At 45.3% G+C, this 115,843-nt stretch overlaps 1 protein-coding gene across 1 annotated transcript; it reads right to left on the bottom strand.

Moving 5' to 3' along the window:
* Positions 1 to 36,627: 36,627 nt before the first annotated feature.
* LOC149364704 (carotenoid-cleaving dioxygenase, mitochondrial-like) lies at positions 36,628 to 113,173 on the bottom strand. Its single transcript, XM_089570167.1, has 12 exons — positions 112,918 to 113,173; positions 51,883 to 52,019; positions 49,910 to 50,034; positions 49,219 to 49,360; positions 47,523 to 47,664; positions 46,533 to 46,741; positions 45,613 to 45,770; positions 43,676 to 43,769; positions 42,980 to 43,091; positions 41,546 to 41,646; positions 39,842 to 39,956; positions 36,628 to 38,818 (listed from the first exon to the last, which is right to left on the bottom strand). The coding sequence occupies exons 1-12, from the start codon at positions 112,976 to 112,978 to the stop codon at positions 38,664 to 38,666; spliced, it is 1,551 nt and encodes a 516-aa protein (XP_089426293.1). The 5' UTR covers positions 112,979 to 113,173; the 3' UTR covers positions 36,628 to 38,663.
* Positions 113,174 to 115,843: the final 2,670 nt, after the last annotated feature.

The raw sequence follows: 115,843 nt of genomic DNA, 5'->3' as shown, positions 1-115,843 counted from the left end.
GCACCTGCGTTTACAAGTTGAGAGACAGCTATTGGTTCGATTCTTTTAGAAGTTATAGAGGCCCGTATACTGTGCGATGTCAGTGCACGTTAAAGAACCCCAGGTGGTCGAAATTTCCGGAGCCCTCCACTACGGCGTCTCTCATAGCCTTAGTCGCTTTGGGACGTTAAACCCCATAAACCTAAACCATCTTTTAGAAGTTAGGCAGCTACCATGGCTGCGACCAATAAGGTGCGTAGCTCCGGCGGATCAGGAAGCTCCGCCCCCTGGGGGTGGGGTCGGTGGAGGAGCGCCGACTGTCCGGCTCGCAAAAAGTGATGAGAGTAGAGGGAAAGGCGCGGAAGACACTGTAATTAAAATTCTTACTACTGACAACTCAGCTTCTACAAAGCGGATGAAAAAAAATTCCTGCTGGACAATAATCGTGAAATGGCGTGCTTTAACATCCCATTCATACTACAAATTTGTTACAGTCTCTTTCAGAGCCTTTTTAATGCTTAAGGTAACTTATTCTCTTAAGGATATTAATTATGTGCTGCAGCATCTCTCTACTCTGGGGGAATGAAACGCTCCATTTCTCGCCTGTTTCCACAAATAACTTCTCCGGAGGACGAAATGGCACTGAAGATTTCGCTGGCGGCTCATTACACACACTGCGTATGATTATAATCTGATTAAACGTTTCGAGTGAACTATTCGTAAGATTTCGCAATTTGCTGAGCCACCTGCTCCGCGGAAGGGTACCGGTACACATGCTTTTGCAGCTAGGGTACACGCTGCATGCTAATCAGTTGTATAGAGCCTTTGTCAAAAGTATAGAGCGCAGGGTGTTTGCTTGTAAGCCGTACAGTGGGGCTCGTGTAGCATTCGTGGAAGTCCTACCCACTGGAAAATACAGGATCAGTGACCTTATCTTCAAGGGCTTTGAAAGGCTGAAGACTCATCACAAGCCGCACGGTATTTTTGAGAAGCAGACCCCCTGCGCTTCCAACTTCTGACAAAGTCTATACCACGAAGTCTCAACGACGAACGCTGAAAGGGAGGGAAAGATCTTTGACAAAACATTGTCGCCAGCATGTCTGAGAATTCCAAGAGAATTCCAAGGATTCCAAGAGAAAGCAAAGGTAGCAGGGGACGGCAGAAAGTTAGGTGGGCGGATGAGATTAAGATGTTCGCGGGGATACAGTGGCGGAGGACAGGGTTAATTGGAGAGACATGGGAGAGGCCTTTGCCCTGCAGTGGGTGTAGTCAGGCTGATGATGATGCTGCTGTCTGAGAACATTTTCATATAACACTGTTCAAGCAGCGGGAACAGCAGGGACTGATCGGCTCTAGGAATAGTTGGACAGAAAACGGAAAGAAAAAAGTGCTATTGCAGTCACGTAATCATTTGAAAGTACGACTTCTGAAACGATGGAGCAAACTTGACGAAACGTTACCTGACGAAAAGCCTTGTATAGCGGAAATCGTGAGTGAAAGCCACCGCATGTTCCGATGAATGGAGGCGAAACAAGAATGCTCATAATGAATAGCAACCTCCTCAACAGCACCAAGAACGTTCTTCGCGTTTCTCAATGCTGTGCGCTTGCAAGCGTCTTGCTTGTCTCGCGTTATCTTATCTTGTTTCCTTTGTGATACTTATTTTCTGCTGAACTCATTACCCCAAGATGGGTGTATTCAGGTTGCAGGAGGGCAAAATCCAAAGGGAGAAATTACTAACGGTCCCAAGGACCGGAAACTCATCACGGATCGAATTTCTGCCGACATCTGCCGGTAATCAGGGTGGTTATTACAACTGAAGCGTACGAAGTAATGGAACAAGGGCATTGCCTGGGGAGGAACAAAGTAACAAGCCATCAACTTCTCGGTTGCCGTCATTCTTGTCTGATTGCCGTACGGGCATCCGGCTTGACAACAGCGGTAATACAAAAGCATACCATATACGCGAACACAACATCCAGTGTGCGCAGTTTCTGGCTGCGCAAGGCTCATGTTGCAGCCGAAGAGTACTACTGGTATTAACGCTGTAATGGCTCCCGTTTATTTCAACGCACGACTTTATACAAAGAGGCTTCTTTTCATATACAGCTCTGTTACTTTTATTTGTGGTGATGTCTTGCATGTAACGGAAGGCCCTATGTAGCGCGTGAATGGACACACCCCGAGACCGTAGTGGAGCCTTCTTCGATGAAAACATCACTTCAAGTTTGATGAAGAGGGTAGCGGCATTCATGTAAAAAATTCAAAAAAGTGATAAAGGGTCATCAACACCTGTGCTCCGCTTAGAGTAATATCGCTCCACATGGCACCCTCTTTAATGTTTTCTTGTTTTAATGTTTTTTTGCCTTTGCCCTGCCGTGGGTGTAGTCAGGCTGATGATGATGATGATTCATATAAATTTGCTCTTTTTCTGGTTTCAATGCTGAAATTCTTCTTGTTTTATTCTAGGGACAGAAAACTTCGCGGTATTTCATTTCCCAAACAAGAGGAAGACAAGCAGCTAGATGTATCAGATAGTAACACACCGCTGACGAATGAGCTTTACCGATTCAAGAATATTTGTAAACGGAAAAGACATAAAAGAAAACAAAGAATTTCTAGTCAACCTACCATCTTATGGGGTTGGCAATGCTCGAGAGAATGTCAGACTTGATTGGGCCGGTTTCATTTTTGCTTGCATAAATGGCTGAAAAGTGTAATCTAAAAGAAACGAACGTTTTCGTTGTACGACACTCACAGAAAGCGCAACTTGGCGCATTCCTCTCAAAGTAATCTGAGAAAAAGGGAGCTTACTCATCTTGTGAAACTTCCCCCCTAGCCTATTTTCGGATGCGAAGTAATCTTTTTTTTTTCCAGCGGTCTGGCACTCTTTGATGACTGCTAGACCTCAGAAAAGACAAACATCACATTCAATCGAGGATTAAAATGTTCGGCGTAATGTAGGCACGCAAACGGAAGAGAAGTTTGTTGAAGGTGTTGAACTGAAAGGCAATCATTTTCAAACACATCCATCGATTTTTTGCTTGCAAAACTTGCAGCGTACTAGAAGCTGTCAAACACGACAAAAATATAATAAGAGGTGGGGGAACTCTGCTTTTAAAGCCAGAGCGGTAGAAAATAATGGGTATCACTACGAAAACACGAAAAATAACCACTGTAATATTACGAATTCGCTTAAAACAGATTACAAAAGTAGTAGTCACGTGAAAGATAAAAAGGCAGGAGGAGAGGGAGCAACAGCATGTGCGGAATTCTCGTCTGTAAAAGGATTTCCAGGGCACGCGGGATTTTGTGCGAATTGTCAAGCATTCTCAGCATTTAAGGGCAGGAAAAAGCAGCACAAATTTGAAAGACAGACGAAATACAAGAAATACAACCGGTTGCGGGTATCATTAAAATGGGCGAAATTTTCAGAACCACCTAAACAAGGACACGGCGTGCAAGAATTGCGAGAGCGACGTACCTTGATAAATCTCACATCGAAAAAATCAAGGAAGGAACTGAAATGGCTACTTACAAGATGGTGAAACTGGTTAAAGTGGAAGGGCAGTCGGCTGCGGTAAGTGAATTGTGTATGTATTTGGGCATTTGGAAGCTGCGTTGCGCAGAGTTCCCGATGGCAAAGCACAAAACGGCCTTACGGATATGCAGATGTAGCAGGTAGTACCCATGTCGTGGCGTAACTTCTCGAAAGGCAGATGGGCATGATGCGCTCTACTTGAAGCGCCTTCAGTCGCATTCATTTGGGATGTTCTGGCGCTATTGTTGTTGTCTTCTCCATTTGGAGCAATGTTTCCTCTGTTCTTTCGAAGGGCTTTCCTTAGAAAGGAATCCAAATGCTGTTCTTTCTGGGGCATGCATGCATGATTCCTTTTTTTTCTTATTTACATGGACAAAAAAGGAGAGGTTGGTGCCGTATAGCAACTCCGGCTACTCCTTTTCACTTATCCATAGAAAGCACAGAACAAAGTACAAGTGTCAGGAGAAGTAATATTAATGAGCGAACATAAAAGCTGTTCCAAGGAGAGGCTTGGCCATTCTCTAAACTAACAGAAAAGGAGAGTGCGTCCTTCACATTCAGCAACTTCGTTAATATCACGACAGACTGCACAACATTTAGAGGCAATGGTAGCCAATTGCGTTCGAAATAGGAATCCCGTTGTGATGGACTCCGTAAGTGACCATGCAATAATATTTATTGCATACAATCTATCTTACTTATAGAAGCGCGCAGCTACAGCAGCAACAGCAGTAGCTGCTGTAGGTGCTACAGCTACAGCAGCTACTCTCTCTGAGACAGTAGCTCAGCGATGACAGCGAGGAATAAAGGATGAACTTTTCAAAATCTGTCTGCGCGAAAACCTTAGATATGACTACAATTTACGAAACAGATCAAATTTTTGTGCCGCTGCAGCTCGAGATTCAATTTTAGGCGCCAAAATAGGTGCAACGAAAATTTGCTTACAACATAGGGCTAATTAAAAAGCACGACGTAGAATTTGTATAATTTTCTTTATTAACTTGCACCTTGCACGGTGTACCACGGCGTGGTGCCCCTAGTCAGTACTTCGAAAACAAAAAAAAAGTGTACTATTTATGGAAGCTAGCCTCCAAAATGTCAAGAAATAGTTCATTTGGCCAAGTTTTGGCAGTAACAGGTTACGGCGCTCGGCTGCTGACCCGAAAGACGCGGTTTCGATCCCGGCCGCGGCGGCTGAATTTCGATGAAGGCGAAATTCTGGAGGCCCGTGTACTGTGCGATGTCAGTGCACGTTAAAGATCCCCAGGTGGTCGAAATTTCCGGAGCCCTTCAATACGGCGTCCCTCATAGCCTGAGTTGCTTCGGGACGTTATACCCCAGTAAACCTTTTGAAAGTAACCTTGTATTTCTGCATTCACAGATAAACTTCGAGGAACTCAAAATCTTTATTTTGATTTTAGCTTTCTCAGAGTTAAACGCGAGAAGGCTCGAAAGAATGTGTTAAAAGTCCAGAAGTCTTTTTCGGAGATATTTGAAGTCAGTGTGTGCATACGAGTGCATTTATTTTGTTTGTCGCGCCCTGCTGCTGCTCAAGGTGCTAGATGCTGTCAGCGATAACGTGCAGTCAAATGTAAAACTGTCGACAAGTCCTCGCGTTGCAGATCTCCAAAACAGATTACGAGAGCGCAGTCGCGGCGCGTTTTTTCCTCTATGTAAAAACACCCTTCGACAAAGCACTCCCGTGTCGCAAGCAGGAACGCACAGGGCGCGCTGAATATTTCTTAGTGCTTGCGTAGTCGAGTCGCCCCCCATCGCCTTGTACATTCGACAATTTTTTTTTTTGCGTCTCCTTAGTTTTGTTTCCTCCGCGTAAAAACCAGCGCCACTTTTTGCCTGTCGTTGCGTTTGGAAAAACCTAAGGCGATTTGTCGCGCATAAATTTTATTCTTTATTTCTAAACATTCGGTATGTTATCCATGTTGCGCTTTGGTGTACGCCTGTTTTGCTGCAGTCTGTTTTCTCATTTTTCATCCGCCCTCAAGCTACATATGCCGGTTGTGGCATGCTTCGGATGCAATCAACGTCAGCACACGCGAAGAGTCCTCGCTCGCCCACATATCGTACCGTCCTGCCGAGACAAGTATTCCGCCTACGCATCGTTCTCGTTTCGTGTCCATGCTGTTCCTTTCTTTTTTTTTGTCGGTGTCTAAGCTGCACTTACCTTTCACGGAAATTCTTCATATTGCTTTTCTGAGTGCAATTCTCATCTTTCTTCCTCATGCATCGGCCCATACGTCATATTTTGCTTCTTCTGTGGCACTATACCAGGGCTGTGGCATGTTGCAAGTTGCGCGTCCGCGCCGAGGGTGGCGCACCGGTCGAAACGATTGCAGCGATCCTGGTATCGGCGGTAAACGCGGCTGCAGTTAAGCCTAATAAAAGTGAAATTTTTCGACCACTATCAATAATAAAAACATGCTTATGAACTAAATTATAACCAGCCATAGGTATTAAAATAAAGACATCAAAGAAATTAGTTGCGAAGATGACGACGCGGGTAACGCGGCAGCAGACGACAAGCAAACGACGCCCGGTCAGCCGCGCAAGCGAAAACGGCAACGTCGGCGACATTCGCACTGCAGCAGCGTCATTGGCGTCACGGCCGCTCGATCTCCCTCGATCTCTCCTCCCCGAGGGAGATCGAGCGGCCGTGTTGGCGTCATGTCGAGTCACACAGTGAGCTTTTCTTGGAGTCTTTATACTAAGAACTAGCACTGCAGCATATTATGTTGTCCCTATAGCCCAACGCACTGTGATTTCTTCTACACGAGTCAAAGGTTGAAAATTTTCTCTACCTTTCTCTGCGTGTGTTTATTCATAGCCACAGACTGATGCGTTTCAATACATGTCAGATGTTTTACTTCCCTGCTATTTACCTAAATCTCTTACAAAGTCGCGTACAAAGCTATATTCAGTCATGTATAGCATTTTATTATGTATACTGTACCTTGATACCTTTTTTATCCCATATATATTCTCTGTGCGCTCATGTCTTCTAGGTTTACATAATGGCGTTTTTTTATTTTGATTTTTAGGATGCCTGTTACTGATACTGCAATGTCACTCATATTTAAAATCACTTTTTGAACATCGATTGTCACTGCTGATGTTCTTTTAATAAATTGTTCTTTGTACAAAACCATTTATGCTTTTCGTTCTCGATCGAGCGCAGCTGCTAAGCAGTCGCGCCGCTCGCCACCATACACCATGCTACATCAACAGACACATCGAAATACAAAAGCGAGTGAGCAGATTCCGTAAGTACTTAGGAAATCAAGCGTGAATGCAGCGCGGGATCAGTTAATCACCAGTATTTACAAAGCTTCGATCGAGCTAGCGGCCGCCAGCACCAGGAACGCGCGAGTACAGTGCACTGTAGCGCGAGCAACCGGCCACAACCAGCCGCCTAAACGCGCGCCGCCATATTGGATTTTTTATGCGTTTACCGCCTCTCCCAGGTGCCGCCACCATCGCCTTCGAAAAAAAACGTTCCCATTGGCTCTATGAGAGTGTCACTCCCTTGACTATACCGCGTGCATTTGTGCATTTCGGAAACCAATTACGTTTGCTGACGATATCATATTGAAGCCCGGCGCACGCAGTACTATATAGTACGCAGTACTAGACTCACGTTGACGCCGCCTTCTTTCTCGCTCTCCATCAGTGCGGCGTAGTCGGCGCAGCTCCTCATCCTATATATTGGACAAAGTCGGCTCGCTTTCAATCATGGCGTACTTTGCTTTCTAGGCCTTTTTTGTTCACGCTGCGGACAGATGATGAAGACTGCGTTTTGCTCTGTGCAAGGCGAGAGGTGTCAAGCTTCACACAAACTGGTCAGCCGATTGGACCTCGTGAAGTACTGCTTTCGCACTAAAACATGTAACTTTCATATGAACAGAGGCACCCCCATGCACTGAAGCTCAAAATAATGCGACTACAGAGCAGAGCGCCACCTCCCATCTTAAGGCATCACCGCTGCGGCTGGCTGCCGAAGCCTGCGTAGCACTCCTTACCGGAGTAATACCTGGGAGGCGCCACTTCTGCGTCATGACTGCGCCCACAAGAGGAAGCTAGAATCACCACACGAATTGACGAGCGGGGACAAGAGCTCGCCTCTACGGAGCGCCTGGTAGGCGGTAGGAGCTGATGGCCCCATGTCGGAGGGGGTGCGTAGCCCAGGCTGGCCTTGCCACGGGCGAGTATATGCGCGTGGAACGCCCATTCGGAGGACGAGACTACTCTGCCTCACAGGTGTTCGTTCGCATGCATCAACGGTAAAAGTTGAATGGGGCCTATTTGAATGCTCCCGGCGTGCAGACAAGCCGCCGACGACAGCTTGTCTGCAACGCAGTCCTTTTATTTGCGCACTAGCCTTTTTACGTGGTGCGGCCCTCAAGACAATGGAATTCAGCCCATAAAGGCGGTCGTGGGGGATCATGGTCTCAGCGTTCCATTTTCTTTTCTTCCCTCTTATGTTGTTGTGGACGGCGTTCGACTCCCGCTCGGTTCCGTGTTACGGTGTCTTGATCCTCGGCTGATCCTACTTGCTTCTTCTCAGTCTTCCAGTTGGTAGCCATTTCTAGAGTCAGCCCAGCTGCGGTGACTTCCTCGGCTTGGAAAGTCGCGATTTCTTCAAAATCCATCCCCGTATTGGCTAAAATGTTTGATGCACTGCTGGTGTGGCCTCCCGCACCGGCCATCACTTCACAAGTTCATTCTCTGCTGCCCTAGATCGCTCTGCTAGTCCTAACCAAGCCTAGGCGTAGCTCCCTCAGCAAAACTCTCGACGCGCAATTCAAGCTTTTTCAGACCGATCCCCCTCCTTAAAGGTGCACTGAAGAGGAATCTGAACTTGTCTTTTTGCCGCGGGAACTCGATCTACACGTTTCTAGCATTCTTAGAAACTGCGACTTATTGCCCTGTATGGCCGATTTCCCGAATTAAATCGAATTAACGGCCGGCTCCCGCCTTTTTTTTTTAATTCTGCCTCGTACGGTGGGCGGAGTCGACCAACGCGTGGAGTGCCTTTCACCCAGTCCCGTGGCGGCTTGCCGCTCTGCCATCGGCGGAGTAATACGTAGTAGTCCGTAGTAGCAAATAGTCCGCGCGTATATTTATTTCTGCGGGCTTATTTTGCGGCTATATTATCTGCGAATGAAACTATTTATTCATGGAAACCTAAAAAACAAAATAAAGCGAAAGCAAAGCCTCCACGGAGCTGGCTGAAAGGAACTTCACGCGTTGGTCGACTCCGCCCATCGTACGAGGCAGAATTCAAAAAAAGGGCGGGAGCCGTACGTTAATTCGATTTGATTAGGGAAATCGGCCATACAGGGCAATAAGTCGCAGTTTCTAAGAATGCTAGGAACGTGTAGATCGAGTTCCCGCGGCAAAAAGACAAGTTCAGAATCCTCTTCAGTGCACCTTTAAGTACTTTTTGCTTCCCCCGACCACATCTGACTCCGAAAGTTCTTTCTAGACTATTTTAGCACCGTGGAATGCTTCGACCCACCTACTTCATTGTGTTGAGTGCGAAATGGTGCTGAAAGACTCCTTAAAATAAAGCTATTCGGTAACTTCAAAGTTACGGCACTGTCCTCCACGCTGCGCTTTTTTCCTCGATTCCCCTCACCCGCTGCCGGCTGCCAAAACTCCACATAGCGCGGTTCTCTAAAGCGCCCGCTTGCCAGCCGCAGTAGTGAGTTTTGCCATGTGTATCGGACCCAGTAGAAGCATTGGCACCTGTCCATCAGCGCATTGTTTTGCTTTGTCTTTCCGCGCATATGCAACAGAGGTCTTCGAAAGCGACAGCGTTAATTCACCCGTCGTGTAGAAAATGCCGCGCCGTCAGTGTCGGTGTCGACGCTGGGAGCGAAGTAAGAGATTAAGCAATCTAGGTGGACCAGTTAGGTCACGTGATCTTGTGGCGTGATAACAACTTGTCCACCGGGTTGTGAGCAAACTGACTATCGTGGCATGTGGCAGTTTAATCAACGATTGGTCGCGAGAAGTTGAACAGGAGGCGCAACATGGGTCCCAAAAGCCCCACTAATGGCAGCACCCGCCATCGTAGGCCGGTCACTTAACCGCTGTGCCAGGAGTGGTATGAGGACTTCCAGGGGCCTATGAATGAAAAACCTACAATGACGAATGCCACATATATAGATGTTAACCCTTTAAAGCTATCGCATCATACCCTTAAGGCAGTCAGCCGCCGCGGTGGCCCAGTGGTTATGGTGCTCGGCTGCTGACCCGAAAGACGCGGGTTCGATCCCGGCCGCGGCGGCTGGAATTTCTTTGGAGGAGAAATTCTAGAGGCCCGTGTACTGTGCGATGTCAGTGCACGTTAAAGAACCCCAGGTGGTCGAAATTTCCGGAGCCCTCCACTACGGCGTCTCTCATAGCCTTAGTCGCTTTGGGACGTTAAACCCCATAAACCAACCAAACCAAACCAACCTTAAGGCAGAGCTTAAGTGTCCCCTTAATTTTTTTTTTTAATTTAGCGTCTCTTTTTGCAATAAACTGGTTTTTTGTGCTTGTGTCCCTTCCTGAAGCGAACCTGGTATGTGTGCTGGAGTTGTGTGTGATGTTGTTCTGATGTTCACGTGTTTTATGTTAGTTACGTCTTTGTTGCTTTTATTGTAGTGCTATTTTTATCTTTTGTTTAGGCACTTAATTTTCCTTTCCTAACGGCACATCTGCCGTGCGGTTGAATCAGGTTTCTTATATTCATGTACGAGCACATCCGAGCAAACCGCTTTGTAATTGCCCTTGCATGTATTTACATTACCTTGCGTTTAATAATCAGGCTGCGACACGATGCTTGACTTTAGTTATAATAATATAGTGTCTTAATTAATAGAGATAAAGAAATGTGTGTTAAATGGCAATCTTAAACATCGGCACATAAGTTTTTATGACACAGTCATCTGTGCACTTAAATTCTACGGAGGTAAGGCCGTTTTCTCAGCTTGTCACATCTTATCAGCTTAGTATGAAGATATACTACGAGGAGGGCTTAAAACTTTAGCCAGCCCTTATACTGACACTCTGAATAGATTCAACAGAATGGCGCGTGCCGCATCCTGTCTGAAAAGCTCGGAACAACGGACACGGATGTCGCGTTCACGATTTAAATTTGAAAGGAATGTCTTCGCTTGGTATGGGCGACAAGTATCTCCGAGAACTGGATAAAGAACACGTAAAAACCCTCTATGTCGATGGTGGGTCCTGCGTATCGAAAGAAATCCTAAAAGGCTCTTTTTTTGCTGCAAGAGAATGGGGTCAAATTCGTTCTCAGCTTCGTTTCGAGCACGTGAACAGCCTAGATCGGCATTGCTTTGGATGTATGCAAATATCGAGGAGGCTACATTATGAAAAATACCTAACAAAAAGTCGTCACTTGCGTCAGCTTCCTTTGAAGGAGCTCAAAACCCCTTATTCGCGCTGTGAATCACAACGTGTTATTCTGTTCTCTTCAGATGCAAATTTTTAGGGCAGTGGTATGCGATTATCTTGTTCAAATTCATTTTATCCTCATACACAGTGTAATTAAAATAAGCAGTATTGAGTGGCTGATCAGGTGACTAGCAAGTACCTGAAGCCTCCACGAGAAACCCTAGCTTATCACAAATCCGTTCAGGTATGGGCGGCCTTCTACAATAGTAAAATTTTCTGCAAATTCTTTCTCTTAGAGAATGGGTGCGAACTGTTGCTGCACCAGTCACAAAATGACAGCGGTAGTTATAGTGCTCCTAAAACACATTGTTACACATGTGATGGTGACGACTACGGAAGCTTGGACACAAACGAGGAAGTAGAAGCGCATGCTTGGTTTTCATTGGCTAGGGTTGTCCTAAAACCGTTGAGCGGTTATCTTCATAATTGCATTATTGCGTCAGGGAGATTCCTTTGTTAGTTAAAATTACGTTAGTTTTCTCTGTTACAACGAAATTTCACCTACGTCAATCTTAATTGTACCGAATGTTTGATTGCGCAAGGAACCCTGGCCAATGCCCCCTGTGGGTATGTGCCATTCCTGCAGAGGCCAACGACAACAACAACGGCTGGGGTCTTCCAGCTGGCGACTGCCTGTCTCTGTGTGTCAGTGTATCTAATTGTAACGTTTCAGATTTCACAGTTTGATGAAGGTTGCGGACTCGACCTCTACCCCGCCGCAGCCCTTGAAGCATCGCAGGGGCCACCTCATTCCGCCGCTGCCCGTCACATTTAAGCTTTAATATTAGAAACTCGCATATGCAAGAACTAAACACAGAAACAAATCTGACGCACCGGTTAACCTCTGCTGCCTAACCTGCTAAAGTGAGCGAAAGGGGCTAGATGCTTTTGAGATGATGACGCTATCGAGCGCCGACAGATTATCCGGTATCGCCGGAATAATGCGATCGCTGGACGCGCACAGGCATGTCACCAGCACCTAGCCTTTGCGCACATAGTTACTGCCCGTGTGCCACACAGCCGAAACGCGTTCTGTCCCACCGTCGGGAAGTCTCGACGCAAGCGCCCAAAGTAGCCCGGTTGCAGGGACACGGCATCTTACTGGTACCATGGTAGCACGTGTGGCCAAACGAATTCGCAGGCATCTCACACTCGTATTCACAGGTCGCGCGCCTTACGTTGCATACTACGGCTTATTTAACGGCGGTACCGGCGGCGGCGGCAGCGGCAGCGCGTCGCTCGTCTCTCTAGCGTTTTAACGCGACAGTTTTAAGGGTCCCGTTCGCAGAAAAGTCGGTATCGTCGCCAAAGTCATTAGCATCGGCGTCATATGTCACGAGCGAAAAATGCTAATGAAAGCAAGGAATTAATAAAATTCAGCTGAAAGGAAAACTGCGCTAACTTGGCCTAGGGTGGGACTCAAATGAAGGACCTCCGAATTACGAGACGTGCACTCTACCCGAAAGCGACGAAGGCTCGATGGTTCAAGCTGAATAACTGTTGGCCTATGAAGGCGTTGTGGTCGTCGATTTGGTGAAGTGTCTTACAGACATTTATTGTTGGTAAGATGAGCAAATATGAGAAGGCTATTTATTAGGTAACTGAGTAGGCGGTGCAAAAAGGAGCCAATAAGAATATAGCGTTCTACATTTAATGGCAAAGCTAAAGCCTCGCCCAATGCTTTCTATGCTCTCACTGCTGCGCTCTCTTGCGGCGACACGCCTCGGCATCGAACGGCTAACATGCGTTTACCATGTTTCTCGGCATCGCGGTATTGATGGTGAGGAATCTTTCACGCTGGGACTATTCCCATCTCTCTGGAGGAAGATTGTTTTGCGTCGTTTCTCGCGAGGCGGTGAGCGACCAGTATATTATCCCAGATTCTGAGTCAATTCATGCATGTTACCTCGCCCATGATCACGTGTCCACTCGCGCCACCCGCAAATCTAGGCATGCGAAACAGTTCGGCAGCGATAAATATTTTTAAATCGCTGAATGCATCCTATAATCTTTCGCTCTAAAACGATTATTATGCTAAATCGTTTCCTACGACTCGTTGGACCAAAGCTTCTTTCCAGGTCTGACTCGCTGAGAATAGAATTGTCCGGATATGAGCTACAGCTCGCAGTACGTAAAGAATTCACCATCTGGCAGTCCTATGCGATCTGTGCAGCGGAAGAGCCTCGACTGAAGGGTTCTTCGATGCCTCCTGAAGGACGACATTCACTCCACTCTGAACGGAAAGGAGTAAAAATAGCACACCCCTTTATAAAAGAGTGTGTGCTAGAAGACAACTTACTCTCTTTCTACTCCCATATAGGTGTATTTGTGTTTAGAGTGTACGTAGTAATCTGAAGCAAGTGCACCCTCTCCGCTGTCCCTCAAAGTTGAACAAAAGTATTCCACGCTATACTGGCGTCGATGTGCTTAGCCGGTCTTTGCAAGAAAGAAGAAAAAGAAAAGCAAGTCAGTCGCAAGACTGAAAGCCCCTGCGAAGTAACTGGCTTTTACGGCGCGCCGGGAGTGTCCTCGTTATCGGAAGTGACGTTAAGCCTGAATTACGCGGCGTCGTTTGCAGTTACGAGGGTGGAGTAACGCCATAAAGCCGCAGGGAACCTTGTTAGCGGTGGCGGATCTGGTGTCCCGGCAGAGATGCTCTTGCTACGAACATGGGGAGTTTGGCCGTACACGCAGCTTACCAGAGCACGAGTATGGAGGTGCTACTCCCTCCGTTTGTGCACACACCTATGGGGACTCCCTCGCCAGCTACTTGGCACCAAATGAACAAATACAGAAATATCAATGGCATAATCTTGAACAGGAGCTGCAAAAATTTCACTCTCTATTTGCCGTCCAATCACTGGTACCTAGGTGTTCGCTGATCATTTCCCGGTTGTATGTTTGATATAACCCCGTTTCTACGTTCTCCGGAAAGCGTTTTAAAGAATCCTGGAGCTAAGCAATCCTACTTATGTGAGTACATGGAAAATAAAAACTGTACTTTGAAATGCCATTTTCGATATGTCTGCTATTGCGAGTTCGCTCCCAATGTCCGTGCATAGTCAAAGGTTCGTGCCATGAGAAACTTGCCCAAGCCCTCGCTTTTCTATGAGAAACTAGTTCGCACTCACTAAGTGGCCGCTATCGCAGTGTCCTGGTGTTGCGCTTACAGATTTGCGTAGCGCTTAGAGATCAGCCCACCAGGAGTCAAGAGCCTTGGGATCTCAAGTCTTCGAGCGTAGCTACTGCCACAAATCGCACAAAACATTGAAAACTAGAGGGGTGAACACGAAACGGAACAATCAAATTCAGTTGTAAATTATTTATCAGTCATAGGCAAGTGCCACGTGTGCATCCATGTATTCTGGGCCTCCGCGGTGGCTCAGTGGTTATGGCGCTCGGCTGATGACCCGAAAGACGCCGGTTCGATCCCGGCCGCGGTGGTCGAATTTTGATGGAGACGATATTCTAGATGCCCGTGTACTGTGGATGTCAGTGCACGTTAAGAACCCCAGGTGGTCGAAGTTTCCGAACGGCGTCCCTCGTAGCCTCGTGGAACGTTAAACCCCCTCGTTTAACGTCCCTTGTGGGACGTTAAACCCCATCAACGCAAAGTTTAAAGAATGGGCGTCCATAGAAAGAATACAACTTTAGCGCTGTTTAGAACGAAAAATACAGGATTTGTGAAAAATTCATGGCTCCTATCGCTTTTTCTAACGGCTTTGAATGGAACAGAGACTGGCCTTTCCACTCTTCAGTGCCATGTTTGTTGAAACAAAGAGGAAAATTCTCCAAAAATGGCATTTACTTCACATGATAACTTCATATCGAGCCTTCGCAAGTGCTGTGAACATTTCTTTTTTTTTTTTTTTCATAAAACTACAAACTTTGGTTTCTTGTTATGCGCCTACTATTGGCAAAACTAGTGAAAGCGCTTTCTTCAATTTTTGGTAACGGCGTACTCGTGCCTGAGACGCTGTGAATGCGCTTGGAGGAGGACTTCAACCATTGGTTCATTCCTAATAGCTCTGCCCTAACATCCATCTAAAGTCCACAGGGGCATGGAAGTACTTGAGTACATCTGTTTGTTAGCGACCATAACTTAATTGATTTATTCCCCTCTGACGATCGCGTGAGGAGGCGTCTCTTCCACGATGCTAAAATCTGCTCCCTGATGAAAGCGGTCTTTCAGTGAGCCGGGCCCGGCAGCCTAATTACGCCAAGATTAATTATCGCTCCGAGCTAATCAAGAGCCCTGAACTTAGAGGCACGGTGCAGCGTTGGCGCTAGAGAGCACCAGTACAGCTCAGTGCGCGCAATTTCTCGCTGCATGCGCCTCATTTCCTCTCATAAAGCGGGGCCATCCCTGCTGAGCCCGTAGCGACGGCCGGCTGTATATAGTAGTGAGCACTAAAAAAAAAATAAAAAGAGAGAGATAGAGAAAAAAAAGGCTTTAAGGAATAACTGAGGTCGTGGTAGCTGGATTAAGTAGCCGTGATGAGTCTGCGGATCAACGGTTGTGATGGTTAGCCAGTACGTGGGTGGTGTGGGCCGCAAGAAGCTATAGCGATGAGCACAGTAGAGCAGGGTTCATGGCTCATCTATGCGAAAAATAGGGAGTGTGGAGGAGGGGGTGTGCGGGAGGAGTTTGCGTGAGAGGCAGCATGGTGGCAGCTCAGTAGCCCCTATAGACGACGCCCACATGTATATCTGCTGTTCGTGTAGGCGCAGCATACCTGTTGGAGATAGTGGCATGGGCAGTTGAGTTCGCGGTGATTTTAGAGGTCGCGAGGAACGGATTAGAATAGGATAACTGAGGCACAATCTGACCAACAGTTCCACAACACATCACACGAAAAATGTTCAGAAAATTTCCTGAGGGAGGGGAGTTGCGCGATCAGACCACTTTTTCTTTTCCTTTTCTGGGAAAGGCGGCTGCGTGCAGATTTCAGTGTGAAATCTGGTAGTCTCCGAGTGGCGAGACCTTGTTCCGAAGGAGTGGCAGGCTAATAAATACAATGATATGTGAACCCTCCACTACTGGCGAATGGTTTTGGTCTCCATAAAGCAACTACAACCGAATAGTACAGAAAATGAGGGAATGTGAAGGGCGGCCACTTAGCAGAGCTTCTATCTAACCTAAGAGACGCAGTCTTATTGGCGAGCAAAAATGGTTACTTGAAGAACGCAGACTGACAATGAAGCAAGCTCTTTTCGGTCTGAGTTAAACTATGTCCGGATCGTGTACATGTGGCGTGAATTGAACTAAATCGCATGGCAACTCGTCACGGATGATGCGAAAAATCAGCAGCAGTGAAATTGAAGCAGTTAAAAGATGCGAGGGCTGGAAATTAAAAAAAAAAAAAAAGCTACCGCTTGAACAGTCAGTGCGGAAAGCCTGGTGAGTCATGGAATAAAACAGCCGGGTTCTACATTAGTACACTGTTTATAATGAGGATTAACCCACAGAGATCGTGTAGGAACCCATGAAGCTGGTTTTGTATCAGCTCATTGCAAGATTGAGGAACGCATTAAGTTTGAAAGAACATGTCACTATGGTCCACGCGTTCCTTTTTTTGCCACACTGGGCATCGCTAAATTTAACTTTCTGAATTTCCCAATCCCTTAAAACTTTACCCTCTACCGCTTAACCTATCGTTTCCTGATATCAGTGTCAGGGCAGCAGCAAATAATACTCTAATATTTGTTTTCTTGATATTTGCTAAAAATAAATTTAATAAATTTAAAACGATGATTTCCAAAGCGGTCTCGCGTTTTGCCCCAGTCTCTCCTGTATTTTACTCTCACGCCTTCTCGTTCTTTTCACAGTCAAAAAAAGCAACGCCGCCTGCTGCACCTACGGTGCCAAAATTTTGAATTATACGAGCTCTGAGGGCTTACTGCTGACGTTTCGCTAAAAGCCACTACGCATGCTTCTAAAAAAACCACCACCTGCACCGCTGAAGATGTTTTTCTGGCCTGTCACGCACGGTTCTTAGAACAGAAAGACAACTGATACGCAAAAGAATAAGAGAAAAGTGGACCTGAGCAATCACCTGAAAATGTGGTAGAACTTCTTAGTTATAGTTTTCCAATGCCCATTTTAGGTGTCCGCATAAGATTGGAGTTACAATCCCTGCTTCTACTTAAGGAAGTTGCCGAAAACATGGTGTACTTGTAAACTGGAAATGAACTTTAGAGAGTCAGCTGAAATACGTACCCATGGCCAGATCACAGTACTGTTGTCCTTTCTTGCCATTACGAAATCATTATAGGGCTCATCTGCAAGAAAACTCGGAGGCGGGGCTATTGTCCAGCAGCAGTGATCCAAAAACCGAAATGACATCACCGTGGTCTCGCATGATTGAGCAGTAGTCAATGAGATAAAATGGCGTCCAGAAACCGGTGACGTCACCAGTAAATAAAAATAAAATTTCTACTGTACGTGCGGGGAATATCGACCAAGACCTTTAGATTGCGTGGCGAGCACGCGACCCCTACGTCACAAAGCCGCTTATGTTTTCTTTCATGGTAACTATCCTACATTGTTGTGTGTGTGTGTGTGTGCGTGTGCGTGTGCGTGTGCGTGTGTGTGTGTGTGTGTGTGTGTGTGTGTGTGTGTGTGTGTGTGTGTGTGTGTGTGTGTGTGTGTGTGTGTGTGTGTGTGTGTGTGTGCGCGCGTGCGTGCACATGTACACAAAAAAACGTCACAAAACCGCGTTGCTTCTTGCCGAATAAAGATGAACCTTGTATATGCATTTCCTTACGGCTGTATGCTAGTGAGTAAGTGCAGTATTAGGAAGGAAGGAATCTTTAATGGACCTCGCAACGGAACATGACGAGACAATGCTGTCGCGTTCAAAGCACGCAAGCAGTCGTAGGTGCACTGCGTAATGTTTGCAATGTTTCTTTCAATCCAACCTGGCGGCGACCACCTCTTATAACCTCTCCTACACTTTACATCCAGTGGTGTGGAAGCTGCGCATGCGAGGCGACGGCTACGCCACCTGTGCAGCTGGCCTGCGAACGCAAGAGAGCAGTGCAGTGTGGAGGCTTCTGCCTCGCCCTCTTGGCTCGCACTCCACTCCGAGTAAGTTGTGAGGAGCAAATTTGTTTCTATTTTTGCGCCCAATTTCAGACTTGACTCAAGGAATCACGTGTGCAGGGAACGAAAACACGCTTCCCGCTCAGAACTACATGAACTAATCGTGTGATGTGTTGCAATGAATTGCTTCATTTCTTTTGGTTGTCTTTCGCCTCTAAGGATGAAAAGGCGACGATGGTCACTCAAGCAAATGAGAGAACCGATCGGAAGTCCAGGGAGTAAGCCGTCAGACGACCAAAAGGAAGGCTGGTGGTGAGGTGTGCGCTGTTGTCTCCCAAGGGCCGAGGGAAGATACACTGGAAATGGCGTCCGGGGCGCACCTTATCTCACTTATTTCGCAAGTGCAGACGCACTTCATCACTTGATTACCATTGCGTAGGCGGCCAGGGACGCTCGAAAGATTGCAGTTGTGAGGCGTATACGCCCACGTGGGACTAGCAGCACACAACGCGCATTCGATAAGAGAAGAGAGGCTAAGGAAGGGGCAGTGGTGTTCGGCCTGCGCGAGGCTGTGGCCTCTACCCGCGGCAGTTGCTTGATAATGCGTTAGGTTTTCGTATGGCGCCCCTTCTTTTCTGGTTCCGAACAGCCAGTTCATTTATGTTCACGTTCTTTTATTAATTCTGTCAAAGGGTTGGTCTATGAGGCGCTGGGCAGAATTGAGTGTGTCCCTGTTAGCCAGGAGGGATGCGCCACCTGATGGCTGTCTTCCCCACAACGAACACTAAACAACAAATTCGGTAGGAACTCCTTTTCTCCTATTCAAACACTGAAATGATTATCGAAGGTATAGAGCTGCTTTCTTCATTTAAGTAATGGTTTGCTGGTTAACACTGATTAATGATTCATTAAAAAGGCCGCTGCACTACAGGAGAGTTTTTCTTTGCAGTAAATACGCAGCCATAGAAGAGGTCTGTAACTCTATCACTCCAATACTCACCAATAATTCGGCCACAGGGCGTCCGCCTGGCACGTCGCTCGCTGTGTGGTTGCTGCGCTTTATTCTATTTCATCAAGCAGATTCTCTCATTAGGAATTTTCGTTTTCCACTGCTATTATGTCCCAAATATCTTGTCGCAGGGATATAGCACTCATTGCGTAGCAATCCACGTCTGCGCTCCCACTTTTCTCCCCTATATGTTGGGCAGAAAGGCAGGAGGAAAAAGGATGGTTTGGTTTGGTTTATGGGGTTTAACGTCCCAAAGCGACTAAGGCTATGAGAGACGCCGTAGTGGAGGGCTCCCGAAATTTCGACCACCTGGGGTTCTTTAACGTGCACTGACATCGCACAGTACACAGGCCTCTAGAATTTCTCCTCCAAAGAAATTCAACCGCCGCAGCCGGGATCGAACCCGCGTCTTTCGGGTCAGGAAAAAGGAGGAAGCTGCCTCATCTTGTTGCGGAATGCCAGTCCGACGCTTTGTTCCAAGCGCTGTTGTCGGGCTTGTGACATGCTCAGTTGCTGTTTCCCGATTTTTCTTCTTTATTGTATTCTTTTTTTTTTGTGAGAACTTTGACGAGGGTGTAGGCATAGTTCGCACTTTTTTTTCTGCTTTCAATGTATCTTGTACTAATGGTTAGGCCATGCAGTATGTTCGACTTGTGTATGCAACGCATACTGCTCTTCAAAAGAATGCGCTGGGTTTTGGAGCAAAGCATTTCAATAAATGAATGCATATATAACCCGTAAGTGTCCTTCCAGGTGAAGTCGTATTGTGCACGATCAATAAAGTGTTGCGCACAACGTTTTCAAGGGATCAATTTTCTTTTGTAGAAAAACTATATTTCCTGCAATTAGATCACAAAGTGCCCACCTCTTCTTCATTTATTTATTTCATTTGTTTATTTATTTACGCTGTCTACACCACCTTGAAAACATAACGGCAGAGGGGATACATACATATACCTAGATTATATTGTGACTAAAAAAGAAAGAAAGAAGAGAAATGTTTCCCAGCACGCAATACACACACAGATCTGCCCATACTAATCTCTGTGTACGTACGTATCCACCCTGCAGTTATGCCTTGACGGCACTGCAATAAATGTAAAAAAATAAATAAAATAAATGAATGAAGATTGGGTGCACTGTTTGTGATCGAATTGCCAGAAATATCGTCTTTCAACAAAGGAAAATTGTTCCCTTGAAAATGTCTTACATAACACTTCTGCTTATACTGGGTAAGGACGAAGGTCACGTAGGGAACGCAAGTGACTTCATTATGATCGTTCCCAATACAACTCACCTGGAAGGCCATGTGCGGGTTATATTGCATTCATTAATTTAAGTGCTTTGCTCCTAAAAGCCAGTGCATTCTTTTGAAGAGTAGAATGAGTGAACGAAATGTTTGTCGCGTAAGAACAGATTTTCCAGCCTTGAAGTACAAATTTTCTTGTCCTTCAGTGCTACCAAAGGTGAGGAACTCTTTGTACAAGGGTTAAGGAAAAAGAGAGAAGACTTTATTTCAATGCCGTATTAAGCGTGGAGGATGTCTTGGGCCAGGGTAACCAAAGCCAACTCGTCTGTCAGCTAGTACGAAGCTAGCCAAACCCGCCACGTCGGGGGAGAAGGGTATGGAAAATGAGCGGTTTGCATAGTGTTCGCGACAATTCGGGAAAGCAGGGGAGTGTCGGGTACGGTAAGGAAGGGAAGCCTCTGATTGAGGCATTGCGAGTGGATTTCCAAGGAACACAAACTGATAATGGCGCAAGGAAAGGAGTGCTGCAAGAGCTTCTTACAGCGCCTGATGAGGATAATGCTTTTTCACTTGAAGGACTCCGTGCCATTTTGTGACTCTTCAGACCAATATCTCTTCATACCTTTCCTCTCCAGACACCCGTGAAGCAACGGCCCTACAGAGATAGCACCAATTTACACTGAAGTGCGATTGAAACAACCATTTTCAGGCTTGTAAATGGGTAAAATTAAAAAAATATAAATTCATTTTCTTTGATCGCTTTAGGATGTAGTATAGGCTGGCCAGGAAGCGATTATTACATTCGCTTGCACACAAGTTTTTGCACGATTTCTCTTGTGCTGTCAGTTGCCACGGACAGCTTTTAAAAGACGGCACAAACAATGTGTTCCACAGTCCTTATTTCAACGGATTCTATGCTCCAGCACCTTCAATATGTTTTTTTTTTTACACGTGCTCAAAATAAACCTTCATGTTCAGCAAACGTACACAACATCGTCCTTTTGCAAAGAGGGAGATCAGCAGCGGCGGCTGCCGCACCGCCAGCGCACGGCGCGAGATCGTTGGGTTGATGATCGAAGCTCGGACCACCATTGTGGCTAGCGGTCCTTAGGCCATTTCCCCGAAAATCCTGCTACATTTTTTTGAAAAAGAGGGTGGGAATATTGTGGTATGTGTTACAGCCGACGTTGTCGCCTCGACGGACGCGGTTGCTGCGGCACGCGTCTGTTCTTTCATACTTTCCTGTCACATCTTTCAACTCTCCTCCATCTGCACGTGGCAGCGATTGTGGCTCAGCTCGAGGCCGTAAGCAGGCCCGTGCACTTTCTTTTTCATACTTCCTTCAGTCCTAACAATAACAACAATCGTCCTTTGTTCTACATATTATTAATCTTCCATCTGCTGTGTATAGCTACGTTCAGGTTATGTCTCCGTTTTGTGCATTAGGCCATTTACGATAGATGTCCCAATACCAGTCCATTCAGCCATAAAATCAATTAAGAGAGATGAGGGCCTGTATTTTTTATAGCAGAAAGTATTCGTCATGAACTATTCTTTCCAATATTGCTTCGTAGTTGTAAGGCACTTCATTAATGCTGCACTTTCAGGCAGTGTTTCAACAGATAATAGAAAGCGCAAAGATAAATTACCAGCGAAAAAATTAAAGAAAAACATTTCGTACTTGCAGAAACATTGTGGCGACCGCTGCAGCGGCCTAGTCGTTTTAGCATCCTCCTCGCATGTGGGAGAGACGGGGCTCGATCCCCACTTCGGGCGGGTGCCCACCGGTGATACGATGGGTACAATCTTTCCCCTGCCTTGTTCCCAGCTTCTTTAGGGTGAAATGCTTGGGAAATGGGCATTTGACTCCACCTTGAGTAGAAGAAACAGCCTTGCGCCATGGCGCCCTTTGGCAGCAGGTGCCCTTGCGCCATATAAATTCATCATCATTCATTCATTCAGAAACATTGTGGCTTCTGCATTCGTGCCGGCAAAGCTTCGGATTTGCACGTGTAGATATTTTTCATGATGACAAACAGGAGTGTGTTAGAAGTCGTGAGAATAAAACAGCGCAAAATAGCGAATTCTTAACTCCTCATAGAGGGTTTTGCGTTTTACGCATTTGATTTGTAAAAAATTGTCTAGTTTCTTTTAACCACCTTGGCGAGATGTCTTAGGTACTCACACCTGATCTTGTTCAAACTCGAGGAGATAAACAGCACCTTAAGCTGATATGTTTATCTCGCCTAAAAGGTTGACCCACGCTCTGAAATTCCACTCGAATTTTCCCAGCTATGCTGTCTATTCCCCTGTCTACTACGGAGCAAAGTCTTTTGCTAACGACTGTATTGAAAATAGATATTGTATACAATTGTTAACTACACAGGCAGGTGTCGGCAAGGCCTTCTCACGTAATTATTTCCGTACGTCCTCGCCTCTTTCCGCCGCCATTCGTTTCAATACATGCACTAATCGGTATTCTTTGATAGGATTCAAGATCTGCATACTTACGGATGCTGTTCTTGAGTTAAATGAAAAACAATTGCGCTACATAAACTTTTTCAGCCATTTTATTCTTCAGTTGGAGATGGATTCGTTTGGCTCAAAAGCATTTCCAGTCCTCTCTTATTTATCCCTATGGCCCAGTTTTATATTCAGCTAAATGCAGCTGATCTTGAGATTGAGCATGATCACCTATGTAACTGTTTTCTCGAACTGATCAAAAGTATGGTGCAGATGAAGCTTGTCAGGCTGCATATAATATTATTATGTCTGGCGATAATAGTACGTGAGAACAACGGCGCACTTATGAGTGAGAGTCTAGCAGCGATGCGAATGAAAAGCTCAAAGATGAAAGAAGAAAGACATTTAGCAACAAAGACATTCTCATGAAGTGTTCGGGACGGACCACATTATCATCCACGTGTCTATGTAAATGAACTTCTGACTACAATAAAAGAAATCATGAAAACGTGAAGACTGGATGCAAGTTGTATAAAGAACCGAAATGAAGCGCTGCCTAATTAATTGCTTTAATGCGTCGAAAAGCGTCTAAGTTTCTGGAATTAATTGGCACGTGCCGATTGTAAAAGGCCGATTCGGCAGAGAGCCGAGGCGTCGATGCCTTACAAAAAGAGCGCATTTTTTGTTTTGCTTCATCACCGTGGATGCCTATTGTTCCTAAGTCAACAAAGCAAGTCCAGTGGGAACCGAACAAGAACAAAAATGAGCTCTTGTAGTCTAAGAAGTACTTGTATTTGGGCGTGTTGGTTCATAACTTTTCAGGAATGGTTTTCTTAGATAGATTTCTGTAATTGCCTGCCTTCGGAATTATTTTGGTGTTCTCTGGAACTCACGTGCTTGTGATTCGCTTAGTGGCGCTTGGGTAAAGCGAAGGTATATTAACGGTCTACGTCGAATAAAGCCTGTTGATAGTAAGCGCTCGTCCCTGTCTACTTCTCTGTCCGTGTCTTTTATTGCGCCCCTGTGTCCTCCTGAAAAATCTTGTAGTCTAGCCACGAGCGGTCAAGCTATTAGGCTTTCACAGAAAACGGCAGCCTCCCAAGGTTTCGTGGAGTCAGAGGTTCTGCGTGTTCAGGCAGAGTAGACGTACTCAGGTTTTCGCTTTTCTTTTGCTCCTGCGCGAATCGTATATTCATATCGCCTGCTCTAATCAGGTAGAAGATTATCCAACAGGCCTCATAGAAAGTAATTGTATGTTTTTCTTTTCAGTAAATTGTTGTGCCGCTGTCCAAACCTTATTTTAAAAAAGAGTCTTTTAGTATAGCGCATACGGCCACCGCGACCACTGACCGCGTACCGCGCGTCGCCACTGCGCAAGAGAAGATTGCACCGAGGGCGCTAGATGGCGTCATGTGCGTCATGTGCCGACCAAACGCGCCCCGACTGCCGCCTCTTGACCAATCGGCGTGCGTGCACGGGCGGCCCGCGCTGTACGCGGTAAGCGTTAGCAGTGGCAGTGTGCGATGTGCTGAACGCCTTTATTGTAAGAACGGAGATTTCGTTCCTAAAGAAGCGCATGTGAACGAGTGAAAACTAGTAAAGCATGTTACAACTACTTAACTGAGTGGAGTCCTCAACGTAGAGAATTTCTCAGCACGCGCAGGCGACTTCCTGAGAATGGCTTGTCCGCAGGTTTTGCTGCATTCCAGGTAAGGCTTAAAACTAAACTTTGAACATTGCACAACATGGTTTAAGTACGTATCATTCACTCCCGATAGAAATGATTGTTTGCTAACTCATTGTTTGCAGTGGCAGTCGACAACAAGTTTATCCAGTCTCTGCCAGCTCTGATCTGTGGTTGCCATGAACCTCTGAAAGCAGGAATATGGGTACGCATGTTCCACAACGGGTAACAGAAGATCACCACCTCGAGTTTCCATCCGCGTGATTTCGGGATCGAAAATGAAGTGTTCATGGTCACAAGGAGTGTGCGTTTAGGAGAGGGGGGGGGGGGGGGAGGGTTTCCTCCAGTACGTTGTTTTTGGTGTACAAGCATTGCATCTAGCTTGTCTGTTTTTTGAAAAATTTATCTCGTTTAATAAATTCGCCGTAGACAGCTGAATGGCAAACTATTTGCTAATTTTTGTCCTTCTGGCTCTGACTAATACTGCCAACCTTTCGAAGGAGCAGCAGTGGCATGAGGGCCGCTAAAGCGGTTCAGCAGACAGACATATTTCTCTACATTTCCCTGCGCTAAGTGTAGAGGACACGCCTTGAGTGTAGAAGACGACTTTGGAAGATGAGACCAATTTAGAATAGCGAGGGCACCCATTACAACAAGGAAATGAAGAGAGTTCACTTAAAGAATAGCGTCTGCACCACATGATAAATTGGATTGGTTTGGTTTCGTTTATTGATGTTTAACGTCCCGAAGCAACTAAGGCTATGAGGGACGAACGTAGTCAAGGGCTCCGGAAATTTCGACCACCTGGGGTTCTTTAACGGGAACTGACATCGCACAGCACACGGGCCTCTAGAATTTCGCCTCCATCGAAATTCGGCCGCGCGGCTGGGATCGAACCCGCGTCTTTCGGGACAGCAGCCGAGCGCCGTAACCTCTAAGCCACCGCGGCGGTTTTTTTTTTTTTCTGTAGTGCAGCAGGGCACAGCACATGATAAATTATCATTTTGACACCTGCTAGGCAGAGAAAGAAAAGAAGGAAAACGGGAATAATCAGCAAACAAGCAGCGATGGCGGTCACAGTACGTGTGAGGACACGAATGCCTATCCTGCTCTGCCACTTGTCAAGGTGTTCTGCACTCGCCAAGAAACGGCGCGCCAATGCACGCTGCCTTGTAATCGTTGCTAGTCGTTGTTTTTGCGCTTATAGATGACAACAAGGCATGCCACTGCCACTGTCTTACTCAAGCGGATGTTCCGCTATGTGACGCGTGCGCTTCCGCTCCGTTCTCGGCGTCGTCATCTTGAGAACGTTTAGATTGGCGGTTCATCTTATTTCAAGATGGAACCAAACGAAGACGTTTCCAGACACGAGAAGCGATTTATGCACGCTTGAATAATTCTAGGGGAACACGTGGGACTGTATTGTTTGTGAGCTGTTTTTATGCTTCTGTTACACGTACTCTGTTAAAGAGGTTGTTTTCAAATGGGTTGATTCGCCCGGAATGAATTACACTCTCACTCTGATGCCGGAGCCCTGGCGCACTGCTATTTTGTTACCGCTTGATTAGAGGTAGTAATTTATCACGAAGGTGTTTTTAAAGCAAATTTAATTTACGGTTACATCTTGAATTTCCCGGATGCGGCCTGCCGAGTCCGCATATATTTTCCGATTCCCCATGTCTGCCCGCTCACCTACATTCGTGCACCCAGGTAAAGATCAGACTGCTCCTTGCCTGCACCTGTGTGCACCTTGTGCTCAGGTGGTCTGTATGCGCGGGGGCCGAAAGTCCTGAAAGAGGGTCAGTCCCTCTATACGGATACCTTTGTAATTCATAAGTTGCGATGGGAGAACACCTCACTACTACGGCTCTAAGCTCAACTGCATAACACAAAGTACGCGATTAATTTACAACATTGGCGCCAAAGATACATGGATATCTATGGGACCCTCATTAGAAGCGCAACCTGAAGCAATATTGAATATCTGCAAAAAGCAGTGCTCTACTCCATAAAGGAATTCATGTGGTAGCGTAATCCAGGCGTAGCAGGGCCAGTTTTTTAAAGTTTTTTTCTAATATAAACGAGAAGGAATTAGTTTAACGCATGCTGCAGAGCTGCTAGAAATGTTGTGCTATGATTCGGCCACTTTCACCAGCGTTGCCTTGTGAAACTGGAACACCAGGCGCCCCTGTGCACAGCCCAATCAGTCGGAAGGAGAGGTCAGGCAGAAGAGGCCGGCGCACAAAAAGATATGAACACAACTAGGAAGGGATCGATGAAGTAGGTGGAGAGCGAGGGATGCTCCCTTTCGGTCCGCCTGGTTCCGCCTGATTTACCTCCGCCTCCGGCATTGAGCTTGCCCATTAATTGACATTGAGGTTGCGAGACGGCAGGAGCAAAGACCGCATTAGCCAGGAAGTCGGGAAGCAGGCCCTGAATCCATTGTTTGGGCAGCTCCTCCTTTGGACTCTGCCTTCGGCTTCTGCCTGCATACTTCACTCATCGGCGTGGGAGAGTCCTCCCCAAGGATAATCAAAGGTTTTAGGGGTAAATGAATGAATTTAAGGTCCTTCCGATCACGGCTATGTACAGATGAAGATAAATATGCTGCGCGGTCTTCCGAAATGTGGTCAGGTATTGATCTCACCTCCGAACTGCGCAGGCACTTTCTGTCGAAGTGGAGCTCAACAAGGATTGGAGCAGGCAAGTCGCGCCATAGGTCGAATCTCGCCAACCTTTTTCTAGAGACGAAGTTTTGGAGCTTAAAGCATCATCTTTCTTTCACGCGCTCATATCGTTGTCTCTAAACGATAGCGTCGAAGTTTGTTGGTGTGTCATTTAGCAGCGACTGCTTAGGAAAGGGCTCGAATAAAGGCAGAGTGCACGTGAAAGGCGTCTTCATCCATGGTGTATCCGCAGAAGAGAGTGAAGCTGTAAACGATGGAGCCTGGAGTCCAGTAAAGGACAGACGAGATGCGTCCAGTTCTTGATCTTGTCAAAAGGCAGCAATGATTTCCTTGCCACTGTTTTCTCACCGTCTTCGCCTGGCGTGCGAGGTTATTGTGTACGGGAGACTAGCAGCAAGTAAATTTGCGGCAAACTGCAAAGGTGCATTAAAGAGAATTCTTTCAAATGCTTGCGCTCCTAGAACGCTGCCTCTCTCGGAGAGAATTTTCACCAAAATTTTATCCGACCGAGCGCTGCCTAGCTTCAGCCAAACTGTCGTTGATCGTGGAACGTACCATGCAGGTTTACAAACGAACGAGGTGTATTGATCTCCAACAAAATTTCTCGCGAACTCTGTACTGGTTTTTTTTTTCCGTTCCGAAGTGCTTAGGGAGTCCGCTTCACTCCCCAACATTTCTTTGCCAACAGTGGATCACAGAGAAATGACATGCGTGCCGCTAGCTGCTTAAGTGACAACTCACGAGAGAGGCGTATGACACGGCTCTCTGTTATAAACCCAACAAAACTATCTTTATTTTGGTGTAACGAGCGTAGACGCGGCGCCCTCTAATACGACACGTACAGTGTTACTCTATCGCCAGTGCCGCTGGGTACCCACTGGTGAAACAATGGGTACAAGCTTTCCACTGGCCTGGTGCTTGGCTTCTTTAGGGTAAACTGCTTGGGAAATGGGTCTTTCACCCCACCTTCAGTAGAAAAAAAAAACCTTGAGCCATGACGCTCTTTGGCCATAGGTGCTCTTGCGCCATAGAAATTCATCATCGTCAGCTGCAGTACAATCGCGAGGGAAAATGCTAGTAATGGCCGGGAGGCATTGTCTGCGGTCTGCGAATTCGACGAGGCTCCTAACGGCTTTAATACCTCGCAGGAGATCGGGGAAGCGTTGCTTTAGAGAAGGCGACGAGGTCGACAGTGGTTTACACCGATAGCACACAAACGAGAGAGACGTAAAGTAACACGACAATCTCTGCGATGTGGCGCAGTTTGATCACTGCAATCAGCGCGCAATAGAAAGGAAGAAGAGGACAACATACTGTTAAGCAACACTTGTTGTTGGGCTAGTTGGTTGACTTGCCACGGACTGTCGTAGGAAAGTAGTCAAATAGGACAACCGGACAACAAAGTACTGAGAGTAAGCGGAGTGCTTTCCACTTTTTGTTTCTTTTGTTTGTTGCACACGGCTAGAAATAATAACGAGATACGTCTCGCGGAAAAAATCAAAAATAAAAAACAAAAACGCATGTATGCCGCAAGCGACAACATAAACACTGAAGTCATAGAGAGCGAGAAAATGGAAAGAACGAGTGGGTATGCGCCACTCTGAGAAGTAATAGCCCCAAGGAAATGGCAAGCTTGAACCGCAGGCGGTGCAGCGAAATCACAATGGCGGCGGGGGCGCCGTCGTTGACCAGCGGCTTAGGAAAAGAGCCGCGGTAGGCGGCAAAACATCAAGTATGATGGGGTCCGACTCCGACTCTCATCTGCCGCGGCACGGCAAAGGCACGTAGCCAATGAAAAATTTTCGAGAAGAACGTAAAAGGGAGATTTTCTAGACAGTGAAAAGAGATTCAGCAGCCGGTACAGCGTGAACTGGCTTTAGAAGGGGTCCTGTTTGGGCCATGCAATAGCTTCCGTAACATTCTCGGTGCTCTAAATTGTCGATAGGATTCCGAGAAGCCGGTCTTCGAGCTCTGCAGCGCTTCAGTATGCCTGGGGCGTTGTTTATTCATAACATAGAAACTACTGATGTAACTTATCCGACATGTGAGCCGGCGCACAATGGGCGAGAGTTTGAAGGATCCTTTGTCTTGACAATAGTTTATCCTTGAGACGCGTGAATGTTACTGAGAGCCGAATTAGAGAAACCGTATTCGAGAAATATGGCCGCGGTGGCTGGCTTAATTATAGATAGGTGCATAGGAGTGCGCTGCTTGCTCTGTTCGAAGTAGGTTCATATAGCCTCTCCAACGTACAGCCGGCCGAATCCTTAGCTGGCTTGCGCGAGGGCCACTTTTTCTGCGTTCCTGCATTTTGCGACAATGCAAACTTGCGGAAAGCTCAATATTAAGCACGGGCGTAGTGAGCCTGAGCTCGCATTTAATATTTTCGCAAGTTTGCTGCGTCACAAGCTGCAGGAGCATGGAAAACGCGGCCATCGCGCACGCCGGCTTAAGATTTGGCCGGCTGTACGTGCAGCCGAGCACGCTTAGCAACTGTTTTTTTTGTTCTACTTGATGCTTCCGCAATTAAAATGTATGCATGCTCTTTAGTCGGTTTCAAGAAGTCTGATGTGTTTGTCACAAGAATTAGATAAAACGGAGGCGTAGCAGATACACTGGGAAAAACAACGTTCTGTAATGAATAGTTCGAAGTCACTTCTTAATGAAATGTCGTAATGAAAGTCCGTACTGGCCTGATATTCCGGCGATTTGTTGTGTTTTAACGGATTAGCCCGACGAAATACTGTCCTGTGGGAGGTTTGCTATTAAGTATATTTATTCTTTCTTTCGAGATACGATATCAGTGTTAATCAACAAAATTCATCATGGAATGGAAAGAGCTATATTTGCTTTTATGTTTGAAAGGCTGCCTTCAACTTTTATTCTAAATCACTGAGCTTCAGTGTATTAGCTTCTGGTGGAAGAAATTGAAATTGCGCAATGCATATATTCGTTGACGCGGGTTTCAATAAAATCAGTTGTTAGTTGGCGCTCTGTGGTGTTATTCTACGTTTTGTCCTTGTCTGCCGCGCCGAAGCATTTCTTGAAATATGTATGACCAACTGGCCTACAAAACAACCCTTCTCTGCTTTAAGATGTTACTCGTGCCTTGACGCGAAAGTACCTACATCAAACCCGCCGTTCTGATTCACTCTCAGCTTCTCAAGGGAACAATGAGAGGAAATATTTAAAATGACTAATTTTTCCACGGAATATGTTTGACGTTTACTGGTCCTCGTCTTTAACTGCACTGCACTCCGCCTTACTTACACCATAAGCGATCACAATCGCATCTGCTTATTTGGCCATCACTCGTAGCTGAAAGTTTTTAGTACCCTTTAGCGTGCATTTTAAGAGCACTCGCCTGTTTCTTTGACTCCTCTTCTTTTTTGGAGAGGAAAAAACGATTTACGTCCGAAACCCTAAAAATTGTGGAATTTATGGTGCGGTTTACGGCCCTCATTGTGCAAACGTCCCAAGCTTTTCCAAGATTGTGCACGCACATATTATTGCTTCTCCTATTCCTTGACTTCATGCATGTGCTTTTATAGTTTGGGGAAGTGGCTGCTAACTCAGCTGATAGAGTCCTCAGCGGAGGCTGATGTTGCACGCGTGTTAGACGTACCGGCAACGCCACTAACATGAGTTTAACAACGAATGCCACAGTTGGCAGTAGGTTAGTTATGAAAGCATTTCGACGGAACTGTCACGCTTTCCCTTGCCCAGAAATCTTAACTGCGGAATAAGTGAACTGAGGTTTTTTAGACATGTTTGGTCACTGACATATTATGCGCAAAAGATTACACATGACGCGCCAGCGAAAAAAATTTATTTGTGCAGCAGAGCAAAGGCTTTTCCATATCGTCTAAACAACAGGCTCCTGAGAACAGCCTGAACACCGAAATTTTGCGGACGTGCGGCCTTTCGACAGATATTTGTCGTTGAGTTTTACGGTGAATTATTCCGCGTTGTGAAACAACCCAGAGAATTATAAGGCTAAATGAATCTTTTTGTACTCTTTTTGATTCTTTCCGCCTAGAGTGAGTTTTCAACGTGTGGAGTTTTAAATCAAACTTTATCCCTTTATGCTTTAAGCGCTCACGTGTTTCAAGAGTCAAGCAAAAAAGCAACATTAGTAGCAAGAGTCAATGGCTTCTGTGGTTGCAAATCTTAAGGATGGAGCTTGAGAAAACTCTTCATATGCCCCCCTCTTGTATTACCTCCTTGCATCACGATTCCTGCAGAGTAGAAGTTAGTTGAGCAATGATGAAATGGTTGTCTTGCTAATCGCCCTTTTATTTCGATTCAAATGTTTGTTTGCAGAAACGTGTTTTCCAATGAAGCCACAGAAAAAAAGAAAGAAATATTATACAGGACAGAAAGAGAGCGACTACGACTCATAAAAAAATTGCCTGTGTCCTTACTTGAGACAAGCATTGTAAGTGCGAGTTGGCGTCCAGAAAAAAAAAAAAAAGCCGCCCGTTGTGACAGAATGTAAACAGCAAATGACTGAACTTGCGTCGTAGTTGTGTCGATGTTGTGCTATGTTCTTGTGCTGTTTTTCACAGCTCGGTTCATTCCCTAGAATGTTCTCACTACAGTGGCAAAACTTTCTACAGGATGCCTCGTAACATTTAAGAATTCTGCTTTCACCGCGCATTCGTTAAGCCAACTTTGGGCTCAGACTCTTTCGAGCTGCGTCTGCAGGTGCGGACACGGGCTAAGCGGCTCGTGCCGCATGCATGAATAGCGTTGTCCGACACGGTTATTGCTCTGAGAGGCAGACACTCGCGCTGTCTAGACATTATGCAAATGGTGCAGGACCGCCGGAACCCGGGTCGGTTCGTCATTTCAGTTCGCGGATAGCACGTTTCTGTGTCGCCTGGGTCAACTTTCGCTCTCTTCAGGCTTCCGGCGTCGCTTAAACACGCACGCCTCGATCCAAACACACCAATGGCGTCACGGTTCCTGAGCGACATCACGAATCCAACCGTCTGTGGTTCATACAGCCAAATTTCTTCCCGCAGGCATCGTAAGTTCGCGTTGACATTAATTAAGGACTCCGAAAGGGCGTGTTCTCACAGTAAGTAATTGAACACAAGCTATATGGGCCAACGATCAGCGTGTACGTTGGTATTATTAGAGCGGAAGTTTATGGATTTGTGAGCGGCGTTAATTTTTGTCACCCATTAAAACCGAAAAAAAAATGCTCAGTTTCAACGCTTCTTTGTCAGACATAATTCGATGGCACGCATGTAAATCAAAGGCACCTGTGAATGACTGCTCAAAATGAAAGAAACTGGAGCACTTGTCTGTGCTTTTTTAGAATTCTTGCTCACTGACCGGTCTGCGAGTCCGAAAAAAATAAAGTTGAACATTAAGCCTTGCAGTAAATTCATGAAGGTACTTTCAGAAATACCTGGCCAGTCTGCCCTTGAGCGTAAAAGTAAAACAACTGAGTAATTTAGTTGATAGAACGCCCATACCTACCGCGTTAGGCGTCTTACACGGTAAAAACCAACCTATATCACTGGCTATTTATTACTCAAAAGAGCAGGCACTCTGTGTGCGTTAGTTTGTTAATTTGTGGCCTTGAACGAACCAGCCGCCTCATTTTTCTCATGGGCAGTTTCCAACGCACGAGTGTAGGATTGCTGTGAATTATTTCAGCGCTAAGCTATTAGCTATTTTATGCTTTTTGTAACCAAAGAAAAACGCAAGCTTTCGAGCAGTCTTAGCTGTATTATCTCTCTACATCACCCAGCACCAAGTACAAAAGGAACTGGGACTGTTTTTGGTTCTACTTATTCATTAACTCTGACTTCCTATCAACTAAACAGGGCCTTCAACCAACTAACCAAAAGAGAACGCACAGAATGGCTATGAGAATACTTTTGCCTATCACAGATCTGCTGGCAGTCGAAAAGACGTTGCATATGGGGAGGAATACTATCGATTTCGATTGATGCTCGGACGGGAAAGGCTTACTCAAGATCATAAAACACGGGTGTCCACGCGCTTTGTTGAACAAGCCCTAACTAACGTACCCTGTGATCACTTCTTTAGGGATCCGAATCGTTTACCCGAATTCAGTCTGTTAAGAATATTCAAAACGAGAAGTTTAGCTATAAGCTAGTTCAACACTATTAGAACTCCTCCTTCAGATAAGAAAAACATTTCTTTGTGCTTGGGAATTTTCCATGCAGTTAAGAAGCGCTACCTTGTGAACTTATATGAGCACAACAGAATTGCACGAGGCGACAGAACAGTTCCTCAAAGTGCCTTTTCTCGAGCCACAGAGAAAACGAGGCGTGCTTTTTGTTTGCAATCGCTACCTCGTGTTTAGTAATAGAAAAATTTCAGATCACTTTCCACTTCCGGTTGTAATGCTGGACGGCAGGGACTATAAGCCGAAACCAAACATTTCTTCACTGTCATCGAGATCTCATGCACCCTATTTGATTTTCTCTGGAAAGCGTGATTTCTCTACAGCTCGTAATAAACAGGCGTTCTCTTTCGCATGATTTCCTACCTAGTTCTTGATCAGAAAAAATTGAAGCATGCCTTCATGCATGCGCTTCCTGGACTACCGCTAGTGCATAACCTTCATAGCACGAATCTCGGCCAGTTAGGGTACGCCCCCTTCGGCAAAGAAGCCGTGGTCTGTGTGTGGTGGTGGTGGCCGTTCTGGAGAATGACAGTGGATGGGTAGTATACCCAGCACTCCTAAAGGATGGCAGCGGGTCTGGGCAATTTTTGGGTACCTCTCGGGCCAGGAAGGTTCCCGGAAGTGCGTCCACCGGTGAGTGCTACAGAGGAGGTGCCTTCCGGGCCCGGACGGTACTGTAGAACCCTCCGTAGCTCACTACAGTGTGTTCTATCCCGGGCAAATGAAAAATTTTCCGCACCACGGCTTCACAGAGGTCCAGGCTGGATTCCCTATAATGGCTCTCGCCGTAATACAAATTAGTGAAAAGAAACGAATAAATGACCAAGCCATACGGCCAGGCTTGCAGAAAATGATAACAAAGGCTCGCTAAAACAGTAAATAAAATATAACCGGTGAAATGACACGAAAATCCTCTTCGAAGGGCAGTTTGTCATCTTTTTGCTGCGGGCGGCGACGCTCGCTAGAGACTAGCGTGGCGAGATATTGAAAGAGGCGGAAAACAGAAGCGATAGGAATGGAAGGAAGGAAGAGGATGGAAGGAAGGACTACGGTGCATCTTATCGCCTTCTTCCTTCTTAAGAAACCAATATCCGCGGTTTCGTGTAAGCCTTTTCATCCAGCTGCAAAGCTTGCTCCGCTGACTCTCGGATGTACGCGGAAGTTCGACATAGGGGCAGTTGTTCTCCTAAAGAACTCCACAGTTTTTGCTTTTCGTGTACCTTTATGTCAGCATTTTCCTTCCTTTTATCAAAGCACTTTTATCTTCAAAATTTGTTTTCGCGGATAAAGACTTGTAAGAAACAGAGAAAAAAAAGAAGCGATGGGAGAGAAAGCAAACAAATAAAAAAGAACGTCTGCAGGCACAAATGCCACCCAGTCGGCAGTGGACAAAGGAGAATGACAGCGTCTCTTTCACACGGCACACTGTAACACCTAAGAACTTTTACTATGCATTTCTGACGCGCATGACGCAGAAATCATCACTTGAGGTCCTGTATAGCGCTATAGCTAAATATATTCGCTCGCCGTTCATTGTCCTGAAACTTTCCATTGGACGTATTTGTAATCGTTTAACATAGCACACGGTAGCAAGTGCAACGTAGAACAATGCCCCGTACTCGCTATTTCTAAAGGGAGGAATTATATGGCGCCAAGCAGTAATTGTGGGGATTGTTATTTTTGCCCAAATCGTGTCAATGATGTTGAACCAGAACACAAGGGTATCGTAAACACGCAACAGATGAGTGATATGACGAAACCAACTCACAGCGGACAAAAAACGACTGAGAACTGGAAGACGTCAACATGCAATGCGTGCATATTTTATCATATACGTGTACTCAAACAAACAGGGTGCCCTTCTCACCTGAGCATAAAGTACACAGTAAAATTAGTGATTATGAAGAGTGTTAGTGATTAGTGTGATTAGTGTTAGTGATTATGAAGAGAAATCATGAGGCTGTAAGGCGTTTCTTGTTTGTTGATTTCTTTTTATTGGCCCCTGCCAACCTGGATACCAGGCTTTAGGCAGCCGTAGTTTTTACAGGAAATCAATGTACAGCAATAAATAAAACAAATCTTCAAACACTTTCTTAATCAGCGAAAATTCAGGACCAAGAAGGCAGTTAAAAAGCAAGAAGTAAAAGAAACACAGCTCCGTAAGTCGCTATCAGCATGAAACATTAAGAAAGTACAACAAATCGATTTATCACAGCTGTAGGAGAGCATGGACGTCTGTGCAATTAGACGTCCTCTCGATATATGACTTTCGCATTTAAAGAATTACAATTACGCACTGTGCTCAGTGCAAACAGTTTTTCTTTACGCTCGAATAGTCAGTGAAGGCTCTAATAGTAATATCGCAAAATTTTTGTGATCATCTTGTTCAGAACATCACAATTATCTGATTCTATTCAGTTGTGATTACCTAGCTAACTTCTTTTTCGCATCCACCTTTACGTTGTAGTGCACTTCTGAAGAATAGCTATGTAAGTTCGTGCGCCTGAACCTGAGTACATCTGGCGAGTGCTAGATACGTATCCTTTGCTAGCCTTGTTCCACATGTAATCAAGATGCGCTTATAGTATTGACACGAAGCGCGGATACGCGAATGCACGTTTAGCCTAACTTCTCGCGCTACCATCAAGACTAGGGGGCGCATAAGCAGATGGTGGTCCCAAATCACGTGAAATAGAATACAACAGAGATGCGTGGAACGAAAGGAAGCATAGTGGAAAAAAAATATACTGCGGAAGTTTAGTAACAAATATATATATATATAGGCGACATGACACTCACAAGATGTCTGAGCGCATTCCAGTGTACACCATAAAGTTATTTGCGCTTTAACTGTCTCGATTAGAGATCGCAGCCTGCTGCCGTGACGTTCAACAGTGTAAAAAATGAACGATGGTATTTGCAATTATCATTGGTCAGGCAACAACTCCATTCTCGGTGCCTTTCCGTCCCCTAAAAAAGCATTCAATGGAGTTTCGTAAGATGCGAATGAGACCACCAATATTCCTGAGTACAAATTTATATTTTTGTTCTGACACCAAAACCGTTATATATTAAGTCAGAATAGTAGGAAATAGTAAAAATAAATCTTTAAGACTTCAAAATATTCCTTATTAATTAGGGAGCAATTACTCCTTACTGTAATATTACTCATTATGATAATTTAGACAGATACTGCAGGATTATCTGGATCTGAACTAGTTGGTTCATATAGCACTTAAAACACCAGCCAATGAGGGAAAGCACATAGCAAGGAGACACGGCACGAGGCTGTCGTGTCTCCTTGCTGTGTGCTGTCCCTCGTTGACTGCTGATTTAAGTGCAATTTAGACAGGACGGTGAAAGAAGATTGCCCGTTGCGTTTTGTGGAGTGGCAAAAAAGATGACCTGCAAGTGGAATATGAATATGAATATCAACAATTTCCGCAAATTGCTGAGAAACTGCGGCAGTCATGCAGTAGTTGCGAAGGTAGGTTAGCTCTTAGGTGTACTAAACACGGGGTCTGTGCTAGGCTTTGGTTAAAACAACAGTCAAACTACCCGTGTCTAGGAAAAATAAAAACGAATACAAGGGTCTTACTACTCCGCTTCGCTGCTCCAATACGAAGACTCCAGAGTGGTATCTCAGCGCTCCCGTTTAGCTGCACACACCGATCAGAGACGCAAAATGGCTGCCACTCTCTTCAGAGAAATTCTGTAGCTATGCGAAGATGCACTGCCTGATTCGATGAGGATGGAGCTATGAGCTTCAATGTAGAATGTCCTAAATGTTGACAATGACGCGGCTTATACGGAGCTACCAACTTATACTATGAACGTGGATACAAAAAATCATGTTTATGACTTTCCACAAATTGAACGGCAGTGCCGTATACCAGCGGAGCAACAGCAACGTGATAGAGCTTGTGCCAGAAGTAAGCAAATCATAATCAAATTAGGTTCGAAAACAGGACATGAGAATGACTTGCATGTCTAAGACGACATACGGTTCCGTGATGTCTATGAATGGTCTTGCGTTTGTATTTTCTTGTTGCTTAAATTCAAATCCCCCCCCCCTCCCCCTCCCCCGCAACAAAAAGAAAACAATGGTTTGCCTCTGGTCATACTTGCTTTTTAATGTGTTCTATGGCGTTGACCATGAAAGATAAAACAAAAAGTAGGAATCTGTGATATCGGCACTAACACCATTCAATCATCGTTCTTCATTGATTTGCCGCAAGTTAGCTGTGCTCTAGTGGACGCTGGCAATGTGCCACTGTATTTGACTAGGCGAACGCCAGACCACCAGGTAGAGATCAGTGTACTAAATATAGTATTCTAGATGAATCTGGATGGCGCTATGCATGCAAAAAGAATCGGTGAATATTTACACCTTGGTAAAAGAACCTGATGATGGCAAACTATTTATTTTTTTTCACTGTCAGTTTGCCTAAAGCTTTTCTTTTCTTCTGCGGCCGCTGGAGCGTATTGCTCAGCTTTATTTTCGAAGGTTACTCAAGCCATGCTACTAGAGCCCGAAACACAGTCATGACGGCGAAAAAAAAAGAGACGAACACGAAGCTTTGTGTTGATGTTTTAAAAATTACTGCAATTAGGTACGGAACAATTAACAATCACCCGAATTAGCGTTTTATGACACCAGTCAATTTTCGCTGTCTGAATATGCATCCACAGTGCATCGTACGAAAAAAAAAAAGCGATCCAGTTCATCTACAAAGTAGAAGTCCTCCGAGTTGACTGCTCAATGCAATGCATATTCTTTAGAAGTAAAATCTGCACCTTTGGGTTTCGCGTGCAGTATCATTTCTAGCGCTTCAGCGATATAATGTTTTATTTGCTAAACAAAATAAGCTCATGTGTTATGTTAGAAAATATTCCGATAGTTTACGTTTCTGGGCGAGATTTAACAAGAATAGCAATGAAGGATCCACGCTTCTGCTCTACCAAACACGATGCGGTCTCAGTGACGGGTACAAGCTAAGATGACAAGCACACTGGAAAAATAGGGTGAATGAAGTGAGTAGTTGCGGAAAGCCCGCAATGCCTATTTGCACTTAGGACGCAGCTTCACAACAATTACAACTCGCAAATACATTTACCAGGATCACTACGTGGCCATATTCTCCTTTCAACATTTACGACACAACAGACGAACTGTTCACTTCACAGCAGTGATGTCGTGTCCTTATTACTTCACTAGAAAAAAGAAATAAATAAAGCACGGTGGACATCAACCTATGATGCGGCTCCCAGCATCGAAATGAAGGACGTTTACATGCAGTGAATGGAACGGGGTGTTGCTTATACAAAGGCAGTTTGTGCGATGCTCCCGGAGAAGCCTCAGCTTCTGACGAAGCAACCATGGATCGAGGTACAGGCGCGCACGTGAGGGGGCAGTTGTGCCCGCGCAAGTTCGGTCAGCGTCTTGGCGTCCAGCACCAAGAGGAAGTCCGGCTTGCTGTAGTCTGTGTCGTTCACCACTGACAGAAGGACGCCTGCGCGGGGGAGGGTTGACATATGAGTTAAAATCAGGTAAGAACTGAAAAAAAAAAAGATTGGAGGCCCGAAACCATTGCCATATGAGGCAAAAAGAGCGAATGAGGGCATACTCTATAATATGAGCTTAGGTGAGAAATTATCGTGCCCTCACTATGCTTTCAATCTCCGCATCTGAGCCAATATCGCATCTACGAACTGCTACAAACAGAATTATATTCCACCCATAAAAAATTTCACTATTGATGTTCCATTAATGGACACCACAAATAAAAAAATTCAAACATTCCCCTATGCTTTCCTTCGTTTCAGCGACAGATGGCTTCATGCACAATCCGTCAAGTTATCGCTCGCTCACTCACTCACTCACTCACTCACTCACTCACTCACTCACTCACTCACTCACTCACTCACTCACTCACTCACTCACTCACTCACTCACTCACTCACTCACTCACTCACTCACTCACTCACTCACTCACTCACTCACTCACTCACTCACTCACTCACTCACTCACTCACTCACTCACTCACTCACTCACTCACTCACTCACTCACTCACTCACTCACTCACTCACTCACTCACTCACTCACTCACTCACTCACTCACTCACTCACTCACTCACTCACTCACTCACTCACTCACTCACTCACTCACTCACTCACTCACTCACTCACTCACTCACTCACTCACTCACTCACTCACTCACTCACTCACTCACTCACTCACTCACTCACTCACTCACTCACTCACTCACTCACTCACTCACTCACTCACTCACTCACTCACTCACTCACTCACTCACTCACTCACTCACTCACTCACTCACTCACTCACTCACTCACTCACTCACTCACTCACTCACTCACTCACTCACTCACTCACTCACTCACTCACTCACTCAATAAGAAATTTCCCCGTACATGTTTTCACAATTCATTACACAGATTACAGTTAGCACACAGCGTTGCCGACACCGTGCTACACAGATTAAAGATGGCAAGCTCATTAAACATCTCACCGTCATCCTCGTCGACGCCCTCGGGGTTCGCGATAAAGACGGCCTCGCTGGGGAACTGGGTATCCGACTCTCTCCAGAGCTGCATCTCGCGGCTCTCGATATCCAGCTTGCATATCTGCGCAACCCGCAACAATACGGAAAGTGCTATGTGCGAGAAAGCGTGAGGGGAGTCACAGCGGGGTTTTCATATTTACTCTAGCCCTTAAGGGGTAGCGGCGAGTGCTTTTCGAGGTTAACATCTTGTATTCAAACTTATGCTGTAGGTCTTCCTCTCGTTCCTGATTACTGCCATCAAGTTTATCAGCCACACAAGATTGCTTAGTGCAGTGACAATTTTAATGTTTGCAGTTTCTGGGGCCTCAGCACAGGTGACTTCTACGGGAAACATGGTATACGCGACGTCAGAAACATTACTCGCAAAGTAATAATGCCTGTTCCTCGCTTAAATAATATAACATTGAGGGTTGTATTGATGCGATAGTATTTAGGTTGTTTCCTCACAAAAATGACCGGATTCTCTGTCACACAATCTTCTGATTGGTCGAGATAGGTCACGAGACCTTGCGACGTCATAACAACATGGCTACCACGGCAAGTAGACCCTGCCCGCCAGGTTGTGAACTAAATGCCCCCCGTGGCACATGACAATGAGATCAATTCAAATGAATTCAGTGGAATTGCCACCTGCCCATGTGGCGGAGCGCATGAGCCTCACGGGAGCTCGGCAACAGCAACCTGGGTCTCGCAAGTCCCACCGATGGTTGTGTTTGAAACAAAGCCCTGCACCGTGGCGCTTCGCGTAACCGCTGCACCGTTAAAGATGGTATCGTTTTTGTTTCTACATTGTGCTTCTTAGCTACTCGAGCAATTATATTAGGCTTGACTGCCTTCTTTGCGTTTCACTAGTTAATTTAGACCTATTGGTGAAGTGGGCTCAATGCTAGACATGAAGCCCTGAACAAACACTGGCTTGGGTGTAACATAACGAATTAGAAGTTGAGATGCTCCATATGCAACAAGGTTGTCTTCAGTCAGAGTGCACACGTTATAACTAAAACGATTCGGATCTGCAAAACGAATTCAGGCTTTCATAACCTCAGGTGGAGTAAGCATTAGAATAGTCAGCGAAGACGTAGCCATAAATTTTTGTATAGAATAAAGCTTTCAAAAGCGCATGCAAAATACCAATAAAACGCGTGTTATTTCAAGACAGATGAAGCAAGCTTGTACTCTAACAGTTTGCGGCACAGTGAGCGAAAGCTAAGAGAAGCGTCTTTAAGCAAAAGTTCAGCGTACACGGACTAAAGACACAGGAAGAGTATACACTACAAACTTGTAGACACTCAACGCTTGTAGTGCCTACACTACTTGTGTCCTTTGTCCGTGTGCGCCTAATTTTTACTTTAAGATGAACAACATCCACCTAGCTCAACTCGCTATTCTTCTGAAGCGTCTTCAATTCAGAAATCCGATTTTTCAAGCTGCGTAGGAAAGGTTCAAAACATGCCGTGATCAGCTGCAGCCTTGGCTGCCGAACAAAGAGCTGTCGCGACTTGCGAAGTCACGGATGTGAACAAGTCGGGAACAGCTCTTAGGTGCGGGTTGCTACAGAAACTTGGGTACGGATTTGCTGCCACCCACTGCAGCTTCTATTCGAGTGCCGACTGAGTGTTAGATAAACCGAGTGTAGAAAATTAGCATTACCGCATTTCTGCATTCGCCGAGTCGCTCGAAGTTTCCGCTGCCGTATGTGTACTGGTAAGGCTTCCCCTGGTAGTCCGGGTTTATTGTGGGCAAATCGTAACCTGCACGTGAATTCGCCACCACTCATTGCAAATCACAGCATGTGTAAAGTGAGAACGCATGAATCTACTGGACTAACATTCAGTCAATTCCTGGCCAGCGCCAACATAAAGCGGAAGCACATTAAGCTGGAAGTAATAACTGACTGGAGATTGCATCTTTTGTAGTAAAATTAACTTTGGCCGCATCAAAGCATTTCACGAAGACGAGGACTTACTAATGACTAGCATCTTTCAGAAATTGTCACGTGCAAATTAACTCCATTAAAAACAGCATACTGTGCTCTTCTTGACACGTAAATCCAGGTGGTAAAAACGACGTAAAATATAATCTGGCCTCTTCATATTACCCTGCATTAGAAAATGCAAACGGCTGCCGAACTTCTGCTCTGGGACGGCTTTTAATGCTCTTGATAAACTTTTGCATTTTTATTTTTTGTCGCCTTAGGCTGGTCTCCGACCGCCTACTTTGCAAAAGCCGTCAGCGGTCTGCAGGCATGCTAATGGACGGGCTATATCACTCTATTGTATCCAATGTTATTTTCTTTTCCTCGCCCTCGTCCACAGCCTGAACTGCGTGTTCCGCGCAGACTACTAGGACACTAGGCACACCTTAGCACGAAGCCCAGGTATTACAGAAATTCGATGACTCAAACTTGTATTAAGGCGAAAATCTGGTGTCCGCGTTCTCGGCATCGGCGTTGTGAGAAAAATCACGAGCATGACCCTGCCAAGTAACGCCCAGAGAGCAACCTATAGGAGGCAGTTGGGCCACTTAAGTCACGTGACCTTGCGCGTCATCACAACCTTCTTATCGTATAGTGAGCAAACTGTCCGCCGTTGCAGGTGGCAGTTAAATTAATGTTGGGCGCTTCGGAAGAAGAACCTGGGTGCCATAAGGCCTACCACTGAGAGCACCTTCCACCGCAGGGGAGTGCAGCATCGTTTAACCGCTACGCCACTGCGCCGGGAAGAGTATTAGGACTCCCAGGGGTCTATAAATGCAGAGAATGACCTGCCATATATGTAAATAAACCATTAACGCCGAGGATAAATGTCCCCTCAGACTTTTCTCTTGAAATCGCTTTGCTTGTAAGCCTGTAATCCCTTTCCCTCTCCGGGAAACAGCTGCTTTCATTCCTCGCCAGTCATGCTCCTTCAGTGGTCTTGTAACGCCCTCGCTTAAAGGCTCTACTACTGGTGAGCCCTCATGCGTCTTTTGCTGTGAGAACCCCCCCCCCCCCCCCAAAAAAAAAAAAAAAGAAATTAACTGATGTGGCTCGTGAAGCGTGCCTACATATTTTGCGTGCACGTGAAGGATTCAAGTGGGCCGCACCTTTGCATCCCATCTCCTCGTGTGTGAGCCAGATCGTGTTGTTGTCCTGGCGGTAGGCACGAGCCTCGGTGTACTTTAGGCTCACCAGGTTTCCCTCCTTCGTGCTGCTAGCCTGTTTATTTATAGAGTGGGCGGAAGAAGGAAGACGAAACAAATACAAATTCTATAGCATCATTGTCCTATCTCCACACCAGTAAACATATATATTTTGCTGCTAGCAAAGTACAATGAGAAAAGATGCAAGTTTATAGCTGCTGTCCTTAGACTTAATGTGCATTTTTCTTTGGGTTTTGTTTTCTTGAAATTCCTAACACGACAGCAAGTATCGCAAAGCACAACAAAACGACGCGGCAGTCTTTTTCTTTTCAGTACAGCTTTTAAACTAGGTGACTGGTTCTTGAAAACACAGTAATGTAACGTGGATCTATTGATTCTTTTTTTTTTTTTGGTACTCTTGCACAAGATTACGAGATGTATTTTCTGCGTCCAAGGTCCTGAATGAGCAATGCAGTTCCCTGAGTCCGACGGTGTTTAAGTCCTACTAAAGCTTCCTCAACGCACTGAGTTTCTCGAGTGCTGACTTGAGTTATTTAGGCTAATGAGGAAAAGCGGGGGAGTATTTTCTATTCTTTCTTGAGTTGTTACGCAGTGCGGCGCTAAGTTAGGAAGGAAGGCGCAGCTTTTCAGAGTGCGCACCTTGGAGACGGGGATCACAAATCGTCTGAAGTGACCCTGGCTGTCCGGATCGAAGTCTTCGGCCGTTGAGTTCCTAATCTTGTCCAAGTAGTACCTATGTGAACAAGAGAAAACGTAGGAAACGAAGAAGTTACAAAAAAAAAAAAACATGCGATAAGAGCCACCTAGAGAAAGGAACTAAACCTAGGTAGAACTTGCCAGCCGGGGAAAGACGAATGTCTAGGTGTACCTCATCAGTCTTTAGTTTTCTGGCTATTTCGATTTTAGCTCAGAATAAATTCCTGAAGAACAGGAAATAGAAATAAAGACAAAATGCCTGAAGTTCCACGGAGAATGGAAATTTCTTCCGTTTTAAAATCGATATACCGCTGTATAAGACCTGCTGAAATAGTGGCAAAACGGAAGTAACGGTGGCTATCAGAAGCTTCAATTTTTTTCCCCTTGTATTGCAAGCTAAAACCTGAATTTGCAATTGGAAACTTCTAAAAAAACAGCACATTAAATTTTTTTTTCTCGAAAGCATCTGCTCCTGACAGAGGAATAAATTTTTGATAGAAAAAAATGTAGCTAAGGTAACACAGATGATTTCATTTGCAATGGAGACCAAAGAGAAATAGAATCTGATCTTTTAGAATGCTGAAGTATAAAGTGCTACCGTACTGCTTTCTGCCCTTAAACTGACTCAAACGTCTGGCACTGTCAACAGAGAAACAACACAGCATAAAGAGCACTACGGGTGCCAGAGAGCCATCAAAAGTTTTTAGCGCCAAGACATAAAGGAAGGCCTAAGCTAACGAACATAGAAAATACTGCTGTTGTCTCCACACCCAAATCACGTACTGGCGACAACTTCAAACGCACTCGTTTCCATCCGCTCGCTACAATCAAATCTTTCACACCACCCTCTTTCCTTCCCTCGGCACCACTTGCAATGCCACCTCACCCGCCCTTTATCACTACCTCTAGGAAGGAGCTCATCTCCTCCACGCTCCTTCCATCCACACCACCCACCCTCTCTCCTCGTCTTTGGAGGTCGCTGTTCTGGCCACACAGGCCCGACGTCCGGCTACAGTCGATCGAGCGAGCCCTGCTAGAGGGAGCGACCAGAGGTCTCCAGGACTAAGAGGCCCTCCCGACAGTGTACGACTTTTCAGTAAAGCTCTTCCTCCTCCTCCTCCTCTTTGTTGCATGTGGTTTCCCCTACACTTAGATAATGAGCATGAGAGGTAGAGCTCTCGACAGTGCGAAATATGTAAACAGTGTGGCCACACACCAGCAGCCCTACAGCTGGAATCACTCATAGGAAGTATGCAGGATTGTAAAAAATATTGGAGACCTGCTTCTGTAAAAATACACTTATGAGTAATGATTCACCAGAAAAGTGACTAAGCCGCCGCGGTGGCTCAGTGGTTATGGTGCTCGGCTGCTGACCCGAAAGACGCGGGTTCGATCCCGGCCGCGGCGGTTGAATTTCTTTGGAGGAGAAATTCTAGAGGCCCGTGTACTGTGCGATGTCAGTGTACGTTAAAGAACCCCAGGTGGTCGAAATTTCCGGAGCCCTCCACTACGGCGTCTCTCATAGCCTTAGTCGCTTTGGGACGTTAAACCCCATAAACCAAACCAAACCAAACCAAAAGTGACTAAAACAACTTTTCTTTAGGCTAAGGCGAGCATGATTGCAGCTGCACAGTATAGTAATAACTTTTTTTTTTAATCTTTAACAAGCTTGACCTGTGCTTTACACCACTTCATACTCATTTATCTTCAATGACCGCTGTATGCACTTTAGCAGGCTAAATGCTTGTTTTCATCAGTTTTTGGTAATAATACACATTGAAGCTTATATGCCAGTACCAGCTGCCTTATCTAATCTTGGCGAAATATGGATCAACTACTCGCCCCTTCTTTCAGGCGGAGCCGTTCCCGGTGAGGCGTACCTGTCCAGTATGGAGGCATCTTCGTAGGCGACCATGTCGAAGACGATGTGGCCGTCGTCCTCGAAGGTGTTCACAACGTGGAAAAAGAAGAGGGGGTCCGCGATAAATCGCGTCCGCAAGGCAACACCGGTGGCTCGGTCCAGCACCACGAATTTCGTCTGCAATATCCAGTTTTCACAGCGGACGAGCACGATCAGGACCATCCGAGGGCATGGCAAACAGCCGCGGGCAGAAAAACGAGGCAGAAGAAACAAGCTAAGTTTCGGAAGGTTTTTTTATATCTGGGAGATAAAGACTAAACGTGCAGATCTCTGTGCAAGGTATCCAAAAGCTGGTAGTGTCGCAATTACCAGAAGATGATGGGTATCATATTTTTTTATGGTGAACTTCGCCAAATGCATCTACGGTTAACCTTTGTTGCTCTGCCATGACATGGAATCAAAGAACTAATTTTCTTCAAAACTTTCACCCCGAATAAGCTAAGGACCAGGTCAGCGAAGGTTGCAACAACTGGAAAAACAGTGGGCACTCACCGTGGCTACATATGACACGCATGCCGTCTACAATGCCTTCAAATTTATTTTTCAAATCTCCGCAATAAGTTAGGAAGGTGGACTTAGGAGACTACGATAAAAGACTGAAAATATGCTTAGATGAGCATATAATCTTTCATTTAAGCAGGCATATCTCAGGTAACGTTGTCACCATTATCGTCGCCGGTTTACTGGCAGGTGTGGCTTTTACTTCTCAAGGCTGCACGCGCAAAGCCATTGCATCTCGTACTGAGAGCAGGGTCGATTCTTTTTTCCTTCCATGAATTTTTTGGATTGTCACGGTTGAAATCGCCTCGAAACAGCGGAGTCGCGTTTGCACTCTTTAAAAGCACGCGGTAAGAGGTTGGTGGGTAGGGTAGCGCGTACCTTCTCCTTTGGCGCCCAGTCGAGGCAGTCCTTGAAGGAGTAGCCCTTGATGCGCGAGCCTACCAAGCGCATGGCGTTCACCAGCAGAGGCTGCTCGACGAACACCACGTAGTTGCGCGTCATGCCGAAGCTGTGGTAGTAGCTGAACGTCGTCTTCCAGCTCGACGGGATGTGGTACGCAACCGACGCTCGCTTCAGGCCCGAGCAGCCTGCGCACAAGGGACGGGAAATGATTCGTGGCGCTCTGTATCACACGCAGCACATTCCAAGTAGGAGCGATAATGATAATCTACAAGTTTTCGTTCTTTTTTGCGTTCTTGTGGCACTGGTTTAATTGCTTCCAAAGAACGCCAGCCGCAGGGTTAAGTCGCTTTTTCATTTCTATAATGACAAAATATGCAAGAGTGAAGATTTAATGAAATTAGCACTTGTAAGGCATATTCTCTGGCAAACAGTGGCAAACGGCGGCGGATATGCGTTTCGGCTGGGGTGTGCGGGGGAAATGGCGCCAGGAGCGCGCGCAACTGGGGCAGCGCGCTGCAGCAGCTGCGGAGCTGGTCACGAGGGACAACGGCGACGCCGAGAAAAACACAGGATCGGGCGCTAAATAGCTGCGCTCTGAAACACAAAAACTGAAGAAACCAGTACAAAAGACTCATTACTTTACTTTTCTTTATGTTTTTTTTCCGCTGCTCTTCGTTGTTGCAATACTAGAACCTTCCCAGTACACAGCCAGCTGCAAAGATCACCGTTTCTTACCTCATCACCCCCCCCCCGCTCGACTGCGGAGCTAGAGGACGCAGGTTCGATCCTGGCCTCTGTCGCCGAGTTTCAAAGGAGTCAAAAATTAAGGCGCCCGTGTACTTTGCGAAGTGAGTGGCCGTTAAAGAATCCTATGTGGTAGAAATTAATTCTGAGTCCTCTGCTATGGCGTCCGTCATAGCCCATGTCACTTTGGCACACTAAACCTCATATACGACCCCGTCCTACCTTTCCCGGGCGGTGGTATCTTGATGATGTGGTACTTGAGGCCAGAAATGAAGCTCGCACCCAGATTGTAGCTGCTGCCGTCTTCCTGGGTGATGGGGTGAGCGCTGGCCAGGTTCACCGATACCAGCTTGTTCACGTCGTACTGCGATCGGGAGAAAATGTACAATCACCCGCACCTCGAGGTTTCGAAGCGGTGCCCAAGCAGAGCAGTCACTGCGTTCATACTTTGCATGCTCACGCAGAGAGGAAAGTAATGTGCTTTCTAACAACTGCTCTTAACAGAGCTGAACAACGTCAGTCACGACACGTCGTTCTCCGCTGACCAAAGCAACCTTCCAACGGCACCACGACATTACCTGTTACTTTTAGTTTACTTTAAAACACAATTTGAACAGCATGCGCTACCAGTGAAAGTTCTCGCGTAATATATTGTTACGCGGCGGCCAGCCGAAGAATGAGACGTGGTAAACCATGGCTATGAGATGATTTAATGGCCGCTGGCCTAGCGCGGGCGCTCCGTCCCGCGCCACTGCCAGCTTCGTCTTCGTCACACTACCCGGGGCCTCCGAGCGATCGTCCCGATCGTTGACGAACAGACGGCGAAATGGCGATGGTCTTGAGTGAAGGATCGAACAATATGTAGAAGATGGTGCAGTGCTGGCCGCCACGATGAGAAAGATAAGAGAATGAGTCCTGGTCCACGAAACATCCGGGCCGTAGGGTGCCAGGAGCTGACGGCCGAGGTCTCTGGACGCACCGAACGGCAAAGGCAGGGGGACGGTGTCTTCACGTTTGGGTCAGTGGGGTCTTGGGTCGGTGGGGTCTTGGGTCCGTCGGGTCTTGGGTCGTCGTGTAGTGTGGTCCGGGCGGGGGACGGGGCTGGGGTGAGCGTCGAGGTCGGTGCAGGTCGGGCGGGCTGGGGCACGGCCGTGCGGCGCTGACCAGGTACTCACGGCTGACGTCCACGGCAGGCCCAGGACGCCGAAGCTCCGTGACCAGGATGGCGATGAAGGGACCCCAGCACCTCACACCAAATGTTACGCGGCGGCCAGCCGAAGAATGAGACGTGGTGAACCATGGCTATGAGATGATTTAATGGCCGCTGGCCTAGCGCGGGCGCTCCGTCCCGCGCCACTGCCAGCTTCGTCTTCGTCACAATATCAATTAGTTACAAATTTACCAGTCCTTCATATATAGAATCTAACACCTTATAGAGCGTTGGCTTGCTGTTCTCCATGCGGATTTGCGACTTAGTTTACCTCTCGAGAGCGTGTATGTTAAGGAACCTCCACAAGGATGACGTAAAAATTACGGAAGTGACTATCATAACGACGCGCTAATTGCGATCACGTCACGCAGAACCTGATCATACAAACTTTTCAACCATAAGCACGTTCAAACATAAACATTCATTTCCACGTCTATATGCTAACTGGCCTCTTAGAATTTCTACATCAGGTGCGCACTGCTCATTAAATGTTTAATTGATGTCCCCAGGGAACATTCATGAGCCAAGATCACCTTTTACTGCTATATATCGCAATATCACTTCTCTTTTCACTTCATAACGCATTAAAAACAAAACTGTGCTGTTTATTTGTAGCTCCCTGTCATTATTTACTTTTCTAAGTCGCTTGTTTTATTCTTGTATGATAATTGATTAATTGATTTGAGAGCAAATCAAGATGGGACCCACTCTTTGGACGGCTTCTAAGGAGTCCTGGTCGACCTTCCACATGAAGCAAGTCTCGGATGTGCAGAAAAGATCGTCGCCCAGCGCGTACACGTTGCCAAAGTTGTTGTCCGTCAAGTCACTTGGTACCAGGGCCGCGAAGAACCTGTGAATTGCGCGAAGACACGTGTCACGTCTAATGAACGCATCTACTTTGTATCTCGAGCAAAGGGAAGATCAGTAGCCTGACTCGCAAATTTTCGCCCGAAGAAAATTTAAAGGAGATCTGATTGCACAACGCTCAGCACTTGCGTGATCCTAAGAACATCATTTGTAAAATATAGGAGGCAGACATTCAGGTTTGATGGATGAAACTTCAGAAATAATTTAAAATTGCGCACAGAGTTCACCTGTAGAGGAGGGCTGTTTTTTCATATCTGTTCATTAATGCAGAAAAAATAACACCTTCATACTTTTCGATTAAAACTAAATCTCTCCGTTGTCATTGCATTTGATATCTCATCGTCCACACCCCTCTGATTGTTTTCGACTCTTATGCAACCATTACATACCTCAAGATACGTCCGCACTGAAGTGCTCAGCCTATCACTAATATTCCCTCTAATCCCGTGACTTTTGTATTATCCCCGCGATACCACTCTGCGTTACCCCGAAACTTACTGCTGGGCGTAGCAAAGCGTAAGCGCTCCCTCACCTCGAGAATATGTTCTTGCAGGGGTCCGGGTAACACCTTGTGCCGAATTCTGTCACGACGGGACGATTGACGGTGCTCATCTTCTTGTATGCCTCCGACTGCAGATACCGCGAGCTGTAGCGGACCTGCGTAAAGGGTAAGGACTACATCACAAAGGAGCAGGCTCTAATTTACAGCACATGGAGCAAATCCTAAAGCTCGTCATGCATGTTCCGTGAAGAACTCGCAGTCTCCTTGCCCTCTTTCTATGCGAAAACGCGACCACAATGGATGTGCTCCTCCCTATCTCCACACAGCGGCAAAAAAAAAAAAATTCTCTCGAACAGCACATCTTGCTTTATATCAAGCACTGCTAATTAATGCATAGGCGGTTGGGCGATATGAGACCTGAGGTCTCGCATGCAAGAACACTCATTGCATAACTAATGCATTGCTAATCTAACACTGTTGTGGGTAAATGGCTTAAAAATTAAATGCGTAGAAGATTTTGCTTCTTAGTAATGCTTTCAACCAGCGCAGCTTTTGTAGCGTTTTGCGATTTATGTTTTTCGATTTGTAAATTGCACCGTAGGCTTTTAGCATAGCGGGAACTGAGTGATGTAGATGTATCCCTGCTTACCGGACGCCTATTGCGTACTCGCGGTGGCCCTGTCTAAAGGATCGGTAGTGTACGCGGGGTCATCGGAACGCGGCTGGGGGCGCTCAAAGCGAAGCGTCTCCTTTCTCGGAACGCGGCCGCTCGCGAATGCGCCGGGAAATACGGGTGTCCCCCCGCCCCGCGGTACCGATTCGCGCACGTGCTGGCACGAATGTGTATTTGTGCTTGTTTCTATTTTTATTTGGTGGTAGAGAGGGTGGTTTACCTTGTAGAAGCCGGAAGGCTGGCCATGCCCTTGAGGAGCCAATCATGTTAAGAGTGCAACATGATTGGAAGCTACCAAATGTGGGCCGGGCCTTTAGGGCTTTAAAACCGGACCCGCAGCCGGAAGTTGGGAAGAGTATCTGTTTTCGCTTCAGCGAGCGCGGCTTCGGCCGCTTATCTGTTTTTTGAGCAGCGTCCGCTCCGGCGGACGCAGTTGTTGCTGCGACGCGCGTCTTTCCTTTCCTCTCTCTCTCCTTCCTCTGATCTTTTAACTCTCCTCTATCTGCACGTGGCAGCGGTGGTGGCTTGGCTCGAGCCAGTAGCAGGCCCGTGCAATTTCCTTTTCATCCTTCTCTCAGTCACAACAACAACAACAACAAGCGGGGTTCTGCGCTAAGGTGAGATGCTATGCATCTTCGGCTATGCCGAGTAAGGGCCTCCCCTAGTGTTAGCCAGTTCCACCTTTTTGTTGTTGTGTATCTCTTTGCTGTTTAATTTGTCTCTAGTGCCTGAACTTGTATGCAATGTAAATATCTGTACATAAACTTCAAGTATTCGCCTTACCCCTGCATCTCAACTCATCACAAGACCGTCTCTGATGGGGCACCCCTGGTGCGAAGGAACGCTTCAGTCTTCAAGTGAACAAACCGTCTCTGGCGGGGCACCTCTGGTGCAAGGAAGAAGAACCTGAAATTTACTCCCTGCCTCGCCACACCCTTGCCACTGCGCCTGTGACGCAGGCGTCCAGTAAACCGGTATGCACCGACGCACGTGTGTCTCCGCTATACTGAAGCCCTGTAATAGCTAAATGCTATTCGACTTCTTTTTCAGGCATGCTGAAGGTGACGTCACGGCATGGAGGTCGGGGCTGCAATGGATTGGCTTTGTGCAGGGCTTTTAGGTTAGGGGGGACACCACAGAGCATGGTAATGTGGCCGCGACCGCTCATTCGGGTGGTATCACTGGACTGGTCACTTTATTACAGCTTGTCACGAGTGGTCACGTTACTAGCCGTGCTACTACGCCAGTGCCGACCGATGCAACTGGAATCATTTATTGTCAGCTATACTGTAGTTCGCGTTGCGCATTCACATCAGTGGGCTGCCCGCACCTTTCCCTTGTGTATCTCGTACGCGGACAGGATGGCGGCTCCGTCGAACCAGTGGCGGACACAGAAGCCTCCGCCCAGCTCCCATCTGCCAGGCCCTAGCCGGAATAGCTTGCCACTCAGCCACTCGGGAATCTGGCCTGCAAACGAGTGAATAGAGAAAGAGAAAGGGCATGAGAAAAGTGGAAAAAGTCGAGATACGAAGTCGGTCCGCTGCTGACAGGATGTAACAACGTTTACATGTTAATGTATCATTCGCTGCAAAGAAGGTTTTCGTTGACTCTCGCCAAGGACAGTTACGGTGAAGGTTGTTTCATGCAGGGCCGGCGGTGCATCGAAAGAAGCTCTCAATCAGCAGCCTTTTTTAAAACCCAAAACAAACAGGAGGTGACGTCACGACGGTGTCATTTCCATGCTTGGGCCATGCTCCAGCAGCGGTGCAAGCATCGAGAATGAGCTTACACGCAACACAGGTGGCCGGCCTCTCGATGCGAAAGCTCTGTTCCCTTAGTACTAATGGTGGCCATTTTGGATGAACCAAATTTTCTGGCAGAGTTTCCACTTTGGTCTAAAAATTGAATCTTTATTGGGGATTGTGGCTTCTGTGCAGTGCCTGTCCCTTGCATGAATTTTTACTCGGAATTCAAGCGGTGCTCCTCACAGCGACGAATTGCGAAAACAAATCTTTTTAGCTGTGTATGGTACATTTCATCATTGCACGTCCTTGATTGGATTGCATTGAATGTTTTGTACAACTTCATTAATTTCACGGATTATATCACCTCCTACCAACTGTTACTCGCACACGTTGCTCGCTTGGCGCAGTTCGTTTCTTGTTTAACATAGCCTTAATAATTTTCGGCGCCCTCTTTGCAATCAGAGCCTTATACGACGAAGTGGGCTGTATTCTAGGAGAAAACGCAGGAGAAATATTGCACTTGCCACAAAAATATCGCCTCCCTGCGTCCTGCCTGGCATGCGTTCGCTTAAAGTTGCCGAGCTGTTGCTCAATGTCTTGTAAATCACAGTAGCAAAAACTGAAAGTCGTATTTGCAAAGCTTAGTGCGCATCAGTTTTCATTTTAAAAAATAGAGTCTCAAAGTGTGCAGCTTCCCCTACGCGCAAAAAAATAATCGTGAAGCGCGTTCACCGCCCCTCCTCCTCCTTCAATGTATAGAGGTTAAATCATATGTACGTAAAAGACGAAAACGGAAAGTCGAAGAGAAATAACCACAAATAAAGGATACCTCCAGAAGTCCTGTGGCCGCTTTCATGCTCTGAACGAACATTCGTATCTTACTTATCCCTGCTCCCAACCTCGAGCAGCAACCATACAAATCATGAATACTGAGCCAGAATACAAAAAGTTTCAGTGAAGCATAGTATGGTGACTGGGAGTGTGATGAAAGGCCTTCCGCTGTCGGACACCAGGGTGCTGGCGGAACTTATCGCCGCCACTTCTCGCCTCGTGCTCTTTTACGACGGCAGCGGAAGAAACGCCTCACACACGGCTCCATTTTCTTTCTCTACTTTCTAACCTCCCTCACTGTGTTTTCGTTTCTGTTATTGCGTACAAGATTGCTCGGCTTACGGGCTCGAGGGAAACCCACACGGCTGACTCCGTGTTTACGTTTGTCTCAGCAAACGTGGGAGAGTGCCAGAGTGAACCTTCGTTCCTTTATTTTTTTCTTACAATAACCTAAAAGAACCACATATGTCGTCTCCTGGTAGAGCCTTCCTTTTGCACAGCTCTGGCTCAGCGGGGTCATTTTCACCGTCTAGCTGGTTTCCCCGTCGGTTCCCACGAGGCATTTCTGGGTTCTCATTTCGCGAAATGGCCATTCTCCTCTTTTCCCTCTTGTCCCGAAAGATGCCAGGTTTGTTGTGCTTCATTGAATGATTTCTTTGTTTAAGTTTTTGTCGTTGCCCGCCATGTTTGTAATTTTTGTTCCCCACCACAAGGTCGATGTCGTTTCCTGCGCTGTACTTTTTATCTCAGCTTGGCCTCGACATTGTCCGAGAAAGTCGGCGATAGTCTCGCCTTCAGGGGAATGTTTTTTCTTATTATTAATTGCCCGTGGTTGGGTATCCCCGCAGTGCCTCGAGGGAGCATTTACTCGTATTTAAGTCGCTTTTCGTTCAGCTACCATGCAGCTTGGCGCAAAACTTGGAAAAAATAGAACGATCAACTTCTAGCTGACGATGTCACGGGTATCTCTTCACGCGAAATTACGAAATTTTCGCCTCTAAGCTATTTTAACTCCTATGTACCTTTCCTGCCCAGAACTTGCCAGTTAAGGTACCCGGAAGTAGTTGTGTTGCGCCAATGGCGGAGGAAGAGTAAGAAGGAATGAAACGTCGCTAAAAATAAGCATAATCTCGGACTCTTTCTATACTTTTCCTGGTTACGAAGCTTCGCCGTAACGATAAGGGAGAGCTTTGTACGCGGCCAAGAGTGACCGTTCACTGCGCTAGAAGTCGTCTAAGGGCGCTGTGCTGACAACAGAGAAGCCTCCCGCTTTTTTCAGTGGGTGATATAGTTAGTTTAGTTTATGGGGTTTAACGTCCCAAAGCGACTAAGGCTATGAGAGACGCCGTAGTGGAGGGCTCCGGAAATTTCGACCACCTGGGGTTCTTTAACGTGCACTGACATCGCACAGTACACGGGCCTCTAGAATTTCTCCTCCAAAGAAATTCTAGCCGCCACGGCCGAGATCGAACCCGCGTCTTTCGGGTCAGCAGCCGAGCACCATAACCGCTGAGCCACCGCGGCGGCAGTGGGTGATATAGTGACAATTTTGCGCGTGATTCTGGCCGTTCATTCGGCGTATGGCACTAGTATGTTTAGTGTGTGTGTCGTGAATGATGCCGAAAGCCCGCTTTTGTTCCGGTGACAGAGGAACGTCCACCATGGCGTCCGCCTTGCTTAGTGTCTCCGAACGGTGCGAATAGTCAAAGTGGCCCATGATTTGCAAGGCCGTCTCTGTGAAAAACACTTCGACGTGAGTGACATTGTTCGGGTCCATGAATCCAAGGTGCGGCTGTGACGTCGCGCCACGAGATACCGAAGCACAAGCGCGACGTAACACATGGTTAACTGACAGCCTCCTATAGTTTCTTAATACGGAAGTGCATTCTTGGAAAGGGATGGAGGGGGGGGGGGCTTACGGCGTAGGCGTCCGGCCAACGCCTAAGCTCAAGAAAGTAAGTTTGGCTTCGTAATTCTGGAGGTCCTCCTCTTCCGCTGCAGATTTTTCTTTTCCCTGTAATTTCCTCTGCCTTCTCCTTATATCCATGCACATCCAGGTTGCGCTTGCAACCAATAGCGGAAACACCCCTCCTTTACCCCTGGTTCCGACTGGCTCCGACTGGGCCACTATGACTGCAGCGTGCGGACGAAACGAAGTTGACGGAAATAAAATATAAAGAACAAATTCAGGGGGACACACAACGTTACATTGACTGCACCAATGATACAGCAATGATTACAGCAATGATAATTAGTGCGTTGGTTTAAATCACACACTATTTCGTGTGATTCGCTGCTTGCTTGGGGAATAATGCTTCTAAAGCGCCTTTTTGTTTTGCTTTGAGTGAAGTTGTCACGCGTTCAAATTTCGGCTTGCACGTGCAAGTTCCCACGTGCTATTTTTGGACTCACTTGCGCAGGGATTAAAGATGATGAAGCCCGCGACCTCCAAAAAATTTTGACACGCCAGTCGGTAAGCCGCGGAAGGAAATTGCAGGCTCCTGTCATTATCTGCATACGCGCCTTTCTTCTTATTATCTCAGTAGAGTGACCTTAATGGTAATTCGCTAATGGGTTATTTTCTATACACGCACAAAGTCAGTCTCTACTTTACATTTATATATCCCTGGGAGTTACGGTTTAAGGGGGTTTAACTTCCCAAAGCGACTCAGGCTATGAGGGACGTCGAGATCCCTGGGAGTCCTCATAACCTTGCATTTGGGAGTACCTGCGATGACAGGTGTTCCCAGGGGTGGGCCTTGTGAGGACCACGTGCACATGCTGTGTGAGCGCAGAGAATTGTACTTCTGTCACTTGTTAAGTGCTAAGGGAAATGAATGGTTACATTTCTGGATTACTGTAAGTTGTAGAAAAACCGCTACCGATGCGTATTGTTGGTTTAATGCATATCTTCTCTTGTTCTTTTGTTTTTAGCAGACCGGAAGAGAGGCAGAAAGAAAATGCTTTCCCAGCGCAGCCGTTATGGCGCTCACAATATTCTGGGTCTGCCCGTGCGCGTGCTTTCTGTTACGTTAACTTTGTCTTACATTGCAATTTTTTGTACCAGTTCTTTCATGCCTTCATCAAAATCAATGAAGCTCGCTCAACATGAACGCTTGTATATATTTATTTCTTTATTTCTTTATTCATGTATTATTAAGTTTACTTACTGCAGTATTTCTTTCGCTACGCACCACTTATTCTTAGTGAATTAGGTTGCATTTGCCTCGTTATCCGCGCAAAAAGGTAAAGAAAACGCCGCACTAACGACTCTGAAGAATGTTTCACCGGCGTTTACTAGAAGTTGACAATTTCCCTGAGGCGTCATTCTCCCAATTAGAAGAGCTTCTTACGTCCTTCCGACGGGATACTGACTGTGCAAACACACTCAAATATGTTCTGTAGTGCAATGCGTTATTTTGTCCTCTCTTTCACACGCTATCATAAGCGACAGAATTTTTATTCCCTGGTAACAAGGTAGCGTGCAAATGAAGCGCACGCATAGCACATCATATTGGAAAAGGAGATAAGCTAGGCTGCTTCTATCGAACATAATGTTTTCTGGGGCTATGCAACTGCTTCGGCTTTATTGTCTCGAAACGCGGAATAAGGCCGGCTAGTAGTGTAGCCCGAAAGCTGAATCCCGAGACCGTCGCTGCGTACGGACCTTAGCATTGGCGACCATTGCTGAAAACGGCATGCAGAATTCACGAAGAGCGTAGTGCTAGTTTGTCGTTCTTACTTTTTTTTAAAAAAAAAGTAGTGGTGTGAAATGAACTCTGCATAATTCATAAATTGCCCAAAATCATGAGCAGAAAAAGGAAGGTGAAAACGTCTCAAGCCATCTTTGATTGTTGTTCTTTTACAAATGCTCCTTTCCTTACCTCCCATCTAGCCTGCGTTGTTGTCAAGGGCGGCACTTGTTTTGCGAAGCTAGTGGCACGTGAAATGGCAGTGCGCGAACTTGGATGCATGCCAGCGTTAGGCAGCGACCGTCACGTCGTTGGAGGCTGCAATTTGAACGCATGTAGGGCGCCTCCCACTCGTTCGTGCCTCAGCCTGCGCCACTGCAGTCTTTCAATGTCTTCCTGGCACGACTGAACTCCGGGCTATTCCAGAGATTTAAAGCAGCACAGGCTGGTTGGGGAGAACGGCGGCCGCAGCTATATGCTTTTTGAGGAAATGCCTATCGCAGTGCGTTTTCTCTCGGAAGGAGCCGGCCCTTTTTTACTCAGAAGGAGCCGGCCCTTTTTAATTCAGTTGACTCCTCCTTCCTAGGTCACGGTTACTCCGAAAAACGAATTCTCAAAGGGTCGAGGAAGCATTGCTATGCGTTCTCGCGGCCGTGAGATAAGAAAGAAAAGAACCTTACTAACAGGTTATGCGTATAAGACAATGGATCTCCCGATTGCCAGGGGAAAAACTCTGGGGATGCCTATCGTGGTAGACGGAGGGCCAAATCAGCCAATGCCAATCAACTTTCATTCATTATTACACTAGGCCAGCAACCTTAGCTCTTCAAGCAAGAAGACCTATTGATAACGAATTGCCATCGCACAATGATAATTAAGCGCCCCATGCTTTTAGTAGCCTTAACTCTGTGGGGGAAAAAAAACGGGCCTGCTGGTAATTAACAGCCCTTGCACTTTAGTTGAAGCCCAAGCTAAGCTGATGAAGAAGCGCGAACACAAATATTAAAGTTAATAACGCACAGCAGGGGTAAACATCTTGGATTATTGTGGTTGCATCTAAAGACTAAAGTCAAGCAACGCTAAAAGAAAAAAACCCAGCCCGCTGTCGAAAAACAAGGACGTCTTCTAGGACGAAAAACAAGAACGTCCTGCCTGTCTAAAGTCTTCAATGTGTTAGTAAAACCACCTAATTATGTTTTCATCACGGGAGACAGGCCTTCATCCGCACGATATCTGCTACAGTGCTTCTTCAGTCAGTTTTTTTTTTTCGTACCATTTCGAGTATATGAAAGTCTCACTTGAAGGCAACTATTCCTAAAAAAACTTGAGGGGAGGTTTTAGCTGAGTCCCTTGAGAGTAAGATGCTATCCCGCTAAAGGGTCTCTCCAAAGGCAGGGGGTTATCTTGGCGTATCACTTTGCAGGGACGGACATTGTTCTTTCTTTCACCATTACATTACGATTTGCCTATTCTGAAGTGTACAAATCGATAGAATTAGAGATCCCTCCCACTCAAGCCCGCCTAGCTTCCGCCTACATGCTCATAAGTGCGGAACCGGTCATTCTACACTTTACACTGATTGATCGCGGGGAGCCCTCATGTCACTACAGCCCCGGCAGGTGACTGTTTCAAGCACAGCCAACGGGAGACAGCTACGCTCACAGTGCGGTGGGCAGGCAGTCACCTGCCACAGTGGAGAGGCTGCGTTGACGTCGCAAGGTCAAGCTACCTCTCTCGACCTACGATTAATTCAACTGCCACCTGCCATGTTGGGCCAGTTGTGATGACGTCACAAGGACACGTGACTTTAATGGTGGGTGGGCCAACGCTGCCGACTCCGGGTTATCCACTGAAATCGAGCCTTAAAGTTTTGGCGTTAACAACGACAAAACCACAAATCAACCTAACAGGGGCTTCTATATGGGCTGTGGCTTTCATCTTGGGCGAAGCGTCTGTTGCGCACACCCGCACAACGTCTTTTTCTTTTTCTTGTTCTTTTCGAGATTGAGATGTTTCTTTTTATTAACACCAGCATTTTCTGTTACTTTCTGCAATTTTTTTCACGTCTAACCGAGTGTCGCAAGGCTTTGCAGCTCCATTTATATCGGCAAAAGTGCGTATGAAGCGCCACAAAATTGTGAATGAGGGGCGCAAGAGAGAGGGTCAAGCTGTATCCAAGAGGCGACGAAAGACTGACGCTCGGCGATATGCAGCCTTCATCTGCAGCTGGTTGTTCAACCGTAAGCGAGAGCTTGCTGTTGTGGTTTCTCTGCTCCTGTCACTTTTAATGAATACCTCCATTTCAACCTTCTGTCTCTCTTGCAGCGTTAAATTCTTGCAGCCACCGGTTTTCGCAGCCAACTCCACATTTTAATTTTTCTAACGAGTATCGTTCTTTCCCCGGCGAGTCAAGTGTGTTTGGAAAGTTAGGCAGAACTTCCATCTGCATTCTCGGAATAACGAGACCCCTGCTGTACCGCCGCACTACGAGCCGATTAATGAAAACGATCGACCCACGATTGATGAGTGTAATTAAGGCCGGAATCCACCAGGAGAGAAAGAAAATAGACAATTTCGGGGCCCATGCTCTCTTCCCGATTTCCTCTTTTAAGTTGCCCCCAGAGTGCCCAAAAACGCCGACCTGCTTCAGTGCCGGGGGTCGTTTGATACGCATCAGAAAAATACTCCCGGCGCTTTGCGTTGGCTAATCGATGTCGTGGAGAATGCGGATGCACTTTGTTAGGAAGCCGTAATTTAGGAAGAATTTGAGGTCGGAGAGAGAGAGAGAGAGAGAAAGATGAACGGAAAGGCGGGAAGTTAACTAGCTGATGCCCAGTATGCTACCCTACGCGTGGGAAGTGGAATGAAGGGAGAGATAGCAAATGGAGAGAAGGAAGAGAGATCACTATTACAAGCAAAACGAAATGATGTATTGAAGCACATACCGCACTTAACGTGTCATTGATATACACAAAGTCCTCGGAAGCGTCCCGCCTTGCGCATCTTTCGAGGCAGTTAAGATGCAGTGCTGTGTAATGCGGTCTTTCCTGTTGATAGTTTTGTTATTTCATTGCCTGGGTTTTTCCTCTTTTCACTCTTCAGATTTTCTGGAAAGGCGCTTCCTCGACAGCACACCTCTTTTCTGAAGATTCGTCAATGCAAGCAGTGTGTGCATACTCAAACTACATCAAAAGAATGCCTAAGTATCATCTGTCTTCAGCGGTCAACTTTAGTGTTTAGGGAAACTACCCAGCTTTTCATGTCTAGCATTCTCGGGCAAAAATTTTGAAAATTTGAAGATTGTAAGATACTCTTGCGAAAATTGAAGTTAATGGTCCATTCTCCTTATATGTATCCAAAATCTTGCTTTTAAAATGTTTCCATCGATGGCATCGAACACTAAAGACTACCGTAGAAAACCAATGGGGAATGTTCTTGACGATAGCAAAAACGTTAAAAAAAAAAAAAATGAAGACTGCCGTCGGGTGATCTGCGGATATATAGATTCTTATAGTGAAATCTTACAATATGTGAAAATATTGCTTTAATCAACGGTTTGCCGCTCAGAAATGGTTTTGTCCAGAATTTTTGGGTATGTTCTCACCTATAACTTCTTCGAACCAGGAATATAAAACCAAGACGAAGTAGGCAGCCATGCACACTCCGGTTCTGCTACGCATATATTCGTCAAATTTTACCCATAAGCGGAACAAGCGCTTGTTGACACAGTGGATTCCTTGATTGTTTGCTTTCTGACCAGTTCATGTGTTTACCTGTGACGTAGAAATCATAGTCACAGCTTAGGTGCTGACCATATTTGGATGGAATGGAAGTTCACGATAGGGTAGGCCCTGAAGGCGGGTGGAAGAGGGAAGGGGGGAATGATGAGAGTGCTAAAGCATTCGCTTTAAACACCCGTAAGCATTTTGTGATTTTTTATAGTTTTCGCAATGTGATTTGATTTAGTTCTTAAGCTACCTTGTACTGGTTTTTCTTCAGACAAGATTTTCTTAGATCTGCGCCAAAACAAAACGTAATCTGCTTTAATTGCGCTCTAGCCGTCATATTATTACGCGCCTAGCTGCTTTGAGAAAAAGCCACCAATTAAGACTTCTTGGGGCTCACCGTGCGCCCTCTTTGTTAAGATTTGAAGAGGACTGTTTTGTTAACAACAAAACTACTACAAGGGGTATACAACGCTGTTAACTGACCGGTAGAAAGCGACGGAAGCGCCTTTAGACAGATAACAATAGTAACCAGTAAAGTGGCGTCGAGCACCTCCGCAAATTCTTTCTTTTCAGGAGGGTCAAAAACAAGCACGCAACGAAAGGGAACAGCTTTGTAAGGTTCGCACTTTCGCCAAATCTCGCAGCAGTGCTACAGATCGAAAGCTCATCAGGGTGAAGAAAGCAGAGGTCTGCGCCTCAATGGCTTCGCCCGGCGATCGATGTTGTCGATACGCTCCTAACGCAGCCACTGAGAGCCAGCCCTCTCCTCCACCAAAGGGACCGCAGCTTCGCAGCGCATTTCTTGCACAAATAGCGTCCCCAACAACAATAGGAAGGGCTTAGAGGCGTGAAAAAAAAACAAACAACAGAGACCAGTATGCGAGAGGCAGATTTATTAGACCAAGGCCTAGATTTCGTTTCCGGAAGGAAGGTTACAGAATCACTGAAACAATAAATCGAAATAAAAAGTTATCAGTTAATGAAAAGATGCTAGTAAAAAACAAGGGCGAACATTGCACGGGGTTATTGCGTCTAAAATGATTTCATTGACCTTGAAATTTAAGTTCTGATATATTGAATTCACATGATAATATGATGATTCATTGAACCACTCGTCAACCCGCAAGCGTGGTGTTATGTTATCTGAGTTAGCAATCGCACGTTCGGAAGTACAGCGAAGCATATATTCGACAGAAGTACATGCACGAGCGTACCCACGTAAACAGAGCAGTGCGCCTTAAAAGAGTCGGAATTATCAGTCATTGCCTACGCAGGAGCTATAAAAGGATTAGCACATTGCGTAATAAAGTGCGTCAGCGCTATACAAATATACACACACTTTCTCGACCTTCTGTTCTCTAAGCAGGAGTTACCAAAGAGCACCACTTTGTTTACGCATGGCTCCACCTGAATCGCTAACGCGAACAGAACATCGTAGCTGAGGCTTATCGCCGCCCTCGAAAAATAACCCCGCTTTAGCTATGCTGTGCGGCATGCTATGCTGTGCGGTGTACCCTTTATTGTCCTACTGAAAACTGGATTAGCGTCTGAGTTACGGACACACCTCGACTGTCGCTGCAGTTTCGCAAAGAGACGCAGATTAGCTAGCCTTCCAGTTAATGAAGTTACGCGCGATTCTACCGGATAAAGGGTGCAATGGCGTTTTGGCGTCGCTTCCTTTTAGCAGAGCACTGAACCACCGCAGGAGCCACGAAATAAGAGAAAAAATGACTGGGCTTCAACGTGCCTTTCACCTAGTTATACGAGCAAAAGCTGTGTTTAGCATGACCTCCACGGTCTCAAATCAATGCAAAGGTCAAGGTCAAAGGTTAAGGTCAGGTACCCAAATGGTCATAGTCATATGATCACGTGGTCGTGTTACCATAGCTTGGGCCACACCACAAGGCAGTTAAGTTCGGTTTGACCTTGTGAGGCATTGAAGGTCACTGTCTCATCCACATCGAAATCGGAAGTTGCACCCCGAGGAGTAGAGCTTTCGCTCAAAAAACAGATCTGACACAACCATACCCTTGTGACGGTTAAGGGAGACGGTGCCCCGCGTATTGTAACACCTAGATTTGGTTCGAATTTTCCAAGGCAGACTGAAGCGAGTTTGCGGAGGAGTGTTTCCAGCTACTTGCTCCGTAACTGCCTGAGAAATTACGCGAATAAGTTTGCCGCCTTACTCGACCTTGATAGCAGTATTCTTTGTATGAATGAACAAACTTAAACTGCGTTTCTAGGTGCTTTCGCCATATGCTAAAATGCCTTTCCTTTGTTTGTGATTTGTGAGAAAAGTGTGCGCTTCACTGATATACCGGGAATAACGTTCACTGCGGAATGATGCTAGCGTATATCACCAAACATCTTCTGGTTGATTATGTTGTTAACGCAGCGTTTTACTAAGTAGTATAAAAGACTATTATCCGAGTCCTTGTAAGTAGGCTGATTTCTAAGTAACTTTATGTTCACTTTTCCCATATACAGGAGACTTAATGAAGACCCAATTCTCCAAATACTCACACTGGACAAACCAGTATTTTCCGGGAAGACGATACCCGTACTCTCAGCTTATATTTTTTTGATATCAATACGCACAAAAGTAGCCGTGCGACACTTCTAGCTGCCCTGTCGGGAGTGAACGGGGGCGCTCTGTAACTTTCCAATACTTTTCGGTCTTACAAAAGTGCTGAAACTATTACTTAAAAACCTTCAGTAAATTGCTGGTTTTGTCGTTCAGAAAACTCCGTCCTCGCATTACCGCGTGCGTGCCCCAAGACCTGCGTTCTTTCTACCTGAAAGATAGTATTTCCAGCAAAACAAAAAACAATCGATTCGGAAAGAACAGATGGCTCAATTCACGAGTGAGGCCTTCGTGCGATGGCTAGACGTTAAGAGAGCCTGGCAGCAGCGAGACCACCTGGCGCGCCCTGCGTCCGAGCCCTACCGCTCTTTCCTACATAACTCTAGAAAAAAAAAACACGTGTTATATATATGATCTTTACATTGTTCTCTTATCACGTGTCTAACACAGTTTACGATCCCGGTAATCTCGGACGTGTGGGGCTGCAGAGCTGAGCAAACGGTGAAGGGAAGCTTGTTTACCGAAGAGGCAGGAGAGCGAAGGGAAAGCAAGAGGGAAAAATAAGCTGGTGCTCCAAGCCTGAACTATTGCGATTGCCGATCTGGACTCGTAACACTCGTGGGCGATGAAAGAATTTGCCAGAAGCGTCTCAATATGAGAGGCTGCAATGAATATTCAGTGTGAGAGAAAATGAAGTAGAAAAGCAAACAAGATGCATTTCGACACGGGTCAACGAATACGTAAGAGTATAAACCCAAAGGACGAGGTTGTTGATACTTTCGCAAGTTTATCTCAGGGGTCTGCCAATTCTATTGCTAGTACGTAACGAATACATCTGCGAGGAGAGTGCCGAAAACTGAAATTCTCTTTGGTAATCACATTGCGGACCACTTGCTTCGATGGCAGCCTTTTGTTAAATTTCTTCAACTTGGTTTCTTTCTCCCCGAAAAGCTCAAATTTTCAACATCCAAATGATTTCAGCATAGACATCTGGCTCGGTTTAACCTTCGTGGAGTGCAAGAAAAAAGTATTCTGCTACGTGAGGTGCAAACCATATCCAGTTTTAGGTCCTTCTACATTTTTTTCTTTGTTGCAGGAGGCCACAGTACGCGTTTTTGGAGTCTCCTTTAGCTTCTGCTATCTCCGTTCTGTTTTTCGGCACGGAAATTGTATAACGGAAAGTTTCTTTCATTTCCGGCTTATTTCTCGTTGTTGTGATTTGCAGGAGCATCAGATCCCTCTCAGGGTCTTCTGGTTCTATTCTTCTGTTCATGAAGCTCATACATAACGCTATAGGAGCGTTTGTGAGCCGCCTGGAGAGGCAGCGCCGCTGCACTGTGTAGGTAAACAGATCGTTGTGAAATGTACGTTGCATTGGCCGAGCTTCGTAAATTATCGACTTCTTCGCTGTTTCAGGACAGCTGCAAAACACTACGATTGACTATAACGTGTGCCTAAACTAGCAATTGTGCGTGCGCGCGTGCCTTTGCGCGTGCGTATGTGCGGGCGTATGCGTGTCCGCCATACACTTCGTAAAAGTGTTAAGTAGAAAACTAAAACGGTGCTGGTGGTTAATAGCGCGAAGCTTCCGTGCTGACTAATATGAATGGACGGTAACCAGAACCATTATGGTAATGAGTGCCCCACGTTCATTACCGCAGCACCAGCTTAGTTATACAATTTTGTAGCTCGTTACCAGTAGTTAAGCTCCTGTCTTTGCCAACCTTTTCATGGTGTCGGTCAGCGTTTTTTATGGATGAATTTTCGTACTTGCTTGTTCAAGTAGAAGCTAAGTTGTCAGTTTTGCGGGATTTTTTTTTCGCAGCGCAAAATAACTTAAACTGAGAATTGGTTTGCTAGTTTCGGCGCCCTTCTAAAGTTATGGTTGTTTATAAAAAGTATACAAAGGTTCATCACGAGCAGTACGTCGCCTGGCAATAGCGAAAAGAACATTAAAACAGGCTGAGTTAGCAGGAAAACCTTACACGCAAGGCTGACGCTTTCAGACACCGTATATTCCGTACCCATACATTTTATCGGCCCCATACATTTTATCGTACGCAACGCTTGCTCCTGTCTGTTGGCTAAACATTTCTCAGACCCCAAACTAGCAACTCAGAACGAAAAATATCGCTATTAGATTCACGACCAGTGATAAATTCAGTGGCATTACAAGCAGCGGCGTTCGTATAGAAACACTGCTGTTTGTTCCCGAGCAAATGCATGCGGACGCTTCTATCACGAATTTTCCGGGAGGCCTTACAATGAGGTCACATAGCTTTCAACTAACTCTGGATGAGAAAGAGTTTTACACTCAGGGCTGCATCGCAAAAAAGTAGAAGATTTTTTTGTGATAGAGTCTCTAAAACTCGCAAGATGTGCGGGGTGCTGTCTTTGTCCATGTTGTTGTCCACGTTGTGGGTAATGAATGATGCTTATTCAACGTCGGTGAGAACAAGATAGTCAAACACAATAAAAATACTAAGTCGTGCCTAACAAAGTCATAACTGTGATGGGTGTGGCGGAATGTGGGCTTAGCACATTAAATGTGTCTGATTTTTCCTCCCAGAGTAGCGCAGGATTACATATGGGAGTTAAGGGAACGGGTCAGGAGCTTAACGAGAAAGTAGAAACACGGCTGAAGCTACCTCCGCGTCATGTTCCCTCCCTTTCTGCATGACGGCTTAGCTCTCATCCCTGTCAGTACGCGCCTCAGAACGTCGACTCAGGCTTAAGTTATAGGTGCATGCGACCTCCTTTTTTTTTCAACTGTCTGAGTTGAGAACAGAAGCTGGTGAGATTTTATATACGCAGAGCTTACATGAGACCGCAGGCGTCATCTTACTTGCAGTGAAAGTGAAAAAAAAAAATGCCTCGCTTACCTGTACTTTACCTGTAACTGTCGTTTCAGTTGGCTGAGCCTTACCACGACAGTTTTTGATCTTACGCAATTCGTCGGACCACTTTCCGGACTTTTTGGCACCCCTTCAAATCAGGAACATTCCTAAGAAGTTCCCATGGTGCAATTAGAGAAACAAGCTTTATACCCGCGAATGACGACCTTCCTTGACGTAAGCGGATGCCACAGCACAACTCGCCCTGGAATAAATTCGCTCCAACGCCTGAACCTGACCCTTTCTTTTCTTCCTGTGTAGAATACAGAACAGTGGAGCGTAAAACCGTACTATCTAATTTGCGGCTCCATCCATCACATTGATAGAAGCGTCACAGATTAATGCGCCAATGGGAAACGTAGGCGGCATGGCGCTCGTGAAAAAAAAAAAAAAGTACTCGAGACTACGGCGCGTTCGGTTACATACCCGGAAATGATCGCGAGGTGCGCCTGATGGAGTGCTCTTCGTTAACAACTAAAACTACTATGGGTAGAGATTTTCAGTAACCTAGGCCTCGCCATAATGCCGCACTACGGTAAACAGCATGTGCTGTCTATCGTTTCAGGCTCGCTTAAACATTCTCAGTTCGTCGTTTTTGGTCGAGCCATGAAATGGCTTATTATTGTCCGAGGTGCTTTTCTTGTGCGTGCGAGAGGCATAAAGTAAAAGTGCCCATTTGCCTAATACGCTTTCCTTCTTGGTCTGGGGCAAGCCTGCTGGGGTAAGAACAGGTTTGCTTCAACTTCAAAAAGAGCAGATTTTTTCTACGACATGCCCAACGAACCTTCGTCGCGCTCCTTCACATAGAGCTTCCGCTTCAGGCATGTTTCAAACTTCGCTGATACTAAGTTAAGAATGGAGAGATGTGCACTGAAGGTAGCTTGCTCTGTGCAGCTTTTTGTGCAAACTCGCTATGAAATGCCGATGTTAGATGCACTTGAATTAGTCACAAGTTCATGTGTTGAACTGAGATGAAGAAGCACAGGGCGGTTAATGCCAAACCGGATAGAAACATGGCAACTTCGCTGCCATATTGAGGGGTATAACATAGTACCATGTTGTGTTACTGTGCATTTAGTGTGCCACGCTTTAATGGTTTATACCTAATCAAATAGTGCCGTATAAACCACAGTTTCGCATCACCCATACTCGTTTGAAGTTCCCTTTTCGCGGCTTGGAAGTGTAGCACAGGAAACTAATTTGAAAAATTGAATAATTAAGTGGTTGCGTAGGAGAATCCCAACCAACGTTTAGTGAACAAACACGAACAGAGATCCCTCGCTAAACACAAACATCTAAGACTGACGGATATCCGGGTTGAGTCGAAGGACTTCCTATGCGGTGTGGCCTGTGAAGCGTCTCTGAAAGTCCATCGATTGCCTGCGGTGCTGTAGGACAACGCTTCCCTCCTGTGCCTTGCTTTGTACTCGGCTGATTCTCCTACATTCGCTCTCCCCTCGCGTGGGTTGAGCCTTGGCTCTGTGGGTCCGTGTGCGCGTTTCATTGAGCCGGAGATCCTGTCGCTGGCTTCGACACGATTCTTATACCCTTCGTGTGAGCCTCTCGATTCCATCCTTGCTCGCTCGAGCAGGCAGCTGCCTCCCTTTGTTGTCGCTGCTGAGCATCACCTTTCTCCAGATTTTTTTTTTTTTTTGAGGGGGGGGGGGGGAGGAGAGATTTCTAAGCCGCTGTTAGGCCGTAGAAGCTTGTGTGCTGGATGTTTCAGCCTTGGTAGAACAAAGAAATATATAGCAAAAAAGTCTCACGCAGTGTAAGCAGGTGGCGTTGTCACGCGGTCAGCAAATAAAATGGTGGAACTCGAATAGTTTGTCGTAATATACTTTGCATCTGCATCTGCATCTGCATTGCATGAATGGCATTGTGAACGCGCACGAAAGCGCTCGTGTCCGGTTGTGTACACTTCATTGTATTATAATAGGCTGAATGAAATACATGCATGTAAGGACGCTTGGAAGACGCACGAATAATAAAGGTAAGCTTCAAAGCACTGCACTTAAGGCAAAGAAAGCACAGTGGCAGTAAACGTTGGAAATATTGTATTTGCAGTCCATGACAGGACATATGTGATGTGTAACACAAGGGGACGTAATTACAACAAAGGCATAAAAGGAACGACCAGTTACTTGTTGCCTTTTGTCGTTACATGATAGATTTTTTAAAGCCAAGCAAGAGTTTAAAGACGCCATCTTGTAGATGCAAGTGTGTGCTTTGGGAGGTGAACATTTCTGCATTTGTTAACGTCGAGCAGTCAAGAAAATTCGTGTCAACAGAATAGCAAGAAAGCTGTCTCTATCTGACCTGCCGAAAATCGTCAAAGCACGAATGCCTTGAGCACCCGTTTCTTCAACAGCACGCAATTCCCACAAGCTGACGCTTCAATAGCTCTGTACAAGAAATCGCGAACTCTTTAGTGAAGTGGGGTTTAACAAGCGAAAGAAATCGTCTTTTTTGTAGTCAGGTTGAATACTGCGGCTTCAGCGAAACTTCTTAGACGTCTATCACTTGGATTTGCTTTCTGCGCAAAAAAAAAAGAAAAATCTAAAAGAGGGGGCACTGAAGTCACTCGTTATGCATGCCCGAACGGTAAACTGCTGCCTCTGAGCGACTCCGCGCCGCGTAGTCGCAGTCCGGTCACGTCGAGGACATTTCTGCGTCTGGGCTTGGATCATCGGCGCTCGAGGGCTCGCTTGTTTAGCCTTCTAACCTTTCTATGGAAAATCAGATCGATTAAAATGATTCGTTTCATTTGGTGGGTTTTCGAGAATACTCCGCGGAGCCGCATTTAACTTCGCGTTATGCAACTCACTTAAACGGATGAAAAAAAAAAACAGAAGCAGTGAGATCAAGTTAGTTGCCAACGAAGCTTGTTTTTTCGGCACTAGCTGACCCTTGCTGTATTTTCAGCCGAAAGAAAGATGAGCATTAGAGAGCGTCAAAAACCGTTTCCTTCAGCGAGAAGAGTTGTACGCAGAGTCCTCAGTTTTACCACTCGCATTATGCTCAGCAGCTGTCGTTCTCAGTTTTCAAATTTTTCAAGCTCGTTTCCCTTCTTACTAAAGAACAGATGGATAGAGCCTGTCTCCTATGAACTGCGAGAAGAAAAATTAAATCCTGGAATGCTCGGGCACTCTTTATGCTGGGTAGCTTGCTAGTAAAGGAGGACCATGCGGAGTTAAGCTATTTATATTCATTATTAGCAAGCATAAGAAAAGACCGGCCTTGAACGTGCCTATTAATTTTGTAACAGCAAAGATAGCGCGAAAAACAGAGGAAATGAATGCGTGCTGCGCGTCAACAAAGAGATAAGTTTCACATATATTTCAGGAACGAACTACGGATGTGGTACGAAGGGAAAGCAAGGTCCGCAGAAGAAATCGCGAGAAAAAGTAACAGTAAGAAAAAGAGACCGGCTCGTGTCTGGAGACGCCGGCAGCGATATTGATTTCCGTTAGATTGCTACCTGCCTGCAGTCGCGATAAATGCGCCATCATATATCGCCATGATGGCTCCACTCCTAGCTCGAGATTGTGCCAAGGCCTACACTGAAGGTGAAAGCGAAATGTGGAGCACATGTCATCCGATGAGATGTTCTTGTAATGAGCCTCTGAGGAAACTGACGCAATCTCCCTCCGAATGCATCGCACTGTGGAATGGCGTGCGGAGTGGCTTTGGCCGTCTTGGCTACTTTTCGTGTCAGTGAACAGCACTTGGTGTACTTATTGAGATAGAGCTATGCACACTAATTTTGTCACAAGAAGATGCTCCTTCATTTTTTAATCCACTGTATTACTGAGCGTGTGTTCCCGTGGATTACATTTTTTTTTTTGAGATGATTCGTGGCCAACTTGACTGGAGATGGCGAACGGTGACTTTCTGAGTTCTTGCTTTGATTTATTTTCTTCATGTTGCGATATATCAACAACAAATGGCGCATGCATAAGAAAGTATAACCGACCTGCAGAACAGACCGAAGGCTTGACGCGAGTTCTGATTTGAATATCGTTTTCGACCCACTTGTTTACTTATTATTAGCCTGTACGCAAGGAAGTGTACAGAACTCGCCACGATATCTAATCAACCCCTTCTGTCTCAAGACGCAAGGCAATATTAGCGCGAACAAGGCCAAGGTATGGACTGCCATTTAGGTCTCAATGCGCTGAACCTATAGCTGTGGTGTATCGGTAGCTTTGGCGTTTGGCTGCTGATCATAACTTCTGTAAATAATTCTTAATCCAGGGCCTGTAGATTTATTGTTCGACGCTGCCATTGGCGAAGATTTAATCTTGCATCGCCGACAATTTTTTTTATGGCGTTAGAGAAATGAGGGTATCTATAGAACGGTTAGCTGTAGGTCATTTTGTTTTGTCTAGGAAAAGAAAAATAAATAGGGTAGACGAAAATATCTGCAAGCACGTATGATAAAAGACATTCTTTATTAAGTTTATTAACCTCGCGGATCATGGAAAAGTTTGCTATGGACACTAACGCCTCAGAACTCGTGAACCGTCCAGCCGGTGCTACAAGCCGTACCTCTGAATAAAATAATAAAGATAACAATGGGTTGCAGAGTGTTGTAAACGAAGGAGCCAGACTCTTATACGCGTTGGTCGCGTTTCTCGCGCTCATAGTTTTAGGAGGGGATAAAGCAGTCTCGGTTTGGATAAATAAACAATGTCAGCAGTGCCTCCTGCCGTTATGCATCGCTTGTCGATGTTATTTTCTTTGACGTTGTCATCTTTCATCTTAGAAAGCATTCGACAAGACAGCTCTCTCTTCCAGACAAAATATTTAGCTTTGGCAAGAAGCTGTTGTACTTTTGAAACAAAATTATTGCTTCTAGAATCGCACGTAAGAAGTAAATGCAAGCTACTGAGACATGCAGAGAACTGCTGCTTATTTACATGACCGGGGTCAGGTACTAAAAATCAAGGACCACAGTAATAACCACAAGATGAACAGTTTGAGACTATACGGTTATCCGTGGTTAGCGTGTCGACGAGAGCAACTAAAAACAAGGGGGACAGGCCTCTGTCACGCAGAGCACTTCACCCGACCGATTAGAATGATGATAGCGGTGGTGACATCGGCAAGAATGAAATAAGATGAAACCTGCTTTTCGAGTGAAACCGAATTTGGGCTGTTCTGTACCTAAAGTTTGATTAATTACGAGCTATTAGCAACTCACAACCGAAGGAACCGGAAATCGCGAGCCGAGCAAACAGTAATGTCCTTGCCTTACGGCGACTGCTGGATTTCGCAGTTCTCTTAGCGGGTAGCTCCTAATGTTCTTAATTAAAGTCGTTCCGTTCACAATACAAACTGTTCAGGTGTGGATTTCAAGAGCACAAAAAAAAAACTTGATTTCCAGATCTTGTGAAGCACTGCAAATGGAACAATCTTCCTAGGCGTCAGTGAATCGCAAATTTTGCGTAATTACGCCAGTCTAAACGGTTTCTTTCTTCGGGGCCTTCAATTTTTGTTATTTTATCTCCATATTGCAGACACTGTTTCTTGTCCAGCCATATTATCTTTGAGCTCATCTTCGTTCCGTGCTGAACTCGAACTGGGCAAAAATAATCAAAATGTTTTGCGAAGTGTATAGAAGTATAGGGCCGAAACATGAGTGCTGCAGTAAAGCGACTGCTTCTTTCCGGTAAAAGCTTACGTTAAGTTTCGCGAAAACGGTTACCGTGTATTGCTATGCTGTAATTTGCAGTTTCGGCGCTGAGTAGTAATGGAACAATAAAGCGAGCATCAGTGGAAATAAGTGAGAAAAAAAAAGTACTGCCTGTGGCGCAATTTGCAGTTTAAGCGCTAACCGTTACCAAAACATAAAAGCGAGCATTAGTGCAAAGAAGGAATAAAAATACTCAGCGCCGATGGTGGGAGTTTCTTGCATTCAATGGCACCATTTCGAGAGAAATTCCAGCAGCAGGTATCGTAACAACGGAGTGTTGTGCCATTTTTTATGACTCTTTTTGGGTTTCCCGACGTCAGTGGCTTACAACACCAAGTTTTTTACGACTTCATCAGACTCGAAAAAACATGACTTCATACTAATTTTGTTTACCCGTATTTACAGTTTTCTTTTTTTGAAGAAAGTAAGGCACCAGTTTATCGGAACAACTCTGCTAGCCTGGGCGCGCGTACCTATTCTTTTTAAGCTTTTATACAGGAATTCTTAAAAGTTACGGCGTCATACTATACTTATCATAATCAATACCATAATCGTTATCAACCTAACTGCTTCCACTGCAGGAGAAAGCTGTAAGTGTAAACTTCATGTAGAGTTGCCGTTCAGTGAGAATAACATGGAGGTGGACCGGTGAGTAGGCGCTTTATAATTATCGTTGTGAGGTCACCTGTCCACAAGCAGGCTTACCTCGTAGTGGGCATTTAATTATGTGTTATGTGTCGGGGGCAGGGGGGGGGGGGGGGGGGGGGGGAAGCCTATTTCTGCTATATTTTTGCCACATAGTGAGACCAGAGGTTTTAAATTTTTTCTTAATGGCTTTTACTTTCTCTCCATTTAACATTCTTGTTTTTCACATCCTTTTTGTGGTTGTCATGTCTTGCACTACTGGCGAAAGCCGCACAATGTTATCATAATCTGGTTTCCTTTGCTAATGATTTTTCTGACAACCAGCGGCAGGCGCAGCCCGAAACGTCGTATCTTTCAGATCCTGCATTGAAAAACCGATCAGAGACAAACTAGCAATCGTTAAAGATTCGATCAAAAACCACCACAAAGAGTAGTTACTGGACTGTTACAGTCCTTTGCCCCTAACCTGTCATCTTCTAAAAGATTGGCGCGACACGAGGCTGCCTCTTGCGCAATAGGCGGAAAATCCGGCCAGAGTCTAGACTCGACCATCACTGGCAGTGTTCAGTCGACAGTCGGCAGGCATGGGGAGGCCTGTACTCAGGAGCATCAAAAGAGCTTGTAAATGGGCGTTATCTGGAGGCTTGCACCGCAGAGCACGGCTGCGAAGGCGGCAAGGTGGCGAAATAAAATGGCAGTATTCGGCTTACGTTTGTCCGTGTGACATTGTGTATACGGGCAGAACGTAGTTTTACACACCCACCAGTATGCCTATGCTCTAATAAGAGCATGCCCTGCATATGCGTGTTAGAACACTCTAGACTCACAAATCAGGTGCATTGTCGGCAGAGGTACAGGCACTGACACGTCAAGACAGCACACGTTAAGCAGTTGTTTCCACGCCCTTAATGCCACAGCCAGCCGTGTCAAGACCTTTGGGCAACCTCAGTTCTTGGTTTATTCAATGAGAAGGTACAGGCAATCGAGACGGGCGTAGCAAGGATAGAAAAATTATATGCAACAAAATGTTTATATATAAGGTTTAATGACTCGGAATGACACCTGGGCTATAAGGCCGGTGTAAAGAACTCTGAATAAATTTAGAAGACCTGGTGTGCTTTAACGTGCGATGAAATCGCAAAGCACATAGGTGTTTTGCATTTTTTCTCCATCGAAATGCGGAATGCAAGGCTGGGATCGAACCCACAACCATCGGACCGGTGGCCGAGTGCCAAACCCACTTATCCACATCAGAGGAACGAATAAGCACAGGAAATAGAAGAGACAGGTGAAGCGGAACTATCTTTTTCAAAGCAAGAGGGGTCCACGTAACTGATGACCGGCACAAAAGAAAAAAGAAAGCTATGAATGGAGAGCTACAACCTACACCCGTAGTCTTTCCATTCGGGCTGTAAAGGTCCTCTGATTACCGAAGATAAATGAACGCTGCGCGTAACAGAGCGCTCAGGTGAACTGTAGTGGGTTGAGAGCCACGTTGCAACCCCTGCAAAGTATACACGTAGGTGGAGGGAGAAAACATGGAAGCGAAGCAGGCAAGCATGGTCTGCCCAGACAAAGACGAATGGTGCTTTTCCGCGAACACAGCGTGAAGGCCTGGAATGAAAGGCATTTCGCTGTCCGCCGAAGTGCACGCTGGTCGACTGGGGAACAGTGGTAACTGGGCATTTGCAGGCCCATTAAAAGAGGTAAGGCAATGCTTGAGGAGAAAGCAGTCTTTTAGATGAAAGAGAAAGCAGCGCGCTTTCGGGGTGAGATCGATACAAGCAACGAAGTGGGCAAGTAGTTGGCCGCAGAACTGGCGCAGGTCACCGCAGAGATCTCCTAATATTTCTGCCGTGCTGAACGTTTATTCTGAACCTTTAAACAACAAGGAATACTGTTGCTTAGATTAGCGTTCAGAAATTAGTTACTTAGCTGAAAAAACCGTCGTGGTGGCTCAGTGGTTATGGTGCTTGTCAGCTGATCTGAAAGACGAGGGTTCAATCCCAGCCGTAGCGGTGGCATTTCGTTAGAGGCGAAATGCTAGAGGCCCGTGTACTGTGCGATGTGAGTGCACGTTAAAGAACCCCAGGTAGTCGAAATTGGTCGAAATTTTCCGGAGTCCTCCACTACGGCCTCCCTCATGGCCTGAGTCGCTTCGGGACGTTAAACCTCATGAAACCAGAAACTTAGCTGAAAAATTACTGTGTTGTCTGTGACTCATGTTGTGCATTGGCCTATAGCAAGACGAAAGTAGGTCACATGCGAGTGGGCACTAAAACGAACAATGTGCCCCATGCCTTCGTTGTGCCATTATGTTGGGAAGAAATTCGCTTTTATATTCAGGTCCTATAATTTGGTTTGGGTATTGGTACTTCCTTGTCGATAATCCTCAGGCACTCAAGCTCTCGGAATAATATTTTTACTTCTGCTGTGGCTTTCTGTATAAGTAACGTCTCTCCAATGCCACACATTGGAGGTTCTTTATCTCTGCCAAGTACTAATGGGATTCCTTTTGGTGGTATTAGCATTGCCAGTTTACAGTTCAGCACCTGCTTTCAGACAGTTTTTCAATGCCCCTTTCCTATATGCTTACAGAATGGCTTGACCCAGCCGTTTTCTGATTGTTACAAGCTTATATTGTATAGTTTCACCTCTATGAACTTTTCACTTCCTCCACTGAAGGAGTTCACTATTTCTTTTCCCACATAACGAGCGACGCCCTCTTCTGCTTCCCTCGCTAGACTACTCTGACTCGCTGCCACCGTCGTCTTTGGTGCGGAGACTGTTTGCTGTGCATGGGCTGACGGCAAGTTGAGATGACCTTCGCCAGATGCTGCGGCCTTCCATCACGTATTCATGTTTTTTTTTTTTTCCCACGTGAAAAGGCAGGGACACTGCTCTCCTCTCTCGCTATTTTTCTCTTCACTGCCACAGTCCTCTAGCTTTATATCAGCAGAGCGTCTTTCTTTCAGGTATCGCGTATAAACGCAATCGGCTGCTACAGCTAATTACAATGATTTCACAAAGAGAAACGTCTTGCTTTGTCTTTCAAGCGCAAATACTACGAAAGGAGCTCTCTGTGACTGCTACACTAATGGTGCCTTTGGCACCAGCTTCAGGCAGTAAACGAACGGTTAGTCGAATATTTGTTTCTCTCTACTTAACTCACTTTGGCTCTACGCTTGCTGGGTTAACACGTAATCAGTGGTACTAGCCTCTCAAAAATTATCTTGTAATTAATAGGAGCAGTGAGTGCTTTTCCTGTGTGATAGTAATGGTTCTGCCTTGACCTGGTAAACTTCGGAGTTTTACGCATCGGGAGCAGACAGTAGAGATTAACGGCAAGTTTTGTCCGTAATTTACGCCAAACACTTCCTTCTCGCGTACGAAGAATGAGTCACCTCTGCTCACCCCTGTATGTTTAGGCGCAGCAACTACTATATCTGAGGCGCGCGTGTATTGTACGGACAATGCCGAATGCGTTGGAAGTGCCGTTGGCGTGTAAGTCGTTGTAGAATTTTTCATCCTCACGAAGGCGGCATAACAAAAAAACTGCCGTGTCATTCTGCTTCTTGGTGGAGCAGCGCAAAGGACGGGACACAAGAAACAAGGAAGGACGCACATTCTGCTTGCAGGATGTGATAAGTCGTCGACTGTACGCCCCTTTGCCTGTGAGGGCAATGCGTGCAAACATTTGCGCCTCAACTTCATCTCCAACTAAGAACAGGGCTCTTTCACGAGCGCCTCGAACTGCTATTCAAAATTCCTCTGGGAAAAAAACTACATAACTCTCACATTCGTACACAATAAAGCAATGCAGCTGATAACCGTGATAGCTGCGCCTACCATGTTTGTATGGATGGCGCATATTTGTAGATTGCAAGTGTCACATAACCTATTTCTTCGTTTTGCTAACCCATTTAGGTTTACTTCCTTAAACATTTGTATATTGTGGTACTTACTAGCGTGCAAGGCTTTCTCGAAGGAATTATCATTTGAGTACGCGAGTCGGAGTCTAAAACATACAAACTTCTGGCCAAAGCTACTCCACCATTGCAAGTACACACAATAACTATCGCCTTAAGTAGCCTAGCATGCTGTAACCTTGTTAGCAAAATATTCACTCATCTATTTTAACTAAGGTCCTAATTATATGAAGTCTGAAATGCTTGTAAGAATGAGTGTCAGTACTCTAATACGGCCGTGCTCTGGTCAAAGCAAGGAGACATGCCCATTCTTTGGCGACCGAAGAGAAATTTTTTTAGCTGTTTAATACCCCAAGAAGGCCATGATCATGCATAAGAAAATCATCAAGGCCAGTTATCAAGTAGTAGAAGACAAATATTCTTATGCGAACTGTTCACTTGTTAGGTTACAATGTGATGAACGGGGAAATCGTCCCGCACAATCGAAAAACGGGCCATTTTTCGAAGGCATCATCAACCATTCTATAAGAAGCGATAAAATGGAGAACGCGTGTCAAAGTAGCCAAGTCACATGTACGTAGGCAGTTTAAAATAAGAGCGTGACGCGGATACGTGGGCTAGAAAAAAAGTTTCGCCTAGGAGATGCATCTTTCTGGCGGATCAATGTCTCTGTTCGCCGGGTTGTGTACAACACCACTGCAGCGTTGTTTCACTCCGACGCGTAAGCCGGAAGAATTCTGATGTTTCCGTGCCGGCAGTGTGACAGCGTGCGTCGTACATCATACCACTCGGGGAACGAGCGGGCAAGGTCAGGGCGCTCTCGCAAGTACATTTTTGTTCTCTTAGAGATGGTATTCTTCACGCTGCTGCGATCAAGATTGGTTCCGAGAAAGCATTTTAACACAAAATCCACATGCGTCCGCGGACGAAAACTGCTCGCCTCTGTTCTCTAGTTCTCCCATCTTTCTCTCTTAGAGTGACTGCGAGCGACCTTCAATCTTGCGTCCTTCACAATTTTTTTTCTGCGTTATTGGTGAGTTTTTTTTTTAGTCCTTTTTGTGCTTCACATTCATTCGACCGACTTCTTCACGTCTGACGCTCCAAAGTTTTGTCTTAGTGGAACAAGTGGCGGTGGTTGTCACGTTGACATTGGGGGAAAAATCGAAAGACGAACAACAGAAAAAAAAATCTACATCAGGGATATCAATACTTAAGTATTTCAGAAAGTTGCGGCCGCGCCAAATTCCTCTGCAAACACTTAAAACTTAGGGTTTATGATTTTTTTTTCGTTTCTGTTTCTCATCCAGAGCCCTTAGCCTGCTTGACAGATTTCAGTGATTTCTGTATATTGCCGCAAAAAAAAGGAACAAATGCGTAAAAAAAAAGATTTTGACATTTTAATAAACACTACTGCAAAGTGAGACCTTAGCATGAAAATGAAGTCAGTGAGAGAGCATTTTGTAGATGCGAAAGATAAGAGTTCTCGCGCGAAAAAGAAATAATCAACTCTATTTCAATTCGATATTATTAGAGATAAAATAAAATACCACAAGGAGAAGAGAGCAGCTATGTGACGCCGCAGGAAGAAAACTGGTCCAAATTTCACTCCAACGCCAAATGATAACAAGCAGCTCAAAACTCAAGGAGCTACGAACGCTCGCACGCACACTGTTTAAAATCGGTAGGGACATATAAGCTCCGCCTTAAAGGTATGATGCGATAGCGACAACGGAATAATGCCCATATATGCGGAATTGTTTATTCTCTACTTTAAATTCATAGACCACTGGGAGTCCTCATAGCGCTCCTGGCGCAGTGGCGCAGCGGTTAAGCGATAGGACACCACGCTACGATAGGTGGTACTGCCGCCGGCTGTGCTTGCGAGACCCAAGTTGCTCTCCCCGAACAATTTATCACGAGAAATCATTGAATCAAGTGCCACCTTTCATGATGGGCAGTTTGCTCACAATCCGGTGGTAGGTGACCCTCCTGCAGCGGCTTCTCTGGCAATGTTTTGTAGATTTCTTGCTCACGGCCAGCGACACAGACGCCGACGCGGACAACTCCGCCGGTATAATTTACAGAGCTTTTCAAATCTGTGTTCAAGCGCGCAGCGGCTTGCTCTCAAAACCAGCCGACGAAGGAGCCAATGCTGCATTTCATATGACTGCAAAGCGCGCACCACGAATACATGGTGCACAGTCTCAGCGATGTGATAAGGTACGCTGAAGACCAAAAGATCAACACTGAAAAAACGGGCGCTGCATTATCATCGTATGAAGATGAGTATGTGCAGATGCGGTCGCAAGCACGAAGCAGAAAAAATTGTAGTTCACCGCCAGATGACTCTGTATCGCATTAGACTCTACTTAGTTGATATGACGTTGATGAGAGAATATTGCTAGTAATGGTGGGGGAGAGACATCTGTTGTAACGCTTCCAGTTATGACTCGTTACCTAACACAGTCACGACAGGCCGGTACCTGGAAAGACTACACTTTTCTTTAGGCCTCCTCAATCGCGACGCGTTCATTGAAAATTGAAAATTGTTTTTTTTTGGGGTAAGGAAATGCGCAGTATCTGTTTCGCATATATCGGTGGGCACATTAACCGCGCCGTAAAGGAAGGGAGGATGCAAGGCCAAAAATGCTAATGCGGCGATAATTTTGTACTACAGATGTTGATAAGGCTTCATTCTGGCGTTATGGCGAGAAAGAAGCAAGAGGTACAAAGAACAGGACACACAAAGAGAGAACGACGGAAGATGCAGCGCTTAGGTGTATAAGGAATGCAGAATGTATATGTTGGTAATTGGCTCCTTGAAAAGCGAAGCATCACAATACAAAGAATAAAAACTTCGTAAAACAGTTCAAAAGTAAAAAAAAAACTACATAAGAAAACGCAGTCGTGGTAACGATATCATATTCAGCCGCTTATGATGCAGCAAGTACAATGCGATTAACGTGGGCTCCGTCAATGATAGCTTGAAAGAAATCAAAGTCCATGGCTTCATTAGGAATTCTTTAGTAGTATTGGCAAAAAAAAAAAAAAAACCTCAAGGGGATGGGTCTCATGACTTCGAGAATAAAGTATTCGCAGGTAGAGACGAACGAACCTCGGTGTGCTCTACAACTCCATTTAAGTTTGATATGAGTGCGAAGCTTTGTTTTGGGCCGGTGGTACCAGCGACCGTAACCAGGCAGTGTTTCCCTAACGTGCACACGCACACCATGCTTTATGTTTCTTTTGGTTTTATTTCTCAACGTAGGCAAAGCGTGAGGGGAGTTCGAAAGCAGCGACGTGCTCTGTTTACCCCCGTCTGCGCCCGTACGCCTCCCCGGCGACCTAGAGCAGACGCTTTACGAAACAGAAGCTGTTCCTTGCATGCGGTATTCTGCCAGACGCCGCGCGCTCTGCTCCGCCTACACTCTTTCTGCGTCGCCAACTCGCGCTGCAAGAGAGACCAAGCACTTGGCGCAAGCCGGCGGTGCAAGCCCGGGGCTGCCATGAATGCCAGACTAAAGAGATCCGTTTAGGGAGCGGCTCATTCGTTGCGCAAGAACGGGGCCCGGGGAGAAGGATGAAGGCAACCGTAAGCGAAGGGTGCACGCAGTTACTTTAATCGCTGAGAACGTTACCTTGAAGAAGAACTTAGCCTAGTTAGAGGGGACTACGAAGGAAGAAGAAAACGCAATTATTTTCCTGCGCGAATAAACCAGAACGATGAACCTTGGAACACATGTGTGTGTGTTCCAAACAACATCAAAGTACTAGGCAGATTTAGCGTGTTGAAACTGCTTCTAGCCACACTAGACTCCAAGGTACGTTCAGTGCACTGCAAGCGCCGGCATTAATTATCATTAATAAGCGACCGCAATTAGTAACAGATGGTCTCACAGCTTTTGTACATAATTGCCGTAAAACCCTGGACAGTTGCTGGAAAACCTTGCACGCTCCTCGTCCTCACCTCGAGTTGCGATGCTCTTATCTCTTCGTAAGTTGTTTTTTCTTTGTTTTCTCAAACTTATATGCCGCCGTGGTGGTACCGAATATGCAGCTGACACTTCAGGCAATCATACTAGTCAGCTAATGCAGTTTTACTTATCAAAACTATACCCTGCTCGATGACCTACGCTTCATCGATGTTTCTCGTTTTCACAGTGCTTTGTAACGAATCGTCTTCCTTCACACTTGCCACATTTGCCGCGATGGCTAGTGGTTACAGCATTCGGTTGGTGAGCATGATGACGTGCAAACAAATACCAACCGAGGCGGCCACGTTTCCATTTAGGCGAAACATGCATGCACAAAAAAAAAATGCCTGTATGGTGTGCAATACCCGCGCACATGAAGAATTTCAAGCGACCAAAGTTAATCCTAGCCCCTCCCCTACGGCCTCTTTTGTTCTCTTCCTTTTTTCACTCCCTGCTTCACCTCTTCTCTCACGGCGGGGTTGACGAGTCCACTTAGGATGAGATAGTTACTGCGCCTTTACTTTCCTAAGAAATTTTCATTTTGTTTAGTCTTATAAACAAATCGTCGATGCGCGGGTGATTAGCGGTTTCTGGCTTTTCCCGCAGCCATCGTCGCCGCTTCGGCGCATATAGTTATGACGCGCATATACTCCCTGTATCTCACTTCTTCACTTTTTCCTCTATCCACACGAGCTTATCATAATGGATCATACTGTACCAGTGGGCAGGTCTGTGAACTTTCCTTTTTTCCTGCGAACAGACACTTAGACGTCTCTGAAGGGTCCATCTAAACTAAACTGCTTTATTGCTTGCCTAAAAGCTATCTATTACAGCATGCACCGGTGCATTCTATGCAGGAAAGCGCCGGTGATATGCTGGGCGTGTACAGCTAGGATATGAGGGTACATACAGCTGTCTTGTGCACATTTTTATAGTATGAATCATCCGTGTACATCATACGGCAAAGGAAACGTGAATAAAATTGTATCCGAGTATAGATGGGTTCACCCAATAAAGAATAAACAAGCCCGAAGCACGCACACAACATATCATGAGGATCTGCCAAAAAAGATTTCCACACCGCACCGCAGGAAAAACGCATGCCGATGCATTTCAAGGAAATCGACTAACGCTTAAAATGAGACCTGGGACGGCATTTTCAGAAACGGTGAAACAGAACCTTATACTGGGGTGTAATGGAGGGGGCAGAGGAGGGAGGGAGGGGGGTGGGGAGGGGGGGGGGGGGGGGAGTAGAGAGTATTTTGAAACATACTGAGGGAATATTTCTGAACCGAAATTCCGGGAAAAAAATTAATAGCAGATTTAATGATGGACTTTTTTTCGGAGCCGTTGCTTTGTTGCACCGCTTTGCGCTTGCGTAATGCTTTTCTTCGAGCTGGCTGACTATCCAATTACGCCCGATGCTAAATTCAAGAGCGCCCACGGAGCGAATTCATAGAGATATGAATCTTTTCGTAATTTCTCCGCGAGGTCACTTCTAGCTATCTCGATAGAGAATGAGAAACAAAAAGGATATATATTGAGCCCGTTCTGCCTTTCATTTTATTAAAGTTGAGTAGATGAAAGGCAGACTAGGGTTTTCGTATTTATCGCTGCCCTTTCTGTAAGCAGCTTACTCATTTCCTGTTCTTCTGGCTTGAGTCGTGTCAAATACCTGCCTCATTTTCGTGCGACAAAAATAGCTTGACGACGTCCGAGCTCCTCATTAAAAAGCGAGAAGTGGTGGAACGAATTAAGGCCGTCCTTTTTGGAGACTCGATTCTTTTTCCAAGAATTTCTTGTTCTTTTCCTTGACTTTTAACTAAAATAAAGATTCAAGTAATCGCACTGGCAGTCAGATCCAGAATAAAGAGCAGCTTTGGGCTGTGCAGGCAGGCCTACTCACCCAGGTTTTGGTCGTGGAGGGGAAGCTTGCTTTGGCTTTCATGCTGAAGCTCTGTGTGGTCCCTGCTGTTAACTTTTGTCTCAAGGCCATTGTAACATTGTGCTTTTCGAATATCCTATATTTAGTATTTTTCTAGACTTTTTTCCTTGACCTGCTATTTTTTAAAGTTAGGAGTGATCTGCTTTTTGCTCTATTTGCTTGAAAACTTATCAACGAAATAAGTGATTGCTTGAAGCGTCTGAACAATAAACTGCAAAATATGATTAGAAAAGGATGTCTACGAAACCGGACCTATCAGTAAGCAATGCGATAAGTATGAAATATCACTCGCAACTGCATGGATTTTCATGCTTACTTTCAACTTTTAAAATTGCAGCTTTTCTGCTTTTTGTAATCATCAATTAAGTACGGAGCTTAATATTAGTTGGGACAGTTAAAGATAATTGATCTTGACAGTGAGCAAGGCTTACCTGTGCAGCGCATCGTTCGTTTCCATTCCTTACACGAAGAAAGAGCATCACAAACTACCGAGACAGTTTTCATTAACAATGGTTAGGGTACAGCGTAAACACCATTGCTTGTTTTCACACCTCTTTATATTGAATGGCCGTTGCAGAGTTGCGCTGAACTAATTGCTTTCGGCACCTTTATCTTTTACTGGGAAAGGAAAAGCGCAGGAAAGTCAGTTTACGGTCCACCAGGGCCGTCCGCTACAACTTTTTGTCGCATGCAACCTTCTGGATTGCAGCACCACATAAACTTCCATATTAAAGAGGTACAGAGAGACAAACAGCAAGAGAACCTTTCACTTCTAAACGACACCTTGCAGATATCACGCATGAAAAGTTCCGGCAATAAGTGGCGCCGTGCAGCTCGCATTAATGCAAGCTTGACCGCGCCTTTCTAGCTGAATAACAATAGAACCCTGCCGCGCCGGCAAAGAGCCGCAATTATCTTCCCGAGCAATTTCGATTTCTTTGTTTGAGTACCACGTCGTGTTCGCGCTGCTTTCGAGTCTCGCTGCATGGCATGGCGTCGAAACAATGAAACCACGCTGGACGGGAAAGCTTTCAAGAGAAGCGAGATGCCAGAAAATCATGCGTCCCCGCCAGTAATTAAGCTTTTCGCGAGCAGCGACGCTGGGCGCTGAGCGCGATTTAGTGTCCCGGAGCGTCCAGTGTTCTTTCCAAGTTCGAATCGGTTGGCCGCTTCCATCATAAGCGCGAAGGTCCCCATGCCCTAATGATTTGCGCGTAGCAGCAGTGGGCCATTTGCTTAATAAAGATGCGGTCCTCTCTGCTTCGAGGCGTCTCCAATTAGTTCGCGCCTCATATCTATGCCTTTTTTTTTGTTCTAAGCAAGTTCTGAGAAGAAAGTAGGTCATCTCTTTTGAAGGCATCGAGTCTGTTTTTTACACCCTACTATTTAACATCACGTAACTGTAAGGGCCTCTGTACTTTATGCGGAAATTTTGCGGATACAGCTGTTAATAGGATATTTCCATACTCAACGGCGTTGACTTTTGCGCAACACCCCGTAGTGCTCATTGATCAGCGTGTAGTGACGTCGCGAATGCCGTCACTAGAACGCTATGCGCTGAGTGGTGTGAACATTGTGAGATGACGAGCAAGAGCTTAGTGAGGTCACTCTCTGCCAGAGAACGTTGCAAATAATAACGAATAAACAATATTAAATGCACCACCGCACATAGCTGTCGCTGAATTTCGAGGTGTGCAGGGCCTTACTAGTGGCAACTCTTTTTACAAGAAGGAAATGCATTTTTGGAAACTCAAGAGATGGGCACAAATTTCGGATGCCCGCAATAGCAATCTTTGTTCGGAGAAAATTTGCTGCGCAAACAGCTGGGAACAGCACTTGCGCGCGTTTGTCCTGAGCATTCTCTGCAACGAAACGTTATGATGATACCCATAGACGAAGCAATTAGCATACCCTTAATTAAGACAACCATCTGAAAGTCCGACTGAAAGAACCACGAAAGGCTTGCCCTAGTGCCGTTGAAACAATTGTGGAGATGTCCAAGAAATAAAGCCTGCGTGCGGTTTCAGTTTCTTTTACTGCCTGGGTACGTCGAAGAGCTTGGTATGCTATTAAGAAGAGACAATTCACTATAAAAAGCGCTTCTCAAGGACTTCTCGAGACAGCCGGATGAAGAGTTGGTACTGACATATAATTAAAACACACTTGCAAAGACGATGTCAAAGTCTGCGCCTATTGCCCGCCTCTTTTCGCGTTAATGTGAGAAGTAGTTTATAAAAATGCGTGGCGGCATTCATTTTAGAAAATAACAAAAAAAAATCAGTGGCTTTCTACCTCAGCAACTAACATCGTCTCCAAACTGACCGAGCCTAGAAGGTTAATAGAACATAACAAATAAAAGAATGTCAAGCCACAGTACAACTAAAGCGGCAGTACCTTAATATATGACAGATCCATGGTTTTTTGTGAATTTTCTTATTTTTTAGCGAAATACTTTCATGATTGTTTTGAACATTCTGTTGTTTTGAACGGAAACAAACTCAATTTGATTTTGAATTTGATTCTTTATACTGAGCAAAAATAGTTTTCATCCCCAATAAGTTATCCAGAAAGGAAAACCTGAAAGAAATGGCTGAATATTCCTTGCCGGAATGGTGTGATTGTGATCGTATAGGCGTGTGTCGTGCCCAGTGTTCTTCGCTTGCGTTGTATGTATCGCGTTCCTTTACAGGTGTCCCTGCGGATATTTCCTCTACGAGGAGAAGGGCATACTAGGGAGTACCAGATAAGTGGAGCTCATTTTTTATATGTGCATCTGAGAAGGTGCGCGTCTGTGTGTGTGTGTGTTCCGGCTAGAAAGGCTTCTATCTGCGGTTTTCGCACGTCTTCGAAACTCTTTTTCTGCTTGTCTCTTGCAGTTGTTCTCTTTTTCTTTTCGCATGTTTTTTTTTTTGTTATACAGCTGGCGCTTCCTCTACACTTATTGACACACGAACCTCCGGGGACACGGGCTGCGGTGCAATCGATCTTTCGCTGAGGAATTGCCTACAGCACATACTCCACCACGCCACGCACCCTTCATGGTCTGTGGACTCTGACATCCGCTTGATTGGAGACTCTGCCGCAGGCGCTCTCCAGCACTGGTCCTCCCTGCGCTCCTTGTCATTTACTATATTTTATTTGGTACCTTCTGGGTCTGCCTCCTCATTTTACGCTGTTGCAAAATTTTCTGTGCCTCGACGGTGCCTACCTGTTTTGTAACTTTCATACCTACTTCGTTCTTACGGAGGTAACCTCTACGTAAGACTTGCATTACATGCAACTCTTTCTCCCTGTCTCACAAATTAAAGCGTCACAAATTGCTGGCCTTGAACAGAAAGCTTCAACTGGTAAGAGTGAATTATAACCGCCAATTCTGAACGCTGCTGACTCGTCACAACATTTGTTGTAACGTATAATGACTCGAAGCTGAACGGGCGGAATGACGAAAGCCGTGATATATTACGATATATTTTATATAGTTTATATAATTTATATACATAATTTTAAATGTGTTTTCATGCGTAAAAGTAGACACCTAACACCACGGCGTCCTCTTGCGGAAGAAGAAGGTCCGTCACGAACGAATATTAGTACCAGCTAGAGGCAGTGATAAGAAAGTGCGCCATTCCATCCAGCTGAGCGTCAAATACTAGGTGATACATAAATGGACTAAAAAAAACACAATAAAATGCACTTTGCTCACAGAGGCTGAGAATTCGTTTGCACGAAAACTGTCACTACGTTTTTCTTGTTTCTATACTTGCCAAATGGAAACGCTTGCTTGCGAGACAAGGTCGTCCGAATACCAGTACTTGCCATCGAGCGGCTTCGTGAATAATAGCGAAAAACAAACAGCAGACTTATTCAGTAATAAAAAAGAAGGGAGACCAAAAAAGCAGCATTGAGAGTTTCGGTAATGCGTACCATCGATCGTTAACGTAGACGACTGCCCGTTGCTATGAATAATTTATCGAATAACGCTGTCGGAGGCAGCAAAAAAAAAAAAGATTAATGGAACCAAAGCGACAATAACAAGACCGCGACGAAGCAGTGGTGGTGGCCGTAGTCAGAGAAGCTCTGCTTGACACGTTCCCGTGAATTATTCGATACGGCAACGTAATAAGCAGTCAAGCCTGGAACGTACTCTCAAATAAACAGTCACAGAGGCAAAGAAAGAAGTTGACAGACGCGTTCAATCCAATAAATGAGCGTCCATATTCGAGGTGCACGAAAGCTCCCCTTTTCGTGTTGTTTACGTGATCGAATGTTTATGAATAGACTTCAAGAAAATATTTATTGACATTACCTAAAAGAATAGTTAAGCTTATATTTGTCGTCTGTGGCTCACCGTTCTCGTGTGCGCGTTAACGTCGTTCTGTAAGAAATAGAAACTAACCTCAGCATTCCACTGTAGAAATCTAAGACAATAATTCATTAATTCATCAATTCATTAATTAAGTACTGATTGGAAACTGGAAATTCTAAATATTAGTAAAAGGTAATTAAAACTGTAATAAGCGCCTTTGTCTAGTGCAAGAAGTTGTGAGAAGTGCTTGTGCCTTTCTTTCCAGCAAGCAGAAGCAGGCACGGCTGTCTTATTTTTTCTTTTTGTAGTAAAATAAAAAATATCGACTCGCATAATTTTTTTTTTTTTGCTACATAATGAAAAAGGGAAGCAAGTGTGCACCAACACAAGTGTACTACTGTCCGCTCGATGTCACACTGACACTGTGCGCAACGTGAAGTGCCACACTTTCCACTTTGTTACACGTGCTTTTTTTTCTTCTAAGGTAAACCTACTATCCTATCGCCAAACTAGTAAAGAAATTAATCGCCTTGCTGTCGCTATCTGAGACCATCAATATGTGTAGATAGCTAACTACTGTAAACGTTGTGGCCGCTCTCTCAAGGCGAATTTCTCGGAAACGCGCAACCTAGACGAAAGAATAAATATTACATATACGTTGGTTCAGACTATCCCGACAACTGTACTTCTATCCCGCAGTGCTGTCGGTGATGTAACCGCATCTCTTCCAGTACGTCGAGTAGCGTTCATCAGTGGTCTCTGCCGCCTCGATTGCCGAAATAGCTATCATCGTTCTCTCCTTTCCACCACGCCTGCAGGCTATAGTTGAAGTGCCCGTGTCAAGTAGGATCTGAGATGCGATATATCAAGCCCGGCGGGCGGTCCCGGCGCCAGCGCCGCGACTCGCACGCCTGTCCAACTACATTTTCATCCTCTGTTTCTTGGCTTTTTCGTGGGGATAAAAATGTTTGGGGTTTTTGTCGTTTAAAGCAAAAAATCCTGCGCGTCCACGGAAACCGCAAACCTAGCGCCCCCGTCTTTTGCACAGTTTGTGTATACCGCATCCCCCTAGGGCTTGTAAGTTCGCAGCAGTATCCATAGCACAAAAAGGATGCCCAAAACGCCGTCCTACTCATCCACTCCTTTGCAGCTTCTTTTTGTTGTGTTTGTTTGTTGTGTCTTCTTCGCAGTCGCTGCCCGTAGTTGCACCGTGAGGTAGGGAATCCGGTGGGATCAGGAGAAAAGCCTGGCTCTTCACTACGGCGCCGTACGCACTTGACCGTGTACTACGTCACCGGCTTGTTCCGCCATGCTGCTTACATAGCCATTTGGCCGGTGCCAGCGGCGTGTTAGGTTTAAGCGCATAATTTCGTACGAACAACGTGAAACTGTGATGGTTACTGTGTATAGACATGATAAGATTGCGTAAAAACGAACTCTTACAACGCATGATGGATGACAAAATGAAACACAAATTCCCTATTTGTACGTCACCCTCTCGTAGTTTTTGCTCGTTCTTTTAGTGTAACAAAAGCTGTATAGTCTTCAGCAATATAAAAGATAACGAACTTTATGCACAAAAATGTGAACGTTTCGTTATTTTGTCCACAAAATTCGAGAACGACTTTTGGCTATTATAGGCCAAGAGGAAAACTAGTTAGAAAAAAAGAGACGTCTCCTTTTCTCAAAGAATTATGGATAAATAAAAAAATTTGTGCTCGTACTCTGTTCCCTCTCAAGCAGCTCAAGACTACACACGTCGTGGCTGTAAAACCGTTCCCACGGTGTGTTTGGGTACCAGATCCACGCTATTACGAGTCTGTCGTTCGAAGCCACGAGAGAAAACGCAAAAAAAAAGAAATTAAATAGCGAGAAACTAGTCGTAATTTCAGAACGTGACGGTGCCCAAAGAGTAAAGAACATGAAAAGAGGGTAAAGCGTATCGCAGTTGCTATTTCCGTTTCCGAAGTACGAGCACCCACTGGTTGAACAATACAGCAGAACAAGCAGAGCTCCCACATGACTCGGACCGCTTCCGGTGCATGCACGTCGATTCCTCGCGAGTCGCTGGAAGAAAAACTCAGGAAAATAAATGTGAAAAACACGTCTATACGGCGCTGAATGCCCCCAGGCATCACTGAAGAGAAAATGACAACATGCGAACAATTCTTCGTACATGTTATTTTTCAGAGCCGAACGCGAGGCGTGAAAAATAATTGCTATTAAATTCAGTACCCTTGTAATTTTCTGAGTGTCGATGCACATTACCGTTTTGTTGAAGTCATGGTTCTGGGGAAGATAGTTTGATATTGATCATGAGTCACGAGGGCGCAACCGTGATAAATTGAGTTAGAACGCTGTGTGGCATATCAGAATAAGACGTGATTCGTGCGTTATAACTTAGAAAAAGGGCTTCATTCGCTGCCTATTTGATGAAGTTGTTTTTTCGTATGTGTGCTCATTTCACTATCACTCCGTGCAGTTCTATGTCACTGATGAAGCAGGTCGCTATAACAAGAGCTTCATGTGGAAACCACAATCGCTCGTATTTTTGTTCAGTGTACATTTTGCAAGAAAGCTGCAGTAAATGTTCAATTTGATCTGGACATAAGGCGACAGCCGTAACTGCGTGCGATTGATCGAAATGAAAGGATTTCGCGTAAACATGATGGAAAAAAAATGACACTGCAATGCAGCCATGCTCAAATGGGATTTTTTTTCTTTCTTCATAGAATTCCACGAGTAGAATGTTGCGAAAAGAGAACATTTGACAGAGTTTCATGGAATTACAAAGCGAAAATGGGGTTATTTTTTACAAATTATCAGAGCTTTTCAGTTCCTAGGAAAAGGGTCTTGACGTCATCCAACCACCACTGTGAAGTACCTGTGAAGAAAACATTTTAACATAAAAGAAAGAAGATGGTTGAGCGCGAACCCAACCACGGGCTTTCTGTCCGCGAAGCGGCATTGCTATCTGTACATCAGGTGAAAATAAAGGCATATTTGCGTGGGAGCTACCTCTAACTCTTTCACATTGTATCCTTAAGGCTGCCTAAGCGTCGTCCGGGGTTTAAACTAGAACCTATCCGAGAGCTTCATGCCGACGAGAACCACACCGCTAAGCTTACAGGCTGCCACAACCTCCTTCCTTAGCCTAATCTGTTCTTGCCGTGAATGGCGGCAATCTCTTCTCAAGCACGGGCAAAAAATAGGTGTAAATGAAATACATAAAAAGCAGAGTATAGGACAGAGTATGTGATGATGGAAGAAAAGTGTTTCTCTCAAAATATTCAACCACATCCACGTATTCTAATATTCTAAATCCTTTGTTTAAAGACGTGTGGTCAAATGTTTTAGGGGAATCCCCGAAGTTGGAGTAGATTTGTAATAAGGGAGTAATTACTCATTGGCATCCACCCGAGCGCAGCCATACGACTACAAAGGAAAGCTATACAGCTTTCTCAGAAACTTCGTAGTTAAAGAAAAATTCGTCCTGGTCCGGGGCTCGAACCTGGGACCACCGCTTCACCGGAGCAGTCACTCTACCAACTGAGCTAACCGGGACGGCAAGCTTAAGATAGGGCGAGAGCGAATTGATCAATAACTCGAAGTGGGAACAGTGTTGGTCAGTGTTGGTTTGTAGCCGTATGGCTGCGCTCGGGTGGATGCCAATGAGTAATTATTCCCTTATTACAAATCTACTCCACCTTGGGGGATTCCGCTAAAACATTTGACCAACACTGTTCCAACTTCGAGTTATTGATCAATTCGCTCTCGCCATACCATAAGCTTGCCGTCCCGGTTAGCTCAGCTGGTAGAGCGACTGCTCCGGTGAAGCGGTGGTCCCGGGTTCGAACCCCGGACCAGGACGAATTTTTCTTTAACTACGAAGTTTCTGAGAAAGCTGTATAGCTTTCCTTTGTAGCCGTATGGCTGCGCTCGGGTGGATGCCAATGAGTAATTACTCCCTTATTACGTGTTACCTTTGTGCCGTCGCGTGGTGCGCGTTCAGGTGAAGGAGAGAAAAAATTTGAGGAAGCTGGACGGTTGAGGTTGCTGTTATCAGGCAAACATGCTTCGTAACCCCCCGCACTTCGTCGCGCGCTGCTGGAGTTGTCAACGGTTTCCACGACTTGGAAGAATTTGGGTCTCTACGCGCGGTCTCGCATCCATAATGCATCAGAGCCCGAATACGCTTCAGAAAAGCGTTGCGGTAGAACGTGGAAGGTATCGGATTCTTCGCCTGGCGAGGCACTGCTCTACTCACCGCGCGCACTGACGGGGCGTTTCTTTTAAGCATGAATTGCCATACCCAGGAATTCTAGATAAAAGCATTTTTGAGTGGGAAACCATTTATGCACGCAATTGTTTCATATAATGAAAGATTTCATTATGACAATCAATATATCTGCAGATCACCCCACGGCAGTCTTGCAGTTTTTCTTTTTCTGTTAACGTTTTTGTTGTGGTCAAAAGCGGGTCCCACTGGTTTTCTATGGCAGTCTTAACTGTTCGATGCAATTGATGGAAACACTTTAAAAGAAAAATTCTGCCGCACATGAGGACAATGGTCCATTACTTTCAATATTTTCATAGCAGTACCTTAAAACTTCCCAATTTCTAAAATTTTTGTCTGAGAAAGTTGGACATGGATCCCACTGTAGTTCTGACGGCCCTTATACTTGCTTCCCAAATTCTTTATTTTTTTATAGGGTGAAAAGAGGAAAGACTTTGAAAACACGGCGTCTCTTCGATAACGGTTTGAAGCATCTCCAGGTCTTGTCTCCGCCTCCCTGCCGTGCCTTGTACTGCTGTTCAACAAGCTGCGACAAAACATGTATTGGAAATTTAACAAAAACTTGGAGAGAGTTACGATTATCTGTAGTGATAAACTTTCCGGTTGGGCAGCTAGTGATTTGCGCTACTGAAGTTTAGTGGTGCATCCAAAAGCTGCGACGTTTGACTGGCATAAACTGTGCAAATTCACATGGTAACTCTCAATTGACTCCAAGTCAACCACTTAGGCGTTGCTTTAATTTCCCAAAAAATTTTAACTGCGTTATCCTTGCCTCAAATGCCCGAAGGAGTCCATCACAATAATGGCAGAATTGCTAGCTGATATATACGAGAGCAAAATTTTTAACTGCGTTATCCTTGTTGCCTCAAATGCCCGAAGGAGTCCTTGACAATATTGACCGAATTCTGTGCTTATATATACGAGAACAAAGAGTTTAGTTTTCTTGGTATCGTTCCTGGCGGCTTTTTTGCAGTGTGACTCATTATATAAACATTATTCCTTATCTACTCTCATCGTAAGGAGAAGCTTGAGCACAACATTCAGTGTTTTTCTCTGTATTTTTGCAAGATTTTGAAGTGGCCACATCAGGGCGCTCATTTTTTCTTCTCTTCACTAAAGGTAAAAATGGGGGACAAATTTAAACCGCGCAACTCTTTAACGTATCTTACTTTAACGGAAAGGGGCCCATGGCTAATATATATCAATCGCAGGTATATAAAATATATCTTTATAAAATATATTCGCTATAAAATACCAAAAATATAATATGTATGTATTTATAATGCGCTGATGAAAATTACATCCTTGATACGTACACACCCTCCCATAATTGGCAATGTCCAGTTTGACTTTCTGCTAAACTGGCAACGAATATGTTGAAGCCAGAAAAACATTCAAATCACAGAACGCCAAGCACGTTTAATGAAACCATTCTTTTCTCTTTTTTTCCCCTTTTAATGAAGTCGTATTATTAGAAATACCGCACCACCTCTGGTGTTCTTCACTCGAACACACACAAAAACAGGACACAAAAGGCACAGGTATCGATAAGATCGGGTTTTTTGCACTGAACAAAGAGCGTGCATACATCTGAGCGGTGCATTCGTAGGAAATGATACGCAATTCAAAACAACCATTCCCTGGCAAACGTGTACCTATGTTTACTCAGCCTCGCGTTAGCTCCAATGGAGCTTAAGGTCGGCAGCCCTTTACGACAAAGCACGAAAGTGAAAGCGCAAAAGCTGTAATGGCAAAAAAAAAAGAAAACGAAGTGCAATGGAAACAGCAGATTTTTTTCTTGTAAGCTTGTGCGAAAGGCTCACTTCAGTGAATAGGACGTAATAGTGCACGCCGCGAAAACAGAAACCAAACGCAAGAATGAGGAATCGAATAGCGTTAGCTCTTCTTAGCTTCTACGAAGAATTTATGCACCAGCAGAAGCCTTCACTAAGCTGTTTCGCAATGGTCCTTCCTGTGACATCTGCAAATAGTGAAGTTGTGCAAGCTGTGCGGTTTGCCTCTGCAGACCCTATGGCGAGGTTGTTAACGGTTCAAAAGAAGAAAAACTGGGAATACTATTGAGTTCTCCACAGACCGGCATGACCTGATTTAGCCTTTCAAAACTCTTTTGCCTGAAGCCTGTTGTGTGTAAAAGGGTAGTAAAGGTTTTTTTGTGTAGGCTTCCGGGCAGATCACATCCGGCTTCTACGGGGACATATTTACTGGACGAGTGCCTGTGCTTATATGCGTAAAGCCCACGAAAATACCCGCACTTCCTGCTATCGCCCAGTCGTCAAAGGCCCTTGTGTCTGAAGATTGCACTGAAGCCCGCATGGAGGCGCTATCGTCGTCTCTACTTCCAGAAAAGAAAACTAAAAAAAAACAGGGCTGTTCTATGTAAAGAAATAAGGTGAACCAGTAAAAGTTAGGTTTCTTTTAGCTTGTTTAACAAATCAGAATAGGCTATGTTTATATGCAACCTATTTCTAACGTGGAACTACCATTTGTTCGTGCCTTTGCAGTTGGGTAAACCCTATTTTAAACTCTGAATCGATCTGTAGACATTTGTGTTTGCTATTCAGTTCACTAAGCTAGTTTTTTCGCTTGTAGATCGTTTGTGCAAGCTCTGTAGTCTTGAAAAGGCTCGAATGTGGAAAATCCTTGCAGTAGCGTCTTTTGCTTGGGTGTAAGCGCGCACTGTTTTGAGGAAGTGTCCAACGTTTGAAAGATATGATGCTGTCGATTATTATTATTATTATTATTATTATTATTATTATTATTATTATTATTATTATTATTATTATTATTATTATTATTATTATTATTATTATTATTATTATTATTATTATGTTTTATTAAATAAAGAGCTTAACGTCCCCCCCCCCCCCCCCCCCCCAATGGGAGGGACCCTTAGTCCAGAGCTCCTGCGGCCTTACCTCTTCGCTGCGCCCGGTGAACCAGTGTTCACCCTTTAGTCAGCAAGAGAAGTAAGACGATGAAGTACGAGGAATACCAGAACTTTGGGAGCGAATATTCTGGAGTACTCTTCCTTTCCGTCGGCATATAGATAAACTACTTGCCGTTCGGAAGCATGGTTCAGTCAAACAATAAAATATTGCCATGGGAAGAATAGCAGCAGCCCCGGACGATAGCGCGCACAAAAGAATGGCAGGTTGTTGTGATGGCAAAATTTTTTGATGAGAAAACGAAACTCCTCAGCCTTTTTCCTTGGTATTCCGCAATGAATTTCCCAGACTTTATTGGCATGCCTTGAAAGCTGAAGAAGAGATTCTTGAAACTAGCGCAGCGATAGCATCTCCGTACGAATAAATCTTTTTGTGTTCAGACCCTGGCGCATTTTTCGCGTCAAATCGGGCTTCTGTTTCGCTTTGATATTCTCTTTCGATATAAGTCCAAGACAACAGCAAGCGTGGTGATATCACGTTAAGATTTTTGTTTGTTTTAACTTTCTCAGGCGTTCAAAGTACCCCACATGAAAGTGATTAAGTTATGGTTAAAATATCCAAGGATAAAACACAACAGCTGATTTCTCTACATTTGCCATAAGAGCTTCTTTCTAATTGGAAAGGGTAGACAAGTTAGGGATCATTACTACCCCTTTTTCTTTCCCCAAAGGGCTACCACGGCCAAAGACCCATCACGTGTAGTTTTTTCCAGAAGGATCCCGTAGTAGTAGCTCTTTTCTTAAGATCGAACATCGAAGGGGCAACAATTTTTCAGAATTGTAAGATCTCGTCTGAAATACTAGTTGGCTGCGATTGAACGTATCAGAAAGAGTCCGATCATTGCGATGAGAATATGATTCAAGGGTAAAGAACCTTGCTCATGTAGGTAAGGGCAGAAATTGTATAATTTCTCAAAATAGAAATAGAAATCTTGATTAAACTTCGAATATCCCACAAATTGTAACAAGGTGGACTTCAGCGATGCGAATTTGGTTCTTGTGAATCAAATTATTATGCTACCGTTTATTGGAAAACATTGCACAATACTTCGGTTTGTACTTTTCAAAGGTGTTTATGAAATTTTGCATCAGACGCTTGCTTGGATGTGCCTCCTGATCTCAGGAAAATTAAGGATGAAAAGTTGCACTGTACCACGTCGACCGAGCTGCGGTGCCTTCTTATCATGGCGGCTTACACTAATATGTACTATGTACCTATGAATCCATGTAAACGATACAAGTGAACCCACATTAAAATGTATTTTGCGTAATAAAATGCAACGGTTTTAAAGTAGTATAAAACTTTATTCCGCAAAATGGGACGGGGTTTAGGGGTTGGGGTCTTGAGCTGCAGGTGGTGTTCCTGGGTACAGGATCCCATTGGTTCTTGCTGCCTCCTCGGCCCGCTCAACCAGCGCAAGCTGATCTTGCGGGTCGGAGGTGGACAGAAGCTCCTCTCATTGCTCGACTGACGGGTTTGTAATTTTGGTCTCTATCGGGCTCGCCCGGCAGCCCCATGTGGAGTAGTAGAGGGTGACTATCTCTCCGCACCACACGCATTCTGGAGTGTATTGCGTAGACCAAATCTTATCGTATATGTAGCGACTTGGGTATGAGTTTGTTTGTAGCCGTCTCCATGTAGCTGGCTGACGTCTTGTGAGTGTCTTGTGGCGAAGCGGGTATTTACGGCGTCCTAACGGTTTCTATGGTTTCTCCAGGCGCTGAGTTAATGAGATGCACAGCGGCCCAGTAGCAGAGCACCTGTCTCACATGCAGAATTAACGCATTCATACTATGGTTGCAGAATTGGACACTCATTGGCTTTTGCAAGCGGTACTAGCAGCGTTTTTTTTTTTTGCATGATTCCCCGACTTACGCTTTCAGTCGCACATATGTTATGGCATGCACCCTGGTCCTCATAGCAAACCTGTCCCAGGCCAACCTTGAAATTAGGCTTCACAGCAACAGTGGCCTTGTGAAGGAGAAGCACACCCTGTAACGAAGCCACCTCAGCGGCTCGTGAAAACAGACGTCACATTTCAGCACTGAGTCGAAATGAATGGATGCATTTAGGAGGCCATTTTATTTATGTTTTACAGAAAGTCCTTCACCTCACTTCAATTCAGTTCCATTTTTTGGAGCCAAACGAGCAGGACTGGCACAATAGAGTGCGATCCAAAGCAATGAAACCCCGCCGCGCCACAAAACTTTCCTGCCTGACAAGTAGACCCTACGTAGCTGAAAGGCGCTAGCTTATCTACTTATAGTCAGGCCGAAAACACTACTTCTTATTCATTACCACATTCGTGAAGCTATTAATGCAAGGTTAAAGCGTAAAGATGATTACAGTTTCTGACAGAGGTTTGCTCGTTACGGTGATCATGTCAGATTTCTGCTCTGAAAAAGACCGTGGTATAACATCTGCATTCGAGCCATCGACCCGCGTTTCAGGCACCCTGAATATTATGTTTTCATGCCAAGGCGTTATGTTTAGGAAAACAAATGAGCCCATAAGATCGCTCGGGAGAGGAATTGAACGGATTATTGTGCAGCCGTGGGGGCTGCTTCGCTGTGTGAAAAATTTACCGCGCTCTTTTAAGATCCTTCACATCATGTTGTAGAATATCCCGGGGGGTCTGGCGGCTCAGTACGGCCTGCTTGATCCTAAAATCAACAATATTCTTGTAATTATTACAAGCGCGAAAGAAAAAAAAAGAAGCAGTGGCTATTGAACGATGAAAGTGAGGGCTAATAAGCAAAAACGTTTCTTTTTAAAAGGCACGTATGTTGTTTCAAGTATTCAGTAAAAAACAAAAACGCATTAACATTACGATACACACACAGATGCAGAGAAACAAAAGATGCTCAAAAGAAGTTGAAAATTTGTTTTATTGGAAAGCGCCATAAACATTGTACGAAGCACTAAATTCCTCAAAATATTATACTAAGCTGTCTAAATCGCTGAAGAAAATCTACATCATAAAACAGGACTGACTACCCAAAGCAGCGATGAAATCTAATAAAAAAACAAGAAAAACGTGGTCAGAGAGATGGCATTTCTTCCGCCCACCAGGTTTCTCATTCCCACATCCGTGAAAGTTGGGGTCAAATATTTGCTTCACTGAAAGTGCTGCGGCCACTTGCTGTCAGTTTGCTGTTCTCTCAAGCTGGGGCTCCGCTGAAAAAAAAAAAGCCTGACAGAAAACTTTTACCAAGTCGTCCCCACAACCAACCCCAACTGAGCTAGAAGCACAAGCCAGCTGGAGTTGGGGAGATGTTATGAGAGTGTTTGTTCAAAAAATCGACCCTAAACTTGCGGTGACAGTGCCAGGGGATTTCGCTGAAAACCCCCCCAAATGGGAGCAGGAAATACGAAACGCCAATGCCGAAAAACCAGTGGCAAGATTACTTTACATTCCTTCTGCCATTTTTTTTTGTTCTAAGAAAGAAGGAAGATTGGACGCACAGAAAAACGAAGTCTACAATTGCACAAGCCAAAGCAAGAATGGAAAAAGTCGAATTTACAGTGGCCGTTTCAGATGTCGGCAGAAAACTTCCGGCCATTTCTGGGAGGAAGCACTCTCGCTTCAAGCTTCTTTTTGCTATTCTATTGGGAACTGCTTTCGTTTACCGTGTAGGTGAAAAGCAAGAGTTCATTTCTCGCGTACAGGCTCGTGCAGAGTGGTGTAACGGTGTTCTGCAAGCGCAATAAAGTGTCATCTTAGAGCATGTGCTCTATTGGGGGCAAGGTGTTCTTCGCTTCGTTCTTTTTGCTATGTAACTGAGGCTATGCTCGAACGCAATCATTGTCTGGGAAACGCAGCAGCTGCTTTAAAATTAGGCTTCGTTTCCTCCCAACAACACTCCTCGAGCGCTACAGACAGGTGTGCTGACTCCTGTGCATTCCGTGGAAAGTGCCGAAAATGCTTCATGTTATGTATTGTCACGCCAAAATGAAACGCGAACATGCATATGCCATATATTTCTACTTTGCAGCGATAAGGTACTCCTTTACAGCCCGTTTATGCACATGTACTTCGCCAGACCCTTTACCTAGAAACATGAATCAGGCTAGTTGTATACTGGAGCTGAAAGCACGACGCTAAATTATATATTTTTTTTCGGAGGCGTAGTTCACGTTTTGTTCCGGCCTGATTGTACTTCACATACAGAGTAATATGCTTGGCTACAGTTCTAGCTACTACTCTTCTTTGCCTTATTACGTCGTCCCGTTTAAGGCAATAACTTGCAGCTGGCACAACCTTGGTTATGTGGCAAGGAGACGCCTTCTCCACGTCAATCAAAGTTTGCATATCACACGTCGCGCTTCTTGTCCTTCAACTATACAACATAATTTTTTTTCTCTTCGTAAAGGCACTGTCGACTATATTAGACCTATCGAGCGTTACCTTGGAACGTTCAGTTAGGTGCGAGTATGCTGCGTTTAGGTTTTGGTTTGGTAACCTTGGTGTCGGGTAGATTGAGTCTTCTTTATTTTGGCACATAATTATGGGTAAAAGATTTTTGCCTTTTTTTCTCTTACAAGTGTACGCGCTTAAAAGAAACCGTAGTTTTAAAAAAGTTCTTTCGATTTCTGACTGCCCTCAACAATCACGAAGCGGAGTGGTACACGCACGCCGTTTCTGTCCTTTCTAAACGAGTTCCTAAATGGGCGCTTTTTTGCATTTATTAAATAATAGACGCATCACGAATACGCTAACTCCAAGACAAGTGAAAATTTAATATAACCAGGACGTGAAATATCATGCACCACTTTTTCCTTTGTGTTTTTCTATTTCTTTTACATAGCCGTTGTAACCTGTCAGTGCAAATTAGGCTATATTCGCCGTGTTTCTTTTCTCTTCCTTAGAGGAAAGGGGTCGAAACAGACGAGCAGGCAAGCTGTCGTTCTAGACGACAGTGTAATATATCAAACAGAATGAGTGGCCTCCCATGCACGACCTCGTGATAAAAAGGTTACGTTTAGTTTTATGTCGTCTTATGCAGTCATCCTTTTTTATTTTTGTATTTAGTTTGCAATTTTGTTAGTATACAAGCTCCGAGTGTTCTGTAGTCGTGAGCCAAATAGCGAAGATTGCTATCAGCGCAATGACGGATTTCATTCGCAATTGTATTTTTCTCGACCAGGTTAATACATAGGCTAAATCTAGCTACCATATTTCAGAATTTTTATCTTCTCAAGAAGGTGTTTCTGAGGAACCAGATTACAGTCTTCATGTAAAGTCACAGTTTCATTTATTTGTCTTTATGTACCTGTTATCCTTGTCTTGAAATATTCTCAGAAATAAGTCACATGTTCGCATCGGCCATAAACGCACATTAACCTCGCCGCAGTGACACAGTGGTTAGAGTGCTCGGCTACTGATCAGGAGTACCCGAGCTCGAACCCGACCGCGGCGGCAATTGTCGAAATTATACCCGAGACCTCCACTACGGCATCTCATTCGCTCTTTCTTCAGTCGCTCCCTCCTTCGTCCCTTTCCTTACGGCGAGGTTCAGGTGTCCACCGGGCTACCTGAGACAAATACTGCGCCATTTCCTTTCCTCTGAAGCCAATTTTCAATTTTCATTATGAACGGTAGTGGCCTGGCTAATGTTTTATAGCTGGGAGCATATTCATTATCATGTTAGGATCTACTTCTGCCGCCAAACAACCTATTAGAGACATGTCAGTGCAATTTTATTCCCCTTATCAGAAAGGTAAAATTCGGCCTCATCTAACACAGACACCAATTTTTAAACCTTTAGCGACAACTTGATCAGACAAGTATTCACAAAGAAGCCTCTGATCTTCAACGAATTCAATAAAATTAAAATTGTTCAAATAAATATTCCTACAAACTAATCTCGCTATTCATTTTTTTTTCACTTAAAGTTCGCAATTGCAGCGCATTCGTTCTCATCCAGAGAGTTAAACAACTGGTTTTGCTAAAACATTTCACAAAATGTTGTCGTACCTTCTACGCTTTATCTACTTGTTCGAGAAGAAACCTAGCCGTAATCTAAGCTTTTACGCTGGTAATGTCCGCAGTCAAATGCACATTTTGCCTTCTCAGAGCATTGACTAGATCGAGGCATTGATCTTTCTTCTTTTAGCTTGCATCAAGTATGAAAACAAAAATTAATCCAAACTGCATTTTTCTTTCAGCATCTGGTTTCTGCTATGCCTCGCTCCTGCACTGTTGAAGGAACGAGGCGGCCCTGTTTCTCCCTTTTTTCTTTCCTGCTTTTACCGTACGGCTTTTCCGCTCGTTGTTACTGTGAATTTCGGAAGCAGTATGAAATGTGCGCGACAGACGGTCGAACCAAAGCATCTCCAAAAACGAAGAAAAAGGAACGTACGAAAACCCAAGCCATCACTGCTTCCGCAGCATTGACAGATGCGAAGCGCTAGGAGGCACGTCAAAACAATGTCAGCAACACATTTCCTGCCAAGACATCTTCCAAATGTCTTATGCACGACACTCGTGACGACGGTGTACCCTCCGGCCTGCTGACGTCGGAAAGCTGCCCGGCGGGGTGCTTCTCCGCCGAGTCGAGGACGGATGCCCTGGGCAGGCAAGTTGCGAAATATTTTTCTTCGCATACGAGATGAATCTCTCCGCTTTCAGAGCCTTTGGGCTTTGCCAGCTTTCAACATTCCGATCTCCCTCTCATGTGACCTCATTTCTCTTGCTTTCCGTCCAAATTTCAGCCTTGCGTTTGTCATAAAAAGTACGTTGGACAGGTTTCCATACTTCTAGCTTTATTCAATGGATAAAATCATCGCCTTATGTTTGTGTTCTTGTTTTTCGGGCTTTTCACACCAACCGTGTTTTGCGCCTGTCAATATTTCCATCATGCTGACTTGTTTCTTTCAGAAAAGTCTGTATTTTAAAAATTGTTTTCATTTTTCGTTTACGCTAGTTTAAAATGCGCGCTGCTTGTCGCCCATAACTTCGCAGTCTCCGAGTGCTGCAGATCTAAGCGCACCCACGAATGTACACATAGGTGCTTTGCCAAGAACAGGAATTTTGCCCTAGTAGTTTTTTTCCTTTCTCGTCCAATTTCTTTCGTTTCAATCCGGTGCTTCCCTCAAATAACTGGTCTTGTTCTTTGATTTATTTTCTATTTTTCTTTTTCTGTGTTTTATTTTTCTTTAGACATTTCGGCGTTCGCTGACCCGCTTCGTCTCATCTTTTTTTTCAGTTCCCTGTTCAATTTCTCTTCGCGTCACTGAAATTGAAAGGCTCAGGTGCGCCATACCTTCACGGTCATAAAATTCTTTGCAAATCTGTGCCGCTTCCTCCACATTGAACCTCACACTATTGTGTCGGCATTGAACACGAGGAAAATATTCATGTATTCCTTTAGTTTGAAGGAGATTTATCACTTATGTTTTCTTCTGACGACTTATATTTCGATTCAACAGTTTCCTGCATATGACAGTCTTATTTCCCAAGTTTTGCAGCATATTTTAGTGTTTCTTGGCTTGTTCATTCTTAGTGTTTATCATTCAGCGTTTGGACCTCTTTCACTCAAGACAGCTGAGAATATTGGGAGTGTTTTTAATCTTCCTGGTTCTCAGAACCTGATACGGTAAATTGCTGCGTATTTCGATCGGTCTTCCGATCGAAACGTCGAGTCGAATAAATATGTTTCCGTTAACGAAGCGTATACTTCGCTCTATACTCCTGTAAGCATGTCAAGTACTTCATGATCTCGCAACCTATATATATATATATCTATATATATATCAAAAATTATTTCTTGGCAGCTGATTGATTAATATAAGATGAAGTCACCAGAACTTGAAAAACATAACAAGATTTAATTCACGACGTTTCGGCTGGAGGACCAGTATATATATATATATATATATATATATATATATATATATATATATATATATATATATATATCAAAACAGATTACTCAAAACACCAGAAATTTAAAAACATAACAGCATTTAATTCACGACGTTTGAGGACCAGCCTTTTTCGAGACCGGGGACACAGCAAAAATACAAAGTTCAAATTTTTCAGATTTTGCAGTCTCGTTACCTCCCAGACTAGCGAAAAACCGAAGGCTAAGCTATGACGACGCTCAAGAAGCTTCTTGATTTTTGTATTTGGAATTTATGGGGTTTATGGGGTTTAACTGACCAAAGCGATTCAGGCTATGAGGAACGCTGCAACGGAGGGCTGCGGATAATTTCGACCACCTGGGGTTCTTTAACGTGCACTGACATCGCACAGTACACGGGTCTCTACCATTTCGCCTCCGTTGAAATTCGACCACCGCGGCCGTAATCAAACCAGGGTCTTTCGTGTGAGCATCCGAGCACCATAACCACTGAGCCAGCGCCGGCGGCAACAAGAAGTATTTTGTTTTTTACTAACAAATGCATTCGCCTGCCCTTCTTTTTCTCTTAGGCTTTCTTCTAATCTCGATCACTTCCACTTTTCTTCAGGACCCCTTATTATCCACTTTTGTGCCTGAAAGCTGTAAACAGAGCAGAGCACTGATATTTCAGCCTGAAATCTACTGTCCTCTGAAGCAGCGACTTTCGCCCATGTCTTTTTGTTATAAATTCGCCATTATAGTAGGCAGAAACATCTCGGAAAGTCAAATTTATCTGCTTAGCCATCGATATGTTATGTCCGAACGGCGAGAAGATGCTCAGAAAATGTAAGGTATATCGAATTACGTGAGTGCTCTCATAAAAAAGACAAAGCTGAAATGCGACACTTAAACATCGTCTCGGTCGTTTATTTCTGCCCACGACAGAAAGCAACGAGACACGAATTTATATACGTCAGTACCGATTTGTAAGATTGTAGACTCCATATTTTTTTTTGTGTGAAAATCAATGCGTCAAGTACAGCAGAAGGAAATATAATCTCTTTGGTTAAAGAAAAATAAATCGAGGATGAAAACTAACAAATTAAAAGCAAGAATGACGAGAGAGTAGCGACACTTTTGTTCTTGAGAAAAACAAAGGTCGCATAGAAACAGCAGATTGCAGAGAGCAATCAGATTAGAGTTTCGTTGTTGTGTACTTCGGATCCGAGGAGCATGGTCCAAATATCTCTCTTGGGTTCAAGTAGCTAGTTAGAAAAACTGTTGTTGTGAAGACCACATGAAGAAAAAGCAAACTGCTGTCAAACGTAGACACATGAAACTGGGGAAAAGAGGACCGCTCAGTGACTTTAACTCGATGTTGACAGATGCAATTCAGGATTTCTCGTTTGATAATGTAAGCACATACTATATTTCCTTTTTTTTTTTCTTGCAAAGAAGGATAAAATACAAAGTCCTATAAGCCTTTGCACCAGAAACCGGTGCACAAATATGAGCATAAAGATCAAAACACGGGATCGCCTAATTCAATTATATGTCGGCAATGCGAAAGCATTCCAAGCTGTTCATGCCTTCGCCTGGAACTGACTGGTGGGGCTTGTGAAACACAGGCTGCTCTTCCCGTACAACAGATGCCGCCCGCTACGGTCGCCAGGTGGAGGCTTCATATAGACGCACCAGGTCTACTGACGTCGCTGTTCTGCAGCCAATCGGCCATCTCCAGTCTAGTGACGTCATTTCTCCCAAGCCAATGGAATTTCTTCGCTTTCGTGACGTCAGGTATGACATCACTATCCGCCAGCCAATCATAATTTTTTTGACGACGTCAGACGGCGCCGGATTTTACTCTGCTGAGAGTCCTGTGCTATCCCATAAAAAAGGACTTATCTCTTTGTCTGTGTGAGCTTGTTCGTTATCTGAAAGAATGGAACGAACATTGGCCTCACCAGTCTATGGCCTTGCTCGTTTAAGTCACTCGGTCCTCTTTATGCTTTATCTCTTGGATTCGTACAAATTCTTAAGTCACAGAAACAACTAACCGAAAAGTGCTTAAATCGGACTGAAAGTCGTTGGCTGCCCAAATCGAGCTGTGGCACATGATGCTACGAGCAACTGTTATCAAATTTTACGATCAATTCCAGGGAGTTTTTGTAGGAAAACAAAAATAATGATTCCAAAAAATTTTTCGTGCCACACTTTTTCCACGACAGTTAAAACAGTATGCTGGTAATATAACTTAGTAAAGGAGAGAAAAGTACACAGAGTGTCTGTTTATCGGGTAATGACCTACCGCGAGGTATTGGCATGCATGATTGTGTTCCATGTTCTCACTCTGGCCCAATTCGGGCATTCGTTGGCTGTTTAAATTCTGAGGCACATAATTAGCGTGGTTTCTGTAAACCTGATCTCAACCGGTGCCACTTCAAGAAGATGCACATTTGCTTTTTATCTATTCTGAAGTGAAATTTTAAATAGATGTCTAGACGCCTCAAAAGCCACATACATCACTGGGCAAGAGCAGCTTCATGAGAGCGCGAGCACGTTGTAATGCACCTCAAATAGCGCCGTTTTGCTTGTCACCTCGGTTGTTTTTGTATATTTTATTTTCAAAAGAAGTGCTAGTATTACCAAGCTCCCCCTCCCACTGCGTGCACACGCCTAATGAGGGAAATGAACGAGAATGAGGAGGATGGCTGTGCATAATCTGCCCTTAAGCAGTAATTTCCTTACAGCTACCGTTGAATGCCAAGCTGCGAGAAAGGCCTCTTCTTTTACTGCCGTGCCAGAGGCGGTCGCAATTTAAAAATGTTGTATTCTGAGCACCACTCTGTAAGACATCTGAGGCGCTTATGCACTGCCGAGCTTATGCTCTGCTCATTATATTCTTTTTATGGCATTACTTTCGTCTTTAATTTTGTTTTGACACCTGGTTGCCTGCACATTCGTATACCTTATCTCATTGTACTAGCCGCTGGTTATGGGGTTCCGAGCAGTATTTGCGTATATTCTTACAGAAACAACGATCAACAAACGGTAAATGAAAAGAAAGAACTGGGCAGGTGCTCTTCCAATTAAGAAATCTGGTCGCTTTTAATTCTATTCACAAAATAGTTCTGCATGTGCGAAAACTGCAAACGAATAAAAAATAATAGAAATTAGAACAAAGGCCATTACTTTTGCAGTGATATTGCAGTAAACATAAAGACTCGGCGCGCTTGCATGAACAAAGGTTTGGCGCAAAAGCGGCGACGCATGTTCCGTATTAGGAAACGAAAGCTTGTGGGCCTACGGACTGCATTCGTTAGCAAAGGGTATGCTGTCTTCTTCACTGTTGCAGCAGCTTATTGCGGCGACATGCATCTAGGTCGAATGATCAGGCAGCACAAATCAAGCTGCATTCGAACTGTTATTTAATTGAAGTTTGCGAAATATGTTGGAATAGATCGGTGGTGCGGAGGAAAGAAGGAAGGAAAAGGCTAATTGTCCTCTGGAGGGAGTGTCATCGAAGATGATGGCGACGATTAAAAACCGCTCAGGTCTAAACCAAATTATACGCTTTGGAAAGACCCCGTCATATCATTCTCTGCTCCAGACTGCTCAGTTATGCCATCAGAGTGAAGGATCGCAGACGCCTCGTTAAAACGTAGCACACTTGCACAAAGTCTTCCCAAGCTCCACTCGAGCAAAAAACGTGCCCTATACCTCGGAAGTTTATGGCGCATTGTCTGAACGTGCTTTCGTCTTCTCTACGAACGATCCATCGCCCCTACCTTCCTCAGCAGTGCACGATATTGCGGAGACACAGCTCAGCTGCGCTTCGTTTCTCCGTCGCGCAGTCATTCGACCCGAACCCCGAGGGCGCACCCGGACAGCCGTCACGCTCCGGCTCCGGTTTTCCAGCCCCTCTTTTCATGCCTCGTGCACTCGGTGTCGGGATGATCACTGCGGGCCTCGTCTTGCCGGAGGAAATGACGGGAATAAAAACGAACGTAGCAACGTAAAAACGAAAACAAAAACGGACGGCAGTGTAATTGACATGGCCGCGTTCTATAAGGCAACGGATGAAAGTGCGAAAACAAGTTATGCTACCGTTTCGCTAGACTAGAGCTGCTCCGTCTTCTCTAATGCAAGTTCTAACCTCGTTTCCGGAAGCCGCAAGTTCGTTAGAAGGTGAGGAAATGATCAAAAGGCTTTACAGCTTTGCTGCAGTCGCTGGTATTTTTCTCTCACGCTGCATTTCCTAGTTGTCGTAGAGCACCATCATGGATGCTTTACAGGGTCCGTGCGAATACATGACGTGGCAGTGACCTTATAAATTGATCATCGCCTCAGTAACCGCATATAGGTCGAGGTTAAGCAAAATGTACTTCGTGTGCAGAGCTATCACCGCTTATTGAAGCCAACACGGAGTGTAATGCGATGTCAAATAATAAGCTGCTCTCAAATCTGGGTGTGTGGGAAGCGGTGATGAGGCTTCATGACAGCGTTGTCTTTGCGCTCGGGATTGACCCAGCACTACGTAAAACTTAGGAGTGGGCTAAAGCCCTGGGGTTAAAACGTCAAACGCTTGCTGGTAGCGGTCAATGAAACTAATTACTACAAGCATATCAAAGATTCGTAACCTCTTGGAGCATCTTTAAGGCTTTTATGTGATAGCTGCTCAGAAAAAGCAGCCCAACATGATGAATTGATATCGTGCGATGGTACCTGTTTTTCTGAGGACCTTCAATATCTGCTTTGAAGAAGAACGAATTATAAAGTAAGTTCTGAAATCATGAGGGAACTTATGTTAAACATAATGTAAATAAACTCAGTCATTAATCTGTTTGCACCGCTTAAGCGAAATAATGTCAGCTGAGTGCCTGTTCACGAGCTCCCAATATAGCTCCTATGAACTGTGTGGCATCGACCTCGTCCCATTCAAAAACCATCTGCAATGAAACTCGACAGTATAATATGATCTAATCCCAGAGCAGGTACAAATCTTACCGCTTTTCGAGACACATAGTCTGTCAAGGTTCTGTGACACAGTCTGAAGGCAACCCAACGGGGCCGCGAGAAAAAAGAAACTGAAATGGACTGGCGTGTGAACGAGCACCGCGAGCCGGCCTGAAGAGAAGCGGAGGCGGACGCACGCCTCTGCTCCCGACGAAAAAGGTACGGCGTGTCGGTTCGGCGGCACACTGCGTTTTATTTCGTAACGTCTGAGCCACCCTTGTGCAAGCCACCTGTCTTCGGCGAGTCCGTGGAGTATTAGAGCGGAGGTACAAATTTAGAAACACGACCAAGTAAACGTGTGCGCTGACCATGTTTCGTCGAAGAGCATGACGAAGAACGACAACAGCGGCACGACGTAAGGGAAAGCACGGCCGATAGAGTAGAGGGTGTGAAGCGGTAAGGGACCATTATTCGCCACACATTTGCGTTTCTGGTGAATACTGGAAACAGGAAGCTTACAGGCACATTGTTTACGGCAACCCTTTCAGCCAACAGTTGTACTGTGCCTTCTACACTGAAATGAGGTTTGATTGGTTTGATTGATTGATTGATTGATTGGTTGGTTGATTGATTGGTTGATCGATTGATTGATTGATTTACTGAGGCTGCTAGTACTAGACGGTACTTTCAGAAGATGGGGAACAGTGACCAATGTATGAGCCCCCTCCGCACGATGTGGAACGCAGGAGTATTTGGAGTTGAAGAAAGAAAGAACCCATGTGCGCAGAACTGAGCACTCAGAACAACGTTTACAGCTTTGTCAGGAATAGCAGTATAGGTACAATGACGTGGGAAAAATCGGCACTGCGCAAATACCATAAGATTTTGTAGCGTGTGTCCGCACATGTCTGTATTTTTTTATTGTAAAAACTTGCAAAAAGTATGATTAAAAGAGGCAAACGGCAATGAGAATGTCGCATTCCGGAATGTGCCATGCAGGAATTGCTAATTATTATTATGTCGTAATTAACACAACAAGAAAATAACGCACATTCCTCACTTTAGGGAACAGCTTCCAGAAGGCTTATTTCCTTAGGTCAAGACATATTTATACCCCGCCGCGGTGGCTCAGTGGCTACGGCGCTGGGCTGCTGACCCGAAAGACGCGGGTTCGATCCCGGCCGCGGCGGCTGAATTTTGATGAAGGCGAAATTCTAGAGGCCCGTGTGCAGTGCGATGTCAGTGCAATTTAAAGAACCCTAGATGGTCGAAATTTCCGGAGCCCTTCACTACGGCGTCCCTCATAGCCTAAGTTGCTTTGGGACGTTAAACCCCAATAAACCAAGAAAAACCTAACCAAGACATATTTACAGAGCGTTAGCAGAACTCTCAATCCAAAACAATCCTTCAGTGTTCAAAAATCCTTCAAAAATGTCCTTCAGAAAACTCAAAGCGCCAGTTTTTATTGTAGGAAGCATAAGCATGCTTCCTAGCGCCGTTTACACACAAACAGTACTTTGTTCTCCCATGTGTAAGTTAGATTATTTATTTATATTATTTATTTGTAAGACAATCGAAAGGAATGAGTAGAAATATTCACTAAGTTTTACGCTGAAACTCTTATTTCTGCTGGCTTCTGTCAGCACTACCCGTGCCGAGAGAGAAACACTGTCGAATAAAATCAATAATTGCCTGCACCTTACTGTGAATTTAAGAAAAAGGCATAAAGTATTACAGAAACCCCCTAAGAATGTCTGTTTTGATGTTCGAGATTCAAGGCGATACGAATACAGAAAGTGCGCCGCTGCAGTGGGATACTGCAGGCAAATTTCCCATCCTTCCGCTCTTGACTGACAGGCGCGAAAAACGATAAAGTAAAGAGATAAGAGCAAAGAAAAAGGCACAAGAAAAAAAGGCTTCCTGTCAATTTCTCCCACGGAAGGGAATGTCTGCATTTCGTGAATGCTTATCATTCAAGGGTGGAACGTGCCCTGCGGCTGGCACATGTCCGCGGAAATTCGACGTACGGGCGGCTCCTCTCTGAGAGAATTATGCATACGCGGCTTCCCGCTCTTATTTTATTGGGGATCCTCTCTCGGTTTTCCAGCCTGCGGCGGTGGGGTGCCACCGAACAAGAAAGAAACGGAATGCCGACACTACAATAAGAGCAAAGTGACACAAGAAAAAGATAGAAGGAACAAACTCTTTCCAGTGCCGAACGAGGCAGTAGCATGTCTCATCACACGGGTTTGCTTTGTGCGTTACGAATACGAGCGCGCTTGCATTCTCGTTTAAAACACGTGAGCTTTTCTGACAAAGTTCAGTTGACCGACCATGCATACTTTGCACGAACAGCACATGTAGTAGCGTGGATAACGCTCGGCCCGCCTAACAGGGAATGGGACCGATGACTTTTCAATTCCAAGAAAAGCGCGTACAGGTTAATGAACGAGGCGCAAGCAGTACATTAGTGTATCGGCTTATAAGATAGGCTGTATTTTATTCCTAGCATTTCAACTCATTCTTTACGAGGGAGAGAGGATGCTGAACGAAAAGGTTAACTAGGCGATGCGCAGTATGCTAGCGTACACGAGGGAACGCGGACTAAGGAAAATATACAAAATATTTACATCTGAGCATCAAATAGGCTCGTCCTTTCATTGTTACCTGGTCTCCTTGAACGAGTTCCTGCTGATTGCTCTTAACATCGCATCTTCCTGAAGTACACGCTCTTCTGCTAGCCAGCTCGCATGTAAACATAAGAAGGTGACAACTGCTTTAACTACAGTTGACGCAGCTATTCCCTCGTGTCCTTGCGGCGCTCTTCTGAAAGTCGCAACAGACTGTTATAGAATACTACTTGGATAAAGCTTGAATCGATGACCACAGAAACAAGCAGTCTCTGGACGTCTGTTCGTATTTCTGCAACGAATAAACAATTGCCAATCTGGCCACCTCGATGCAGCTCTACTTCAAACGACATTGAGAAAAATATTCGTGCGGAACAAACTTGTAGCCGCACGAATCTGCGAAAAATTTTTAAAATCACGCTGTGCATCGGATAGGCTCACAGCACATGCTTCAGCGATCGTTGTAATGCAAAGTCTGGTATCGGAGCCATGTACGAGCGCGGTTACACTGGGCACAAGCGTACACACAACGGGTTCCTAAAATTAGACCGCAGCGATGGCAGAACCGCGATGGATCGATGACAGAGGACATGTTTTTGGTTTTCCCTTGCGAGCACTGTCGTCTCATATTTGCGTACCTACAGGGCAGGAAAATATCTTTCCGTGAATTCTAAGAAGGACCGACTGAAGACGCGTGCTACTACTTTCCCGCCACTTCTTTTGCCACGCACATTCGGGAAGCTCTGCGCTTTCCGCCCACCTCGTGTTTGTTTCGGGAAACGACGCAGGCGGGACGACTTCGCAGCAGAAAAACTGTTCCGAGCTTCGCAACAAGAAATAATGTCAGCAAAGAATTAAATAACAAAGAATAAGTAAACGCGAAGCTCAGATCGATGAAGACGGAACGCGGACTTTGTATTCGCGCTTGTTCGCTTGCTTGTTTCACCGGCGTCGGAGTAGAACCAGCTCAGTGCGCATTCTTTTTTCAGCGTCTGCATTCGGCCTGCAGCCTTACCCGATCTGTTTCGGGAAAGAATCTCGAAACAGACGGATTTGCTTCACGTATGGAGGGAAAGCAAAAAAAAGGTGAAAAGAATTGCATTTTAAAATACGGCAAGTTTATACAGTACATTGGGAACTGATGCCGGAAAGATAAGACGGGACGCGAAGACGCTGAAAAAAAATGGCAGAAAATTTCGCGTCAAAAACCGACTAGTGAACGTTCGCTCCCCCCAGCCTCTCACCTTGATGAACAAAAGTAAAACTTTTTCAAGGAAAGAACCACAACACCAAGGCAACGTTGTTCTTTGTAAACTTCCTATCTCGGGGCAGAAACGGCCTCAGATCAGCTCGCGTTACAAGACGCTGACGTCGACGGGAAGGAAAACTCTGCAATTTAGTTTGACCGAATTTCTGAATGGATGCTTAGGAAGCGAAGATGTCCGTGGGGAAATCGAGTGTGCCTGTAACATAGTTTTTGTAAACGGCGTCCCGACTCTCCAGAAGGAAACACAGATACAAGCTGATAGCCTACCCTATTGCATGAGAATAACAGGAGCATATCCAGTTGGTGATTCTGAGATATCGGCGCTATTTTCCTGCGCGTACTCTTCGCTTCAAATGGTATTCCTCCCCTCCCCCACCCCCCTTTCCATCTCCACCACACGTGCGACAGTTTGTTGTAGTGGGGTTCTATGTCAGAAAATAAATTACTACGAGGTTACACATTTTATCCCACCTCCCGCTGAAATTAGCGGTGATCAGTCACCCCGATAGTTTTTTTTTTCTTCTGTACGGGGGGCAATCAACATCCTTCGTCAGAAACAAACAGCTCACAGGTGTTGCTACTGGGCCACATTATGAAGACACTGTGCGGCGTCCTTGCAACTTCTGAGCTCTAAGGATGAGGACGATATTCTTGCTTCACCTTCGAAAGATTTCGAGACCTTTAGAGATCGCTTGACCGCTGCACGACTACGCCGGGAGTGGTCAGAAAATCCAAGGGATCTGTGAATGTCTAAAATGACCAGTCCCGCATATATAGACATTGACCTATTACCACTATACAAAAACCCGCCATGCCAGAACAGTGTATCTGAACACTGGAACCGAAGTTAAAACTGAACTGCTAGCACACCTAATTCGAATTGGGACTAAATAAGCCATTCGACCGTAAGTTTTTTTCCCCCTTTTTGCAAGAATATCTGCCCCTGTTGCATAATCCGCACCCGACGAATAGTACGCCCAGGTTCATATGATCGCATTGGCATATCATGTTATACGGGCGATATTGAATAACTATGCTGTATAGTCCGCAAAGCCCGACATTGTAACTTTTAAAAATGTGTACACCGCGAACGGCACGCCGACATTTACGGTACTTAGTGGTCTTTATATTTTTTCGAATGGCTGCCCGTATTTTTTACAAATTCTTCTGTCCATAAGCGAGTGTTTGCTTTTATTGTACTGGCCTGAATAAAACGCCTGCGCACGTAGAGAACTTTCTGCTATGGAGTTCGTCTATGCATTTACTCAGAAAAAAAAAAGAAAAGGAGAGTAATATGAAACACTATGCTTGAAAAGCCCGCCCACGGGAGACTGCATTCCACGAAAGCCACAACAGCTCAGACGTGCGGGTTTCAAACGCGTATTCTTTGTGTCCTTCCATTCAGGCTCGCCTCGAGCCATTCCGAGAAGTCGCCGATGCAGTTACGGAAGGATTTACGGTGCGAACCGTTTGGGGAGCGCCTTTTCTTTTTTTGTATCTTCTTTAGGTATCGTTTCTTCCGCAAGTCTCCTCGCAAGGCACACTGAATCCGGACGCAATCTTTTTTTTTTATTCCTCTGAATATAGAGTGCGCGTATGGTTATAGCCTTCAGCCTCGTAGCACTTCGCAGAAGGACTCTGGTTCATGCATTTTACGAACGTATTTCAAGATAACATTTAGCTTCCGTTGCTGGACAAGCGACTTATCTTTAGTGCAAGTTTATAACTTGTGGCTCGGTATATAGTGTGAACGGCGGTTATCCGTGATTCATGAATAATATGCACAAGAAAATTCCTGTTGTCTTCGATAAAGCAGAGAGGCTCCAACTCTTATTCATTTGTTTATGTCCACAAAAGCGCTTGTAATTTAACAAGCGTCGTAGTAAACTGAAAGTTCTCGCGCCTCTCCAAAAGTGTTCCTATCGGTGGGTCTTTTGTGCGCATAACATGAAATTCCACTAAAAATTGGATTTCGTGCGGTGACCATCAGGTGTATTCTGCAATCACAATTATTCGGGATAGAAAGATCACAGTAAGAACTGGCACACCGAGTGAAGCGATTTGGCTCTCACACCCCAAGTTGGGCGCCAGGTTTGAACAGGTGAGTCCTCGTCGCCGGCTGAAAAATCACGTGGCCTTCAACCACGTATGACGCCAACCGACCAATTCGTTCCGGTTGCGGCACCACACGTTGCCTCCCTATTTCCACAAATCATTCCGTACACTTCAGATGCAAGAGAGCATGTACGGTAGCACAAGCCCGTAGAAGTCTGTGTAGCATTCGGCCCAAAATACTTATACCTGAAAAACTTATATTCTACTGATAAATCGTTTCGCAACGTCCAAAAGAAGAGTTTGTGCAAGGTTGCGAGCTATTAGTAAGGACTTCTTATTCGTGGACAGAGCGACTACAAGGCACAGCATCTGCGCTCACCCAAGACGCACGTGGGGATCGGCTCGGTGATTTCCTCCCGGTTCTCGATGAGTCGCTCCATGTTCAGACGAAAGGCTACGCCGACGCACAGCAGGAAGTAGGCACCGTATCCCAACCAGTTTGAGGTGGCTGCCCTCAAGGCCGCCGCGTCGTCCCGACGTGTGTCCCTAGGCCGAGCGTGCGCCCGGGCCGACCACTCTCGCTGCCGAGTGGTCCCGTTATGCCCTCCCGATCCGCCAGCCGTCACCGCGGGAGAGTGCCCCGCCGCCGCTCTCGGACCGCTCTTTCGGTCGCGGCCGCTTGTTTCGGCGGGGGCGCTGCGACGCCGCAGACGGTGGCGCCACCTCGCGGCAAGAGACGAAAAACAACAAAACAAGCGCCTCTTCTTGGCCCCTTCCGCGGGATTACCACCGACCGGCGTTTTTCGACGCCTGCTGCGTCGAGAAAAACTGCGCGCCAAATTTTCTGGCGAGAAGACAACTACACTGAGAGTCTTTTCTCCCTGAGTCGTTTCTTTTTTTTTTTTTTGGCATCTGCTAAAGCAAGTTTGAAAAGCGCCGAGATGGGCTTTATTCTTTTACTTGCTGTGGAGATGACATATGCTTGTTTATATTACGAACACTATGGGTGTTTAATGATCCGTGTAGGAAGCAGTCAGAAGCAGCGAAAAACACTAGGAGAAAAGAGCCGTGTATAACTAGGGTATGAAGAATAAAAAAAAAAGGTATGTGATTTTATCAAAGAAGGAGTTCAACCGGAACTTGGGCGCTATGAGCGAGTGTACGCAGTTTACTCAGGCGCTTCGCTCAGTGGAAGGTGCTCGTTCCCTTCACAATTCGTATGCAAATACATTCTTTCCGCTGGGCAGTTTGTGCAGCTAAACTTCCTGCACGACCGTCAGATTTCTTCGGCATCGGGAAAATCGCGTTTATAATCGGTTACTGAGCACAAATTCGTGATTGTGACGATCACGTGGCTTTGCCGGCCATTACGTCAGCCCAGTATCTGTTAGCACGACATTGCGTACTTCTTCGTTTTGTTTAGTTGAGATTGCTTATCATTTTGACATTTTTTTTGCAACGAAATCTCTTTGCATGTCGTTTTGTAATGACGTACTGCCGTCATCACTAGCGTCGTCCACGCCGCATCCCTACAAACCGAACCTTTCTAACATACAATCAGCAGAGACGTGCGACCAAACCGCAACGGACGCGTTGTTCGCAGCACCGATTTATGTGCCTTAAAACACTAACACTACATGCAGCTCTGTAGCTGAACCCCAAGGAACACGTTACATTATCGCTTTAAACGCCGCACTAGGGAGCAATGCTTCAAAAACGATAATTTCTGTTAGCTAATTTCGAACAAATTTTATAGGGACATATACGAGGGGGTACCCAAAAGAAACCGGACTTATTTTTGTTTGAACTTATTTGTTCACATTTTAGGCACAGCCCTTCAATCTCCTTCAAAGTATTCCCCACTTGCAATGATACGCTTGTCGAATCTTTCATTCCATTTTTCAAAACATTGTTTAAATTCATCTTTTGTGATGCTTGACAGCGCCTCCGTCGTTTTTTTCTTCACCTCAGCAACATCAGCGAAACGCTTTCCCTTCACCTATTTTTTCATTCTAGGAAACAAAGACAGTAGCACGGGGCAAGGTCGGAAGAGTATGAGGGTTGAGTAATACGGGTCATGCCATTTTTGGTCCAAATTTGTCGTAGAGACAGGGCTGTGTGAGCAGGGGCATTGCCATGATGGAAAAACCAGTCACCCGACCGCCACAAATCTGACCGCTTCCACCGCACACTGTTGCCCAATCTTTTCAAAACATCCAAGTAGAAAACCTGGCTAACTGTCTGACCCTGCGGCACAAATTCTCAATGGACGACTCCTCTCACGTCGAAAAAACAAATCAGCATTGTTTTGAGGTTTGGTTTCACCTGACGAGCTTTCTTGAGGCGAGGTGAATTTGAAGTTTCCCATTGGCATGATTGTTGCTTTGATTCAGGATTCGATTCAGGAACACTTGAGTTGTCCCCATAGCATCGTCCTTGTACGTCTTTCTTAATATTTCAAGAGTTTCCATTCAACTTTTTCCGAGCAAAAATCAGAATTTTACCAGCGCACGCTGTTCACGAAAATCAGCCATTGCAAAAACGACATTCACACAAAACAGTCGTCACTCTAAAACTCTGCCTAAACTAGTCTGACCTCCTTCAACGACGGCACTCGGCTTACTGACTCTGGAATGTTCGTTCTATGCGCTCCTAGTGGCAAAACGCGGTACCAAAGAAGCTTTGCCTACCAAAAAATTTAGTCCGGTTTCTTTTGGGTACCCTTTCGTATGTCTAGCAAAGAAAGCCTAATGAAAGCCGTTTTCGTGAAGCATATCCTGCAATACCCACACCGGAGGATGCATTTATGAGAACCTACTAATGCATCCAGCTGTTTTACAATATATAATAGAGGAAACTAAGGTTTTTAACGGCGCGAGAAAGTCCGGAAAGGGGAGGCCCGTATTAAACGGAAGGTGTCTTCGATGAACGTCGAGCCCAATATAAAGAGTATTATTCATTGAGCGGGCCCACCCACTGTCACTCATGGCACTCAAGAGCCGATATGCCCCTTGAGATGTGCTTCGAGACGTTTACTTTTCCCTTAGATATTTTCTTTAGGGATGTTTTCTGTGCCCGCAGTTTCACGTAGTCGGAGCAGAGACGCAATACGTGCCTCACCGCGAAAGTGCATACGGTGCAATTCGAGTGGCTACTGTTGCCACAAACTCAGTGTCTTCCTGATGATTTTGTTTGTATTACACCGAGTCGTCATCAGTGGCTTGCTAGTTCTCGCGACAGTTGCACTTTCAAGCCAAGGAAAGGGTGCTTGTGAAGACCACGTTCAGTTTGGAGGAGGCGGCGCA

This window comes from Amblyomma mixtum, chromosome 2 (genome assembly GCF_055824585.1).
Source record: "Amblyomma mixtum isolate Tamu chromosome 2, ASM5582458v1, whole genome shotgun sequence".
NCBI lineage: Eukaryota > Metazoa > Arthropoda > Arachnida > Ixodida > Ixodidae > Amblyomma > Amblyomma mixtum.
This window is presented reverse-complemented; position numbering and strand designations above follow the sequence as displayed.

What these genes read in the sequence shown, in the direction of transcription:
- LOC149364704 (XM_089570167.1), bottom strand. Translation starts at nt 112,978, where the DNA reads ATGGAGCGACTCATCGAGAACCGGGAGGAAATCACCGAGCCGATCCCC. An exon ending in GATACCACCGCCCGGGAAAG is followed by an intron (nt 46,742 to 47,522) that starts GTAGGACGGGGT and finishes CCTTGTGCGCAG; the next exon opens with GCTGCTCGGGCCTGAAGCGA. An exon ending in ACTGGGCGCCAAAGGAGAAG is followed by an intron (nt 45,771 to 46,532) that starts GTACGCGCTACC and finishes TGGATATTGCAG; the next exon opens with ACGAAATTCGTGGTGCTGGA.